Source organism: Lineus longissimus, chromosome 11 (genome assembly GCF_910592395.1).
Source record: "Lineus longissimus chromosome 11, tnLinLong1.2, whole genome shotgun sequence".
NCBI classification, from domain to species: Eukaryota; Metazoa; Nemertea; class Pilidiophora; order Heteronemertea; family Lineidae; genus Lineus; species Lineus longissimus.
Window position 1 is genome coordinate 11749019 of NC_088318.1, and position 141442 is coordinate 11890460.

The window sequence follows — 141442 nt, forward strand, 5'->3', positions numbered from 1 at the left end:
TGTCTTCTAGAACAGGTCCTGATATTGTCCCACAGCAGGTACGAGACAAGCAGGTTGTACCAGGTCCATAAAGGCTGCATGAGTTGTCTTCATAGCCAGGTTGGGCCTGTCTTCAAGAAAAGGTCCTCTTGATATTGTCCCACTGCAGGTACGAGACAAGCAGGTTGTACCAGGTCCATAAAGGCTGCATGAGTTGTCTTCATAGCCAGGTTGTGCCTGTCTTCAAGAACACGTCCTGATATTGTCCCACTGCAGGTACGAGACAGGTAGGTTGTACCAGGTCAACGTAGGCTGCCTAGCTATGAGGCAACTCATGCAGCCTATATGGACCTGGTACAATCCGCTTGTCTTCTTGTACCTGCAGTGGGACAATATCAGGACCTGTTCTTGAAGACAGGCCCAACCTGGCTATGAAGACAGGCACAACCTGGCTATGAAGACAACTCATGCAGCCTACCTGTGTTAGGGCACGAACATTGGAATGGCCGAGACGGGGTCAGTCGTTCTCCGCGAATTTGTAAAGTACGCCCTCTCGCGGAGAACGACTGACCCCATCTCGGCCATTCCAATGTTAGTGCCCTTACATACGTGGACCTGGTACAACCTGCCTGTGTCGTACCTGCTGTGGGACAATATCAGGACCTGTTCTTGAAGACAGGCACAACCTGGCTATGAAGACAACTCATGCAGCCTACGTGGACCTGGTACAACCTGCCTGTCTGGTACCTGCTGTGGGACAATATCAGGACCTGTTCTAGAAGACAGGCCCAACCTGGCTATGAAGACAATTCATGCAGCCTACGTGGACCTGGTAAAACCTGCCTGTCTGGTACCTGCTGTGGGACAATATCAGGACCTGTTCTAGAAGACAGGCCCAACCTGGCTATGAAGACAACTCATGCAGCCTACGTGGACCTGGTACAACCTGCCTGTCTGGTACCTGCTGTGGGACAATATCAGGACCTGTTCTAGAAGACAGGCCCAACCTGGCTATGAAGACAACTCATGCAGCCTACGTGGACCTGGTACAACCTGCCTGTCGGGTACCTGCTGTGGGACACTATCAGGAGGACCATTTCTTGAAGACAGGCCCAACCTGGCTATGAAGACAACTAATGCATCATTCGTGGATCTAGTACAACCTGCCTGTCTCATACCTGCAGTGGGACATTATCCTATATCTCACTGTATTCTTGAAGAAAGGCCTTATAACTGTATATGGCAACTCCAGTAGCCTGGCCAAAGAGGTAGCTCATGTGCCTCAGCTGAAGTATTTCATGTACATTAGGCCCATTCTGCCTTTAGCTAGACCTTCTTTCCCATGAACATTAACCTCTGGTTAACTGTCTCCTGGTTGTAGGCTGGTCTCTTAAAAATCAGGGGGTTGCTTGTGGAGCCGTCTCAGGCATTGTGGTGGTTGATTGTGACTCCAGTATAATATTTTTGGTCAGGATGTTTGTCAAGAGGGAAGAGATGAGCTGAGCAAGGGTGTACAGCAGCAGGTCCCTGGACAGACTGTGACGACAAAATGACATGAGACAGATATAGAAATATGAAGACAACCAACAGAGTGGCTTTTATTGATTAACATGGTTTCACATAAGTAACACATAAGTTCACTGCTGCTTTTGTTTTGCGTTCAGGAGTTTTAACAAAGTTGGTCATCAGTGCAAAATCAGGATTCACATTGGCAGGACAGAGTCTTTAAGTTTGGCAGGGTTTATCTGCCACATAGATCGTCTTTACAAGTGACTGTTTTGGGAATAGATATTTCTTCATGATATCATCGAGCTCCTCGAGGGCAAGTTGTGTCTGCAATCTCACAGTCTCATCCTTCTCCGACCTGTTGCACTGTTTGAGCAGTCTGTAAATGTCTTTCAGCGTGGTATCCAGAATCTGTAGAAAGAAAGAAGATCTCATTGATTTGTTTCGCAACATTGGTTCTCACACGTAGAAATATATTTTGCCATCACAATGCACCAACCACTCCGACTAACTGATGGTCTCATTATCTACAAATACACGCACACATGCCAACGAACTCAAAAGTAACCCATTCTAATTCCACCAGTCTTTTAACCCACTGCCTCAAACATGTACATTCTCACAAAGACCAGCACCAGGGGTGATTATCATGAGTATGCTTTTTTGTCATGACACCTCCTCGACGGATGTGACTGTCTCCAAACAAATACGTCTTCACAGACATTCGCATTCTTTAACTGTTGCATTGAGTGCAATACGTTGGAAAAACATTAAGAAACTGAATACAGCATGGCCATTACCTGTATTGCATCATGACTCGTTCCTCTCAAAATCATTGTTATCACCATGACAGCAGCCCGTCTCACTTCGACCTCAGAATCGCTCCTCAGCAGAGAAGATGTACACAGAAAAACCTGGAAGATGTTGCATAATTTGAGCTATGGTCAAGCAAAGTGATAATTGCATTACAGCTAGAGGACTATCCGCTGCCCTAAGAGAGGACATCGGCATGATAGTAATTACACTTCTGATTTCTACTGCAGTCTTAGGCCCAAAGTCCTAGACCAGTTAAATTTACCCTCTTTTTGGGATCAACAGCTTACATTGGACACCAATTTACAAGAAACATGAGAAGATGGCTATTTTGAAATAATCACCTCTTGTAATATGCTGCCCAGCGAGAACCTTAAAAGCTGGCAGACCTGACCAAGGTTCGACAGGCTACTCGCACGGATCAGATGATCAGGATCCTTACTTCCAGCAAGAAATGCATTCACAAGAACCTCACGGTATTTTGGGATGAGATCACCTGGAAAAGAAAGCAATTTCCTTCATCAAACTCAAAGTATCTTCTTCTTCTTCTTTCGTTCACCACGTTTTAGACAGTCATTCCGGATTTTATCATAAAGTCGGTGGTCCTGCGTAGCTGCTGGAGTCTCAAAGTATGATAAGCACGAGTATGCTTTATACTCTATATCAAAACCACTCTGTGTCTTTCAATGCTACTGCTGGAAACAAGACAACAACTCACCGAGTGATCTGGATACTTTCATGAGCACCTCAGCCAGCTTCATTCTCAGTTCAACAGCGCGAGGTTTCCTCGACACGTCTACAACTGCAATGAATTCCTCTGCTAACATTGGCACTGTCTGCTCATGGTTGAGTTCTGAAAGTCCTGCTAAGCCGTTGATGGCCGCTAAGTAGATGTAGGAATCATCATGCGCAATGTTCTCCTTAAAAATCCCTAGCAAAAGTTCCGTTTTCTCCAAGGTTGCAGTGTCTTTTTGTTTGACAAGTTTTGCTAGTGTGATCAAGGCATGTCCACGAACCGGTATCAAAGGGTCACAGAGTTCATTCAAGCACTGCCCAAGTAAACCGGTTACTCCTGATTTTCCATACTTATCATCCAGATTTGAATCTGCAGTCCCCGTATCGGAAGTGAGAGCACCATCAGAACCATAGGGTTCTGTCACAGAACCTATTCGGACACCCGATTTATCGGCACTACAATCAACCCATTCACCTCCTCCAGTGTCATCACTACCATTTACAACTGATTTCGCATCAAGCAATTTGGTATCAGTATCCCTCATCCCGTTCTCGGTGGACTTCACTTTCTCCTCACCAGACGTTATTTCTTCAATCAATTTCTGACCTTTGACGTTTTCTGTCGCTTGCTCATTTTCTTCCCTTTTTGAGAACTTCTTGGCAGCAGACGCCAAGCTATCCGTCCAAACTGCACCATAGGTTGCTATGGCGATCCTGATATCCGATGCCATGTCTTGCACCTCCTCATGTGGATGTTTTGTAGCGAGAAGGTCGAGAAGTGGAAGTAGTTCTTTCATTCTTTCTCGGTCGTCTGCTTTAATCTGAAAGCGGAGATTGAGAAACTGTTTATTCTCTGGTACGAGAGGAAATCATACATTCTGTGGACAGATTGGAAGAAGATGGCTTGCGGTCAAAAAGTAATTATTCCACTTACCTCCACTGCTCCACTCATTGTAGCAGTCAGAAGTCCAATTGCCAAGGTGATGGTTTCACTTTCGAAAACTCCCGTGTCAACATCTTCTGTGTGTTCTAATATGTAGATAGACCTCAACAGGGTACTCTGAAACAAAATGACAAAGTCATGGTTCGACTTTTTCCATGATGACAGTACAGGTGTTACAGTACTCATTGCACCAAACATGTGAGGCAGTAAAGTTAAAAAAGTTAAAGTTTAGGGTTTATAGTCTGATATCAACTACGATATAGGTTATCATCCGACTTTCAGTTTAACCCCGGTCTGTCCTGAAACCTTTCAGTAGACCACAGATGAGCTGCTCAACCAGCGCCATAATCTGTGCATTTCTGACCGGTACCCATTTATACACCTGGGTGCAGAGAGGCAAGTAAGACAGAGAGACCAGCCTACAGTCTCACGCCAACAGTGGGGATCGAACCCGGGACCTCTTGACCGCTGGTCGAGAGTCCAAGCCACTACACCACAGCGGCTCCCAGTAATGAAATTAAAGCTGCATGAAGTGCTCCAGTTTGGTACTGTTCGATATCTGTAAAACTCTTAAGTCAGTGTATCGGCAGTAGAGAGTTATCATTTGGAGCAGGAGCCTTTTTATACCGACCTTGGCAAACTTGATAACCTGTTGAGCGCTGTTGAGATAGGTGTGGTCCATTGTTTCACACATTTTAATCAGCAGCATCATGATCATAAGACGCCTCTCGTTGTTCCGCCGAATCTGTTCTTGACTGTGTTCGATATCGAGCAACTCCTCTCCGCGATTGCAGGAACTTAGGTGAGAATCAGTGTTGATGTCATCTTCTTGGGAAAGGACTGAGGTTAATTCCTAAACAATGGAAAGAAACGTGCTACGAAACTTTGAAATCTTTGAATAAATGATCTGCCATAATGACAAAAGTTTAATCAACATTCGTGAGGTGAACACAAGTAGATGATGTGTTTTATATCATCCCTCCAAGTTCTTCTCCATCACTCAAACCATGGAGGCAACATCACGAATGACCCAGCTCGCGTCAGGTAGAAGGAATCGGTTTGAATAGTCCCGAGTCAAATACCTAAACCTTCTCAGGTGTCAACTTGACCTCCCATAAGATTACCTTGGTGACCATGCGCGTCATAACCCCTCAATAATATCAGGCTAAAAGCTCCCAATAACGAAAATGCTTGAATAGAATGCTTATAACAAGATATATTACCTCCAAGAAGAACAGAAAGAATTCTCCTGCCAATCCACCTGTTTGTAGATCTTTGAGTATCTCTACTAGACAGTAGACCTGAACATCCGTCTTGTTTCCTTCATCCTCTAAAGTCTCCCTGTAACAAATAAAGGAGGCAATGATCACACGGTGAAGCAAGAGGAGTGTTGTGCTGTAGTGGCAAAGAAATCCCCTCACAGCCAAGTGTTTCAGGTTCAAATCTCAGCTGAGTAGCTGCTTTGTTCTCTACAGATGGACTTTTTGAGTATACATGTATAGGCTGCCATGTTGTTGTACACCGATATCGAGTGTAGGCTAGATCTGCTTGAGTTCAGTGATGAATGCACCACTTCTTGGTACCCTAGACATCTACATGAAGAAACCTGTTGAAGTGGAATACATTTGACATGTATTTGGACAGTTGGAAAGCCAGTGTTTGTATTTGAGCAGCAAGTATTTGTACTTGGACAGCTAGTATTTGTATGAAATTTCAGAAACAACCTACCTGGCACAAGTAATGACTGCAACGCCCCCATTCTCGGCAGGAGCAAACTTCAACGCCGGGTGCATCAGTCGACACCCGTGACTGTTGTGACCAGATTGTACTCTTGAATCAAAAGCAAGGGCTTTTAGGACTTGGAAGGCGACACCCTTGTCGATCGACTTGAGAAAGGTTGTTACCATTTCCTGGCAAGACGATCTGAAATTTACAAAAGAACTGAATGATTATTTCTCCTTCAACTCATCATCAAATATATTCTACTTTTGTTTGGTAATAATAGGCCTAACTGTGCTATCCATTGGAGCAGTACATTGGTTTGGTGACTCGATTTAGACAATTCTAGTGTTTTGGGTGGTTTCAGGTCACAGTACGTTGCACTCTGTGCGTATCATGTGAGTTTACCTTAATTGTGACACTCCACTTTTACAGAAACAGAAGAGTTTGAAGATCACTGATATGACAGGCATCAAACACATGAGGAGGTTAGTGTGCGGGTCTGGTCCACTGACAAACACCTGCGAAAGAAATAAAACATCTGATCTGACTTTGTATAAACTGTGGGGAGACTTGGGACCTTCGAATGATAGAAATAGGTTGTGGTTACTCATCAGTAAAAACCTACTTTATAAATGTCTTCGACACAAGAGGTCAAGCTTTCTTCAGGCAGCCAGTGCACTCCCGGCTCACTTAGTTTGATTTCATCTGCAACAGAAGAAAAAGAACAGGGTAATGACTTACAAATGTCTGTACTGGATCAGCTAGTGTTCAGGCTCAGGGTTCCAAGCAAAACCAGCTCGAAGAAGACAAGTTTTCGACTGTCTTAATTTCTAAATAGCAAGGTCAGTTTGGTTGGAGTTTTACTTTTCTGTTGCAAGGGACAGTAGCCAAGATGAGAAACCGCGATTTTGAAAGACTGTGCTTGCTGTGCATTATGATATCAAACCACCGAATCTACAAGTAGGCCACGGAGTACCTTCACCAACTCAACACCTCAAAGTAGTCCAACCAGACTTACCGTAATTATAACTTATCTCGAGAAAAACATATCTTACCGTTGATTTCAAGGCATTTGTTGAGTGGCTGTAACAACGGGCTTATGATGTAGGCCTTTGCCAGATCAGAGTATTTTTTCACCATGACTGTCACAATACTACTCGCGACTCTTACAAACTGTCGTGCCACTATGCGATCCTTAATATGAAACAGCTGCAGGACCTGAAAATGAATGTATGAGATGGTTTCAAGTTCATCGGGCACAAACCCATTTTTCAAAATAGTCTAAGATGCAATAAGAACCTTGCAAGTAATGCCAAGTTGGTCGGCCTACAGAAGATCATTCCAAGTGGATTAAACTGGTAAGCAATCACAAACTTCCTTACGTCAAGCAACTAATGCAACACGAACACTAGATGGTTGACATACGGTAGGAATGATCATGAACTCTTTTTCTACATCTAAATGACTGTCACCATAACAGTCTTACCTGTGGGCTAATCAATCTGTAGTATTCTTCAACAGAGCAGGCTTGCTTCGGACAGTTTGCTATAATTTGGGCAATGGCATTACATTTCTTCCAGTCATCACCTGTGCCGCTACCATCAGAGGTTGATGAACCACCACCTTCTGCTCCTTGGAGAAGTCCTCTCAGAACATGATGAACACCCATTGGTTTCATGACTTGCTCTGAAAGCAAGCGGCCACAGGCCCGGCGAAGCCACGAAGGGGCACGTGGAAAAGCTGGCACTTTGGCACCCTGAGAAAGAAGGTATAGATTAGTAACTGAATAACATTTTACTACAATTGTAACAATAATTTTTAACTAATCAGGACTTTTTACTAGATAGAACAAAGTTTCACAAAGCTTTTTGTACACAGAATCTCGCGATTGTGACATTGTTTCTGGGGAAGGACAAATTAACGATACTGAGATTGACATTTCATAACAACAAATCAATACATACAACCCTCATTTACAAAATTACCAGCAGTAAATAAACTTACCATGTTGGGTGGTTGTCTTGGTCCACCTTGAAGAACAACCAACTCCCTGACTAACAACGGTGGATAGACACGCTGTAGCAACTCGTTCAGACATTTCTTGTACTTCTCCTGACAAACAGAGGACATGTTTTCATTGGAAGTAGAGTCTGAAGGTGCAGCCGATGATTTAGTCATGCTTGTGCCTTTCTTCAGTCTTTCCGCAGTGTCCCTAGCACGTGTCTGCAAAGCACTAACAATGACTCCTGGTGACGCAGTGGTCAGGTCCATACTTTTCAGCCGAAAGTCGATATCAATCGATGGTTCTCCTGAAATGTTTTTTGCTGTGTCTTCAGCGAAATCAGTTTTATCCCAGCATTGTGCGTACCCACAGCAAAGTTGTAATAATGCAGCAAGCAAGTCATTCAGGTGAGATGCCAGGAACAAACTCCCAAATGAAGGCTGAAGTGCACAGTCTGAAAGCACATCCAAGCATGCTGAAAGTCGATTGATTTTGTCTGGAATCTGAACTGTTCGGCTAGATTTCAGATACTGTCCATAACTGGAGCGAAATTCTACAGGGACTCCAACACCTGGACTCAAATAAGGGCAAACACCCAGGCAGACAATAAACTGGAATACAGTTGATACTGTCTTCTGTTGACTCACATTCAAAACGTCTGGTGGAGCCTGGACTTGTTTTCTCTTAGTCTTAGGAACTTTTTTCTGATCAGACTCGGTTTCAGAATTATTGGGTACAATCTCACCATCTTCACTTGCAGAATTGTCATAAGTTTTGAGAGCCACTTTCATGCTCTGGTTGAGGAGCTTCAAGAGGTCTAAACAAACTGTCACAAACTGCCAATGAATGTCATCTTCCTCTGGTAGAGTAAATCTTTGTGCAACTGCTTCAAGACTTTTATCTTGGAACAGACATTTCTCGAGGTTCTTGATGCTCTCTTTCAGGATATCATCAAAGCTGATCACACGTCCCTGCTTTGACTTTTCCACAGACCCCTTCGCGATAGGCCTGGTCACTTCAGACAGGACACGGAGCACCATATCAGGTTGTACAGCCGTTCTAGCATCATTGAGACTTGCTACAGGTTCCATGATTTAATCTAAAACAGAAAGTTTGAAATTCAGTGAGGAATATCTAGCTTGGAAAGAAGGGTTAAACATGTCGCTTTTACATGAAAGTAACTCAGACCTGTCAGAGGTCGAGCATCAATCAATTAACAAAGACAGGGGATACTCTACACCACCCCTTCGGCTTCGCAATTCCCACAGCCCATGATTTTGCTGGATGCCCCCCTCCTCCTCACAGGATCTTAGGGTGCGACGCCAATCATATTATACATTCGGAATCATCTTTTTCGCGGACGACAATGAGAAGAAGCTACGAGGCAAGCAGACCTATCTACTTCACAGCCTGAGACATTGTCACAACCGTAACTTATAGCTTAGTCTGATTACTCTAAGCTTATAGCCATCATCAAGAAGAGGAAATGTGGCATTCACCCCCCTCCCCCCGAGTCGTAAACATGATGAAAGAACTACTTGAACAATTGGCTAAATGAGATGAGATGTTCTCTCCGAAATCGACCAAAGTTTGTGAGGGACCAAGTTTCGTCCGAAAATAGATAGGCCTAACTGTTTTACACACAAGTACATGTCAACGGCTCATTGTCCCATTGTCGGACGTAAGTTCGCCAAGAAAATCAAAGGAATTGATGGATTCATTGAACTCATCAACACATCATTAGTTATCAGTGAAGTTTAACTGTATTCCTAGATAAATCACTTTGGTATGCAGAGAGTAAGATCACGATTAACTCACGTTAAAGTTTGAGTTACGGTGAAGTAGACTCGTCAGAATTGGTTTAGTGGTGCGATGACCTAGCTTATAGCGAGCAAATAGTAAACTAAGATTTCTGTGTTGGCTATATTTACTCGATATTTCGTGTTATAATAAATACGTTGAAAACATAATGCTCAAAATTGATTCATGAAAAGGGCAGTAGGTTAATATTAAGCAAACTATAATGAAAAAAAGTGTAATTCCACGATCTTAATTTTATTTTTAGACACTATTACATGTATTAGCTAACTTGATCGTCTACCACGAGAACAATGCATGGGAAAATAACAACTCATATAAGTGAGTCACCCCCTTTTCCATCCTCGTTCCCTTCCTGTTGCTCGTATCGAGAGAAAACCGCTCGGTCCTTGTGACGTTAATCTGGCTTTTCAAATTATCCCCGAGTGCAGTTGGTGTATCCGAGTGCAGTTAGTGTACCCGATGCAGCGATGGGAAGCACTTCACCGGCATGTATCTTATGATTGCCAATAATAGGGAGCAGCTAGACAGTCAAGATAGTTACACAGTCGCCAATAGGGGTCTCTCACATCTCACAGTACGTCGAAATGATTCACGCTTGTACGAGGAAAATATTTAGTTCTGAATCTGACATGACCCAGGGCCCTAACTGTGTATATTAGTAACTTGAAGATGGCCAAATTGGCCCCTCTGCTCCTGCCTATAGTCCCCCTTTAAGAGGAAGAGACAAGTACGAACTGTCCCCTCCTTTGCCATTCTTGTCTCCTTCTTGTTGTTAGAGGAAATAAAACACAAGACAGTTCATAATTTTACTCATATTATATTAATTTACTTCCGTTTCATTCAAAAGAAATAATTCATAATTTTACACAATATACATCAACTAACTATATAGCACTATAACACCCTGGAATAGTTACAAAAAAACCCTCCTTCAAACAGACTTACAATCAGTTTCGTTCAAGTTTGGGGAAACGTGTAATCATTTTCTTTACCCAAGGAGTGACTTTGGGTAATTGTTAATGTTCGATGCCACCTGCCCCACTTCCTTCATTACCCAACAGAATACAACAAATTGATTCCTTACCACAGATACAGCAATATTGCACATTATTTGCATGATTACCATCTGGCTGTTGGCCAAATCCAAAAAGGCTGCCATTCATGACACATGTCCTGGCAAAGTAAAAATACTCTTATCATATGAATGAGTTAATGAAATCAAAATTAATCCACAAAAATAGTTGTACGTTGACCAGATACACCAACTTTCATCATAATGAGAATACCCAATCCTAAGAGCAGTAAGTTTAGTTCATCATTTCACTCCTAGGTGGCCGCATATGCTTCCCTCTGTGCTGCCACCTCCAAGGCAACGGATGAACTAAAATTATTTCTTCAGTTAAGAGCAGTTGCATTGGCTAGTTACTGATGTTAGTATATCTGGTTTAGCAGCTACTATTTTTGTGAAGAGATCTTGTTCTACATGTATGTGAAGCCAGTAAGCACATTACTTATCACGATAAGAGCACTTCAATTGCCCCCAAAATGTTTTCATGAATTCATAAACTAAGCCCCATTTTGTATTTTGCCCACAGCCTACAGCTCAATTCAAGATGTCTTGAGACTTTTTCACTACAATTTCCAAGCACAAGGAAGGTTGATTCCATTTTAAACAGTTTAGAAGGTGATGGAAAACCATCCACTGAATATTGGATGACCTACATCCAGTTTACAGCCACCATGGCTAATCTTGTGATGGAAATTAATCCCAGAAAAGGGAATTACACATACAAATTTTCTCTCTTTTTTACACATACAAATTTTGTCTTTTGCGTTACATTCAGAAATCTTACAGCAAAATGTACAAGCGTACACAAACAGGGTCTTTTAATTAGCCATTCTTGCTCCAAGAGTAAGCGTACAGACTGTAAGATCAACTCTTAGTGATACAGCTTTTTAGAAGCCTGTATCATATCTCTAGGAAAGGTTTCAATCTCTACAGGCCAGAACTAAATTCATCACAACTAGACATTAAGAATACAATGATATTTGGCAACATGCACATAATTATCCATTAGAAAATATCTGGCACAACCTCATGCCCAACAGCCAATAGTCCTGGCTGGTGGTGAGATTACATTTTAGCCCATCTCCCCCACTACATAGGACTAGGGGTAGACATGCTTCTTCTTAGATACTTAGATAATCCCCAAAACACTAAAGAGGTCCTTTTTCACTACCTCCTTTCCACAGACTCTTATATTGCATCCATACCCCCCAACTTTCTGTGCACAATGTTCGGTAAATGGCATCTCACCAGTTATACAGAACAAACACAGCCACTAGGAACAGTTTCAGTCTTGAAATCAAATCAACGCTTTAGAGACGTAGTTATTTCCCCAAACCCACACCAGAAACCGAATGCAGTAGGTAGAGTTGCATCAATGCTCCAAACTAAATGTCAGTGATACTTTGGAGTTGTGTTCACTTCATGGAAGAACTTTATACGCCGAAAATAGACTTCGTATTTCATACAATGACAGAAGTATCACTTACTTAAATTGATAAGCACAGTGGTATCGTTTGCAGAAAAGAGTGATAGTTTTCTCTCTTTACAATAGATCTACTGGCAAAAACAACAAGATCCCATCCAAGCTATACATGTCTACCAAACCTTTAACGGCTATAACTGTCTTGGACGAAAGGAAAATATCAGTCAAGACACCATTACTATTCCTTATTCTTCCTAAAGTAACAAGTAACATTATGATGATTCTAAACCTTAAAAAATATTTCTGGGAACGCAACTCCAATAATATTGACATTCAGATTGTGGACGCAACTCTGCTTTCTGGTTCGGTTCTGATAATGGAATACAAGACTGAAATGTTGCATTTTGCCAAATCTGATAATCCGCAGCCATTTTGCAAAATATGACAGCGAGTGAAGAAATTTTGTGCTAAATTCAGTAGTTTTTGACACAATTTAATTTCAGTCCTGTACTATCATTGTTTTCACGGTCGCGTCACCTCACATCTTGATATCCAAGTCTTTAGAAGGAGGCTGGCTGGTAGACGCAACAATGACAAGTGCGGGAGCAGGCGGTTTTTGCCTCACGAGCCTTCCATCGACCCCGGCTTGGACCTTAACTGTGCTTAGGTTATAGACACCAGGAAGACAGAAGCCAGCCAGGAGTTTCAGCTCAAGGGTTCCTGAGGCCTCGAGGGTGCTTCTACTGGAAGTCTGATTCAGCCACGTAAAGGCATCGCACGGAGTTGGGTAGGTGACTTCATGTCGGTAGCTCGTGTCTTGTGAAGGACTGAAAATGATGGTAGAAATTTCTTCAATAAACATGGAGTGTCTTCTTCCATTTCAATGCACATTGCCATGCAAGGCACTGCAGGTACAGCACTCAATATTATTTTGAAGGTTTCCATCCAATGCAGGCAACACATAATACCTTTGTGGGATCTTCAGACTACCTGTCCCTGGCCTTGCATCAGCTCTCAGACACATACAGAAAGGACATGGTGGATCATCAGTGATACATACTCAGTCAAGAGGATGTCCAAATTTCTTTTTTGCCAGCATACATTCGGCACGAACATGGTACTTACCTTTCAGTAGATTTCTTTGTGTCTATTTCTATTTTTACTGGCGTATCGGAACAATTATGAAGGACTAGCATCACAGGTAGAACACACACCCTGAAAGGTTACACGCGACAAAATTAAGCCCGAACTTCATGACAGAAAGAGAACTATAAGACACAACAAACATGTAATCCAAGTCCTTACTGGGGTATCCAGTCAATTAGACACCTAGCATTTTCGACATTTAACCTTTTGGGACCTCTCCTTCGGTGAACAGATTTATGTATTAATGATTTAAATAACTATGTATTGCGTTTTGGTCGTACTTGTCAGAAGGTCACCTACGAACTGCAGAGGATATCGGTCAGAATCCGTGGCAGACAATATTATTGATCAAAGCCAACTTTGCCCACAGAGTTGTTTAAAACCATTGACATGGCCCTCGCAGCACCAATCAGAGGTGATGCTGTATGTGAACAACAGTTAGGTAATTGGACCACTCTGACAAGGTTTGTCTCTGGCTCTAACTTTAATTCTTTTTTACTCACATCAAAATCACGCAAAGCGGCCAACCTGACTGAAGTATGTGAAAAGTTCAGGAATTGTGTAAAAGATACGCACCTAGATAAGGCAAAATCATGAGTGACTCGAATGCTACATTCGATGGTATACTTGATCAACTGAGTCATGGCAGCCGGGTCAGGTTGAGGCTCCACAGGGAGTGCTGGCTCTTTGATGATTATAACTGGTGGCTGCTCAAGGGGCAACTGAAAAGTAGATTTGCATGTGAATTACACGAGCATTGATGAGGTGAGCACTTTTGGTCATGCCGGGGACTCTAGACAGGAACTTGATTGAAGGTAAAATTGGTAGTTTTTGGTGACCAGTATGGACAGTTAGGAGCATGGTTTGTCCCTCTTCTTCAGTTTCTGCCAATGATTTATTGTAATTTGAAGTTTAGTGGTGACTTTTTCGAGAAACAGATTGTAGATTCGCAAGACATCTTCATTCCGAGATTCTTTGATTATGGGGGATGGTATCTGGCTCACACAACACCCACTAGTCCCAGGCAGTGTGGTCACTGTGGCCAGATAGTGGTTGACAATATTACCTTTGGCACAGGAGGAGAGGTGATTTCACAGTTGAGTGTATCTAACGCTATGTGGTGTTGACCACGCAGGACTAGAGTTTCACCAGTATCATTGATCACAAATGCCTGAAAAAGAAAATTAATAATCCATTTGAAAATATGACATATTTTGACATATTTTTTGGATCATTAACCCGAAACATCAATTCTTTTTGAACTTCAGATCTTTAGGGTATAATTATTCTGCCCTAATGACTCTCCCATTCCCAATCAAAACCACATACCTTCCATATGGCCACCAATGTCATCTTTGCATATAACGCTTCCTCTAGTTCCTCAAACGTGGGCAATGATGGGGCAGGCGTAGGCAACATGTGTTTGGGGATTTGATTCTCGATAGCTTCCAGGGGTGGGGTCGGTTGTGAGCGGAAGTAGAAGTCTGCACATGGGGTGGCAGCACTGTGCACTTGGTGTTGATCGAAGGTGACATTCGTGAACACCACTTCCTCGGCACCTGGAAGAATTCAGAAGGTCAAAGTAATCAGGGCCAACAAGGTTTACTCAAGTTCAAAATAATCCGGGACAATCTGTACTTTACAATATTTAGAGCCCCAATGTAAACCGCCTCCATCTAAAGGCAAATGACTGCTCCAGTGGGATATCAAAGTAGGGCTGCTCCCTCTAATGTCCCTATACTCAGTGAACTGTGCAAAATGTGCTAAACAGCAGATCTAAATGAGGCTGGTGATAAAATTGAAGGTAGGCCTACACTTACTAGCTTTGTGTGTACATCTCTTGGCTTTGAAAGACATGATCATTTTCTCCTTGGGGTTGATTTTGATATCCGTGTTTTTTCTCGTGCTCAGATGTTGCAATGCCCATTTTTGACTAGCACAGGATACCTGTAGAATGCTAAATTCTATGATCGTTGAGTCGTGAACCTGAAAACAAAGTACACAATAGCAAATTATTCTTAGCTTTCAAAGATGATTGTAACAGGATGAAGAGTGTGAAATGTTGATGTAGAATTCGCACAGTTAAAGTTAGAAATGGTCGAAAGTATAGATGGGTGACATCGTTTGGAAATCCACATTAGATGTCAACCTGAGTCCTTGACCCTGCCACTATCCCTGACAAAAATTGTTATGGGTGGATAGCCTCGTGGTCTTGAGCCCCCCTCCCCCATTCAGGCAATCGTGTCTTTGGATTGATTTCAAGACCGAGTTAGGGTTTGACCCAGGAGTTCATATGAAGTCCTCAAGTGTTCATCACATTCCCCTCACAACAATCGCTGATTAAAATTAAGTTCCACTTTTGCAACATGTGGGTTCACCACCTGGTCAACGGAAGTTTCAAAAGCCTCCACGATTCATATTTTGCGATTGCGTTACCTGATTCAGATTTTCTAATTCCAGGCCAACGACAAGTGTGTTGAGTTCCGGTTCCCCTGATTCATTATCACAGGATGTGCCCCTCTGGGCGCTGGCAGTCAGGCTGAGAGCTGGCGTCGTATCAATAACAGCAGAATGATGAAGCAAACGGTAACTAAAACAAATGGTTGGTATTAGATTATCGTTTGAACACGCAAGCAGTGTTCTCCACAACAAATTTTGGAGTGACTTGAATATCCTGAACAATTTACACTGGCAATGATAAAAGTAATGTTAGGTTACTGTATTAATGCGTAAATAACAATAAGGAAACCTCTCTTTGTCACAGGGCATCACACACCAACTCATCATCTTACAGGCTTTGACGTTCATTCCAATACAAGACCACCGCCTCACCAGTCAACCTATTATCCCACTATAAAGCAAATAAACACCTCACCTGAGTTTAGGATTCTTCTCCACCGACTGATAATAGAACAAGAAGTCTATCCGATGGATTGCACTCGTGGTAGGCCCACGTATCCACATTGGTAAAGAAACTGAAGCACCAGGATTTAAAACACCGTTTGGAATCGGAATGTCTACGACACGCTTAACGTCCATCTTGTCCAAGACATACTCCTCGTTTCCCTGTTTATCGGGGATAGTCTGATATATACACTTCTCTTGCACAGAGTCTTGCACGCCAAATGTGAAAAATTCAGGGTTTGTCGAGGCGACTTTGAGTCTGTTTAGTGGGACCTGTCCTTTGTTTTCAAACTGTACCATCCCTTGTCGGACTTCTCCGCAGAGCATTGCTTGTGGAAAGTTGTAAAACCGCACCTTTAGGACAGAAGATAAAGTGTATCAGTCATCTGGAAAAAGGGTCTTCGTAATCAAACTCTCTCAACGTTAATCTGAAGGAAAAGATTTCAATGAAACACTTGCGCAACTAAATCCTGTTGGTGGATTACGCTTAAAACCAGGCCCTCTTTGACAAAAAGCCCCAAGATGAACGCAAGATTAGAAACTGAATACATGTATAAAGTGTGACAAGAAGGACTTACATCGAGTAGAGGCATTTTTGGCGCCACGATCAAATCTAGCCGTCGATCTGGTCCGTAGGTTTTACTCGTCTTATCTTGTTTCGTGTTGTTCAATCTCGGACCCTGGACCTCCAGACTCTGTTTGCCATGGACTGCTATTGTGCTGATAAAACTGGGGCGCTTCTGAGAGACGGGGCTCCCAGACGCGCTTATTGTTTGTATCGGTGCAGCACTTGAGCCGAGACTGTAGGCGACACCTGTGATCTGAAGCTCGCCGGTGTTGTGTGGAGTGAGACAGAGACGAATCTAAAAGACGCACAAATACTGAGAATACTGGGGCGAAATGTTATCGTAAGGGAGGGTCATATTGGAGATTAAAGCAAGTCAATTCTAAAGAGGGGTAAAGTGAGACATTAAACTCTGAATATGTCCATACCAAGAGGGACCAAATCTGTACTTTCTGAAGCTACAAGAAATTCAAGCTCCTCGCATTCTAAAAACTTTGCTTGGTCAGCATTGTTTCATTACAAGGACAATGCATTATGGTGAGATTCTTTGCCAAAAACAAGAACTCTCCCAATCCCTGGCCCTGAACATTGACCAATGCCTGCCACGTGCCATTAATCTAACTTCTGAATACGCTAATTCAGGGCCAATGGCTTGAAAATGATAGCTCACATGCAAGATCTGAATCTGCATGTTCAGAGAACTGGATGATTAAGTCGATCGTGTGGAACAGGCATAATGCTGAAAAAGACCCAATGATGGAAACTTACCTGATCAAGCTAAATAAGTAAATCAATCGGAACGTGGGCAAATGCAAAAGATATCTGCTTTGGTTGAAAGTAAGCAAAATACTAATTCTGGTAGGGTTAGGGTCAAAAGAGTCGGGGACACTCGTAGGAATCTATGTTACCTTGTATTATATCATAAAGCGTAGGGGATGCTGGGTAAGGCCAGGGTTACGTAAGATTCACGTTGACACTTGTTAAGTTTTGAAAAATGATTTTATGACTTTGCTGAGTCATTTCAACTATGTCTAGAGGTGTTTCCTGGCCACTAAAGCCATTCAAGACAGCAAATAAGTTGCTCCTTCAAATGCCTAGCCACAAATAACCTATTTTCGGACGAGGTTTCCTCCACTTTTTACTTAAGAGAGTGATATATTCGGAAGTTTGTATCTCAGCCCATCATCAAGAGATCCTCATGTATCAGACGTCATTTTAAAGATAACTTCATGCAGGATAAGCAAGTACCAACAGCTCATTGTCACGAATTTTACCCAACACCCACATTTTGCCCGAGTGGGTCACAATTGCATTTTCGAAAATTCCCTGCCTGATTAAAGCAGATTTCAATGGATGACATGGACATACCTGAATACTGGGTTCATTCAATAGTCATGCATATCTCCACAGAACTCAAAGAATTGAGTGTTTGAAAAGAGACGTCACAGCAAAATAGACTTGCAAAGTCATTCAGTCATTCCCGATTAAAAACTGAGAATTTTAATTCATTTAAAAGAGGAATTTAAATGCGAATAAGGTAGAATATGCAAAAATAAAGGAAATTTTCCAATGGTATGGAAGAAATGAGGGTTTTTTTAAAAGAAGGAGAAATGAAAGCAACAGCCAGATTTTACCCACAAAACAATTATTTTAAATAACTGACCACAGATTCCAAATGTAGGTAAACTCCAGCTTTGAGAAGGAAATCGAAATCCACCCATGTTGGAGAGGCAAAGTGGACTTGTCAGTGCCTGTCACCTGAGAGGTCCTGAGTTCGATTTCCAGTCTGTCTCTTTATACTCATGTGAGAGGGAGAGTGGTAGGTTTCTTCCTACATTACAAATCTCCCCAATATTATCTAAATAGTGGGCCAAATTAGACCTCAAGTTCTTTTGACTCAATCAATGCAATATTCACATTTTTGGAAATCCAACCAAATTAACTCATGAGGACACTAGTGCTACGCCCAGACACTAATACTAGTGACTGACAACAGTTGACCTTTACAAAACGGCACAACAAAATCACACAGTCCCCTCCCCCCTTTTTAAAAGCTAATCCTTCCCGTATATCATTTCTAAACATCAATTTTATGAAATGGAGCATGATACTTGACTTTCAAAACGTGAAACAATGAGATAACACCCAATATTTCTTGAAATATGCAGGCAGAAATGAAAGATTTGATTCCAAGAATGATAGTTCACTGAGCAAACCATGACAGGTCATTCTGCATCCCGAGGCATTAAAAATACTGTGAAGAAAATGAGGAAATGTAGAAGATAGTCAAGTGGTGGTACACAGCATGTCAAAAACCGCTACAGTGACTCCTCTAGTGAGTCGCTATGGTAACACCCAAACACCTCATGAGTGCGGGAGCGCTAGCAAAATGTTGACTTACAGGTCTTTTCTCACATCCAGCTAGGATAATTTCGGGTATTACTTGAGTGTCAATGATTTCATCTGCTATGCAATTCTGCAAGAGTAAGAAGAAGGTCTATAAAATTTCCACTATGCTGGGCAATTCATCACATGTTCAAAGAAGCGTACTGTCAACCGAGAAACTTTTGGGCCGCTCTATTTTGTGATCTGCAAAAATTCGTATAATTTATAAAATTTTCGTGATTCATTTTAGCGCATAAACAAAATTTCTTTCTACGATTAGAAAAATCTTTTTGCGATTTTTTGTGAACCAATGTTTATTGTCAAATTTGTAAAAATGAAACGCCTGCAAACATTTGCCGGTTGAAAGTACTTGGGGTAGGGGTAATGTTTTTCTTAAATGAAATAGGTTCTTGGGAGTAGGCGACCAACCCTTCTCTAAAATAGAAGAGGATTATTTCATTGCACAAGAATATGACAATATATATTGAAGAGGGAGGGAGTATGATTTCACTCCCTTTTGTCTGCAATCTGTTTGAAGCACTGCAAAATGACTTTGCCGGAAGATTAAGATGTCAAGACAAAACCGTGGGGAATGAAGGAGGACATAAAGGACACAGCACAATTTGTGACATCTGCCATCCTCATATTATGATGCTGTCATCGGATGCCAAGAAGATTTCATTTGGGGTCTCTCCAAGGACATGGTACTACAATGGGAAATCAGGGGATGAATATTTCTTCCAAGGAGAATCAAAAGAAATATTGAAATGTTGAAATATGCAGTAGCAAACTTGAATCTGTATAGTCAGATTTGAGTTTGAACATGTTATTGGGGACACTACTTTAAAGGAATCCGAGTACTTAGAACAGAGGTTGTGTAGTTGACCATTAACTGGCTTGGTACATTTCTGATGTCGAATAAACTTGAGCTGCGAAAATAAAATATCTGGATGCCTGAAATAAGTTATTGTTTCAGAAATCGTCATTGACCACAAAGCTGACTGAAAAGAAATACAGAAATTGACAAGGCAAAGATTTATCATCATCACCATCACCCTTAGCCTAATGGCCTTGGGGGCAGGTGGCAGAGTTAAAAAACAATCTCCACTCAAGACTTTTTCTTAGCAGCCCCATTTAGTTTGTTCATACTTAGAGGAGTCCAATCCTTAATTGAACTTGGCCAGCATTATTCGGTCTTCCATGCTTCCATGAACTCTCAAACAAACCCTGGAGAATGTTCCCAAAAGAACTACCCATTGCATGGGTGACATGACGGAACCACCAAGCTTTCTTCTATTCAAAGACTAATCTTGCCTTATTAAGTGGTGCTCATATCCAAAATGCGGGTAGGCAAAAATCGGTGCCAATAACTATAAGCATCCTACCTTTTTGCTTTCTCTCTCATTGGTAATCATGTGCGGCGGTGTCTCCATGTTTTGCTCTTCCCCATAGTTGACGGGCAGGAACTTCCACAGGAGGTGAACGTCGGATAGGACTAGGGACACCTTGAGGGGATTCTGGACAAGCACCTCCACGAATACAGTTTCTAGAAGCAATGTGAGAAAATTCTTCAGTTTAATTTGGATGGATGAGGTATTTTTTGGTGTAGATATTATGGAAGATAAGATTGGATCAGGCACTGATCTGGGGGGAGGGGAGTTCATGACGTCAGATGTTCCGTTGTACTTGTCATGCCACTTGTCACGACCATTTCGTTCACCAACTCAAGACTTGAAAACATGACATGACACGACGGGGAGTGTGAAAAGTGACATGGTTGATGCCGATGTAGCCTGCTCTAGTTGCGGAAGAGACTTGTCTGTTCTTCATGTGAAAGGTGCCACATTACAAGTAGAAAAATCGCAACTCACCAGTTATCACTGTCACAGGGTTCGATGAGTTATTTGTTGAGTTCGTATAACACTGGACTGTTGGCCGAAAGAGTTTAGGCAATGCGCCCCCACTGGCCGAGGCGACCAAATGCTGCTCCAGCAGGTCCCACTGCCCCACTTGATCATTCTCGGTCGAAAACTGCACTGACGTGGCACATACGCAATTGTCTGGAAAAAACACAGGTAGATTATTCTCAATCCATTTACCGTCAACCAGGACCTGGTTGCTCAAATTAAGTTTGTTACAAACACTGATGTAAGAACTGAACTTGGTGTTATCCCCTTCAGTTAAGCCCTTAGACTAAACGCCAAGCTAAGCTGACACCAGCAATAGTGACAAAATTTGCTTTTAACAACTGGGCCCCGGTTGTTTTAACGACTGGTTATTTCACAGATCTTCCCCTTACCCTGGCGTAGACACTCGGGTACAAGGGACCGCGGCTCTCATCAGTCTCATCTGAAAAACCCTCATCAATTTATTTCAAATTAAGCCACAAACTTGTTCAATTTTGAGCCTCAAACTTCACTGGGAGACACCTTGCTTGATAGCATTGCGACACAGACCACCCCTGAAGAGCCAAGGCAAAAGAAGCAGACGTTCTCACCTTGAGTCCGATCAGGATCCAGTCCACTGATCAACACCTTGGTATTGTTTCCGTCAACAGATGGCAGTGGAAGCTGAGGATATGATCCATTGACCATCGTGTTCCCGTCCCCGGCCATCTGACTAATCAACTGCTTATACACGAACAAATATTCCCGTAGGAACGCGTTCTGCTGCACTGGCGTCTGCTTGCTCTCCTGGATCAGGAGGTGTCGAAAAGCAGACGCCGCATTGTCCAGTTGTTTTAGATTGAGTGATTGGCGGCCGATGGTGAAGTTGATATGGTCTTCTGCTAGTGTCCACGCTTTACCCTTGTACACCTGTAGCGCCTGAGAGTATGACCGCAAAGCATGCCGTCGCTGAGGAAAGGAATTAAAGAATGAATGGGTTGGCCAATCTCCTGAATAGCTACTTTGATTTATACTATTTATAGATCAGTTTACACAATTTATATCAAGAACGTGTTCAGGCGTTTTGAAATGTTTTAAAATCAAGAACAAAAATTTAATTTTCAAATGCAGTACACCTAAGGTGTTGACTGGTTTTAGCACAGGTCGCGTCTGAAGCTTACCTGCCCAGCCTTGCTGAATCGGTGGCCAGCTAGTATCATATGGAATGCATATTTCCTGACCATGGGGACCTTCATGTTGATGAAGCAGTGAGCTGCTTGCTCTAAGAGGAGGGCGCTCCTCAAGTCAGAATCCTGGAACGGGACGTGCATGCAATAAAGACACACTGTAAACCAAGAAACGTTGCTGTACCTTTTATCTTTGGAGATTTCTGCAATTTCTGAAACGGATAAAGACCTCACATGCCAAGCTTAACAAAGGCCACAGGATTCTGTGAGACTCCTTCATTTCTAACTTTACCTAAAGTTCCCCACTCAGCAGTTAGTCGGTACTTACCTCACTTGTCATTTTGATGAACTGCATGGCAGCCTCTGCAAACAAGTTTTTACTCTTCAGAGCTTCGGTGCACAGTAGTGTTGCTCTCGTCGCAAACTGGGGTGACCTGGAAAACAAGACGAACATACGTAAATTACAGAACACAATAAACACGTCCATGTTACAAACATATTACTGACCCAAAGTAAATCAACATAAAGAAAGACATTTTGGTGGTAGGTAAATCTACCGGTAATGCCTATTCATTAGGTCATCTTCTGCTCACACTTTTTTGAGAAATGTGGTTGAAAAAATGGCATTTTGGCCATGACAGTATCCTGTGAAAGGAGGATTAATTTAACTTACCGGCATGTGTTGAGGTAAGTAGATATAGCAGACTCCATGTAATGATGTGGATACTGCCGTTGGCTTGTCGTGCCTTGCATGAAAATGGCGATACTAGCCAACTCCTGAAATGTGCAGATATTGATAACGTTATTAGCCGATTTGGTATATTCACGTGCCTGTGATAACATGGTGTAATGGTGGAAATCTATAAGTTGTATTAGTATATTCATGTGCCTGTGATAACATGGTGTAGAGGTGGAAATCAGCGTTGACAGAGAGATAAATCTTTCAAACTGCTTGGAGATTGGACTTACTATAGCACCACCATAATGTAACCACGCATGGTCATTTTGGAAATCTCTCTTCACACTGTGATAGCTCTGGTAGGCCAACTCGTATTGTTGGAACATGAACGCAAGATCAGCGTAACGTCGCATCTGAAGCTCAGGTGCTTCCTGGGTGTACCTGAAATGATGAATGGAAAATTATGTCAACAAATTTTGGCGACAAACAGAATAAAAAAGATTTGAATGAGCATGACCCCTCAGCCAAGTGATGCTGAAGGTGTGATAACGATGAATAGAGATAAGTTGACTACTTGTAGAAAACTCTGTGTTAAAAAACAACACAAATACAGTGGAACCTCCCTTAGCGGACACCTCTCTATTAAGGACAACCTCTCAATTAAGGACACTAGGTTTGGTCCCAAATTGGTTGTTTCCATTCAATTTAATCTCTCTAATCAGGACACCTCTCTATTGAGGACAGAACTTGTCAGTCCCGGGTGTCCTTAATAGAGAGGTTCTACTGTATATGAGTTTTATATCCATGTCATCACACTAGGATGAACTCCAATAAACATGATAAATGAACTAGAATTGTCATTTGAGTCTTTGCAGACTCTGAGGTCTCCGCCTCATGCACACAGCCATGCATGTTGACAAAAACAAAACAAAAACATCGCACTTTCACTTCAGCGAAGCGATGGTTTATGTGCGAAATACAACTGATCAAGGCAGTGTCCAGAAGGGAAGAACACATTCTTGAAACTCAGCTGCTTTAATTCACTGCCGTTTTTTCTTATTTCATAGCCCATAAACTCCAAATATTAGGTTTTATAGAAAAATGCTTCGATGGTGTAGACTAGTCCCTGGTCTTTATCCGTTACGTTCCTCCATATGTGCAGCCAATATGTAATACACATAACGCGGGGCACCAGTCATCGTGCCGGTATGGCGAGGTTTATTGGTTAAAAATTTACATGTATTGCGCTATGCATGCCCATAGCACTTTCGCGGCTGTTACCCAGATTGACTTCTTAATTCATGGACACCCTCGTTTTATCGATGTTTTGCAATGCATTGCCGTGTTCATGTACATATAAAGCTTTCACCTGGGGACGAGAGTTTGCTGGAATAATTTCTTGAGGAGAATAATACCCTAATACAAAAATCTCAGCCGATGGCGGAGACTAATGAATAAAACATAGACTTACACCACAGTTGTATTCTGAGTTGGCCCAGGTGGAGTTGGTGCCTTGTTACTTCCAAACCATTTCTTGGTGGCACTGAAGAAGGACCGGTGGATACCTTTCCGAGACATCAGCTGAAATTATCATAACCCATTAATAACAACAACAGTCACCAAAGAAAAATGTCTGGGCAACCTGGAGCAAATTTCTTCAGCTTGATCATTCTTTAAGCTGGGGTATCAATTCATGCTGCCTAATAAGAAGTCATTTTTCAAGCTTGAGACGCCATACTCTAAAGCTCAGATCCAAACCGAAAATTTAGATATTCTGCATGAGAGAGTCCACCAACAGGCGTACAGTATAGTGGGACCTTCCTTAGGGGACACCTCTCTATCAAGGACACTGCATTTGGTCAAAAATTGGTAATTTACATTGAATTAGACCTCTGAAATCAGGACACCTCTCAATTATGGACAGCATTTGTCAGACACAGGGGTGTCCTTAATCGAGAGGTTCTACTTTATCGTCAACAATTACCTGCTCATTTAGCACTCTCATTGTTCTCTCCGCCCACGGTATCAGTCCCCGCACAATAAACTCATGGATAAATATCCTCAGTCTGTCGTGATCGCTGACAGTCAGACACATGCCGTGTTGGTGCGGATGGTTCAGGTCGAGGCTGCTGGGCTGCGGGTACGACACGGGCTGCATACTCCCTTCACATATCGACATTGACATCATCCTCGGGACTGTGTAGTGTTCTTCATCATTCTGGGCAAGTGGGTGGTCGATCATATCACTAGACTGTGTGACAGCTTCTAAAACACAACAATATGACGAGTAACCACCAAGCACTATTAAACATCTGGTTGTATTTCCATTTACACTAATGCATAAGTGAGTGTGGCATCCTTTAAAATACTTATTTTTGGTCCAATGTCCAATTCAAAGATCCACAGACAGTTGTGACAGAGATCTTTCCATTCCAGCTCTCAAATTTAGCATTAAGCCAGAGAAAAAGGTCTGAAATCTGCCTAAAAGTGGGAATCTGACATCCCTGCTAAATAAGTAGTGCCGGAACAAGAGCTGAAGTAGGCTGGGCTAACAAACTTCACACTTTCGTGAGCCCACAATTCATCAACGACAACATCGCAATGCACTCACCTTCAGTTGCTTCAGCAGCAGTCTCCACAGATTCAGTGGTCGGTGATTTACCATAGAGGCTGGACCCATCACTGCTCGACTGGTTGGGAAACATGTTGTCCTCTGGGCTATCCTGCAATGTCCAGAAAAATGAAGCCAATGTTAATAGGCTTTTACAATGACTGACTACAGTCAGCCCAAGCGTTTCTGTTTATATACATGTGTCACTAGGCACAGGAAAATCAATGCACTTGACCAATTTCAAATCTTTAAAGTTGCACACTTACAGTATAATCTACTTTTCTCGGTAAGAATTGACTCCAGGGGTCCGGGAGTCCCGTCTGTGTGACAGCCTCAGCGGTCTGAGCCGACCGGGAGTTGATTTGCAGCAGGTGACAATTGTTGGCGCCATATGTCGATTTCATGCCCTGATAGATGGCCTCGGCTCTGAAAGCAAATCACAAATACGTTTAGAATAGATCACTTAATAATAAATCACCAATCAACGATGAAACCTGCCCCTTCATGTCTACCCCAAGTGTTCAGCAACAGAAAGATCGGTGATCAGGTAATCAGCAAGCATCTTCAAAATCTTATTGTAATGACTTTAACTTATGGGGTTGTCAAAACTATAAATTGACAGCATGCAAAGTTGCAATCGACAGCACACAGAAGTTACAATTTCACAAAGCCACAAAATGAAATAGCCGCAAATATTTTCGGGTTTACAGTACGAATACTCACTTAGCTTCTTCTCCTTCGACGACGTCATGCATCAAGACGTAAAACTTGAGAATATTAGGACTAAACCACTTGGGTAGTTTATTGGGCGACTGATGCTGCTGTTGGTGTTGCTGCTGGGCCAGCTTCTGGAACTGGTCCATCGGGTCCACGTGAGATGAGGAGACTACGAAGACGCCTTGTATGGAGTCAAGGAAGACAATTGGTCACATCTAAGGTTAACCCCTTGTTGTAGACATGAGTGGCACAGTGGTAAGAGCACTGGGCTCACGATCAGGAGGTCGCAAGTCCAACACTCAGACGGACCGCCATTTTGTCTTTGTGTCCTTGAGCAAGGCACTTAACCCAACTTGTTCACCCATTTCCTAAAATTGGTTGTGAATGTGGCAGAAAAAAACCATTAAATCAAATTTCACAGGCCTACGTGTAATCAACAAACCTGTCAGAGAAGGATCTTTCTTACATGTTCTGAGGGGCGGACAATGCCTGTAGTATAATAATCAGTCTTGATAATGATAGAATGGTAAAAGGATACATGCTAGAAAATGATTTAGGAACTCATGTTCTGATGGATAGGCAACCTGGAGGAACATTTCTCTGTAAGATTCGAACCATGGGGTTGATGCTGAAAAAATAGGTTAAGAGACATAAGTATAACTGTCTGGTTTAAAGTATAGTGCACCAGCATGATTCAACGAAGGCCAAGGACAAGGTTGAGATTTCTTGAAAGCTCCCTCTCCTTGCACCACCAATTCAATGGTCACATGCAGTTGATTTCACTTGACCCCCCCCCCCCCCTCATTCAGCAACCAGCTAAACAAATATGTTTTCAATTCAGACTGGCTGATCATGGTGAGTAGGGGAAGGGCTTTTGCTCTGGAAGTAGACTGGCTGATTGTGGTGAGTATAGACAAGGGTTTTGCTCTGCTCTGATATTAGATTGGCTGACCGTGGCGAGCATGGGCAAGGGCTTTGCTCTGCAATTAGACTGTCTGATTATGGTAAGCAGGGGCAACTTACCACTCAACTGCAAGTCATAAGTCCCAACTGATATAACATTGCCCCTGGCATTATCAAGGGATGGCAGGTACGTGTTGGCCACAGCTTCACTCATCATCTTCCTGGCCAGGGTAGGCTGTGGTATCGAGCCGTTCATATCCTTCACAATGATACGCAGGTTGTGGAGAGTGTGGGGAATGTTGCCTGGATCACGGATATGAGCAGCTGAAATGGAAGAACGATGTCAAAGAGTAGAATACACCGAGAGGGTGTCAAACGGTAATTTTTGACAGCTAAGTTCTGTTCTGGTCTGCAGCCGTGCAGGCCATCCATAAAATTGAGTCTCTTATTGTCGAAAAAAAACCTACACAGAAACCCACCTGGGCTAACGAATTCATACAAATGACAGATATGATTCCTGTTAACACACTGACAGAGCCCCAACAGCTTACCTTCATGTGTAAGCCTACAGAAAGGCTGGATCATTTCGACGAACGACAAATTGTTTTTCTGGCACAGCTGCTCTGCATCATGACTGCAGAGAACCGAAACCATCGGGCTAAAAGCCTCCTTTATGAACTCAATAGCGGTTTGTTTGCACTGGGCCATGGTGGATATTGTTAATTAACAACTCTACTTTAATTGATGATCGTTTAAAATGTAGATTTTGCTTTAGATCCTGAAGAAAATATGCATATTTTATCCAAATTCGTGAGGGCAGTGCCCAGAAGAAGCCATTTTGGATGAAGGACACTTCGAATCGATCACAGACCGAAATCGTCAGAAGGCTCGCACTGACTCCGTATGGTAGATGGCAGCACAGTACCATGTAATGCATGTAAGGTAACGTGGTACAGTTATAGGCCAACTTTTGCACCTGTCGTGTTATAATGAGTTGGTAGTACGTGTACTACTGAGGCTATAAATGTACCGGGGTTATACTCGTACCGCTACCTTTATGGTGAGGCAGCTTGGATAAAACACTAACACATTAACTAACAAAAATTTATTTAGACTCTTCCACCGGTCTCAAATGAGCTATTGTCAGTATTGACGTTCATGGCCGCTTTCGAACCATATGCCCCGGGAGTTTAACATGTAGAGGCTGGGCTCACCTTCTTTTTGGAAAAATAGGCCTACAAAAGATTTGGTCGCCCGTTGACGGTTGGGACAATGGCACAACCTGACACAACCTAGCTAGACAGTTCAAAAACACATGCACGCCCCAATGCCTCATCCTGAGATCAGGCTTTATTTACTCCTTCGTCAAGAATGAAAAGATGTCCATGAAATACCAAAATAGATAGTTTATTAATTCGTTGGTTGTGCCTCGTGGTGTCCTCGATCTGTCTTCGTTCATAAGTTGCGCACAGCCCGGCCGCGCGTTTATTTGCGCACAGAATTTGATCAACTAAATTGTGGTTGGAACAGCCAAACCCTTTACTTCCTACCGAGTATAGTTACCTTTAACCACTCTCGAATTGACTCCTGTCCAAGGTTCCTGTAAAAGCTTTACCTGGAGATAAGACTAAGTGATCGCGGTAAACTTGGCTTACAAACTGATAAGTGATCAGAACTTCCCTTGAGTTTCCCGATTTAACATGCCTTCTCCGTTATCAGTGTGTATATTCGTGGCAATTTCAGGTTTTTGTTTTGTGAACGCCGTCAAACATCAATACAACGGGTAAGACTAGATTTTCTTGTCCTCTCTCCCCTTCTACACCCAACATGGTCCACAGACTGCCTGCCCCGGGAGTCTATAGCCTTACCATGTTCGTGCCCCGACTATACCTCCAGGGCCTGTCCAACCTCATGCCCTAATATCGTCCTCTTTGAAATGAATAATTTTGTAAGAAGACAGTTTTACCAATTCTTTCATGGAAAGTGGCCAAAATACATGTAAATCACAATCGCATTGTTACAACCAGAAATGTCCGAGGCTCGGTTATATTAGTATATTTTTGCTTCGACTTTTTGTTGGATTTGGTTTTTCCATCAGCTACTGTGTACATTTCTCTGAAATCAGTGCTGATACCTCATCCAAGTCAACCAGTATATATCTAAAGAGCTGCAGATTTTACTGGTTGTGCCGCTTCAACGTTAACCCAAACCATGCAGTGAAGGCAGAGGCGACTCTAGACTCCCGGGGCAGTAAATTCGCCATCCTGCAGATCGTCTCTTCTATGTATACCTGGCGACAGGATGGCCGGGGTCGGTCCACTGCGTACGGAGTGTTCATTGGATTTTACAGCAGTGCAGGTTCATCATACCAGAAGGGCACTGAGTCCTGTTACACCGAGGGACAATATGGGCTGCATCGGGAGCCTAAGATATTATATTACGTGTGAGAAGTTGAATTGATGTGGAGTCCACTGGGAGCGATGTGACACTTCGTGGAAGGGTCAAGTGGAAGAATTGAAATAGTTGCCGCGTCCGTCGTTACGTATAGCGAAACCTTACTATCAGATGAAACGTATCTTCTGCATCAAATTGGAAGTGAGATAGGGAATTAGCGTTCGATATCGATAATTTGCGTTGCTATGACCATAAAGACGAGCGTTGCCAAGATACAATGCCGTTTCAGTGGATTACGTGTGAAGGGATTTTTGTCCCCTGGGCCGTAAAATCAAGCGGGCATATATCATATACATTTTTTACCATCTTGCCCCGACTTGGACTTCTTCAAACCCTTGGTCCTCGTATAACCAGTGGTTTGCAATACTTTTGCACTCCGCTTCTCGATATTTTGTATACGACGTAGAGGAGAGAAACAGTGAATCTAAAGATGATCCTTGGCAGACCATCAACATCTAATTGACACGAGAAGCAAACATTAACATCGTGTTTTCTAAGGACGGCAGCTGACTGGATAGTGTGGTCTTATTTTAATTACCATATACATGTAACTTTCTTTTTTAAAATATTTTTGTATGTGTTGTATTTGTATATATGTACTGCCATACTGTCTTATCCTTTGATAGTTGTGCAATAAATTGAATTTGAATTTGAATTTGGTCACTGCGTGCCGTTAACTATTTGGGTAGGGGGGGGGGGGGGAGCAATAAGCACTCAGGAGGGGCCAAATTTGCCTGAAAACTGTGATGTCGAGGATATTCTTTATCTTTTCTTGGTGATAAGCTAAAAACACGTGATAAAGGTTACAACTTTGCCACTGATCGAGTAGGCCTAAACCTGGTTAGATAAGGAATTGCCAACTTTTGCCTGACGCACTTGAAAAATGCTATTTCTAGAGGAATAGAAAGTATATATACTTGACGATATCAACACTCGCCGGAGGTTGTGGTTTCTGAGAATAAACTGCGGTTGTTCTTGCACACTAATTGACATTTAGATGACGTAGGAAGAGCTTTTTGAACTACCGGAGGTATTCTCTCAGAACCTCTCATTATCCCCATACTGACGCGCGTTGTCTGAAAGAAAGGCAGAGAGGGTCAAGTTGAGGAGCTTTATAACCTCGTGGTTAAAGGGACACGTGGGGCATGAACTGTGTTGGTTTTTCATGCCAAAGTGGCTTCGTGTAGGCCCGTGACTTCTCAAAACAGGACCACTGAAAAAACATTTAACTGCAGTAAATACTTCACTAAAACGGAAGGTAGCCGTGATCGGCCTGCCTGAAATCCGCAAGACTCAGGAATGCCACCATTAGAGACGCCGGTCCTAAACTGTCCTTGGTTTGTCATAGCTTAAATCGATGCCTGTTTTAGTCGGTGTCGCTATATCTTGGAATATGGACTTGAAATGTCGGAGAGTGAAATAAACTGAAATGGTTGGTTAGCTGACAGACGTCATCCCTTCTACTGTCCTTGGTTTAAAGACGTCAGTCCCAACTGTCCTTGGTTTGTCTCAGCTTTTATCGATGCCTGTTTTGAGTCGGTGTCGCTATATTTTGGAATTGTCGGAGAGAAAATCTATAGAGTCACCAAAAACCTTCCCGCTTGTACAACTTCTTTACATGATTGTGCTCACCTCCCTTATTGAAATAGACGTCAAGGTATTACGTTTAAAACACATGACTTTGGTTTCAGGGACAAGGTTTTTCGCGTCTTCTTAGAAAGTGAGGATGCGTTTCAGTATGTAGAGAAAATAATCGGAGAAGGACCTTGGGAGGTAGGTGATCAGTCTGATGCTCCTAATGTGAATAACAGTAAAGGGGAAATGCATAAGTTCAAAAGCATACGAGGAGCTTTTTATGGTACTTCAGCATCATCCAGGACGGTCACAATCAGCAGATTTTAAGGAAGAGCCGGACGCGGACGAACACGCGACATGCAATACAAACTAGAGGCCTGGTGGCCAGAAAAGCTCCGCTGTATTGGGTGACATCGCGGTGTTGTAGTGGTCATCTTCCTTATAAAACTGTGTTTTTCTTTGCAGCTAGATGAATGGGCCCGCCATGTCTACTCTGCTACGAACGCCACCATCGACATCAGGGTCCCCAAACCCATCCTGAGGCGCTTTAGGCGCAAGTTGAGGGGAGATGGAATAAGATACAAGATTGTTATACACAACTTGCAAAGGTATAGAAATTTGAATTTTAGAAGGCTGTCACCCGGCAGAAGGCCATGAACTTTACTGCCACAGGCATACCACAGACATTCGGCCTTTGTTTACTTCGTTGTCAGGAGTTGCTCTTTGGGGTTGCTCTTATCACCTCTACTTCTCTTTCCTTAAGTTTGATAGATGATGAAATGGACCTTGAGAAACCCCGCCACAGACGAGACGCGACGGGCAAGACAGTGAATGCGGAAGACCAAGATGGGCCACGCTACCTCTGGGACAACATCGTCGGAAGATACGTCACCTTTGACGAGGTATGTGGATGGCACCCACTAAAAGAACTTTCCACTTACCTTACACTTACCACTTATACCTCAACTTTTCGTTCCAGGACGAAAATTACATATCGCTTCCCTTCTACCCGCGCCTTTTTAGACTCCTTTGCAGTCTATTTCGTCATCCTGATCATCTCTTTTTCATGTGACAGGACGAGGCCAGTCCACCCGGTAGTCCTCGTCTGCCACGTGCAAACTATACAGTCTGTGGCTCATTTTCTAAAGGGGTCTTAGTTTTTCAATTCATGACAACATTCATGTCCGCGTTCACTTGGGCTCTTTCAACATGTGACATGTAGTATTTTACTCATAATGTCTGCGACTCCAAACCTCTCTATTAAGTACATCCTGTGGACGAACAATTCTGTCCTTAGCAGAGGTGTCCTGATTAAAGAGTTGACCGCTAAGCATGCTAAGGGAGGTTCCACTGTACATGTTGTTGAATCCATCACCATGATCAAGTGTTGTTTGCTTTTCAGATAATGAACTGGATCCAGAACATTGCCGACACCAGTCCCCTGGCGTCCATCATCGATATCGGCAAATCATTTGAAGGGAGACCACTCAAAGTTCTCAAGGTGAGTATCTCCCTTCTGCTGCCCTAGTCCCCAGCGTCCTGATATAGAACTATCAAAGCAAGTTGTTTTCTGAGCAACACCACTTGCTGATATAGCCTATTGATCAGAAGAAACACCATTTACTCCACTCAGGACACAGTGATTCGACCTCGCAGATAAGTTTAGGATGAAAACCAGACTGCACCATCTTGCAGTTTGAGACAGGGACGTAGTCGTTGCATGTTTTGGTCTACGACTAAGGTATGCTAGTTTTGACCACTACTGTATATACATTTTCCCATCGTGGCTTCTCGTCTTTTCGTTTAGCTCAATGGAACGAGATCATCAGATCCCAGCGAGAAACCGCGGCCTGGTATCTGGTTAGATGGAGGGATTCACGCCAGAGAATGGATAAGTCCCGCTACAATGAATTACATCATATTCAACGTGAGTGTACCAGTACAGGTTCTTGCGATGATGCGCAACCAGGGACAACTGGGTTTGGTGGCATCTCTGCTCAAAGACAGCGGGTTGCCCTATATCTTTAATGGATCACCCCAGCATGATCTTGCCGAAATTCGTCTCCGTGTGTGCCCATGCAGCTTAAAACATGAACACTGTACCGATTTTCTTTTTTACCCTAGATGGTGCAAGGTTACGGCAAGATCCGAGAGATCACTGATCTATTGGACTACTTCGATTGGTACTTTATGCCGGTGTCCAACCCTGATGGATATGAATACTCCATGACAACGGTAGGTAATCCAAGTCCATTAATTGGTGTCTTAATCATATTTTCCATATTTCCAAGTTTGATCTTTTGAGGACAAAGTCACAACCAGAATGCCGGGACAAGTTCTCAATGATCGATTCGTATCTACAAGGAAATTGTGACTACGTCATGAAACCTTTCTCAATGACAAGATAACATTTGGGCTAAATACACTGGGGTGCAATGTCTTGTCTTTCCCAAAACACCACTTGATAATTTATCTTTGTAATGACCAACAACACACAAAGCAAGAGTGATGAGAAAGCCATCTGGTGGCAAGAAAGGTAACTCCGTCTTCCAGTTCCAATTTCGTCAAAAGTTAACCCTTTACGCTTATTATTTCTTTATGGTTTTACTTCAGGAACGTTTATGGAGGAAAAGTCGCAGCATCAGTGGACACTCATTTTGCCGGGGAGTGGACCTCAATAGGAACTTTGGACATCACTGGATGGGTGAGAATATTGCCACATTCTTCAGGGCATATAACATTTTGTGTGTGTGGAGGGGGGGACAGACCAGCACTTTTTCGTCCTTTGACATGGCATTAAGGACACCCTTCGGACTGACAAGTGCTGTCCTCAATAGAGAGGTTTCCTGGTTAGAGAGGTCAAATTGAATGGAAACACCCAATTTGGGACCAAAACTAGTGTCCTTAATAGAGAGGGTGCCCTTAATAGAGAGGTGTCCGCTAAGGGAGGTTCTACTGTACTTGCTAAAGGCTCACTCAGCTTGTGACCCTTGAAACAATGTAGACTAGTAGTCACACCCATCATCAGTTTTTGACCCATAAAACTATACCAGGGTTCTTTATTTCTGACAGCCAGCCCATGTTCTCCCTGTGTGGCAGCAGTGGCTTAACCCCTAAGCCAGACCAAGACCCACACCAATCATCAGTTCTCTACCATGAGACTACACCCCTGTAACCATAACAGGTGCTCTTCATTGCAGACTGCAAGCCCATGTTTTATCTGTGCGCAAGCAGCGACCCCTGCCGAGGAACCTTCGCTGGGGACGCACCCTTCTCCGAGAAAGAGAGCATAGCCATGTCACAGTTCCTCAAGGCTCAACAAGAGAATGACAAATTCGTCTTTTATTTCTCGCTCCATTCCTTCTCTCAAATATGGCTGCTGCCATGGGGTTATACGAAGAGCAAGCGGCCAGCTGATATCAATGACCTAGTGAGTATCTCTTCTGCGCCAACATGGCTTGTGGGCATCACAAACGATTGAAGCAGTTCTGGCTCATCTTGACATATGATTAGACCAAGGATTCATCTTGCTTGAGAGACTGCTGCTCTGGTGCCAAAGAGTAATTAGAGATGCAAGAGCATCTCATCTGCCAATGCATGCCAGTTGTTTCGTACAGTGTGACGTTGTTGAGACCTGGGTTGGGATATGGTCATGCAAGTGTGTCCTTAAAGAATTTTCCTAGGATACTGTCTTTTTTTCCCCAAAAGAGGCTTCACCTATTACTAACCAAGAGCAGTTAAACACATATCAATTTCGTGCCAAAGGATTGTTCACAGCAGCTCATGGGAGTCATCTCGGACCAAACCTTGAGGAGGACACTAGAATCATTCGATGGGGAAGGCCAGGGTGCCATCCAGTCATTATTTTCCCGGCAGTAAAACACACCAAGCCAAGTGTCTTGGGTACGAAACCATTTTGTCTTTTGGCTTTGCATACTTCTGCATTTTTACATTCCCTGAGGCAACATTCCAAAATGATATACACTGTACCTCGTCTCTTCCAGACCGAGGTAGCTCAGGTTGGTGTGGATGCTCTCAATAGGACACATGGCACAAGTTACACCATGGGATCCCCTGCAAGTATTTTATGTAAGTGAAAAGTGTGTGGGCAATGTCCCAACTATCTGTTAAAGGCAGAATCTAAAGGCGGGAGCCAGGTAGGTCAGATTAAGTTAAAAGGAACCTCCCCAAGTAGACACCTCTCTAATAAGGATACTCTCTCCCGTAAGGACACTAGTTTTGGTCCTGAACTTGCTGTTTCCATTCAATTTGACTTCTCTTATCAGCACACCTCTCCAGTAAGGACAATACTTGTCAGTCTCGAAGGTGTCCTGAATAGAGAGATTCCACTGTATATGAAATTGAGTCAGTAAAATGGTGTTTGTGTTGTTTTAATGTAGAAGCCTTCAGGGAACTATAAACTAGAAAAAGGATGTAGATCGACCTCTGTTGACGCTAAAAGCGTTAGGGAACTTGTTTTAAGTTCCAGTTCATGTACGTTGAACATTTTTGACCGATTATTTCATCCACACTTCAGATGCTGCGGGTGGCAATTCCCTGGATTGGGCAAAGGGTGTCGCAAAGATCAAATACTCCTATATCCTGGAACTCAGAGATACTGGCGAGTACGGTTTCCTCCTACCAGAATCCCACATTATGGAGACGGCTGAGGAAACGTTTAACGGAATCAAAGCAGCCGTCAGTTATTATGTCAGGAAATCCTCTTTGGAGAATGAACCGGTTGAGGAGAAACTTGCACTGTTCATCGAGACGGTCCTTGACATGGCTCTAGATGATGAACATTAGGATGGGGACCTGGTTCAATGAGTGATGGTCGTCAAGGCCAACCACGTTGAAAGTATGAGCGACAACAACAGGTCCTGTGTGAAAAGATGATAAGCTGCCACAGACGAACAGTATCTTGGTTGCACAAACCATTAATTTTGAATTGAGTTTTGATATCAAAGAGAAAACCATTTGGGACTGGAGAATTTTGATTGGTAGTGTGGTCATGTTAATGAGGTGGTCGCCAACCGGGGTTCCACTGTACTGGGAACTTTCGAGCTCACCGTTAGACATTGAGAAATATCCCAGGCCCCAACCATGTGGCTTGTTCTAGTGACAAAGTTTTTTTCGAAGACAAAAAGTTGAAATTCAAACATTTTGGAATGAGTCTTGGACCCCTCCGAACAAAACATTTTAATTTATTTGACGAGTCATGCTACTGTCTTATATCGACATAACACAAATTCTTATCTTTGAACTGAAACTTAAAAGCTTGAAGTATCTTAATTACCCACTTTATAGCATCAGCAGACAATACATAACCAAGGACAAGCCATTTGAAGCAGAACACCAGCACTGATGTCTTCTGGTGAAATGATTTCTTTACCATTTCGTTGCCTTCCCACTTGTTTGTGATATGATATCTGTATAGGTTTTTTCAAATATTATGGTTCAATAAAATGAGGTTATTCTCCAGAAAAGTCTTCTTTATTGCAGTTGTATGTGACCACAAAAAAGCCCCCTAAAATAAAAAAAAAAGATGCGTCTCTAAATTGCTGAGAACTACTCAAGATATCCAAGAGAGCTACAGCACAGGCAGATACATGAGAGTTGTTTCAATTCCATTTGTACCTGAGAGACCAGTCAACACTAAAATACACAATTAAGTACAAATATAGCAACTTTTATTAGAAAATGGCATCTTGCAACGAAACCTTTCTTCATAGACCTGCACAACGTTACACTTAGTTACACTTAGAAAACTGTCTTATCTAGCACAACAAACTTCTCCACAAAACTTGAGATTTTCATAAAATATCAAAAATCATTTGTATTTCATTGAGTTTGAAAGACAAATACCACAAACAAATACAGAATCATTTCAAAGGCGACAAGCTTTTCTTTTAACAATTCTGGTAATAAACCCTTTAGTCACTAATAACCAATGTGCTTTTATAGTACATCATTATCTCCTTGAAGCGACACTGACATTTCAGCCAGAAACATTCTGTAGATTATGTACGATTATGTTCTGTACGAACGGAATAAGATCCCAAACAGTCCTTCATCCCAAAACATGCCAAAACACTAACTTCGTCTATTCACGCACCAATCAGTTCCACATCATAAATACTGTTTCGCCATTGCCCTCAAGAACCTCTGTTTCCTGATCATACTGGCCTCATGTTGCACGCTCTCAATGTTATTGCTGTTCAACTCGAGCTGACCTAGGCAGCGTACCTAAAAAACACAGTAAGTAGAAGTTATAGAATGGAATAATGGTATTTTTGTCTAGGCTAACTGTTGTTGTTAGTGTTATAAATTTTAAACTATCAGATACTTACAGCTTTCTGCCTTTTGTCCACTTCTCCTTTCTTATTATGCAAATCTGATAAGATAGTCAAGAAATGTTAAAAGTTTTCTATGAAAAGCTAGATGTCTGTGCTAAATAGCACTGATAACCTGACATGCTGACGGAGCACCATAAACCATCTCGTATCTCAACCTCTGCCACAGGGGCGTTGCGGTTGCTATTTGTCTTTTCATTGGCAGAAACCTCTGTCAACAATCCTGCAGAAAGTCCAGGAACCCTGACATTTCGATACTGTGAGCTGTAACGTCATAGTCAATCAATGCATGCTTTGGATCAGCAGAGGTCTGTGGGGCCACCATCACAGTCTCAAATATTAACGAGCGACATCAGAACTCCAAGATAGAAACTGCTCATATCCCAAGGACAATTGGATTTCTCTTTTTCTCATCAGAACCTTCTCAAAATTCAAAAAAGGCATGAGGTTTTTTTTCATGGGTTGGTAAAGCACTGGAAAAGCACTCGAAATATTCATGCAAAATCTGGTCGACTTAATCTCAATCTTTCCAAAAAATTGAGAAAAGAAAGTTAAAACACGATTTTTCTGATAATTTAAAGGATACATATGAGGAATTCTAAGATCGTTCCATCCCAAATGCAGTCGTAGTAGGTATCCATTGCATCATAGCTGATTTTCTCCTGTAGGGCCTTGAAAGCGGTCGTGTAATCAACTTCATCAAGGAACTGGCTCAGAATGGCAACCTACAAGAGAAACAAATGAAGTTTGTCACAAAAAGTACACCTCTACCCTTTAAAATACCAACCCGTCAGCCTTGTGGTAAAGGCGTCCGCCTCGTGTATGGAAGGTCGAAGATTCAAGGCCTACTGGCATTCCTATGGCCTACTTGTTAAGTAGAAATAGCATCTAACCAATAACCGACTTGACTTATTTACTTCACTACACAGCCTCGTGACTATTTCCAGATTTTCCTCAAGAAGACTTACCTGAGTGAAACATTGTAGACTTGAGCAACATCGCATCATTTTCTTGTAGACTTGGTCATCATAGACAATCATAGGCACCACTGTTGTGAAGAAGTCTGAAGAGACTACTCCGGCCTCTAAGTAGAACTTTAGAGCTGGTCCATACTGTGCGTTAGCTGAAAACGATAAAAGATTATTTCACATTTAGCCAAAACAAATTCCGACAGCTTCTAGCTTATGACGGCACAATTTTATTGGCCTGTGCCAGGTTGAGAACTAAATCATTATATGCTGTTTCTCTGGCCCAAGTTTTGTGAAACCCCCTGTATTTTCCAAACGAGACTTTGGGCTGAATGTAGTTTCCAAGGGGAATGGACTTTTCCGGGACACTTTGATTTGGCCTTTGACCAGGAAGTTAGGACAGAGACCCCCCCCCCCATTCCCCAGCCTCGTCTTACCGAAGCAGATGTCAGCCTGTGTCCTCAACCACGCATGATTCTGCGGGAAAGTATACAAGGAATGTTTGAGCACGATCGCCAGAGCGTCACAGACTGCTTGAACATTGATATCTGTCGAGCTGGCAAGGAGGACGGTGGGCCAGAGACCAAGGTATTCGTTGGAGATCTCACTGGTGATGTTGTCCTTTAGGATTGTGTAGAGCTTGGCAAGGAGGGATATCAATGTTGATAACGCAAATGGTTCCTGAAAGGAAATTACAGCATTTGTTTTGAGAAAACTGATTCGTATGAAAATACAGAGGTGGGAGACTCATTCCATATCACAGAGGGGAGAAACCATGTCAAAATTAGATGCCCTGGTCAAATTTTCATGGCGATAAAACATGGCAGCTGTCGGCCTGGGAAACATGTATTTAATCAGAATTTTGCAGCAGTGCCTTTGACACAGTATTATCAACAAATCCAACCTGGGAACTGCTTTGTTGCATTTACCTTGATATTTTGGATGAACGTGACCAGATCGGCCCGCGAGAGGAGCCCCGCCCCACCATCACGCTGGAACACGTTACTGTTGCCACCGGCATTCCTCTTCTGTTGAGAACTCGCTGTGAAGATCTGGATCACTGAAAAAAATGAAATGGCCAGGGCCATTGTGCTCACCTCATGTGGAGGAAAGATGGATAAAGAGCATGGTATTATGTCATGTAGTGTTAGGTTTGATGTAGGTCCAAGCAATTACAATTTCCCCAAAATGGCCAATTTACAGTACATTCGACCTCTGTGACCTTGAAAAGTAGGTCAAATCAAAGAAGACCCGGGTGACACATTGAATGGTTGTTAGAATTAGATGTACCTATGATATAAAATTGGTGCCAATCGGGCAAGTCATTACTAGGAATAATGGCATTTTGAAGAATTTAGGATTTGGCCCCCTCCCTGGAGGCCAAACGGCAAATCAGATCGCACCAAACTTCGGTACCTGAGATCACCTGACCAAGGGGTACATGTGTACTTAATTTGTGATCAATAGTCATTGCAGTTAAGAAACGTGCCATAGTTACGGCCGGACGGCCAATTTACGCCATTTGACCTCTGTGACCTTGACAAGAAGGTCAAATTAAAAACCTGTGTGACATATACTGTATGGTGGTTAGATGTACCCATGATATCAAATTGGTGGCAATCGGGCAAGAAGTTAAGGAATAATCACATTTTTAAGGTTTTTGGATTTTGCCCCCTGGTGGTCAAGTGGTGAATCATATTGGACCAAACTTCGGTCCCTGAGATCACCTGACTAAGGGGTAAATGTGTACCAAATTTGGTATCAATAGTCATTGCAGTTTAGAAACGTGCCATCGTTACATCCTAACGGCCAATTTACACCATTTGACCTCTGTGACCTTGAAAAGGAGGTCAAATCAAAAACCCGGAGGATATATGATGCACCTTTGCTAGAAGTACCTACCATATTTTTTTCAAAATTTCCCGACTACTATTAAGGGAGATATTGCATATTTTCACTTTAAACGTTTGGCCCCCTGGTGGCCAAACAATGAAACGAATCGGACCGAAACTTGGTCTCCAAGGTGTCATTACATAAGGGTACATGTGTACCAAGTTTCAACTCAATAGCTCTAACAGTTACGAAACGTGCCCTGCTAACGGACGACGGACGACGACGGACGACGACGACGACGACGACGACGACGACGACGACGACGACGACGGACAACGGACGCCACGGTATGGGATAAGCTCACCTCTGCTAAGAGGTGAGCTAAACACAGGAACTTATTGTAATATCGATAAATAGAGGATGTTTGTGGCAGGGGAATAAAACGAAGGTCAACCATGTGTGACAGTGTCATCTGATGCTGTCGCAGTGACAAAAATCGCTTGTTTGCGATCATCAGAAGCAGACACAGATTACTAACCTGCTTCCCAGAGGGTCTTCCCAGGTTGACGTGCATTCTTTATGTTGGGCAATTCCTTGCACGTGTCGGCAAGAAGGCAACTGAACTCAAGGTAGCCATTTCTGGTGTTGGCAAGGTTCCGCAGATATTCCCAATCCTGTATCGTCAAAAGAAACGCTGCCGAATGGCCGATAACCTCGTTCCCAGGATGAATATCGGAGTCGAGGCGTAAACTTGTTATGCATGTTTTACACCGTTTTAACACGTCTGAATGTGATGATCCTTCGGCGTATGTTCGGAGATCAAGGAATTGTAAAAGATCGACGTGTAATATTTCGTATCGTATCAGTTTGGAAAGTTTGTAAGACAAGTCTTTGATTTGTACGTCTGCTGCTCCAAGAAGTAAACGAGCTCGATCATACAGCTGGAACAAAAGACAAGAGAAATTCATAAATTTGAGCAAGAAGAGTACACCGTGAAACTGCCCTTTAGCAGACAACTCAGTCAGCAGTACATGTGCATCGTCTCTATCAAGGACACTGAATTTGGCCCCAATTTGGTCATTTCCATCTCTGGGATCACAACACCACTACATTTTACGTCTGTAATCAGAACACCACACGTTTTACCTCAGTAATCAGGACACCTACCTATTATTCAAGCACAGCATTTGTCCGGCCCAATTGTGTCCTGGTGTCGATCAAACATGTTAGGTTTTAATTTGGGTTTTTAAAATTCAGCCAAATGAATGTAATGGGAACAAATCTTCAATCAGATTGGAATTTACCCTAAAGATCTACCATAATGCATGTGTTCCTGAAAGAGAGAATTACCTTGATATCGAGACAGTGCTTAGCCTTGGCCACCATGATGTAGACGATGGCTGGGTCCTCTTTTTTACTTGCTGGGGGAAGATTCATCAGACCCTGGTTAATTTCTCTCGAGACTCGCCACTGAAAGAGAACCGCTGGTAATCATTTCTTCATTTCTCAGTAAAACGTTCACTTATCTAAGTGCTTCATTTCTCAGTAAAATGTTCACTTATTTAAGTGCTTCGTTATTATCTAAGTGAAAGCCTAAAGCTGGTGTGAGGCGGAAGATTCAAGATTTTTCATTTGGTGAATCACAAAATTTCGTTCAGTTTTTCCAATAAAAAAATAATTTTGCACATTTTTTTCACAGTTTTTACTCTCACAAGTCAAAATCATATCCAAAGTGAACTAATATTAAACGCCCCTATAAAAATTAACCACAAACAATATGATTATTTACTCGGTGACCAATCCTTGTGGGAAACAGAACTAGTCAAAATCAAATGATGATTGCCATAGCCTTACCCTTGTACAAAGATTGGTGATTTGCTGTGGGCTGACGGATCTCGATATTTTGCAGACGAGGTCTCGTATAGCAGGAGGATCATAGACCAGGAGTAGCTGACGCTCCAATTCATTTTCAGGCATTTCGTCATTGCCTAGAAAAGATAACACGAATCATATAAGGGATTATTTTTCTTTTTGATAGATTGAAATAAGCAAGGGGCAATTACAATATTGATTCATAGTTGCACCACAACAAGCGTTGCCATCAAAAAAAGAAAGAAATCAGATCTGTTTTTGGTAAGGTAAAGTGGTACAATTATAGCCTCATACAATTATAGCCCCAACAGTGTACAAAAGAGCTGGTAGTACACTTTAATGCACACAGACGTTATAATTGTACACCTTACATTACTGAAAACAGCTCTCTGTCAAATCTTTTATTTCAACTGAATTAATCACTCTACAAATCAGTTGAGAGATAACTCAGTAGTCACGGTCTGGCCAAAATAAGATTTTGGGAAGTGGGGCAATTTTACCCCCAGGGCCACCTTCACCCCACTTTATGGTATTGTATTTGTACTCACACATTGAGAACTCTGAATCAAAAGTGACCTCCCTCATGGCAGTGTACTCGTCAAGAATATCATTGATATCATCTAACTCTTCAGCACTGAAGTATGACTGGAGTGGGCTTGCAATCATGGCATTGATAAACCCCTTCTCTGGAGGAAGTGCCTCACATAGGTACCTGAATCAGATAAGGTGGTATCAGGATTACCAATTGAAAATGAAAGAATAGAATTTTTATGATTTTTTTACGGTAACAGTATGATTTCCACATACTGTAATGTAAGCCTCTAATTTTTGGAATACAGTGCCTATAAAAGTTATTTCTTTTGGGTAAGGATATAATGGAAAATTGGTAAAAAAAGTAAAGTTTTTACCTGAGAAAACACTTGATGTTCAATCTTTGGCTGTAAGAGCATGACTTGATGGCCTCTTCTGCTACCTGAAAGCAAAAACAAACAAACACTTATCAACAGTTCCTGAATACTAAAGTATCTTATAATTTCAGTTGTTGGCCTGTCAAAATTACCTGACTGCTTGTGACTATTGGATAATCAAACTCACACAAGTGTCGTTGAAACTGTTGAACCAAAACCATACTTTACTTCATGGCAAAAATATCTAAAGTGTTAAGTAGCTTACACGAATAAGACAGGTTGGATGGCGAGGATGCAGTCAGGATCCCATAATAGGCAATAGTTACTGGTGTGACTTACAAAACTGCTCAATTTATCGACAACTCACAGTGCGGGATCCTTGCCCGACTGATTTGTGGTGATAATCAGAAAGAGTAGGAACATATTCTTCCACGGCAAACAATAAACCAGACGTTTAAGTTTATGCTGTCCCTGTCTGCCTACCTTGATGATAAACCGAACTTGCTCAGGTTGTCGGTCCAACATTTCAGAGGTGTACCTCGTCAGAATGGCTCTCCCTTCGAGGACACTACGAATCATGTTGGATGTATAAACTTGGAAATATAACTCATCAGATCTGGAGTAGAAAGATAAAGGACCATAAAGATCAGCCAGACTTTGTTGTCAAATTCAAACAAGGTTAACTGGACTTTCAGCTTTGAGAACATTTCACATTTTACAGCTTTTTCTCAAGGTTTCAATGATAACATTTTAAAATATTTTACCAGCTTTGAGAGGAGTACTAATTCATTGACAGAGATGTAAACTTATATTATATGAAAGACGTTTGTGTGATAAAAACGGCTGAATTAGAACAATCTGAATTTAAGGACTTAAGCACACCCACCTTGCTAGTTTTTGTACATCGTCTAACAAGCTGTTCCTATAAGAGATTGTCAGTTCTCGCTTTGAGTTATCATCGACTAAGATTTCCACCAAATTCTGGAAAAAAGTTATCCAACTCAGATATATATCACGGTAGAACCTATATACCTAAGGACACCCCGACAACTGTCCTTAATTCAAAGGTGTCCTGATAACAGAGGACAAATTCAATTGAAACAAACCAATTTGGGACAAAGTGCAGTGTCCTTGAGGGAGTCTGCTTAAAATGATAACTGATGATACTCATTTTCCGCATCAAAAGCTACGAACCTTAAAGTTATCATTTTTGGATGCCTCGGCCTTTTCCAGTAGTGATACCAGCTGTCTTTCCTCGGAGACGCCCTTGAGACTGCTGCAAGCATGCAGGTAACCCCTCAATCTCTTCTGGTCTATCATGACATAGGTAGAAGTAAGCACCTGCAAAATCAGCAACAAAATCAGATTCATGATAAATAGTAGAACCTCTCTATTAAGGACACCATTGGGACTGACCAATGCTGTCCTCATTAGGGAGGTGTCCTGATTACAGAGGACAAACTGTATAGAAACAATCCATTTGGAACCAAAATCACTGTCCCTAACAGAGAGGGTGTCCTGCTAAGAGAGGTGTCTGCTTGGGGAGGTTCCACTGTATATGTAACACTAAGTGGGTTTCAAAGTACATCTACAAAATCAAAATCAAAACCTTACATTATATCTGTAACTTTCTTCACTTATGAATGAAAGAAACTTGAGAATTTTGTAAATCAAAAAGTCCCACCACATATTTCAAGAGAGTACCATGATTCACTTACCTCTGTGGACAACTGATTCGACATGTTGAACAGCTCACTTGCTCTCTCATAATTTTCTCGGTAGAAATACCAGCAGGCCAATTCGTATGATAGCTGTAAATAGAAGAGACGTTCACAACCTATCTTAAAGGGACAAATAGGGCGTGGAGATCAGATTACCATATGGTGTAACCGTAGACCAGTAATTTCAATGCAATCAATGCTCATGTTTAGACACCCAGGTGAAACTCACAAAAATATTACACTTGCAAAAATAAAGGGTTTACAGTATCAACAGACCTGTGCTAAGTATTCTTTGCTGGCGATCCTCACTCCCTGGTCCCAATGATTCTCCAATACCTCCGATTCCTCGGTCAGACTGCCGATGCTAGCCATAGAGGGCATCATCACATCGCGCTTCACCAGCAGACACTTCTCAAGCACTTCGGCGGAGTCTTCTGCTTGGTCGCGAGCCTGGAAGAAAATGTTAAATTGTATATTGTCAAACTTTGTCTCCATTGATGCACCGTATGACCATGTGTCCAGTTTATCGGTGTCCCAATCACACCCCAAAATTTCGGCTAAAGGATCTCAGGTTTTGGTCTGCATTTTAGTTCCACCCGCTAGGTCTTGATTTTAAAACAGAGACATGCCAATCCTTAACCCCAGGCTTTGGAGAGACCAAATGATACTTACAATCTTTACTGTGGCATCATTAGCTGCTTGTGGTACTATTATATCCGTCAGACCGGGACTGGAAGAGTAGTTGAGATATGTGAACAACATGAACTTAAAATTTGGGACAACACTTTATTGCTCTACCGCCAAAAAACACATCACTCCGTGAATACCACTAGTTGGCACAATAAACTTATTCAAGGACAAATACTGAAGAAGTGATTTGGTGAAAATACTCACACAGTGATATTAATGCGAGAAGGCTTGGTAGGATAGCTGTCTTTAATCACTGCCCTGATGCACCACCGGTGGTAGAGTTGTATGGCAAATAAGATGTGATCAGGAAGGGCGGAGATGTCGTCAACTGAGTATCCACGGAAGGCGTTGGGTTCTATGACCGTGTCGCCACTCTGGGTGAGACGGACCATCTCAACGAGGATGTTGAATACTATCACAGCAGGAAGACTGAAAATATGAAGCAAAATTGATCAGACACAAGTCACCAAGGGATGGGACAGTGCTCAGAGCAAAACATTTATCAATAAATCCCCCTTATAGAACGTCTCATCCCAGATCCCTTGATTACATTCAGAAGATGAATTCAAGCTCTGAGGACAGTGGCCCTGTGAACACCACAAATCCAGCTTCGGTGACTGGGTTCGTTCCTTGACAATATGTCAAAATAGTTGGGTTACAGCCCAGCTGACACTGCATGCACATACTTTTTGTCAAGACTGTTCAAATTCCAGTTCAAGAATGCCGCGGACTTGAGAGCAAGTAATTTCAGGGCCTGGACCTTCTTGTTCTCAACCCTGACAGGCAGTAGTGGTTCTGAAAACAAAAACAAATGGATAAATAATCTAATCTATTACACATTGGTCTTATCCTGGATTTTAGTTGCGACTTTGTCTTCAAGAAGACTGATCAGGGATGAACATTTTCAAACATGACCGAATCTCCCTGTTTGCAACAAAGTGCGAGTGATCATAAGGATGATTTTGAGCTGTCATCAGTTTTCATCACAACCATGACAACAGGCTTATTCAGTTTTTGAGCAGGCCTATAGTAAAACTGATAGATGGCAACATCCTTTGGTTACCTACTGCCACGAGGAGAGCTGTGGGATTCGAACCAGGGGCCTCTTGTCTGCCTGAGCTGAGAGACTGAGCCACTAGACCACAGCAGTTCCAATACATACCTTGTCCATCCTCTTGCATGGGTTCCGGAGCGACAGGGGGACGACTGGCTTGAGTGGCTGAGAACTCGGCATGGTGGAGGAACTGGCAGATGAGGGTTGTCGCCGACGGGTCTGAAATAAACAGGAGGAATAAGTTGATTGAGACGTCATTTATATCAGCAGTTGCCATTGTCTTGTCATTAGATATTCATACGGGCAGGAAACAGTACAAATATCACTGCGCCATCTGCAGGGATCCCTGATACCCAATCGAGATTGGTTACCCGGGCCATCTGCCTAGGGGCAGGGCTAGGGTATCGTGTCATCAGACATACACGGCACGGCAGGATGTCCGGATCAGGACGATCGGTCATCAGTGACTGACAGTACTGTAAGCTGCAAGTCATATATTATCATATCTACCAGGCCATGGTCAGCATGCATTGGCCCCCCTATCAAAAAACATCACACCAATTGGAAAAAGCAATTTCTCCACGGGACAAAAACTTTCATCAACACTAACAACCTTCTTCACTACAGTACAAATGTACACATAATATGTGTGTAAACATTGTATCCAACTACCTGCATTATCCTGCGATAGATGCTTCTGTAGGAGCTCTGGATCCAGTAGGAATTCGAACCATGACACCTTAGTCGGGGTACTAGGCCTACCCCGTGCTACTTTGAAATCAAATTCCGACATAATCTCTAAAATATAGATGAAATGAAAAACTCATCTCTCGAGTTCAAGTAAACTTTTATAGATGGCGCCACTGGAGGGTAGTAGAAATAATTAAAGCTGAACTGCACAGAATATGTGCTGATACTCTCATCTCACATGTTGGGGGAGGGGAGGGTCATGGCACCTAATTTTCAAGTCACTTCACTAAGTAAGGTTGGGTTAAAAGTCATTTAGGGTTTTCAATAGCTGGCTGAAAGTTCAGGGACCTAGCTACCAGAGACAGCCTCGTCTTTGTCGCAGTCCTCTCCTCAATCTTGCCCTCACTGAATCAACTACAGCAACCTCTCTTGGCAGATTCTTCTCTTAACAGGATGCCCTTTATACTAGGAACAGTGATTTTGGTATTTTATAATGGGTTTCTATGCAACTGAACCTCTGTATTCAAGACAACTCCCAGCACTTCTCAGTTGAAGTCCTTACATTGGTTCTACTGAACATGACTTGCCAAACACATGAAATAAACACAAGTTATTGCTATGAAAACTCTTTATTCACAACATGGATAATGAACCACAAATACTTGAAACTAAGATTAAGCATTCATGTTACATTTCAAGAAATCTTCAAGCTTGCCTTGAACTGGTCTAACTCGAATGTATATATCTTATACTTTATACTTATCTTTGTTGTTTACGTTGAAAGTAGGTTCTCATAAACATAGCAAATATGGACGGAATTGATCAAAATCTCCCTCTGCACTGTCAACTATAACAATGACACTTCTTTAAATCCATCCTTGAACACCATAAATGTCTAGTTCTATACAGCGAGAAACGGTACATTCCACAGGCTTCATGGTCAGTTATAATTGCCAAGCCCATAACTTACGTCGAAATTAATCCAACGCCTGTGTAGACCACGCAGTTTCCAGTGTTCGCCGATGAATTCAGCTGAAATGATGCCATTTTACTCCACAATTTTCCATTCTGAACTAAATCCAGATATTTGCACAAAAAACAAAGAAACCAGAGCTGTGCATTAAGAACGTCCAAAGGCAGTCCAAGTTCCTACTTAAAAACACACAATATTCAGTTTAAAAGTTCTAACAGAACAAGCACCAGTTCCTGCCGTTCATCATCTTTTCTTGCTCGCACTGATGCTTCGAAACAGCGCCCTTGTTTGACTTCTCCTGTCATTCTGACAACCTGGAAAATTAAAAATGCTGTACAACTTCCATTCATGTTGTACCTCCAAGAACCATTTTAAATTTGTAACTTCTGAGAGGCTGGTTCATAGAGGTAGATCACAGCAGCCAAATCATTGTTGCACCTTAAAGCCCTATCAGAAAGTTACGTAGGACTTATATCAAATCCACAGTGTCCTCAATGGACCAGGTCCTGTAAGTTTTTAAGACTGTCACTATTTTTAGATAAAAATCTTTACCTAGATATGAATTGGTTGGATAGGGCTGAGGTCCGAGACACTCCGATGTCAGGTCAGTGGCCATGATGGGTCCATCCTCCCAGATCAGGTCAAATCCACCGACGCGCTTCTCTTTGCCAGATAACCTACAAGATTGATATCAAAATTAAGAATCGTCCATCAGCAAAACCTGATGATATCCACGGGGTGCTGAGAAGAATTTGATCGGCGGGTTTATGGTCCGATTGAGCAACAACTCGCCGAAATGGTGCAGGAATCCTTGCTTGGCTGGTAACGATGAAGTCCACTACAAAAAATACCAAGTAACTTTGAACAAATGAACCAAGGCATTGAGGCAGTCCAAGGGACCTCAAGGGAGTTGTGAGCAATGAAAGAACTTTTATTAGAACCCCACCTGGACAAGGATTTTCTCATTTTGTACCATCATTTTTCACTGACGTACATCCCACTTGTAGGATGCATGCAAGAAGGAATAAGACATAGCAGGCCCCTCTGGAATTAACTCACCTTCCCTCCATGTCAATAATATTCAGCACGTCTTCCATTAAGCCGAATTTCAGGTCATAGTCATCCTTATTGCTGGCAGTAAGGGATGGAGAGGCATTGATTTCAACCAACCAACTGGAAAGATGATGGATGACAACAAGGAGTCGAGTCATATTTGATCTTCCCAAGTGTCTTTGTTGCTCAAAGCGAAGACCACCACCAAAAGGTTCAGTGTTCCGAATTGCGTGTATGAAATGGTGTCCGACTACCTGCCATGCTTGATTGACCTCTAGAGGCACTTGGTTTATATGGTGGATGACAACAAATTGGCACACCCAATCTGTAGTTTGCTTTAAGGAATATACCCCGTTATAATTGTTATGTGTAGACCCAACTTACGGCTTCAAATCTGAATCGAATAATATATCGTAGCCGTACATCTCGAAACAGTGCTTGTCATTGATCATCACTTTCTGGACGCTCTGCAGGCTTTTGATCAGGATGTTGTCAATGTCACGAAAGCTTCGCTCAACCTAAAGAAAAGAGTAAATTTGGATTACCTGTTGCGCCCGGTGGCTCGAGGAAAGGAGCTGGTAGACTGGATGTACACCAGCTTTGTATTACAGAGACCTCAAACTACTCGTGTTTCTCACTTGGATAGCGTCCTGAAAATTCTCGAATGGGCCAAAAACAAATATACCAGCCCAACATACTTACACTTTCTAAACCATGTTTGGCAATAAGATATTGTCGGAGCTGTGGCAATGACCACTTGCAGCCTTTCTCTGGGTCATAATCAGGAGCGGTCTTCTGAATGGCTACGTTTGTAAGATGGACATCTACACAGCTGAGTTAAGGAAGTGAATTCAAATTGATTCATTGAGTATTCAGATGGACAGTGTTGGACGTGAAGTGATCAGCGACAGGGTGAGGCAGATGCAGCATCTGAGGTTCCGTCATAGCGTAAAGCATGTTTATTATAATGTTATCCCTAATAAAAGGCCAGACAGATTTGACTTCTGAGACACTCTTTACTTCAAAACCTTTGTCTCTTATGCCTGGAAAAAAAGTGAACCAACTGGCTACATCGGAAAGAGCTACCAACGAAACTCAAACCTTGAGACAGACAACTCATCCACTAGGCTTTTGGAATTATATATGATGAGGAACAGGACAAATCAGCTTCCAAAACACCAAGGAAAGATCAAAACAGTGTTCCACATCCCACACAATGAAAAAGTAAATTAGTTTGTTGGGTTTTTTTTAAAGGATACAGTTATCATCAATGGATTCCAAAGAGTATCGGGTGTTTGAAAATCGTGCAAATCCACCACGATAGAGCCAGGCTTTCAGGGGAATATACTGAAAAGACAGAAACAGTATCAATTACAACTATAAACCGTCCAATATTGCTCTGGCAGAAGGAATGAAAATCATCAGAATTGAAAACTTACTGAAGTGACCAGAAGATAAATTCTCATGTCAAACTTGCGTCCCCCGATGAGATAAGGATTCATGATGTACCGTTGCACAACATACGTCTCTGGTGCATCTCGGTTGGGATCGGATGGAATCTGATATTCACCCTGGGAAAGAAAAACAATCGGACATAAATTTTCAAGGACTGGGGCGTTTTTGAGAAGAAAGTTTGTAAGTTACCCAGAGCAGAGTCTTTTGACAAAGAGTCGGGCAACTAGGGAATGTATGATTCCAACATCAATCCACTGCCCATTTCGAAAGATGCCCATTGGGACAGAGCTCTCTCAGGTCACGCCTACTTGCCACCGAAGCCAATTTCGCACAACTAGAACTTTATACAAACGCAGGTGCTACCTTTTTCCAATCTGTTATATCCTTTAACTTCTTGAAGAGGAAGATTCCCTTGCCTTGAGACTTTGCCACTGGTTTCATAATCCACACTGTGCCCGGGTTCTTCTTGAATTCCTCAACAAATATATGATATTCAGACGGCAATTCGAAAGTTGTGGGGAAAAAGTCATATTTTTGTGCCTCAAGTTTTCCCTGTTCTTTTTCTGTGGCTCTTTTCGTTCGTTTTAGGTTCTTGACCATCAGGTTTTTCCTTGTCAACTGAAACATAAATTGTTCTATAAACACGAAGATTTGGGGTAAATTTACTTGAATCTAGGCATACTTGACTTAATACAATTTCCACCAGTCTATTCTCTCCACTAAATGAGAAACATAAGTAGCTTGCATGGACTCTGTCGGCCATGTCTTTCTTCAATGATTCATTCAGTATTCTACTCTCCTCTTTGCTCCAATTCCTATCCTAATGCGTTTTGCAAAACACTGAATTCACCTCATAATGATTTCTGAAGTGAGATATTCTCATATGCTCATGAAGATGGGCATTATCGAAGATGTCTTTAATCGCGCCCACGTCGCACCAGTTAAGATCGTAGTCAGCATCGCTACAGGGTTAGAAAAGACAGGAGGGAAGAGGTTAGAGCGTGCAGTTAGATATTACAGGGATGCACATCATTTACGACTACCACCTAGACTTCAACATAGAGAGTGAATTACAGTCGTTAAATGACAATGTCAATTCAACTGAACTGAAGAACATTCTCACATTGATAAACTATGTGTATCTGCACAACAATGTTTTTAATTCCTGGTTGAACCTGGGCTTGGAATACTTGCACGGTGAGATAAGAACACTTCAAGTCAAGTTATGGCACAATAATTAGAAGCAATGAGTTATAGGCAGCTTGTGCATACAATAGAGACAACCACTACATTCTCTACTTTTTAGGTTTTACTAAAGGCCCTTAAAGGTCTACTCGGTTCATTAAAAAAATTAAAATTGAACTCGAATTTGAAAATTTGAAGATTGTGTAAATACTCACTGAATAAAAAATTTGTAGAGAGATATACATGATATAGGTATACGAATTGCGTACCCTTATTAAATTGTGAAAAATGTCACCCAATATAATTGATATTAGTGTGGCACATTCACACAACCAACACCACCAAAGACGTGAATAAAAAGCCGAAAAGAGACCTCATAGTGATTCCGGAAGTGACAAATTTTCATGTGTTCTTGAAAATATGATCGGTCATAGTTTTCTCTCAGCCATTCTCGATCGCACCAGAAGAAGTCCCACGTTTGGTCACCACCTTCTTCTCTGTTAGTAATAAAATGAACAAATAAAAACATTTCATTACTTTTGTAAGGAAAACTGGTTATTTACCATCCTGTCAGAACTCCAAAATATACCAAATCATCCAGACAAAAATTTACTAAATATTACAATAATTGCAACACTAGCAAGCAAAATATGGATGCATAATAAAAAGCAAATTCAAATATCTAAGCTAGTGTAGGGAGGAATAGCAGCAAGTTGCAGGCAAGCAAAGCAAATCATATGACTTTCTATAGGGCCACCTTCAAATTAATGGCCACCCTACCTTGTGTTGCACACTGGCAAAACTTCTTGAATATCAAGGGTGCCACCCTACCTTGGATAAGCCCTGTGGAGAACTCTTACTCTGGGTAAGCCACAGGTGACAAAAAAACTCTAAATTATGAAAAGAAGTTCAAAATTGATAAAATCCATGGCATACCCAGAGACTTCTTGCCATCCTCTGTGCCTCAGAACATCAAGAATTGTATTCTGCAGTGAACACTTAAACCAGATAGCACGATCTCTGCAAAGAAAAAAGATTACATTCTGATTTAACAAGACAGTAACAGTAACACTCATTTCAGGGAAGATCAGTGGCATGGCTAGAGCACTGGGCTCATGATCAGGAGACTGTTGGTTCGACCCTTTGAGAGATCACTGCTTTTTCGTCTTGGTGTCCTTGAGCTAGACACTTACTGCACCGTAAATTGCCTTGTTCTTCGAATGAGACTGAGGTTCCTTGCGCCAGGTGCCTATGCCAGGGCAAGCAAACAACCACAACAAGTGAGAAACATGAGTCCAACCATAAAACTAATTTGATAGATCATTTTTTATACTTGCATTTGAGGCTAGATCACAAGAAGCAAGATTTAGTACCAAAAAGTGATTTATACTGATTGAGTTGATCTTCTCTTAGTCTTAGCTTACCCAATGCCCTTCTGACGCTGTGTTGTCCGCAGCATGTAGCCCGGAACCTGAAAGTAAAATGGAAAGATGTCAGTGTCAAATCGACTCCCACGCTCTGTCAGTGTCAGACAAGCTGTCTCAGTGTCAGAATCCAGAAACTCACGCTGTCAATGTGAATGTCAGACACAAACGCTCTCAGTGTCACTGTCAGATACAGTACACACGCCGACAGTGTCACTGTCAGACACACATGACATGACAGACATCTGACATAGTGCCAAGTCAATTGCAATCAGTCAATTCTCAATGTCATATTTTTTTCATATTTTTATATTTTAGTATTTTACACAAAAAACATGATTTTGATACCTTTGTATTCTTGGCCATGGTATGTCATTGATTTTTCTATGTTCTGTGTGTTTTACTATTTTGGTTTATTGACGGGTGAATCAAAATTAGCTTCTCTTGAGGTCGGAAATAGGCATTTTCTTATGTTAAATGATGACAAGTATGTTTTGGGACACACTGTACAGGTTGCCATACAGCCGGCCAGTGTTTCCCCAATATTGGCCTCTGTCTCAACTGCGCGGTAATAGCGGATTAATTTTTAGCTCTTTCACTATTTTTACTTATATAGTTCTTATAAATATAGCATAATGTTATTACAATGAAGTTTTTAGCTATAAAATTAACCATAAAAGTGAAATATATATTAATATTACTTCGTAGTTATTATATTTTGATAGAAGCTTGAGCAAAACTGTATTTTAATAATATTTGTAGATGCCATTGGTAAACAGAGGCCAAATGCAATTGGCAGTGATTTGGAGAATGCTGAGAGTATAAACAACATGGCGGTCACTGGAGGCAAAATAGCTCGTCGGCGAGACGAATATATCGGAGAAACTAAGAATCTACTTCGTGATGGTTAGCTATGCATGCTAAAATTATTCATTGTTACTCAAACTTTAATTTGATCCTAAGTATAGCATCACCATGTTGGCCGTTGAAGAAAGATTGAGCTGTTTTGTTGAGAAATTCTATGACAATTTTCGATAGCTGGTGTAACGGGAATTGGTGTCCCACTGAAAGTTGTGTCATAATAGCTCCTACTCTGTTATTTGGTGGTAAATTTATTTGAAGTGCACAGACACTGCGCATGAGATGTTAAAATGTTTTGAATTCATGTTGTGTAATTTCTCAAGCGGCAGGCAAATAAAATAAATATGCGCCCCAAAGGCTAAAGCCCACCTGTGACATGGTGCCAGTGGTGGTGGTATTATTAGTTACGACTTACATGCTCAGCCCACACTCATAATTTTTTTTGTGCATCACGTGGCTGAAGAGTCTGGACCCAGGGGCAGAAACTATTGGGTCATACTCAGTAGCAAGGGTTAAGGACTCGTATTCCTCAAACTTGTGTTGAATCTTAATCTAGATAGTGTACTGCTGTTACGGCCTACCGGTAGGCGGTAGTAAACCTTTGAAATGCGCTCCAAATGTTCTTACAAATCTATGCTCTTCATAATCATCCTTTTTGTCTTTTTAGGATATGGGGTTTACAATTATGCAAACAAGTTCTTCCGATATGAAGGAGAATGGATGGATGGAAAAAAACATGGTAAGAGTAAGAATAAGATTGCTAAGATTGTTCTTAAACTGTTTTATTGTTGTACTGGTCCTGGACAGGTTGGTGATATTTCCTGGCTCTTGAGTAAAAGTTTCCGCATGGTCAGTAGATTGAAAGACAAGGTCAAACTACAAACAGATTCTCTGAATTGAAATATACCTCAGGTCCCTTCCCTCTGCCATGGATCATTAAAAAATATGTTTTTCTTGATGGTTTTTGCATAAAGGTGTATTTTGCCACTTCTTCCAAACTTTAACCCTACATCTACCCTCTTTTGCAGGTCATGGCAAACTTGTCATGAATGATGGCAGCTACTATGAAGGTGAATTCCAAAACGGAGAGATTGAGGGACATGGCTATAAATACTTTGCTGCCTCTGGGAGAAGTTATACTGGACAGTTCCATGAAGGAGAGCTGCAAGGAAATGGAGTCATGAAATACAAGGATGGCTCTTCATATGAAGGAGAATGGTTTAAAGGAATGAGAAATGGTAGGCACCTGATTACTTCGTTAGTTTGAAAAGTCAAGCAACTTCCAGAAATCTAAAACAAATCAAATTGAATAAATGCAAGTTCTTACATTGTATAGAGTGCCTTATTCAGTATCAATATTGGTATTATTACTAGCGTTGTAACCCTATTGGATGTTTGCCGGAGGCATCTTTTACTTGCCCTGGCCAACACTCCGGTACAAGGGACCGCAGCTTTTAGTCTCAGCAGACAGACCCTCTTTAGTTTATCTTGAATTGTGCCTGAAACTTGCTGTGAAGATTACAGAAGTTTAATTCCTTGAAAGCAAGGCCGGTTTATCCAGAAATAAAATCCTTGGTTCTCAAGTTCGGTCCCATATAGTTCATATTAGCTGAATCTCTCGGTCGAAGTACTTTCTCTTGAAGAGTAAAGTTGCAAGGGGCTTCGCAATCAAAAAAGGGATTTTCTGTCTAAATTTCAGGATCTGGAAAATTCAGAATGGCTGACAATAACATTTATCAGGGAAATTTTTATCAACATAAACGACATGGAGAAGGCACACAGGTTTACAAGTGAGTATAATTTCTGGGCCTTAATTATGAGAATATATTCACATGAATTTCAACTGTGTTCCACAGTTGAACAACATTAGAAATCGTGTATCCCTGAATTGATCGGCATTGGTTTTGAGATTGTCCGTGATAGAAGTATTCCTACAGTTTACTGAATGTTTGTTACATTTCAGTAATGGTGACCGTTATGATGGTGATTGGGTCCATGACCAACGCCAAGGCCATGGCGAGCTCCGATGTAGAAATGGTACTATTTATGATGTAAGTAAAGAAGTCTAAAATGGCCTGAATTTCGTGGAAAATCACCCACGCAGAGAACGTTCTGTCTTAACCCCATACATTTGTATACATACTGTGTAAACACTATTAAGCCAGTTAAAGGGTGCCTGTACAAAAGGCCTATAAGACGTGCAGTAGGCCTATGTAAAACAGACGCACGAAACTGGCTAAATAGCTGAAAGCCATAAGTAGATCTAGGTCCCTGGCGGTCAAAAGTTGACTTTTCAATACATAGCTTAACAGCCATAGGGTTCTTAGAGTTTATGAAGAACAACATTTTAAATGTATTTCAGGGTCAATGGAGAAACGATATGTACAATGGTGAGGGGTCAATGATCCACTGCTCCGGCTTCATTTATGAAGGAATTTGGTTGAATGGCAAACCATATAAGATGGCAACTAAACTTGTTGTAATCGGGGAGTCAGAAATCGAACTGACACAGGGGCAGACGTTTACAATTGAGGTGGAATGTCGAGGAGAAGATGATGAAAAATTAGAAGGTAGGGCTGCTGTTTTTTACTGGAACTCCACTTGCCTGATTCAGTTTTCTGGAACAGGCTATATCATAATCCCACCGCCTTCTCTTGGAGTAGGTGTTTGCATATGGCATGTGTTTGTCTGTAGTATGTCCAAGGATGTTAAAAAATACGTTGCTCCATCCACATGTTCATGTATCTACACTAGAAGAGTTAGATTTTGATGTGAGAACAATGTGATTTTTTTTCTCTGGTTGATGTCAGCAAGTAAAGTTGATCGTTGTAATAATATTGTTTCTTGGCATACCAGGAGCTGTTCTGTTTTATTTTGTTCTACAGTTATCTTCATTTCTTTGTAGATAATGGGCGTGAGATAAGCATAGTAGCAGGATATAAACATTTAATGCCAAAAGAAGGCACAGCACTCTTTGATATCATTGAAGATGTGGAAGAACACCCTATTGCTACGCCTTTGTAAGTACATGTACTGCCTCTAGGCTTGTCATCATGAACAATAATACCGTCAGTCCAACCAGAAAGTTACCTGCTTATTTGTTCCTCTCAATTTCAGTGGCTACGATATTGTTCCGTTTCCCTTGACCGACCAGATGCCAGAGGAACCTAAATCGGACTCGGAAGGACCAGCACTATCGACGTCGGGAATGAAATCAACAACGAGTCTCTCTGAGCCAGCAATACAGGAAGAAACAAAAGATGGTGGGTTTTACTGTATCATAATGTAATTTAACCTGTAAACTTTTAACTAGGCAGAATCAAGTCAATCTTAGCCACTCTGATGAAGGCTAGTGGGACAGAAACGTGCACCGGTGGAGCGACACAACAGCCAGACAATACAGACCAGTGGACATTGTTGTAAACTACAGTTGTGGTACCCAGTTCTACTTCTATAAAACATCTCTCAGATTATAGCTGATAATATTCCTTCCAAATCACAGGTGCCTCTTCTGATGAAAAACCAGCTGAGACGACTGAACCGAAAAAAGATGAGGCTTCAGAAGTAGCGGCTGAGGCAGATGGTACCAGCCACCCAGAATCTCCTTCTGCAAAAACATCATCAGGTATGTGAAAACACCTTGGTTCCAATAATGGTTCATTTTTTAGTGGATTATGTAATAACCTCGTAGTCAAATCTGACAAAAACAAATCTTCTTCTTCTTCGTCAGCGTCCGTACTCCAATCTTCGTTCCTTTCAGATGAACCAGCGACAACTGTTTTATCAGAGCAAGAAAACCGCGAAAGTACTCCTCTCCCACCACCAGTCTTCAATGCAAGGACAGAAATGGGAATGGCCGGCTGGGCAGATCTCCTCCTACCAGCTGCTCCACCGATGTACAGACCATTTTCAATACTTGACGATGAAACAGGCTCGTCGACATCTTTAAAGAAGTCGAAAACGTCCACGTTGAAGAGTAAGGACCCAAAGAAGAAGGCCGAAGATGGTATGCAGTATTTAGTCTTATTGGAAGAAAAAGTGATGTGTTGCATTCATTACAAGCACAGAATTCTTCTGTTTGTCACCACATTTTAACAGCACCATCGTTTAAAGCACTGTGTTGTAAAATGTGTGAGAAAGCCTTCGTTTGTGCTTTGTTTTGAATCATTTCACAGTTGCACTTGCAGAATGCTCTTGTCTTGTTATTCCTCAGACCCAAGGATGTACAATATGTACCCACACGAGTCTTGCCATGTGGTCTTGGACAGTAATGTTTCATTGACAATGATGTTACTGGACTTCGGTTACAAATAACAAAAGATAATACCGGAATTTTGTTTTGTTTAGCTTTAAATTCATGAATATTCAGTTCATAATCAACATGTTTATTTATTGTCCTCCTACTGTTTTTCCTGTGGGCTGTCGTCTGCTTTTATCAACATTCAAAAATTGTCGTGAAAGATAATCCTGCTGTACAATTGAATCATAATTAAATTCCCCGAATGAGATCTTGTTTTGTAAGAAGAACATCTACGAGATTGTCTATGCTCTAAGCAGTCACAGGTCTAGAATGCTTGTTGTTCTTCTTCCTTATACTGTTGGGACTAAACAAATTGATACTGGCTATGGAAAATCATCTTTTCTTCTGAATGACTCCATACTGCGTAGCGTAAGTAGGAGAGGAGCCTCCTAGACAAGTCTGTGCACATAGTTACATATTCCACAAGTTTCCGCATAGTTGCAAGTCCTTGCATGTAGTTGCATGTCCATGCACATAGCTGCATTCAAACCATGCACCATGCCCAAATTATGAATCACAGTCACCACATGAACTTAGATTTGAGTTGCACTACCTCGGCATCACTGTACACGTTTAGAAAACAACCTGAAATTCTCCATGCAGACGAATTTGAGACTTTCCTGGACTTGTATTTCCTTCTTTTGGTGTGCTTCGGTTGGTTTTTTTTGCCCATTTCAATGACCATGCAAGGCCTATTTCACAACCCTTTATAATCACTGCTACTATTTGAGTGTATCAAGCAAGCTTTATTGTTGTCTGTGATACCCAGTCTATCAACGCATTGAACACTGTTAGTGCACAACATATAATTTTAATGTTTTCAGCTTTTAGGAGTGTTTATACTTCAATAAAAGGTATGTCTGGTCCGAAGTCAATCTGTCTGTCAATTGCGGAGAATAATTTTTTGGGAATTCTGTAAAATAACTAGAACGAGCCATGATCCTCCAGAATCACTCAAAACAATCAAGCTCAGAATGCCACTAACTTACGTGTGGCCAAAAACTGTTGCATTACTTTATAGTATTCCTCCAAGTAGGAAGTGAAACCAAAATATATATAATCTCTTCACTCTCTTACTTGAATGTCATTTGGCGGGCAGATCACTTTGATGTAATATTTTCATTATGCTTTAGGTCCTAAATCCTTCCCCTGTATAGATGGAGTTACTAAATCATGATATTATTTCAGTCATTAAATCAGTTTCTACTGCTAAAGCAGTGAAAGGTATGTTTTGTGACTATACTACACTAGCAGTGTCTGAGTTTAGATGGTCAGCGTTCTTAGCTCTAGTCCGTGAACTTTATTGGTGATCATCTTTCGTGATTAGTTGATAATTCTGTCACATCTGTGTGTTTGGGAAAAATATCATTAGATACTCACACTTATCACAGCATGTTAGTATAAAGATGACAACAGGGAGCATGTTTTAAACTGAACTGTCTGTATAAAGGTTACAAAGGTAGTATTAAAACTGAATGATACATTTTAAAAGTAGCTATATAGTTAGTTTTAAAAAACTTAATCGTAGATGTCAATCAATAGAATAAGAATGAAAAACTTGACGTGATAGTTTTCTTACCTTAGCTCATTACCAGCAATTCTGATGTTTATCTGCTCTTTTGTCAGTTGGGCAACACCCCGCCCCTAAGTAATTGCACTGTGATGCATGGTTATGCATTGCCAACGGAATTGCTGGTAATGTTCAAACTTTCTCCCCTAGCTGCTGTAAACGAATTGCCTGCTGAGGGTATGCATCACATTCTGTTTGTCTGTTCTCAACGTTTTGAATTCAGTTTAAAAACTCATTGCAATTTTGTTTGGCGTGGCCTTTTTTGCTTCCGTTCCTTGAGTTTTACCTGTCTGCTGCAGTGAAGAGCGGTTTTTTTAGTGAGTGTGGACTTCATCCCCAGGCCAGTTGTTGCCTGGCGCATCCAGTTCAGTTTTCATTGCTGCTCTAATCCTGTTATGATTTTGATGAATGTACTGTAATGAGGTCAAATTTTATCATCAAAGTTGTCCACACTGAAGTTCTCTGACCTAGTACAGCCTCGACAATCAAACATGTCCCCAAACTGTGACTTAAGCGGCTTTTATTTATTGCTTTGTCAAATGTATGGAGAATTCCGTGTGTTCGTTTTCTTTAATAGGCTTCCTAGACCTAGGTTGCACATTCCTATCTGAGTTGCAGTATCCAGGGCTCGAAATTCACGGCAGCAATGGAGGAAAATGCCCTTGAGACCTCTCTCTTTGGTTTGATGCCCTTTAAAATTCTTCCCTCACGAAGGGAACTTTTTCATTCATTTCCATTTGAAGTGTGCCCTTTTTCTCAAAACTGTCAAAAGTGCTCTTTATGAATTTCGAGCCCTACTAATTTTTTTCAGCCATCCCATTTAACTCATTTCATATATTGAACTTAATTGGTCAGGTCAAGTTACCAACTTTCCCTGGCCAACGAAAAAAAACAGGTGATAGCCATTGATAAAGGGCTACAGTTACTACTGTGAACCGTGTTGAAAATTTTGGAAGCGTTTTGGTGATATCAACAGATATATTGTGAACAAACCCTTTCTTGTGTTTAAATGGGATTGGCATTCTTAGCGTTATTGACCGTGCTATGCTATTTTATTTCGTCTCTCAATCTATATTTTCATTTCAACTGATATGCAAGTACAATGTACCACGCCATAGGCTAGCATCAAATAGTAATGTAATTGATGGCGATGCCTTGATAAATATATTGCCATAAGTTGGTCTCCAGAAAACTGTAGATTACATTGAGGTTTTCTGATATTGATATTTGTTTTATGCCGACCTTGATTGCTGTTTCAAAAATTTGAAATGGTCAGGTATATCATGAGAAATTTTCTATCTTGAGGTTGTATGTTTCTAAATTCGAATATGAATTTAGGAAGAGTAGTGCTTTCAAAAGAAGGTGACTAAAATTCTCTCAACCTCATTTCAGATGAAAAGGCAGCATCACGGTATAAAAGACTCGGAGATGAACGTTTTGCGAGACCAGGTACGTAGGACTACTTAGAAGAAAACAGGTTTAGAAGTTCTTGGGGACTGAACTCGCACTTTTTCTGAGAGGTGTGCCAGTACTCTGGTCAGATAGCTAGACACTGAATGATTCCCTTTCGGTCACTATCATGTTTTGCCTGCTTGGGGAGCATTCGTTTTACATACACACCAAGGGGGCCTGATACCAAAGCATACGTGGCAGCCAGCTCTAAGATATGAATATGATATTTAATTGCCTTTTCAGGGGAATATGTGATAATGGTACAGGATGTGACCAACCCGCCTTTTATGGATTTCGTCCTTGAACCTGCGTTTCTTCTTGTCAAACTTGCTGTACCGAAGAAAGAGAAAAAAAAGAAGGAAAAACTCCAAAGCAAAAAGTAAGTCATGAGAAATCTTTCTCAATAAGAAGTAAAGTACATATACAGTTTGTGCAGTATTTATTGTAGGGAATTATCACTTTATTTGAAACTAGGATTAGGTCATTTTGATAGTTATTATTTGAAAATCGCATATCCCCCATCATGCCCCTGCATATAATGTATTCATTGTCTCTGTTCTCATTTGCATCCTCATTCAAAGAAGAAGATGGTTATATCCAAATGATCATGGAATTTTCATCCAGATATGCATTTAACAAAACCATCCGGATATGCATTTAACAAAAGAATCTTTTTAAGATAAATACTTTCAAGTTCCTGTCCACGTTGTCTACCATAAGTAACACAAACCAATCATGCAATAACTCACCCCGTATTTCATGCAATATTTAACTTTTTCTCTACTAGCGTGCTATCGTGATTTCCCCCAGGTAACAATTTGTGGTACATGTTAGCTTATCTGTTATCCAAATCACATGATGTTTTGCATGAGCTTTCAAATGTCACTCTACGACATGATTTTTAAAAAAATCACCTCATCACATTTTGAGATTTATTTGAAACTTATTACTTTTAGCAAGTATAGATTAATTCTTACTTGCTTTTAGTCATATCATATCGTGTGCACCAGTTAGTCTGTGGTTCACTGAGATACTGTGTTGTTGACTGTGCATGCCACATTTTCTTTGTGTCATCTGTCTTTAGTCACATCACTTCAGCTAAATCCTTTTTCTTTTGACACTCAGAGAGCTACTTGGCTAGCTTATACCAAGAATTGATAAAGACTAGGCTTTACTAGTTCTTAGTTATACTGATCAGTACTGATGGCATGACTTTTCAATTGATAGGGAAGAGCACAATCTGTGACTGATATTCACCAGGCAAGTCGAAAAGTAGAATGAAGGACAAAAAGGCTTCCATAGTGACCAACAAATCCCTAAGGGGCGCAGTCACTTGTGTTCCTTTTCAAGGCTCATTACCTGAAAAACAACAAGTGGGGTGAAATGGTGACGACAAGCCCAGTCATGGATCTATACCATCACTGTAAAATTTACTGTCTCCGTAATAAAGCCTGTCATGTAAAAAACGTCATTTGACATCAACAGCAGAGAACACAATGACATCAGCTGTTGGCATTGATGTTACACTGTTCACAATGGCCTTGAAAAGGTACCCGACTTGCTGCGCCATCTTCCAGGATTCCTGCAGGAGTCTTCTTCCTCATTCCTCCTAATCTAGTCCAATATACTGTGACCCAGAAATCTCTGCATCGATCGTGTTATGTTCGCTGTTTCCAACCTTTTTCCACTAAACTTGACATAATGAAGTAAATACATTCTGCACTTGTTAATTTTGCGGGTCAGGTCGGACCGCAAAAATAAATCACTCGCGAAAGAATTCTGGGTTACACTTACAGTGATTAACTGGACTTATTCTGTAGTGGCATGACATAATGCTCATTGGCATTGCTGACAAATTGTCTCTACAGACAATATATGCTTCTCCCATCCCACCAAACACAATTCCAAGGGATAAAAAACACCCTTCCTGTGGCCATAGGCCCTACAAAACCTCTAACTTCTCTGCTGCTGGTTTTACCGTGTAATTTGCGTTAATGGTGGTGTTTAGAATGCTAAAAATCATACCCTTCTGTTCCAGTGGTAGCAATGCAAGTTGTACTGACTACGAATACTTCTCTGATTGATACAAAGGTGATAAATTCTTTAGACATTATGAAGTTCCGTTCGGCTTCAATTTTCTATTGGGAATTCCTCTCAATGCTGCCTGTTGAATTTGGCTATTTTTGGTTTATAAAAATATTAATTGTTCACTTTTAATGATTTATTTCACTATTCTGTGTATTTTGATCCCATAAATGTGTTTCATGAGCATTCATTTGGACTGTCATCTCAGTTGCATTTTCATTATCATTTGCAAGAGTGGTATTCCTCTCATAGAATACTTCCATAAATATTTTGGAAGTATTTCATTTCATTAAACCATTTGCATTCAATGATATAATACTTAAAAAGTTTTTCAGCTTTTCCTCCATATCATTTGATATACATGTGTATGCTGGTCCATGTCATATTTTCATTGTGTACTGTGAACTGCCAAATTTTGGACCTTTATTTCTGCAAGTTGCAAACATTTCTGAAAAAATTAAATTTCACCATTATTACTCATGCAGGTAAAGAAATATCTTCAGATTTTCCAATTGAAAAAATATCTTTTCACAATTTATTTTCGTGAATTTAGGTTATTCACCAACTTTCTAAAATAAACGTCTCCTAAGATTTTGCAGTTTACAGTATCATACAGACTCTTGACAACTAATGACAATCATTTGTTCATCTTTGTTTCATGTCTTTTTTGCTTTTTTCTTATTGTCATTGTGTCAGTTTGGTTCCAAAAAGTGATAAATTAATTCTATAATCATATAAGATTTAAAAGACTTTTAAGTACAAAATGGGTAGATCTACATGTCACTCGGAAATCTAAGAAAGGGTATACACTTTTCATCCCATTTTGGGACCATTGTTGTCTTATGTGTAACATTCTTGTTCTTGCTCTGAGTTCAGACACCTGAGATACTCTAGGAAAGTGATTAAATGTATGGTAGATTGGTACCTATCGTAAAAGGTTTTTTCTTTCTTCCACTCTAGTGAAGAAATTGAACCAAAAGCCAAAGGCCGTGTCAAAACCGTCAGATTCATTGTCCCAAAGAAGTTCATTTGGGAAAAATAGTTCATATTCTTATACTTGATAATAGGTACTGAGGTAATCTTTTACCGCTTGTGTGATAACAGGTTTTGGCATAACCTGATAAAATTTGGGTCAACTTGACATACCTCATAAGCGACCCCGCAAACGAGCGATTTAAATCACCGCGACCTGCAGTCAATCGAGTCATGATCAAATGCAACAAAACTCACTCATCTGCAAGTGGTCCTCGCAGTTACCTGCAACAAAAATTAGTGATTGAAGTGACATGCCATCACTATCAGACCTAGTAACTACTGGTTTTACCTTCAGATGAGTGATATTTTTGCCACGCATTGCAGCGATAATAATTTCAGGTTGCAGCAATAAAAAATGGTCGTTTGCACAGCGCTTAAGTGTGTTGTTTAACATGCATGCAGCCACAAACAACAAGGCAACCCCTTTCCCCCACATGTCGTCATTGGTCGCAAGTCTCATAATAACCAGGCCAATCACAAAGCCCTCCTTTAAGAGAAACAGGGGTTATCCCGAAAGACTGTACAGCACCTGACTCGGTAAACAACTTTATCATATGTCCCGCCTTTTCTGGCATTCTGATGTGACAAAAAACCTGATCCCCGGTTGGTTTATAGATGCCTGTGCCAAGAATTGAAGTTTGCAACGACCTGAAGCCCAGCAAATTCTGACAGACGATTTGTCACATATCTGAGCAATCATAATCACAGGGCGTAGCGGAAAATACTCACTTGTGGGACTCTAGTAAATGCATGGTTAATCTGAGAGAATTACCTCAATGATTTTATGGTTTCCATTTGATCTTTCAGTGAGCCCACATGGATAGTAGTTGTAACGCATCAAGCATCGCTCTGAGCGCTGGCCATCTGATTGTGAGTGAAAAATTGAGAAATAGCGACGAATTACAACAAATTTGTGAATGAAATCTTGAAGCAAGCATCAGCATGGGAATTATATTGACTACTATAAAGACTAAATGAAATCTTGGTACTCTCAAGTATGGAGTCAAGTGTGAAAAAATCTATACTTGGTACTACTAAAGCTCAAATAAAACTGGATCTTCCAGTCGCCTTGGAGGTAGATTGGACCCAACCCTTCTCAAAAAAGACTAACAGAACTGTCTTCTGAACTGTTTATTTGAAATGTCAATTTATCAAACAAAAACTTGCTTTTAAAAGGAATTACATGATGTTGTTTTGGAAGGAGAAAACAGTTAATCAAAAATGATAAAATGTGAGACATGTACTGGTAAATAGTCAGGTTTGTGAACTTCTGTAAGATTTTATTAAAAGAATCTGATGCCAAAAATAGAAGAGACAAACATGATGATGCCATTTGTGTCATCCCCCCATCTCTCCAGGCAAACAGTGTTTTGCTCCCTAATCAGGGAAGAGTCTATTCACTTATGTTGTTGAAGTTGGTCTTGTTTTTCTCAATTTTTCGTTGAGTAAAAGTTTCCCTTTTCCACCAAAAATATCTGTCTTCATTACATTCAGTTGTTGCTGGATCATAACATTGACTTATCTGGTGATTGGCGTCCTGAAACGTCACACAACAGAACCTCTCTGACCTTAACAGGAACATTTACAGGAGCTTGAAGGGAGTCTGTAAATCACCCATATTGATCACAATGACCAAACTACCAACTTTATCATGTATAGTGCATTCGTAAATGTGTTTGTCCCCATCATTTAAGGCTCTGGAGCTAGAGCTTCCATCGACCTTCATTAAAGTTTGGTTTTAACTGATCTTGAACTCGAAACCAATCAGAAAATTTAGTTACCATGGCAACGCAATCAAAATTATATGACTCCAAAAATAACCAATGGGCTTCGCTGAAGAAAATTCAGTTCTGCAGTGACAATCCTGTACCCTAAAACTCCTGTCTGCGTTATAAAGCTCAGATTGATAAAAAACAAACTTCAAAGAAATCCGACCAGTAGTTGGCACTCCAGATCCCTAAACGATGTGGACAAAAATCATTACGAATGGACTATATATAGCATTCGGAATGTTCTGAGAACCAGATATATCCAAGTCGTGGTTGCATGCACTGTGTGATTTCTTTATCTCAGCTCCACAGTTCCTCAAGATTTAACAAAGTTAGCGATGACGTTGTCCCTGACCGTTTGAATTGAAGGACCCCTTTTCTGCGTCTTTTTGAACCCTAGCTGTCCTCATCTTGCGAATTTCATTAATTGTCTCGAGTCTGTACTATATGCATGCGTTCTTTTTTTAACGATTATAGTTGCAGTCTTATTAATAAACGTGTAATCAAAATTTTCCAAAGCTATCAAATATTTTGCAGGGTCGACTTTCGCAGTCTAAAAACTGTTAATTATTCATTACTGCTTTTCGGAAGTTAAAACTGTTTGTTGGACCACCATGCACATACCTATTTGATATCGGTAGCCCAGTGCATTAGATTAATATGATATCTTTGATGATCTTTTCAAGAGTTGGTCCAAAACACATACCTATTTGATATCGGTAGCCAAATGCATTAGATTAATATGATATCTTTGATGATCTTTTCAAGAGTAAATGGTCCAAAACACTTACCTATTTGATATCGGTAGCCAAATGCATTAGATTAATGTGATATCTTTGATGATCTTTTCAAGAGTTGGTCCAAAACACATACCTATTTGATATCGGTAGCCAAATGCATTAAATTAATATGATATCTTTGATGATCTTTTCAAGAGTTGGTCCAAAACATGATTAACGCCATCTGAATAAGCTACTCATTTGTGTTGTTCTTCTGAAGAACTCATAATAAGCCAGTCAGATTTAAGGCTTATTGCCCAAATATTCTGTTTCCAAACTAAGATTGCATTATTCTGCAAATGTTAAAATATAGCAAGTTCCTTTTGGGATATTTTTGTACTAATATAGAGATGATATTTATTTTCTAGGTCCCCCACTCCTCATGGTCACTAACGGGTTATATAGCGGAGAGTCACTTCGAGGACAACCAACATTCTGACGTTCTTTTGTTTTCAAGGACAGACAATTTAGCGGGAGTCGAAACAAGAACTGTTGCTAATGAGACGAGTTCCCTAAAAACCCAAGCAAATGAGCGATCTTTGCCTGGGCCACGAAATGTTCTCGTTTGCTGTGGTCATGCGATAAGCTTTGATGTTTGCTGCAACCTACAATCATTGTCAAACTGTCTAGTTTCTAGTTTTACGTGCAGCTGCAGCTAAAATTGTTGCAAGTTGCAGCGATAAAGTTGTTTGTGTCCAACTACTGCAGTGATTCAATTCTGCAGTGAAACTAGAGTATTTTGGGCCAGCAGTTTAACTTGCGACTTCTTTCCATTCCTAGGTGGGATACAAGCAAACACATTATGGGAGGCATGGCTGACAGCATGAAACTCCATGCCGATGCTGATCTGCAAAACTCCGATGGCAAGAAACAAATGAAAGATGGACAAACTAGAAGTCACACCTTCATAAATTGCTGTAACATTTTCCCCTCAAATTCAGTAATGCAAGAGGTCTCATTGATTGAGATTTGTGAATTGAACCTCTTTCATTGTCATCGTGAAAGATGTTAAAAGTCCTAGAATTTTGTTATAAAAAAGTATGCAACAAATTATGAAGTTTTCGTAGTTTCACACACAAGTTTGTCCACTTCTTTCAATTTTTTATTCCACAGACTAAAACGGTAGAAAAGTAGTGCACATATAATAAGGGTTTGGATTCCTCTGACCAAAATATGGGAAGGTTTTTGGTACACGGTTTACATGTTGGGTCACAGTGAAAGCAGACTTTGCTTGACCTGATGGCAATTTTTAAAAGGAAGATAGTTTGGGTTAGGCGTCCAAGTGGTACATGTTATCAGCAGTGTATGTCACCGGTCATACACTGCTGATTGTTACTATTGAACTAAACAAATATAATGTATTCACTCCCCCTCTATTCAATTCTTTATCTTAAACGTAACTGGTAAGGTTCCCCTCTCCTAACAATGACAAGATTGTACATAGCACACACCAATTTTGGTTAAATGCATTGGGGGCCATCTCTAACCGTCACCCATTGGGCAATTCATGCTGCAGCATCTTGATAGTATAGTAGATTGTCCAGAAATGAATTGGATTCATTTGGTTGGATTGGCAGCAAGCAAGCTTTTAGTAAATTTACCTGTACCTCTCTTTCATTTTGCAGCTTGACCATTTACGTTTAGATCCTACCAGCAAAGCTTTATTAGACTGTCTCGTCCTGCTTCTGTTTATTAAATGCTTTCATGTATAGATTGTGATATTTTCCTCCCTGGGTAGTCATCCATAAAGTTTGTTTTTGCTGATGAGTTGGTGGGTCAAAGTCATATTAGAACTCCTGGAAAAATATGGCAAAAACTTACTTAATTGGTTGGCAGTTCCTCCCATAAACAGTCAGGATCAAATTCACATGAATTTTTTGTGATTTCGTAAACTTGATGGATGTCCTCCGATCCCATAGTTCGATCCTCGCCGCTAGTGTTCCTTATTTCGTACCGTTTGTAACTTTGCTTATCTAAAACCCTGCCTCACAAATCCAGTTCAGTAAACTGCTACTACTATTCTAATGTCTGAAAAATGGATAGCTGCAGACTTAGTGGTCTCAGCTCATTTAATTTGTCAACTTTTACAGTACTTTCTGGGTTCATCACTGGACAAGACATATGGCAAATTGAAATGATCTTCGGAAAATGTCACCAAAGACTGAAGTGGTTTCTGTCCTCCCATATCCTCCATTGCTTGCATAATGAACTGCCCAACTGTCCGATCAATCTTCCCACCCCAGTCCTTGCAGCCTTCTAATGTTAGTTTTGCTTGCTTTGCCTTGTAGATGGGACACCTCCAAACACATAGCCGAGTCAATGGCCAGGGCCATGGAGGATGCGATTATCAGGGAAAATACAGAATTTCTAGAGGAGCAGAAACGTCTAGATGTGGAGGAACAAAACGATGCATCAGTCCCAAAACCAGAATGAGAAGGAAGAGTAAATGAAACCTATATTGGACAAAGTGTCCCTCATTGACAACACATGAATGGTACCTGCTACTGACCCACCCACCCCCTCCCAGCAAGACTGCTTCTAATGTTAGTTGCCCAGATTCTTACCCCTGATCATGCCTTTCTTCATCATGGTAGCTATCCTTGCAGTTTTATGTTAGGCCGACTATACAGCTGGGGCTTGCGAAGCAAGTCCTGGCAATGTAGCTTAAAGGGAGACTTTAGGCAGGAGCACGTTGGGACGAATTAAGTCTTACCAAGTGGCCAATATGTGTATCCACTTTCTAACAGTATATCAGTACAACTCGTGCTTGTCGGAGGAATATCATTATAACTAAAGTCAAACCAAACCCAGTTCCCTAAGTATGCACACCATTCGAGATTACCAATTTGTCCCCACAGCTCCTGCTTAAACGACATGGGCATTTACTTCTTAAATTGTCCTAGATAGACCCCCTCCCTGTCCCTTCTGTATGTGATATAGTGCTTAGTCTAGTAAAACTCATTGGTAGAATCAAGTGTAGTCCATACTTGGTAGAATATATTAGTATTGTTGTAGTTTTCCCTGGCATCTTTCAGGCTTAGATAGATGCAAGTTGATGCTGCTGCAATATTGGCCCTAGCTCTATAAGAAAGTGAAAATTTGATGTATAAAGGAGCATAAGAGAGTCAAATTCAGGTACTAAAATCTGGTTGATGAAGGAAGCAAAATCAACTGTTTAAAAAACAAGCATTTATTGATTTATGTAACATTGTAACATGATAAATCAATTATGTAAAGTTCAACAAATCATTCATATTAATCACGTTTGTGTGATTTGTATAGTAACGCCATGCATCACAGGCTCTAGTTGTGATGTCACAGGCTAAGGAACACTCTGTATAAGCGCAGCACAAGTCATCAAATGTGCTAAAAGTTAAAATAAACTGAGTTACAGAGAAAGTTAACTGATAACCAGTCAGTCTTGTTATAAGGCCAACTTTAGAAGCCTTTCAGCATTCCGTCCGAATAATTGTCCACTGACTATAAAAGATTCCGTCCACTAAGCATACATGTACGTAAATTGTAATATCGGTGTGTTCAAAGTCAGGAACATGCAGAAGAAATGTATAGTAATTTTTCAAACAAGAATTGTAATTTTTCAACTTTGCAAATAGTTATTGATTTTTGAAAGAGAATTTGTATTTCCATAATGTGATAAAACGTATGCACATTGTACAATATTTTTCAAATGTGGTTCTATGTGATAGAAATATGTTGTTTTTGATAAGCTTGGTTCCTGTCGTGCTGTTCCTGTGGTGAGTATCAGAAGTTTTGAAAGAGACTGACCACATTAGAGACCATTATCAAGAAGCAACACTTGCTCCTCATTGGAAGAACCAGTCAGAGCAGAAAAATAAAAGCCAGTTTGGCTGTAACATGTAGAAAGATTGATTGAGAATCCAGGTGTTGAAACTCAGAACTTTTTTCTCACCATGGTGACGGCCTGGGAGGAATCAAACTGGTTTATCTGTACAGTTTTTAAGATTGATTAAAACTTATTTGAAACATATGATTGTCAATTCTCTTCATCTCATATCCCTGCACTGTTCCAACGGTGGAAATTTGAGGACCCTGATGTCCGACATCATTTCGATTGTGGCTTGGCTGATCTCTTTGTTTCGATCCGCTGCAAGTTGCTGTACCAATTGGTCAGAAAGCTGAAGAGATGAAATTTTCGAGTAGTGAACATGAACAATGGTTATTTGGACGCATCTATCTCCTTTTTGCCAAAATTTATTGCGAACGTAGGGCCTCATCGGTCTGCCATCTTCTCCCTGGAAATGGCGTCCTGGCGTAATTGGCAATCTATGACACACACTACAGACTGATTAGGCTGTGTGTCAAGTGGATACCAAGGAAGTCCCATGTGACGAAAGTCAGATTTTCTCCTAAAATTTGGACAGACCTATCCCAATACCCACAAGAAAAAGGATACTAAATGCATTGTCGTTCTATTTTAAGCAGTCCAGGAGCAGATTCTCAAGTGTTTGAATATCAAGTAGTCTTACCACTTCGTTCACCTCATGGAGGATCTTTGGGTTGCCCTGCTCACAAATGAGAGAATGGATCAACCTGATCAACTGGAGGACAATGTCGGAAGCTTTCTCTCCTGGAAGCAGAGAAAAAAGAATTGAAAGTGACATTGTGGTTCATGCCATGCTGCAGACAGTACATGGGGAAAGAGGGTACCTGTCCTGCTGTCCTGTTATGAAAACATCTTGATTTCAGATGAGAAATTTTGGCCAAGTCCCAATAATACTCATCCTGAATCCATGTATCTGTAATCATCTTAAAGTGATACTATGATGTGATTTACAACTTTGCAGAAATACGTCCTTTTTTAATTGTTGATCACAAATGTAAGGCTCAAATTTTCCATTTTTGATTAGATTTATTATAAAATCGCTGAATGTAAACCACCGTGACCGCGAAAATGTTCATGGTTGTGACATCATCAACGAAAACGGCATCGAAGCAAGCCGTCCGGGCGGGATTAAACCATCAATTTCTAGAAAATGTGCATTTCGATTCGCAAATCTTACCGATTTATGAGAAAGTGACGTAGTCATTTGTCAAAAACAGCTAAACATTATATGGTGAAATTTGACACGAGTTACCCTTTAAAATACATGTCAGGGCCAAACTTTCCTCAGAAAGTTCTTACCTTGTAGTAGCCATACGAGTAACCCTATTATGCCAGGGTGATTGATGATGTGTCGACCGCCTTTCTGATTGATGCTCACATTGTACATGCACATCAGGATCAACCTACAAAAGAAAACATGTTATCTGGTGGATGCCAGGCTGAAATCTGTGAGATTAAAAAATTTTTACTTTTGAAAGCTTGATAGGATACAAGGATTTATCAGGCACACACATTCCTACAACGACATGTATTGCTCTCAAAAGAGATTCTGTGAATTCATCTGCCTTGCAACTCCGAACCGTTGCTCCTGAAAGTTTTTGAATATCCTGTTTCTCACTATATCTGGAACTTAAAGAGTGCAGTTCAAGTCTACTTGGTCTTAATCTCGTGGAATATCCTAAACTGTGTTACAAATGGTACATTGTGTTGATGAAAAATTATAAGGAATCGCTTACTGTTTCATTTTAGTGCACTGTCCCAACTTGAGTTCTGACAAGGCATGCAGAAACGTGTCCATCACCAAGTGGCCATTCTGATTTGTCATGAGGAACTCCCTCCCAAAGGCAGATGCAGCAATGTCTGAAACAAGAATACACAATGATAGTGTGTGCAAGGTTTTTGCTTAACTTTACAGAGCTGTTCATTTAGTATAATCACAATTTCCCCAATATTTTCAGTCCTCCTCCTGGGTGACTCTTGTACGCATGCATACGCTTAGAGCCCAGACTCCAACCTGCACACGTACACAAAGATAACGTCTGTTGATACTGGTGTTAGTAGCTATTGATAGTTTTGATGTTGTCCAGTGCTGCATATAATGAAACGAAATGAAAGTTGCCATCAACTTAAGGAATCAAACACAGAAGAAGAAGATTCTTCTGACTTGTGATTGTTCCACACAACGCAAGGATGAACTGAGTTTCTTCGGAATCTGTATCTTCCTCTGGGTTGTCATAAGTCTGCAGGAAGCTGTTCAGCGTGGTTGAGACCAAAGACAAAAAGTCGTCCACTTTTGTCTGAAAGAACAAGATAAAACTTGTCTATCCAAACCTTAGGTAAAGTGGCGGCTGGTCACTGACAATGACCGATACACTAAACCTTAGTCAGTGCATTCTGTCCATGACAAACTGCAACTGCAACTGTACGAACTCTGGAACCACTATCAAGAACAACCTTGGTCCAGACAAATGTTACTTGGTCAGATTCAATAATTATGCAATGAATTTGTGTGTCCATTAAGAGGTGTCCTTAAGTTTGTCCATATACCGAGAGGCATTCTGGAGATATCTTTGCTAAGTAAAGTAACCAAGTTTGTGAATTACTCTTACAAAATCAGTGGTTTCGTGTCAACGCATTTGACAGACACCACTGAAAAACCACTGAAATAAAGAATACAATGATGTGGTTCGAAGTGGGGACGTATCATGGACCCGAACTTACACCTCCAATGATGGCCTCAATGCTCTCCTCACACCGAGACACCCTCCACAGAAGAGTACACGACGATGCGCCCAGGTGGACCAAGTAGTCCGACTGGAGCTGAAGTTGTTGGCTAACCTCCTGGATTTCACATTTCAGATGGATGTTTTCCTGAAAATATTTATTGATAGTCAGAAATTTTTTGGTGGACTGTCGTTATCAAACCTGAGTCCTCCATCAGCAAGATAAACTTTATTGAATTCATCAATACCAGTATTTTTTTATAGATTTTTTTGTCTTGGCCTTTACTAGGAACTCTCGGCAGGTGACCACTTGAGCTGACAAAAAGGAGGAAATGAGAACAATGAACCATCGTCATTGTGTGATCAAGGAACATCACACATCACGCACAGACAGCCAGGAGTTGCTAGAGGGTAAAAATGCCACTTTCCCTCCATCTTTCATTCTGGCTCACCATCGGATTTACATCTCCATAAATACAACATGACACGGTACCCCAGTTCGACCCATCCTCGAAAAACCAGAGTGAGTCGTATTCTCCTCCCCTCACACATGTTACATCACTTGGTCGTTAAGTGCTGAGTGTTGGCCTCAAGTTTAGGATGAGTTAGACTGGGCGCCATCTCTAAGAAAGATCTAAACTTCTGCCAAAAACGTTTTTCCACATCAAATTTACCTCTTTCTCCTTCATGTATTCACTTGACAGATTATCAACTTTGGTTTGCCAGTGGGAAATCTCTCCTTGGATGTCTTCAATGTGTTTCTTGGACTGCTCCAGTGCTGAAAGAAACAAACTTTTATGATGATTTTGCCTCGTTATTGACTGCATTGTGGCCTTACATCCCATGAAAGATGATGAGCCATATGGATGTACGGTGGAACCTCCCTTTGAGGACACTTCAGTAAGTTGGACAGACACTCTATAAAGGAATCTGCTTCTTGTCCAGACAGGCAGAAGAGATAATTTCTATGCAATTTTACATATGTACATGTACATGTATTCAAGACTCCTCACTATAAAAAACAGCAACTCTCAGTCCCAAGGGTGTCCTTAATAAAGAGGGTCAAGTCGGGCTACCTACCCTGTGTAAGTTCAGTGATCTTTGCTGAAGCTACCGCCCGACACTCCAATGTCACTTTGCACAAAGTTCTACAGTGTTGCTTTAATTGCTCACTCTCTCGAAGCAGTTTTCCAAATTCCTCTCTTGAAACAATTACATAATCTTGGGTCTCCTAACCAAATGAAGAATAAGAATTGAGGGTTGACCAAGCACCACCATTTTGCCTAGAACTTGAAATTCTAAAGCAACTTGAATTTTCAAAATGAAGTGAATGGCCAATTTCAAGGGTGGAAGTCAGTTCTTTTCTTTTCCAGAGAACAGACTTGCACCTTTGAAATAGGAGGAGTTTTTATAGGAGTTCTAATTGCTTTAGGATTTCTAGATCCAGCATAAACCGTGGTGTCTATGGTCAACCCTCAAATATTTAAGAGGGAATTCAGAAATTTAGATCATTCCTGAGGACAATTTCTCACTAAAGGGGACTTCTTGATCATCTCATCTTGACCCCGAAGACTCTGACGTCACTAGGCCATCGCTCGTGCGGAATTATGGGCTGGTCTAAAACTCTCGGAGTTGGAATGAGGCATTATATCCTGGATCAGCTTCAAGGAAAGGCTTACCTGTAATGTTTCTAATGTACATGCATTTTTGACATCTGTCCAGTCTTTGATGATGTCTTTAAAATTCGTCTTCACTTCCCCAACCAAAGAACTCTGGAAAATCAAAAGAGTAGACCTAGTTATGTATATACAATGTTTGTCATTAACAGGGCCTGCATGGCAAGGGTTGGATCCCGGGGAGAACACAGGATTGAATTTCTTGATGAACTGGGGTAGCTTTGAAGGATGGTTCTTCACAAGTTTGAGGCTTCAATATTACAGTGAATAAGTTTGAGCCTCAATAGGAGTAAAATTAATGAGGAGGGTTCTGTCAGATGAGACTAGCCATGGCCCCTGCCCCTGGTACCGGAGTGTCTATGGATGGCATGCCAGGGCAAGTAAAAGGTCCCAATTTACATATCCCGGTGGAGTAACGTTTTTTCCTCCTGACAATTAGGGGGACACTTTTTGCTCAAGAGGCAAATTTAGCCGGCAAAGGCAAAGTCGAAGACAAGTTTAGTTCTTTACTACCGGCCTGCTAACTGGCATTATTTCAGTCATTACAACAATGACAACCACAGTGGACAATAATTGTTTTTAAGTGATTATTTAGGCATATAAGTATGCTGAACAACGTCATTCACCAATTGTTCAAAATAATCGCCAGAATCGTGTGGCATTTTGATTTTATTCAGTTTGAATTTCGTGCCAAAAAACTTTTTGCCATGCAGTGCTGCCACCACGAAAAGTCTAGCCAAGCAAAACCAACAAGTACCGTAACAAAATAGGTCATTGACCTTACCAAAATGGTGGCGCTGTTTTCGTTCTGTTCGTATCGGAGATTTGGAAGCTAAATTACAATCGTTTTAACCTCAATTCAGGGACTTAATTCGGTAAGATCAGCTTGAATATATTCTGTTCATTGAATGATAGTCATTTTACCGAAGTCGTTTAATATAGAACGCTTGAGTCGTCGTAAACAAACTGGCAAATGGCGGAAATGCAAATTCATGAATTGAAATTTAAACTCCAGTGCATTGTGCCAGTGCATTGTGTAGTGTATTTTTCAGTTTGTACAGAGAAGGTAACTAGGGTGGCCCTGAACTATTTTCATACACAATACACAATAGAATTCTATTGTCCAAAGGAAAAATAATTCTGGGCCATCCTTTAGATGTAATGTATTGTAATACTGTCACCATAATGCTCTGTCCTGACTGTCTTATTTAAGTTGACCTGTGGCAGTGGGCGGGGGGGGGGGGGCATGAGTCATGAAATGGTGATGATGACTGATGTCGATGTCAGGCAGCTTGCACTGTACATCATGCGCTGTCTAGGCCATTTTCTTACGATCAGGTGGTTGGATGACGATGGCGTCGGTAACCAGGAGAAGAACAGGTCAACAGTAACACCCAGTCTCGCTGTTGGTGGAAAAAAGCAGACTACGTTAATTTGGAAACATTTGTCAAATATCATGATATGGAGCCGGCAAAACTTCCCAAGATAGTGATGGAGTGGAAATCGGAGAATGTTGGAGGTAAACGGCGAAAGGGAGGATGCCTGATTCGATGGATGGATGGATGGTTGCCGCAATGCAGATTGCACTGGAGGGTTGACAGCAAATAAAGATGGCCCAGGACCATAAATGCCTGGAGGGAGTGGTGGCACAGTTGACATAAAAATGTCAAGTTGCAGGAGTGAGTGAGTTCAGCTCGGCATCTGTTTCCACAGTGGTGGAGATGAGTTACATTTTGAAGCATATCGTGCCCTTGGACAACCTTGTGTCTGTCGTTTCCTTGTGCTGGGATTAATTATTGGTGATTCACCGTGTTAAATTATTGAATTGCCCCCAAACTGTCTGATTAGAGAGTGTTTGGGCTTTGGTCTTCACGGTTGAATCTTCTGTTTGAGTAGGTTTACTTTGCTTTTCAATTCATTCCACCAACACGACTTTTCTCAATCTCAACTCTAGTCTAATATTCAACTCCCACTTCAGTATTTGTCCTTTTATCCTGCCTGACCTAAAATCCTCTGTAGACTTATTTTATTGTGTTCTGGCATACCGCTTTGAAAAGGCCTTCAGTAGGGTTAGTAGAGCATGCATGAGGTTAGCCCACCGAGTTGTGTATCTAGGCCTGCTGTAGGCATGATAGTGAAGTCTTATTGAGGCATTTATTGGTGAATCGTGCCTACAAATATTCACATTAATCATAACTCTGTGGTCCTTGCTTTATCCTGGTTGAAGCGGACATAGGCTAGCTTAGGAAATATTGTAAAACTTGAATATTGTCGGATTAGGAGTAGGTCTACACGACTGGAGACTAATGCACAATTCGTGTGTTGTATTGTACCAGAAAGGAATAAGGTGAGGTAATGATTTTTCTTGGAACCTTGATACATGTGCATTGATTATTCATAAGTTGTTTTTGGACTTTTCTTTTTGACAGATTTTTCTAAGCACATGTAATGATGTAGCCTTCTAACCAAGCATGGGCACTCTGTCTGATCCATGCTTGTCATGGATTCTGAGATCCATACTTTTTGTTGATACTTGAGGTGGATTCCCTTGTTGTGGATTCTCCAATCCATACTATTAGTGTGAATTCTCTCATCCGTTGTTGTTGATTCTCTAATCCATACTGGATAAGACCAGTGGTAAATGTATTTGTACAATGATAAACCATGATTTACTGACGTATTGACAATTCTGCAGGCTAGGCAGATAGAATACACAAAGCCATCATGATCGCGAGCAAATCAATACTGCAATAGACAAAGCCTTGAGCAATAAGTCGGCACCGCAACAAAGGCCGATCATGATCATGATTTGAATACTCTACATGTTTTAGTTGTTTACATTCTAGTTCAATTATACATTCATCAATTTTATCTTATTTTAGGCCTCCAACCTGTCAAGTGTCATGTCTACTCATTTTTGTGTGTTTTTTTTTAATTTGTGTGTGACTAATTGCTGATAAGAGATTGCATTTAAGACCTTAGTTCATGTAAGTTGTAGGCTCTCGATCCTTTCGTTTTAAGTTCTGTTCAAAGACTTGCAAGGCCTTCCATTTGAAATTGGTTCCTAGAGCCCTTACGATTAGCTAGAACTCTTTTTGTCGTCCCCCTCTGATGAGGTCTGTCATTGCAGACTTGATATTGGCAGAGGACTTATGTTGAATAGTAAAAACAGAGCATTTCGACATGGTAGACATTCCATATGATTATGAATGTGCATTGTTTATGCAATTCTGATAGCAGCTGTTCGTGAAATGCCTTGGCCTGACATGGAATCAGGAATATTTTACAGTGATTAACATCTACTTTGAGATTCTAACCAGAAGCATTACAGCTGCATGTAGTAAGACCCAGTGCTACCCAGTGGAGATGAACGCATCGACTTGCCACACCTCGGGTAGAGGTTCATAAAGTACATCATGCGATGCATTACCCTACTATGGACTAGACAGCTTCCTTGATGAATCATCCCGAACTGACCAGTTCCGATTCCTCCTTTTTGAAACTGGTAAAACAATGTATGGTAGTAACTTGTGTATAGCAAGGTTGGGCAGTCCATCCTAATTAGCAGTGTTTTGTTACCATTTTAATGGTTAAAAAGTGGTGTATAAATATTGCTTGGTATGAAAACATATTTGCCTGCCATTTTGTTTCACCAGACAGAAAGATTGTGGAGGCATACCATTTTTACCAATCCCGTGAGTCATTTGGGTGTCCGTCAACAGAGTGAAATATTGACGGATGGCATGTGTGGAGTCTGCATTGCTGACGATATTGGTTGATTGTCTCCAGCCACTTATTCATGACTTCAGTTAATCATATTTCTGATATCCTGCAGAGGATTCCAGGAAATGGAAGTACAATCTATATTGCTGTTCAGTCTACTCATAATGAACCATTGCAACAGGTGGTCCAGTGTGAGTCACTTGAATGCTGTGGAGCGCTGACCATCAATATCCAAAATGAATGGGAAGATAAGCTGAATGTTGAAATCAATGGGGTATGAACTATATCTAGAGTACACGCTCTAGAGTATAGGCAGTACTTATGAATAGGATTAAGATGAGCTGAGTGCTGAGTCTTGACACTTCCATCGCTGAGAGACGAACAACAAAAATAGAGATCAAGTGTATCGGGAATCACTTTCAGAGGTTGTGAACAATATCAGTGACGAAAAACTGCATACCATACTGTGGTGCATATAGATGAATATCTTTGTTTACAAAACAACGATGTGCTAAAAAGTTTCCGCCGTTAGCATCTGGGACCCTACCGATACTCAACAGAGGATGCTAGACATTACAACAATTTCAACATCGCGCAATAGCATTCCGCGAAGATGACGTCACTGCAGCTGCTGCCCTCTATTTCTGCCCTCTATTTCCCCATCGCTGAATTACAGGCAATGTCGGACAAACATGCGGTTTCGTAATGGATTCAGGCTTTCTTAACTAGGGCAGTTAGATTCAATCTGGCACATGTCTGAGTGTTGGAAATACTACATAATTGTTCTGAATATTTCTCTCTCTGACTCTATGGTATCATTCATGCTAAAAACAATGCAGGGTCAAAGATATTTGACTTTGAAATAAGCTCAAATGCGTAGACATAAGTGTCGATGTCCGACTGTCACGTGACTAAAACGTCATCAATATCTTATTCAAATGACCTTGTGAGCTATAAATAGTAACTTCGCGGAATGCTATTGATGCCAGATTCACATGGATGGAAACGAGGAGTTTTTCTTGCCTACCTCATGAATTGTGGGATATTTTAGAAATCTTAAACTTCTGCATTGTTTTGATTATGGCCATTGGAATGATAGTATTGCCTCTAGTATATTCATGGTTCTATCTTTGCAGATGTTGTAGAACTCTGTGCTGCCGTCTTCACAAACATTCCATGAGATAACCAAGATCTCACCATGACCAGGATCAGACATGAGGCGGCCATTTGTTTATGTTTTCTTGCATTGGCCTTTGCCATAGCAACCGTCCGAGGAATTGAAGAAGGTAAAATGAAATTCTATTGCTGTGCAAAATGTAGTGCCTACAGGCAATTTCTACTTATATTGTTTGTTACTTTGATACATGACTTGTGATAAAATCTTTAAAATTGTACTTTCACTTCAGTGTGTGTGAAAGAAGGTACTCAGTACCATGGAACCAGAAACTTCACGAGCACTGGCCTGTCCTGTATACCATGGAAAGATATCCAGCCAACATTATCTGGAGCCTTGTTTCCAGAATCAAATGTAGATGATGCCAAGAACTATTGTCGGAACCCAGAGAAGAAAATCGACGATTACACCCCCTATTGTTACATTGATGCAAGGACGACTGCATCTTGTAACATTGATAAGTGTAAGTTTCTTATTAGGATCCTGTGCGATAGCAAAATGGCCCAGCAAATCTGGAAGGGGAGTAGTCCCTTGTTTATCTATTCATAAGTTTTTAAGAAGATCGGATTTATACCAGAAAAACACTAAATAATTTGAAACGATGTCAGCTTAGCTAATATGTGATCCGTCACAGCAAAGCCAGGCGCTTGTCGCACAGAAGATGAGCCGAAATGACACCAGGAGATAGTGGAAGATCTTGATGTGCTCATATTTAACAAAAGAATCAAACAGTCCGTCTCAACCTGCCAAGCTCAGAGCAACATGCGCCTGCTTTTGCTGTGATGGGTCATATACAGTCTCATGAGATCCATACCATCGTTGTGACGTCGTTTACTGGCTCTGTTCGCTGATGGCGTCAAACGTTGTGTGACATCTTTTGAAATTAACAACGGACAACAACACGTCATCTAAGTCTTAACGTGAACATTTTGATGGGATACACTGAACGAGATGACGTCCTTTGAGGTTACTAGTCTACTTCTGATGAATCAGAATCTTTCTTCTTCATTTCAGGTTATGACAAGAAAGGATTTGAATTGACATCCCAGACATGTGCGATAACAATAGATCAGACGGGGTTCACGAACGGGGATTACAAATCTGTCTTCTCAAAAAATCATCCCCTTATGACTAAAGACATAGGATTTCCGGGATGTACGGTGAAATTTGATGCGTGTGTTAACTGTAGATACTACGTTACGGTTGAGGCCAAGTTGCCTGTCTGCAAAGGTGTCAGTGCTGGATCTCATCCACTGAAATGTCCTGGCAAGTAAGTGCTGCTTTATGATCTTTTCATTTTAAGGATAGTGATTTTTATTTAGTGGTTTTTCACTGACCAAGATCTGCCTCAAGTATGTAAATCAAAACTTTTTTCTGGGGTTCGTTTGATTTTTGAGTACCAGGATTTGTTCAAGAAAATGGGTGGCTATTTTTTCATGTTCTCTGTTCGTTTACAATGAAATGCTGTATAAGTATTTTCAAAAACACATGATGTATATTTGGTATAATACTTTAGTCTTGTAAGACACTCTTTCCTTCCAAACTATGATGTCTAATGCTAGGTGCCTGGCAAGACAGCAGTTCATACCCTTAGCAGGTGGCTGTTTAGCTGGTGGCCCCATCAGAAAGAGTTGCCAACGGAGCTCATTTATTCAGCCTTCGGTAGAACTCGTTCAGAATATAGAGAGGTCATAAGGCAGATGCCATAACCCCTGGGTCATTCAACTCATTGTAATTGGTTTATTGTTTCCTGAAATGCCAATATCTTGATGGTCCTTTCTCTGAAAGCTAGATAAGCCTACACGTACAGTAGAACCTCTCTATAAGGTCACCCTCAGTGCTGTCCTTAATAGAGAGGTGTCCTGATTAGAGAGGTCAAATTGAAAGCAAAGTACCAATTTGGGACAACAACTAGTGTCCTTTATAGAGAGATATCCGCTAAGGTATGTTCCGCTGTATATCCAAATGAAATTTTGTCTTTTTTTTTCAGTTGTCAGAGTATCGCCGTATTTGATGGATCGTACAACACAACGCAAGGAAAGGTGTTCGTGCGGGCCCCAGGGACACCTGAAGACGTTGTTGGCGAATATTGGACAACATCTAATAGCCTTCAACTTAAATACTGCCAGATGAATTCAAATGCAGCAGCGCAAGCGGTGGCCTTTATGATCACGGTCTACACGACCAGTGAGTACAAATATCAAGCTATCACTAACTTACCAATCACTGCCTGTATTTGGGTTTTTGCGGAGATTTGAAAGTAAACTAAGTTACACGTCTTGGAATTAAGGATTTGATACCGAATTGGAGGTATTGGTTGTCTCACCGAAACTTGGCCCACCCAAGCGGACAAGACAAGTAAATGCTTTTATCTAAATCTCCATGTGCATTTACACTGGGCCTTTCTGTACAAAACTGAAGTAAAAGAATTTGCTAGTCTTTATTCATATCACCCATGGTATAATATGCAAATATAACAAGTAAAATGTCACATAAAGAGCACGCAACTCATACTGAAAGGCTTAGCATCGATATTCAGTATGATTATCTCATCTTTGATCATGTGAATTTGAAATTGGTTATTTCCTCCAAAACTCCAATTTTCTTTTCACAGCTAAAGAGGAGCATCTCTCAAGCAGCAGCGGGGTGATCAAGTCGCCTAACTTCCCATATGGGTACTTCTCTCGCAGTGAGATCTATATGTATTCCGTCCAAGCACCAGTCATCGATTCCAACATGACTCTTCTCTTTTATGACTGGGATCTCAATGCCAGCGCCGGCAGCAAAGTCACTGTGAGTATTTTTTTCCTTGGAAAATATCCTACTCATTTTGGATTCCCAGCGTTCATTTTCAACTATGTTGATGCTATTTAGCCGGTTGGTTTCACATATTGTTTATGAATTGGTGTTTTTGCTGTCGTGCTTTCTCATTGATATTCGTTTCTAATTCAGATCAAATGGGGCCGTGGTAACCTGGCAGATTCTGTGCAATATATCGCCAGCAGCGTGAGACTCCTACGGCCAGCTCTCTTCATCCCCTCGACGGAGTTCACGATCACGTTTGAGACTGGTTCAGTTACCAACTGGCAGCAGGATCAGGAGGTTGGATTTCTGGCGAGATTTAACACTTACGATGGACCTTTTTGGGTAGAAGAACCAGATACGCGTAAGTTTAAATTCCTGTGACTCTTGCTCAACCTTTCCACGCATAACTCTGTTCTTAATCCATTTAAAGAATTATCATATGTAAGTTTTGAGTTTCTGACACGTGTGTATAAACGGTTTTAAAATTACCGGTCTAATGGTATAATCTTTGGAAAACCCATCTATAAGTGATATTTAGTTAAGGGTCGTGAAATCGGAAGAAGACAATTTCGCTCAGATTCGAAGCCAAGTAAATAAAGCAGTTTACAGTATCACATGATCATGTGATGTGCCTTGGCCAATCACATTCAAGAAAACACTTGAGGTGCAAGATATTTGTTTGTGTGTTAGTATCACATGACTGTGTCTTGCCAAATCCAAACCTACCATTGACTAATAGGCAAGACATTTTTCAGGCTGTGGTGACTACCTGTCGGTTTCTGCGAGCCGTGGCGGCAACCTGACCTACAGTGAGACGCGTGCAGACACAAAAACAACTTATTACATCGACTGTATCTGGGTGGTAGAGATCCCAAAACTTTACACCAAATTACAATATCAGCTCCTCGAGTACAAAAATGATCCAGAAGGTTTGTGGTTCCTTTTTTCCTTCGGTCGCCTAATGTTTTTGATCAAAATGAAAGATCTTAAAAGGATGCCAGCCAAAATACCCCAGCCAGCATTTTAGCGGAACAGAGTTGTTGATACCATACGACCGACCACCCTCTCAACTAATTTCATAAACATGGTAACACCTGTCTTAAAATTCGAAATTCTATCAAAAGCAGTACTATTTTAGTAAACTGAATTCGCCTCATTTGCTTCCTGTTCAAATTCCAGCCAAGTTGTCTCTGACCATTCGTAACGGATTAACGAGCGAAGCTCCAACTGACATCGGATTGGATGCTTCAAAGCGAGTTGCCAGTAAACCTGGCATTTTCCTGCATCTAAGTGGATCTTACATGAAATTTGTGTCTCTGAATGTGGCATTTGTGACATATGCTGAACCCTCTCCTGGTAAGTATCTCGACCAGCAGGGGGCAGAATTTCCCAATATATTTGCCTCATTCCTTATCAGCAACCCTTGAGTTGTGTCATGATCTCCCATGTGTACTAACTACATCATCACGCACTTCACTACATAGCAAGTGAAGTCTTAAGGTATAAGGGAAGGTAAAAATTAAAATTTGTTCCTTGTCCCACCCACCCCGATTTTGGCCTTTGCCTCGAAAAGATTTTTATTCCGCATTTCGCCACCACTTCATTACGTTTTACATCAGATGACACATGTAAAGCACTTTGATTGTATGAGGAAGTTTTCTGATTTTATAAATCATAATTTAGGGTGTTTCCCTTTAAAGGGAACTGGAACCGCCGAGCGTTTTTTCAACTTTTCGACTTTCACCACCCGAGAAAGTAAAACTTCCAACTTCCTATTCGAGTTCAGATTTGTAGCTCCGCCCCCAGTGCCCGAGCATGCCCAGTTCAATTTGTTATTATTGAGAATCATGTGAGAATCACGTGAGTCATGCGATCTTTCATTCATGAGATTTCGTAGTAAATTCCATAGTAGTGACGTCACTCAATGATTGACAGCTAGGCGCCATGTTTCATTCATGCCTCGTTCTGATCACCCGATACGCGGGAAATGAAAACGAGGTCATACGAACTGGCTTGGCGGTTTCAGTTCCCTTTAATATTCTAGTGTGTGTGTGTGTGTGTGTTGCAAGAGAACATGTCCTTCGGTCAGATGTCTTGAATTTCCCAATGTGTCGACTGAGATGACTGCCATCTTAGCTTACTTCTATTTTCTTGCAGTTTCAACATGTTCTCACATCCCGGGAGCCTTCTTCTGCCCAGAGTATAATTTCTGCCTCAGTAACCAGCTGTTTCAGGAATGGGGTGTGTCGAAGTGTCAAGTAGACAAAGTAGACCCCACAGGTAGGTACAGTATAGCTGATACGAAGGACACCCTTCAAACTAACAAGTGCTGTCCATTTTAGAGGTGTCTTGATTACACTGTTACAGAGGTTAAATTCAATGGAAATTACCAATTTGGGACCAGATGCAGTGTCGAGAGAGGCATTTGACTGAGCTGCTGGGTGCCCAGTCACCTGTCCACTTTGTTCCCACCATCAAATTCAACATGATATGGAATATTGCAAGATCTGAATTGCACTCGAGCGGCGGGGAAGGCATTTCCTATGAGAGGCTGTGTGCATGCTGAAATTGACCATCTTACTATCTAAGACTAAAAGTTGAAATGAAATATGAAAATTGTCGGAACACTTTCAGAAAAAGATATGCGAATATCAAATTAATTGATTGAACCTTTTTTCTTTAACACTCTCTCTTTCCCCATTCTAGTTTCTCCGGTCGTCTGTAATGCTTATGGCAAGCATGCTTGTAAGGATAAAAGTTTGTGTTACACGACGATTGAGCAGTGTAATGGTGAAAAAGACTGCAAAGATGGAAGTGACGAAGAGGACTGTCAGCGTAAGTTTTCAAAACAGACAACCATTTTATATTCCGTCTTAAACTTGTAATTTTGTCCATCGCGTCTGGACTGTGAATACCCTAGACTGCCTATCGTAGCAAAACCCTTATGCAGTAATCCTTTTGAGAACTTTGAATCAGCACTATTGTCGGTAGAAGTTTGTACAACATTTCCAGATCTTTCAAACGGTTATGCAGGCGCATGAATAATTTGGTATGCCTTGATTACTTACGGCTTGGTAACCTTGTTTACTCATCAATGCGTATGCATGACCGAACACAAAAATTTGAAAAAATATTCTGCCTTCTGCCGACCATTGTCTTCACCGCTTGTTGTTGTTGGTTTTTTTTAATCATTTCTATTTTGTGTTTATACCCCCTGGACGACCTGTCAAAGAAGATAGTAATGTTGGTGCTATTGTACCACCAAGAGTGATTGTCTTCATTGTCGTTGCAGTCGTTGTTTTGTTCTTATCATTTCTATTTTGTGTTGACAGCCCTTGGACGACCTGTCAGAGAAGATAGTAGTGTGGCTGCTATTGTGGCACCCATAGTGATAGTATTCATCGTTGTCCCAATCCTCATTGTGGCAGTCTACCTTTGCAAGAAGAAATTGGATGAGAGGAAAGATGAAGAATTGATGACAAATCGGCAAGGGTTAATCGAAAGTAGTATGTGACTTCTTTTTGCCTACTTTATTTTTAAAAACTTACCTCGATTATTTCTCCGACCTCACAACAACAAGAAATGCCCCGTACATAATAAATCTGGTTTTTTTCGACTTGCTTATTCATACGATGGTACTAAGAATAAATATATACCGGTACTGGTATTTATTTAGGCTTGACAATACTTTATAATTCAGGAAGTTCAACTTGGCATTTTAGTTTGCGAACTTTGTAAGATAAAAACGCCCAAAAATGAGAGTAAATCTAGAGGTAAACCACTTATTGGTTATTAGAAAATCCACTAATTCATGGAAATAAGATGTATAGAAATTTGCAGATATGGCAAAAATAGTTTCATTTCATATTTTTGGCCCAGTGTAGAAGCTATTCCTGACAGAATAAAACAAGTTTGATGGTTTTATCTGTTCATCTGTTATATCTGTTTTTTTCGGAATTCTTTGAAAAACAGTGAAAACTATTTGTTTCTTTGCAAGAATCAGCGAAAACAAAAACCACGTTATCACTCAAAGAGTTAAAATATGTTATTTGTGTTTGTTTCCAGATGGTGGGCAAACCGTTCAAGGTTTTGACAACCTTGGAATGGAGATGGATGAAGTACCCATCAGTATGATAGCCAGAGAGGAAAAGGCGTTGAGTCGGGCCAACTCACAGGTGAGAACTCTCAACTTGATATTAACACACGTAGGGAAAGATGGTACAATTATATGCCCAAGTATAATTACAGCTTCTGTAGGAGTGAAGACAACAAAATCGGGTTAAGTTCCTCAGGTGCTCATGCTTATGGTGTCTGTAACAGAGGAGAAACACGTAGGTCCTGCCAGGGTTGAAGCTGGGACCTCTTGCTTATAATGTCATCAACCTACTGACTTAGCTAAAGGGAAATTCCCTCCAGCCTGGGCTGCCATCAGTACATGGCAAAAAAGTTAAGGCCTCTGTGTGCATTGATGTGTACTTCCGGCCGTTTTCTACACTGTATTGGCTAATATTCAGTTGTACCAGTTCTATGATTGTACCATCTTACTTGTGATCTGCATTGAAATAATTCTGTAGTTCAAACCAAGGTCCATTAAACTCTCCAAGAACTGTCGAAACTTCTTTGCATTAAGCTAGAAGTGAGTTGATTGTTCAGCTCTCAGTTTTTCTATTTCGCTTCGCTTATTGTTATGCTGCAGCTGATTTTGTCAGTGTTTCGGGTGAATATATTTCGGCATAGTCGATGAATACATATCATGATATCTGTATATTACAAAGAGGTTACAAGCCCATTTTTTTCTTCATTCCAGCAATTGTTGGGTCCTGATAGGGATTCTGTGGTGGTTCATGGCGCGTCCAGACCTGGCCCACCAAGGGAGACTCAATCATACAGGGTGCAATCACCCTTTGATAAGACAGTACCTCCTGCCCGAGGCGCTCACTCTTACAGATTTCCAAATGACTATGATGCCACCTCTGACCTACCAGAGGCAGAGTCACTTACTAACCCCAGGAGGTCTGATCCACCTTATGAAAGGCCACCTCCAGTCCCTACTGGGGCCCCTCCAGATGACCGACAGCACCAGTATCGGAAACGCAATGAGAAACCGATGACGTTGGCAGACTATCGTCCTGGTGGCAATCCGAAGAAGCGTCAACCCTCGTATACTGAAGATCGTACCCCAGAAGGGAGATCGTTCAGCGGAGATCAGCCACAGAGATATCCTCCACCACATCGAGTCAATGACGGACCGAGATCACCTGGCGATGGTGCTAGTGGCAACCATCTACCAGTGCGTGAACGTGGAGAGAAGTCCCAGCCAAGACGCCGTGGAGACCAGTTGCCTGGAAGAGAAACACAGTCTTATCGACATCCACCAACTGATAACGATTATGATCCCAAGCCAGCACAGAGGCCAAGTCGCTCGTACCGATTTGAACCAGATAACCCAGAGGTTGTGTTAAAACCTGATTACCGACGAGGTCAAGATGTGCGGCCAAAATCTCGCCCAAAGGAGATAGGCGGTGCCCACAAAAAGACTCTAGGCCAGTACAAGCCAAATGGCAGAGACCCACGAGATCCTAAACCGCCAAGAGATCTACAACTGAAGGACGATCCTGGGCAATATAAACCACGAAGGTATGACCAGTTGCCCGACAGGCAGACGCAGTCGTATCGTGTTCCTTTACAGTCGTATGATGATGCAGCAGATCCTGCTGATGAGCTGCGATCAAAATCGTACAGGTTTGCAGATTCACAGTCAGAATTATCACGGACTCCTAATGCTGGTGCAGCTCCAAAGTCACCAACTCATGTAAATATTGAAATTTCAGGGACAACCTCAATATAAGCGTCAACCATGCACTATTAAAAAATATGACATTCTGTGACAGCCTGTACACTTTTATCAAATGTTTGCTTGGCCAATTATTGTGTACGGATTATTGGTTGTATTACAAAACATTTTGATAGTATTTGGTCAAAATGCACAAAAATGACGTGTTCAGTTACTGGTATTGAAATATGCAAAAATTGTCTTGTAAATCATCGAAGAGAAATATTTCTTCAATGCTTACTTAGGACAGGCAGTCTGCTGTTGATCATATGTGATAAAATCATGACTGTAGAATGTTTGAGGTTATGAGGGATTAGTATGAAATTTATGTCCTTAGTTTCAAAAGATTTGAGCTGAACATGCTGAACTACACTTGTTTGTATTACTTGTGGAAGTCACTCCTGTTGAGATATTCTCAAATATTGAATAAGAGTTCATTTTTGAAATGGTTTTTTCAGATAGGGGATTTTTATTGGGACTTGTGAAATTTAAATAAGTTTTAGATTGATCTTATTGACTGTGTTTATCTGTATATATTCAGTGGAAAAATGTGTAAATACCTTTCTCTATTGAGGTTTGAGCCGTATGTGTATATTTTGTATTGATGTTTTCATGTTGCCTGTGTATTGCCTGTTTTTAGATGTTGACAGTTTGCGGTAGAGCTACGTATGTACAAGGCCTTGACATGTTTGATGGGCATTGTCTGAAATTTGACCAATGTCAAAAGATATTTTGTTTTAGGTCTGGTAAAAAAGCCTGGGATATTTTTTGTGGCATATTTGAGCGTAGGAGCAGGGTGTGTGAAATTTATTGTATGACATATCGCCAGGGATTAAACATGAAACATTCCAATATTTCAAAGACAAAAAATTACATTCCATCCAAGAGTTATTTTGTTTTAGGTCTGGTAAAAAGCCTGGGATATTCTTCGTGGCATATTTGAGCGTAGGAGCAGGGTGTGTGAGATTTATTGTATGACATATCGCCAGGGATTAAACATGAAACATTCCAGTATTTCAAAGACAAAAAATTACATTCCATCCAAGAGTTATGTTACAAATTTAGTTATATCAATCATCATTCCATTCATTTATCAAGATTATTCTTGAATCCATCCAGATTGTTTACCTAGGAAAGTAGTTTTGACAAAGTAAACTGGTAGTGGTATACAGGCCCCGAATATCAGAATTATCAGGGCACTTAATTTATTTAGAATCATTTTCACCTTTGGTGATTGAAAATGTGAGGGAAGATTGATTGTTGGACCACCAACAACCAAGGCTGATGATAACACAGTTCTGGCCTTAGTGGCCTTAGTTAAATTCAAGCCCTCTGTATAATAAACTATCAGTATCAGTTGGGAAGTAAAAATTTTACTATTTGAAGTAAATAGCTGACTTGCCCTCTACCCAGTAGATTGCACTGATGTGTTTTATCCAAGGATTATCATCTGTTGTGTTTTAAAGTACTGATCCTCCCTAAAGTTGGGCTTCATAGTTCGATGGGATCAGCTACGTATAGGTTGTCAACGGACTTCAGACTTGAACCTTGATCTATCTTGAGACCTTTCAGTAGAACTTGGATGAGCTGCTCAGTCACTGCTACAGCTTGAGCATTTCTAACCAGTAGTCATTCATACACCTGCGTAAGGCAAGTTGAACAAAGAGACCTGCCCAATGCATGGGGTTTGAACCAGGGTCCTTTTGACCGCTGGCCGAGCATCTGAGCCACCAGTCCACAGTGGCCTCCTGCAATGGACACTCTTGACCCGAAAATGCTGTCCTGAATCCAGAGGTGATACTGATTGGTTGTGACAATCTTTGGACTCAAATTAGTGTCCTTGGTAGATTGGGTATCCTGTTAGTTTAAGCATCGGCGAAGCCTGAGGGACATTCCATTGTTATGTAGATCCATCCGACATATCAAATATTGTAATTCCATCCAGTATGTATCATTTCATTATTAAAAGAATTCTGTTAACCCCTTTATTATTGCGGCCCCAAACTTGTGTATATGACTAGTATATACACAAATTTCACTACGAGAATAAATGGAATTTCAGTTACCGAACCGTTCGATGACAGCATGATTATTTTTGAATTGTTTTCATGCTCTTTAATGTTCATGTTTTAATCCTCTCATGCAGCAATTAGGCTCGCAAAAATAAGGGATTACATTATGTCTTTACCATGTTCGTCCACTATCTGCACTGATTCCAGCCAGAAGGTTTGTTATCAACTTCCGTTCATCCATCCAGAATAATCCTGCCATAATTATCCAGTTCATTTACTGTGGCCAATCGGCATTCTAGCGATCTATAAGCTTTCTGTACATATGATAATGTTTTAATCATTCAAGTAATTTTTACATGTGTGTTAACTATATTCCATATTATTTGCTTAACCTATGTACTGCATTTAGATGTCATCGTGAAAGCTTATATTATCATCTTGTTCTGCAAGACCTAATTTTTTAAGGGCGTTTTATTTTGCAAACAACTTTTATCATCAAAAATTATAAAAATTGAAAAAAACATTGAATTGGAAATTAGTATCCGTGAGGGATTGATATGTGCTTCACCAAAGGATCACACCAAAATATATGTGTACAGTAAACCACAAAAATGTTGCATCTTTTTATTGTTGTGGTTTGTGGAAACAGTTTCACAATCTATATTTTCGTAAATCAAGATTATGAGCGAAATCTGTAAAAATAAACTGCTTCTGGAAATGTTGCAGTTAACTGTCCCAATAACTGTACCCTCTGGTATCCCTGAGCAGTGGAACTAAGTAGAAATTGTAAATTCAATGTGAATTTCACATACATGTATTTGTAGCTTGTTTGAATACTCCTGCCGTGTTTCCCCGAACACTCATTAAGATTTCAAGGCGACTTAAGTTTACAAATGTCGCGCCAGACCCGAGTTTACCACATTAACTGTAGCGACAGGTTGCGATTTTGGAGATTGGATTTAAGCAATTTGTTAAATATCAATGTATGAAATAAAACCAGACGTCCTTCTGTGATATTGTACTCGCATCAACTACAATTGTATCTGGCATACTTCTATTTCCCATCATAGTTCTGCGAAATAGCAAACTCTCTTGCCCCATGTGGAATTGATTTTCTCACTTGCAAATTGCATCGTCTGCCATCTTGTGGCAAAAACATGTAACTTTCCCGAAATAACCTGCTCTGCAAGTGCAAGGTGCACTTCAGGCCATGGTGTTGAGGTCACTGGGTGGGGAAGGCTGTGGCACTAACATGTAAAGGTACAGCAATCAGACACTCTATAAAATTTGAGAAGACCTTTCACCAATCCATCCATATTTGATGTTTGTATATTCTAATGTATCAAGCCTTGAGAATTATGATTTTTAATATAATGAATATATATTTATCATGCAAATAATTTTATGTTTTCTTAAAAGTTATTTCATCAAAGAACTATTCAACAACAGTGAACTGGCAAGTTGCTGAAAGAGATGTATTTGAGCTAAAGATAGCTTATAAATTATGTCATTGCGGCCAAAATGATGGCAATATTTATGACACATCTCTGTCGTACAATGCACAAGTTTGTCTGAAATCTGGATAACCCATGATTATTATGCCCGCAGTGCAGAACAGTTGTAGCAGTGGACCGATGAGATGCCAATAACCCTCTCCAGTCTGATTCTTCAGCCCTTATGAAAGTGTAAAATTGTATTTCTAGAGAAACATTGCCATCCAAAGACAAAGGCACAATCTGAGTGGGCGTGGCACTTTTGTGTATTTCGGGTGGGCGTGGCACTTTTGTTTACTTCCGGGTTTTTGGTCCACGTGTACTTCAGGATTTCGTCATCCGATTGCGGCATTGACGCCACGAATACCACCCCGTGGCTGTCCCAAAGTCGTTTGATACGTATTCAAAGGCTCATCTTGCATCAAGAAGTTTCGTTTTCTGCACTGTCCTGTGTTTTATACATCTCTGGTACCACGGAAATTCATTTTTACCGCCAGGTGACTTCTCGCAGATTCAGAAACCAAGATGGCTGCGCCCAGGAAAAGACGGGCTGAAAATTTCAGCAATCAAGAGCCCAAAAAATCCATCCCAGGGCCAACAAATATTAAGCAATTCGTGATAATGATTGTGCTATATATCTGTAGAAAGTCCCTGTTCCTTGATACGAAGTATAGGATCGGTATTTACCTGATAGGGACTAGTGCAGGCTCCATGATTTTCGATGTCTTCGCTGCACCCGGTTCAGGTTTCTCGAGAAAAGACAGTTTTCTAAACGTGTATTTCGCCAAATTCTCGTGGGGCTGGACTTTCCTGCTCGTTGGGACATTCGTGTTTCTGACAAGCCGGATATACTGTTGTGGGGAGATAAAGCTAGTCATCAAACACCTGTCTCGCCTTTTGGTGGGGACAGCCTTCTGGTTTTTCTGGACGACAGGTTTTCAACATGTCGAAAACGCTACAGGAATGTGCACATCCACAAAGTTCTCCGACAAGAAGTCATGTTCTCATGGCGGTCATAAATGGTTTGGTTTCGATACATCTGGACATGCTTTTCTACTCATTCACTGCTTGCTAATAATCTCTGAGGAAGCGAAATCTTTTCAAAATTGGGACAAAATTCCAGTGGCGATAGAGGAGGAGACGGATCGGCCACGCCTGACGGAGATGCAATTATCATCGGCGCAGATATCATATGACGACTTATCGATTTACGTGAAGTGGTCAGTCGTTTCCCTTACTATTCTTACTGCATTGTGGGACATCATGCTACTCGGAACTATCATGTATTATCATTCTATGCCTCAAAAACTACTCGGAGCGTGCTTTGCGATATTGACTTGGTTTGTGACGTACCAGTTCTGGTACACAATACCAGGATGGTCACCAGGACTTCCAGGCCAAGGACTCCTGAGATATCACTACATCAAGTGAATAGCAACACTGCTAAGTTAGGTGGGTATTTAATGGCGAGGACCAATAAGATTGACCTGTTGACAGGTCTGTCCTCATGATTGTCGAAGATAGAAAACCTAGGAGACAATGCTCAATTTGTATTGGTGAGAATGTCTGCGGAGAGGCCCAGTCCAATTAAACCACCTAATACTTTTCGAACATAGGCTGCCGAAATCGGTAAAACATGGGAAGTCGAGATTGAATCTAAAGTATGAGATATATGTTCATGTGGTCGGATGCTGAAGAGAGATGGTGAGCTTTTGTAAGAACTTGAGCACTCACAAGAGAGAACTTGTTTCTGTATTCCTAATCCTATGATAATTTCGTATGAGCCCTGAATCCTTGCTTATTTCAGTAGCATGAATTTTTTTATCTTATTCTTGTATTTTCTCTGTCATTTCAGTTGCTGCAAGTTCATGCTGACTGCGAGCTGATGATGCTGATGATAAAGTCTTGTTGGAGCCATTGCTGCAAGATTTCCTAGGATTTTTAAAAAATTTCATCCTTGGAGGTTGTAAATCTACTTTGTAATGATGAGACAAGTAATTTAATGTCTGTACCATAGGGTTTTGAAATGAATGTAATGTCCAATCAACAGGTAACAAAGGGTTGTGAAATAAATATCCTTTGAGATTCTGACAATAAATTCTGACAGGTGTGAATACGGCGGGTTAGTGATTTAAAGTACTTAGAGCCAGAATACACTCATTGAAATTACCGGAAAGCATTGTCCCCTATAGACAACTTTGTGTAACTCAATCTGCCTCATGCCTATATAAGCCCTTTGATGATGTGTATCTAACTTACTATTGATGTTTGAATTAAGTGTGATACTGTTTTTCTAATCATTGATGTTGTCATGCATGGATTTTCTGCATGATTTTCTGCTTAAATTGTTGTACTCAATTATTGAACAAATTTTAGGACCCAATCTCGGTGAATTATAAAGGGTAGATATTTAACGGTGCCAGTTCCCTGTTGTCAGTAGACTCCTGAGCATCCTGATCGCCCTTCCTCGACATGCTGAGGCCGGGTGACAGGATGAGGCCGGTCCACTGTGTCTGGAGTGTTTGGCTGTGGGACCCAGAGTAGGGAAATACTGACTCTTGGTGGGTGAAGGTGTACACTCCTTGCATTTAGTCAATTTTAGTCATTTAATCTAATCATGCGAGCAATTTTTAGTCAAAACTTTGGCTTACAGAGAGTTTCGTCCTTGAAGAAAATATTTCAGTGGGATATTCCATTGTACTGCTCTTTCAGAACCTGTTATACTCATTTGGTTGTGTTTTTGTGATGAAAGGCTTTTAATTTCATTTGTTGTACTTACCTGGTTGTTGCCTATCGAAATTGTAGTAATTATAGTGTAGTTCATGGGATTGTTGTTATCTGTAACATTTGGAAATAAATATTTTATTGACTACCATACTTTCTGAGAAAAAATCTGCTTTTTTCTCCCTTTGTTTTGTTACAGTGCATCTCAGACACTCTGCATCTCAGACAAAGTCATAGTGACAAATACCTATGAATATTTCAAGGTGGAACTGATGTTTCAGAAATTCTCAAAACCATCAGTTTAATCCCCCTCTTCAGATCATTTTCAAGTAGTTACATCCATGACACATCCTCAACCTATTCCACAGCCAAGGACAACCTTGGACTAACCTCCTAGCATATAGGCACTTGGGACCATTGTCTAAAGTCACAACAGGACTGGACTCAACCTGGTCACTAAGACCACAAGAATGCACCAACCACGTGTTGGGGACAAATATTCCAACCATGGACAGATGAAGACAAAACATTGCAAATAATGGTAGCACTGTCTCAAGACTGAGCTATCCTCAACCTTCTCACTAAAACAGTAAGTGGTCACCATGGATGTGCTGGGGACAAGTATTCTCAAGTCACAACCACGAACAATAAAAGACAGAACTTCCCAAATATCAAGACGCCAGAACCACTGTAACTTATGAAGTCACAGCAGCGGGCTGGCTAGTACTATTGTATTCAGTTACAACCATGGACTAGTCAAAACAACTTCGAACTGTGAGATAGTTGGTACTATTGTATCAGATCACAACGACAGTTGGGAGTAGTTGTTGGCGTGTCCATTGAATCGACACACCAAAAACTACTCCCAACTGTTAGATAGCTGCTATCATTGTAACAAATCACAACCATGGAGTAGCCAAAACCACGACTGACTGAGATAGCTGGTGCTACTGTCACAGGTCACACACAACCATGGAGTAGCCAAAACTAGTCCCAAGGCAAGATAGCTGGTACCATGAACAAGCCAAAAACTACTCCTAACAGCTGGCACTGTTGTATGAAGTCCCAACAATGGAAGGTCCAAAACTACCATACTATACTGAGTCACAACCATGGACAAGCCAAAACTACTTCCAGCTGTAAGAGACCTGATACAGCTGTATCAAGTCACAACCATGGACAAGCAAAAAAACCTGTTTCAACTGAAGAAAGCTAGACTGTTGTATTAAGTTACAACCATCGAATATGACACAGCTGGTACTATTGTATCAAGTCACAACCATTGTCTAGCCGAAACTTCTTCAAACTGCAGTCAGCTGCCAGTCAGCTGGTACTATTGTATCTAGTCACATCCATGGACTAACCAAAACCACTTGCAACTGTAAGATAGCTATACTACTGTTGTATCGAGTCACATCCATGGATTACTACTTCCAACTATAAGATTGTAAGAACGAAGACCTGATGTCTTTGCCACATTCTTGGGGTCAGATGGTTCAACCATGTAAGGACCACTGACATTAGTCGAAGAACTAACCAACCGGCAGCATCCCTCTTCTTAAAAGTGAGATGTCTCCACTTGTACTGTAAGACAGCTGGCAAAATTGTATTGAGTCTCATCCATGGCCTTGCCAAAACTACTTTCAACTGCAGACAGTTAGTACTATTGTATCTAGTCACATCCATGGACTAGCCAAAACTACATGCAACTGTAAGATAGCTATACTACTGTTGTATCGAGTCACATCCATGGATTACTATTTCCAACTCTAAGATTGTAAGAACGAAGAGCTGATGTCTTTGCCACATTCTTGGGGTCAGATGGTTCAACCATGTAAGGACCACTGACATTAGTCGAAGAACTAACCAACCGGCAGCATCCCTCTTCTTAAAAGTGAGATGTCTCCACTTGTACTGTAAGACAGCTGGTAAAATTGTATTGAGTCTCATCCATGGCCTTGTCAAAACTACTTTCAACTGCAGACAGTTAGTACTATTGTATCGAGTCACATCCATGGACGAGCCGAAACTACTTGCAACTGTAAGATAGCTATACTACTGTTGTATCGAGTCACATCCATGGATTACTACTTCCAACTATAAGATTGTAAGAACGAAGACCTGACGTCTTTGCCACATTCTTGGGGTCAGATGGTTCAACCATTTAAGGACCACTGACATTAGTCGAAGAACTAACCAACCGGCAGCATCCCTCTTCTTAAAAGTGAGATGTCTCCACTTGTATGGACATGTTCTCCCTATGGAAGGAGACTGACTCCCCAAGAAACTGCTAAACTGGCACCCGGAACAAGTTGATGGCAAGAAAAGGGGTAGGATGCATGTCAGATGTCTTGACACAGTGAAGCGAGATTGTGCGGCAGCTGGTCTTGGTGAAGACTTGTTGGAAGCTGCCAATGACAGAAGTCAAATGGCAAAGGTCCTCGTAGTTGTGATGGCTGAAACCATCATGTGGTACAAAAGAAAGAAGGCTGTAAGACAGCTGGTACTATTATATAGAGTCACAACCTTGGCTGAGCCAAAAGTTCTTCCAACTGCACACAGCTGGTACTATTGTACTGAGTCACATCCATGGACAAGCCAAACGTACTCCAAATTAAGGTTCAGCTGCCACTTCATCCCAAACCTCGGCTGCCGCCTTGGTTCTGGCCTACATTTCAGCTACAGCCTTGCAGTGTTTGGCAAGACAACTAATACGGCCAGTGTGGTGACAATTCCTTAAGCTCCTAGCAATTTCAAGGACTGTCTACAAATCACAAAAATCCTTTAAAATTAATGTTTCTTTATTACCTTAAAAGTATGATAGATAAGCGTAGAAACATAGTACATCAATCAACAATAATATACAAGTACAGCACATGTCTGTACATATATATATACAGAATGACAGCCAGGACAAGAGATTTACATTGTTTTCAATGGATGATGGAGGTGGTTTTAAATTACCTATTTTTTACCATCTTAACTGTCCCATTGACTACCTCATTCACAACTTCTGATGTGTAATCAAAAAGAACTGTGCTGAAACTTCATACTTTAAGGTTAAAACTTCTGCTAGCGCAAGTCTATCCTGAGCAGAATTTCTGAGGGCTAACATCCATTCGTCTGACCTCCTACAGGTGAATCTGGGACTGAAAGGTCACTTTAACTCTCAAAATCCCTAAGCAGACACATGGGAGACATATACATGTAGCATTTTCTCCAGGCAATATGTAAGTTACATACAGTCATTTGAGTTAACTTGATGAAACTCCATGGATGATGCAGAATCCTGCAGTATGTAACAAATTATGTACAAAGTCTATTCATTCCTCCTGCAAGAATCAAGTAACATATGTACAAAGTCTCTTCCTCTTGCTAGAATCAACATCATAAGATCAGTTCCGTAATGCAGCCAATCTGAAAGATATCATGAAGAAATGTACAGGTGGCCATCATGTCGAATACCTGGTAGAAAATGCGACAATGTGCACATTGCTTGTGTACATTTGTGTTTACATCTGAGCATCAAGTTACGAGGACTCAAACTTGGGCCAAGTGACGAGGTAGCCAGCATTTTTAATCACTGGGCTATGCGACTCCTCAGTACCGTACATGTATTTCAAACTTAACTTAGTCTCCCATTTGGCTGCTTCAAAATTACTCAGAACTTGTCTCATACCAGTGTTGGTTGGTGCCAATTATGGACAGTGACTCGACACTTGTCAGAATATTCCGAACAACTCACCTTCTTGATAACTGGTCTTCTTGTTTATCTGATACGGACGCTGTAGGTTCGGCTGATCGTATCGAAGCGCCAGGGTTCAAATCTTTCAACTGATCCATAACCTCAAGGCCGTTCTCTTCTGCTACTTGCTGGATGAGGGCTTCAACCTGGTCCTGAGGTGTCGACAATGTCGTGGCACTGCTCAGTGTGTCATCCATAGTCTGGAATTCACAGTAATGTATTGATATCATATTTGCCCACGGCGACATAAACTAGCGGCCAAGGTGTGGGATAATTCCAATATCTCATATCATCAAATCAATATCAGGCACAGCCATATTGTTTGTGACCTTTGGCTCGTTGTTTGTGAGATTATAAGCCCAGTGCCCTAACCACTAATGGCACTATGCAACTGGTCTCCCCACTCATAAGATCAAATGTTGAAGGTGTGCTGGTAGTTCGCGAGTTGAAAGACCAATGGAACTGAATCAACAATCAACTTACCGCTGTCCTGACATCAAGGTCTTCAAACTGGGACTCAAACTTAGACATTATTTTGGACACTTTTTCTAAATCCATCGATGCCATAACTTTGTCTAAATCTTTGGTTAATCTGCCAATGTCTTTGGTGAGCTGAAAATAGGAATACCACAAAGTTACCAAGTGTGAATGACTGTCCCAAAACAAAACCAAAATAGAGAAAATAGATGAGAATATATACATGTAGTTATTCCAATCCCAGCGTGGTTCTTCTTCTTGAGTAAACAGAAGGCTGTAGATGCATGCTTAAAGGGTTATGCCCTTCATAATTACTGTTGGTCCAGGAACCATTGAACAGAAGCCGAAATATCTTGCAAAAAGCCCCTCAGGCTCTTTTGTCAAAATCTGGTACCTCGTCCCAGTTAAGATGCTGTAGTATTGCTTCCAAATTCTTAGTCTTTATTGTGTCACTTACCCCCTTCATAGTAAGAGCTGTCTGAACCCTAGACTGAACAGCGTCTACTCGTGCACTTAGCCGGAGGTAGTTCAAGCTCTCATTTTTTTTACGGATGGCATTTTCTGCATATATTCTGGCTCCTTCAATGTTCTTTTGCTGGATAGCCTGAAAAGAAATACACATATTGGATCAATATCAAAGAAATGAATATATATTGCAATATTTAGCATTTCATTTGGCATGAAGTTCTAATAACTCAACTGGAAGCAATCTGAAATTCGACAGCAACTTCAAAAGAAAAACTTTACAGCAACTATATAGAAATCTTTAAATCAAAACACGGTTTCTGAACAAATAAAATGAAAAAAAATGAAAATGACAGCATGACTCTTGTCTTCCTTTTGTCTGTTTTTTGAAAAATGATCAAAGATGACGGAGAAATTCTTTACCATACCTTTCTGACCTTTGCTTGCTGTTTTTTTTCCTCTTTCTCAGCTTTACTGGACAAACGGTCCAACTGTTTGGCAGTGAACTGAAATGGACAGAGAAAAGTGAGCTCAATAAAGACATAATGACATCAATTCGAAATACATCACAGTCTCAAAAGTGAGCTCAATAATCTTAGCCGCTAAATGCAATTTCAGGCCCACTATCTAGTGCTTAGCTTTACCAGTATATGGAATCAAGTAAAAGTTTATTCGTCAAACTTTACTTACCCTCAATTGAAAAAGTGTGTCTGTAACAAAAAAGATTGATAGTGTGAAACCTTTTTTGGGCCCTGATCAGGGATTGTAAATTCGCTCAGACAGAATTGCGGTCGTTTCGCTACACGACCATTTCGCTACATGCCAGTTCGCTACATGTTCGGTCGTTTCGCTACATAGGCCTATGGTTATTTCATGGTATGAATAAAATCTTTTTTTACCTTTTTATTGGGTCATTGCAGTATCAAAAGTCTTTGATACACTTTGTAACAGAGCCCATAACAGAGGCAGCTCCCAGTATGCTCACTACAGCTCAGTTGGATTGGTTTTGGGTCAGTCCATGGACAATGGCAATTAGGAGTCAGAGGTGCGATGACACTAAGTGGTGATGATATCGTCAGTTTAATTGTAGTGTTCTATTTATTTCCTAATTGCATCACCACACTGTCGCCATTTCTATCACCACTATCACCATACTCTTGTCATGGTCCCTATACTGATCCAAATTCCGACGACGCTCTCTGCTTTGCACTACCAATATTATTTCACATGTCATGATATTAGACATAGGCTACGAAAGAATTTGGTCCTAAAATGGATGACCAATAAAAAGGTAAAAAAAGATTTTATTCATACCATGAAATAACCATAGGCCTATGTAGCGAAACGACCGAACATGTAGCGAAACGACCGAACTATGTAGCGAACTGGCATGTAGCCAAATGGTCGTGTAGCGAAACGACCGGATACCGTTCAGACAAGACAACTATTCCTTAGTGAGTAGAATGGTGAGTAGGCTTTTTAAATGGAGCGACTTGACAATTCACTGCCATTTGCCTAAAAAAAGTCTTTAGCCTCGGTGGTTGAGTCAAGGAATAAAAGGCAATTCTAATGAGAGTAAGAACTGGCAGTGAATTCTTCAGTCATGAAACTCGATCAACTGATTGATGAATCACTCGATCATCACAAGACCCCTCCATACTCATACTGTCTGTAGTGTAGTAAGCAGGTAGGTAGTACTCGTAGTAGATCAAGAAAAAAAATCATTTAGCATTTTCTTCATCTTAAAGATCGAAACATATCAATAATCGTAAGTAATATTGTTCTATACGCCATGATAGTTATTTAGAAACTGTAAAATAAACTAACCATCCATCCTATAGTGCCTAAGATATCAATTTTATTCGAGAAAATCAGATAATAAAAACAGATATGAAATGGGAAATACCCGGAAGTGACGTCATTTGTTATATTTGGAAGGAATTTCCAATCCGTCTGTCTTCACCCCTGTTGTTTTTCACTGCTCCTGTTGGTGTTAGTTATCTGTTAGTGTCAGGGCAGATTAATGCTAATAATGGTATTAAAGATACATTATGTTTGATGGTGTAAACTTGAAAATAATTCAGATTGATTTATTGGCATAAAGTTTAATGTCATAGGGTGACATTAAGTGGAGTGTCACAACCTGTCGCACACAAGGACACATCCAGTGGAGGGCTACTATACGTATCCTGTATATCAGAGACAATATCACAACCAACAAAGACAGCTTGGAGACAATTATGTACCTGTAAGCCAGTTTGTTGCCGGATAAAATTTCTACTGGCAACAAACTAACAGTCTAGCATTCTGCAAGCTGTCTTTCTTTTGAATACATTGCAGCAAAAAGGCACCTGGGCAATGGCGTCCTTTGTGTTTCTGCCGACTTGTATCCGATGATGGTAAGCCAGCATGCAAAAATGTAAAAGATAAGAATTTTTGATAATACTCACAACTTTTTAATACAATTAAGATAGTGAAAGTCGTAAATTCATATGTGGTTAACTTTCCATTTTAGCATTACATTTAGCCTTAGAAAAATGGATAGGTTACCACTATATAAAAGTAATATATAATATATATATAAATATTTTTGTACAAGTTATTACAATATGATATTATTTATGACAATACCAATTCCCTAAAATAATACCAACTTAATAAACTACATACTTCAGAACCTCTCTAAGCGAACACCCCTAGCAGGACATCCTCTCTGAAAATGATGCTAGGTTCTAATTAGAAATTGGTCATTTCCATTCAATTTGATCTGTTGTGTCTTAATCTGGAAACCTCACTATTAAGATCAGTATTTGTCAGTCCCAAGGGTATCCTTATTAGAGCTAGAGGTTTTACTGATGCATATATTGGCACTTTTCACCGTCTCTAGATTGTTACACAACATTTTAAACCTCAGATACTTTATACCCAATACCAAAACAGGTGTCACTAGAAAGTTAAGAAATTTAAAGTCGACTGGGCTATTCCCAGAGCTGCAAACGTCTCTTACGACCAGGGCTTATCGCAGTTTCCATTGCAATTCCGCCTTGGGAGTCTTTACTCCCACTGAATAGGATACTTCTCAGGCAAGCCTGGTACCCATTTACTCCTGGGTGGTGAGAAGCAGCACCCAAGGACACAAAGATGAAACAGTGCTGATCTGTCTAAGTGTCGAAACCAATGTCCTCCTGGTATAAAACAGCCCGGCGCTCTAACCACTCTGCTACTGATTGGGAAAACACCATGACTATTTGTATTTGGGAGAGTTGATAAGATGCGACAAGACCGATCCACACACTCTTTCACAATTTTGATTAAGATTGAAAGCAATATTTTTACGATAACTTTGTATGCCAGTCCAAGGGACTGTACCATAAACATCAATTTGTTTCACAAATCCTATATGTAGTACATATGAAGGGGGTAAAGAACTTGTTAGGATTGTGTTTGCCTAATATTCACAGTTTTGGAGAAAACAACTTGAGGACTTGTCTGATATAATGTTTGTCCCATTTCTGAGGGTCCTGAGGTTTCAGCGTCTCTTTCATCTGAAACTTGAAGTCAGTCTCCTTCTGGTAGATGGCCACAGCAGTCTTAACAAGCAAACGTGCAGTCATGCCCCATGTTATGAAATATCGTTCATCAACTTCGTCCGTAAAGATGTGAATATGAAATTTATTTCCAGTGTCCTTATTTATGTTATGCATGAGTATGAAGCCATCCTTTCGTAGGAAGCGGGACAGTGGCAAGTAAAATACATCCTCAACTTCATCAGGGTTTGGAGACGGTTTGAAGCTGTTGGAATTCAGAATAGCAACGACTGGCGTAACCAAGAAATGATGAATCATATTGATAATAGGCAACATTTCACCAATGACAGTCACTTCATTTGGATGAAGGCCAATCTCTTCATGAGCTTCCCGGAGTGCCGTGTCGACAATTGTGTGATCAGAGTCTTCCATAAAACCGCCAGGAAGGCACGTCTCTCCTTTATGAAGACCAACATACTGGGATCTTTTAGTCAATAAAACGTAGACATCGTCCTCTCTAAGGATGAGGAGAATGAGGACAGCCGCTTGAGATTTGCCTTTCCGACGACCTGGCATTTTTGACAGAACAGACCTTATTGACTCAAGTGTCTTATTGTAACGCTCAGATTCCTCCTGCAGTGGCAGAATTCTATCTTTTATAGTGGCTAACGGAAATGCCATTTTTAACGAGCAGTCGCTGGTGGGTGTCCTAAAAATAAACTGCTTTGTAGTCCAAATTCCACCGAAAGTTGACCTGTCACAAATAACACACGTGGGTTTGTTTACAGTTTTGGTTCAAGTAACAGTCAATAGGAGGTGATAATTTCCCGAACTTTTTTTAGCCATTAGAGATTTAACGATAGTGTTCGATTGTGGCAGCATAAAGCGAACCGATCAAGTGTCGTATTGGTGTTCCATTGACTCAAATCTAATTTGTCTTACAAATCAGAAGCTATTCTTTCGAAGAAATCAACGAAATCGTGAAGAAATTATACACCTGGCAACTGGCCATACTGCCACCGGGAATCCCGAGATCGATGACATCATCGTGGAGGCGTTGCCATTGGTCGAGCATCTGCTCTAATTATCTTAACCAATCAGCTTCCTTGAAATTCAGACATGCCTTCCTTAGCATAATTTATTCACTTTGATTTCCGTCTGCCAACGTCAGTGCACGGTCTGAGGTTTACGTTTATTATCAATGAAATGACTGCATTTCTTGCATTCGATGTATAATTTTTGTGACCAGCATTAGGCACTATGCCTTCAGAACATTCGTTCAACACGGAAACTGATTTGAAAGACGAAATAAGGCTTGAAAGCTTTTATTCTGAAGGTACGTAAAAATGGCGGAGGCATTTTTTCTCAAAGGATGTGTGCGTGGTGAGAATTTTTGCGCGCCTCTGATTGGATGTTATTTCTCGATATTTTGATCAGATTTCAATTTTTGTGCGTTCACAATTATGCTAATGTTTATCGAATAATATAAGAGAAATAAAGTTGTAAATTGGCTGCAACTTTACTAAGGAATGTTACTCCATATCAACGAGCATTTTTAATTTTTTGCACTCCCAGTCCCACACCGCGTCCCACAGCACTGACTGGCATGACTGGGCCTTGCTTGGACGGCCGAACAGAATCCACGAAAAGACGGCCCGGCACGGTAGAGCAGAACATCGGACAATATTGTATCACCTGTTCACCATGTTGTCGGAAGATTGTGCGTAATATTGCCCCTTTTCATACGGGAAATAAACGACTTGTGGCGTAAGCGACAACTCATCGTGGTGGTGCCAGGTGGCACCGTCATTGGACAAGCACCTCCTCGCACAGTCATATAGAATTTGCCATGCCTCTGTACTTTTGATGCCATAAAGCTGAGATAATTGACGGGAAACGTTAAGGTTGCCTTGTAATAATTGGGCGGACAAAAATTACTGTTTCTGCATCCACAAGACGGATGATGTTTGGAAGACTTAATGTGGTTTAAACCCAGTAAACTGAGTTGCTGTATATAATGAAAGGCTAAACTTTAAAATCCCCGATCGGAAATGACGTAGTTTGATCGCATTCAACTATAAATCCATTGAACAGTGGTGCTTGGTTAGTCAACCGATGACCTTTTTTTGGGGTGTGATCGGGGATTGTAAACTCGTTCCAAATGAAATACTATGGACATTGCATCACAAGTAGTCTCCCCAATGTGTTAAATTGCAGAAGGCTAAAGGATAAACTGACAACGCTCATGGTAGATTTGCCAGCTTCAAATCAATATATCTAAAAACTGATACAAACCATGCACCGAGAGAGACGGATATTAAATGACTACGACAAGTACAATGATGTTGTGTCGTTGGTGTCAGGGCGTATATCATAACAAATGGACACTGTTAGTGTAATAGTATCTACAGTATCTACCTGATAAAACATCATAGGCAGCAGCCTCGCTGAAAGGAAAGTGCTGTTTCTGAAAAATTCTGCATTTTTCAATTTTGTCAGTTTTAACAAATTGAACAGCCTTCACTGCTAAAGAATTTGAAAGGGTTAAAATATTATAATTGCTAATACATTTCAGTATTTCCAACCCTTGATACTATTAATGTCTTCCTGCACACCAGGTCACCTTGTTCCAACAATCATTGGCAAATCACCAAGAGCTTTTTTAGCAATATGCATTTTGTAAACTGGTATCGAATTGATCAGTGTGTCTGCAAGCTGTTATCTGAATTGAATGTTAGAATGTAACCCAACACTGAGCAATAACTTCCTTTTTGCTTGAACAATGTTTCACTAAACTGTGAATTTTGATTATTTTGGCTTGATCCGTTACAGCAGTTTGAAATTCAGGGTGTGGTCTGACTCTGAGGTATACATTGCGTTTCATGTGGTCAGGAAAGAATTGTGTCAAGTTACATGACTTGAGGACATTTGTTCTGTTTGTCCACTTCTAGTTCTAATGATATATTTTTGTGAGAATTTGCAATAGATTAAATTAATTATTTTGCCTACTACGTTGCAGACTCCAAGATGGAATCCCAGAATAATTTGAATATTCATCAGCTACTTTTGAATGGAGACCTTGACTGCTCTTCGCCGCTTCTCTCACCAAGGGCCTTGGAATCTTCCGACATATCAGACGTAAACGGTAGGTTTTAGAATGTCTCAATAGGTGACATCTTGAGGCTATCTTGGTCATGATTGTTCCAGCCTGTCAGTAAATCTTTATAAACTGAAGGAAAGATTTGGCTGCATGAGTTTTGTTTCTGGTGTTTGTCTGAGATGAAGACACTTGTGGCTGTGAGATTTAGATAATCCACCCAGTCTGTGTTATTATGATCGTGCCCAATCTTTTAAACCAGTGCTGTAGCAGCATAGCTTTAAAAAAACAACAACTTGGAAATGACTGCAGCGGAGCCAGTTTAGTACGGTCGTAGTTCTGACCATCTCTAAAACAATGTTTTGCAACAGTGAAGTTCGTTTTCTTGATTCTTGCCTAAAACCAGTTTCCTTTCAGGCATTCAGATTTGATATTGTACTAATGTAAGAGCACCTTGCTACATTTATGGCGAAATAAACTTCGTTTCGTTCTCGTCGACATTTCATTCGATATTCTGATATTAGCTTTGTTTTTATGAATACCTATCATTCAGATCCGTTTACGAAACCCACAAGTGCTCAATTGGATTTTAGTGGCAACCTCACCCCGTCTCATTCTGGCTCAAATCTTGCATCGCAACTGGACACTTTAGAAACTATTGCTGATCGGGTAAGTATCCATGGCAACCACAGCAAGGAGCAGTATCACCTGGAGTCACGACTGATGGTACAGATCCAGGACGAGGTGGCATCAATATCAAGTTACAGTTCTGTGTCAAGTCCAGAGATTATCTCCCCATCACATTCGGGTATAACGTCCCCAAGTACATTTCTCAATCAGGACGGTAGTACGCAATTATCACTGATACAAAAGGCTGAAGATCTGAATCTAGATTCTGAAACAACAAATCTGGACTCTGGTAATGTTTGGACGCTATTCCAAGATCCAGAACTGACACGGAAGGTCTTAAAAAAGGAGGAACAATCGGACACTTCGTCAGTGAGCCATGCGGAGGACAATGTCATTTGTACGAATTCGTTTGATGTGGGGAGTGCTATATCCTCGTCACAGTTCGTTTTCAAACAGTTCGGCCAATTGGTCCCGGGAGTGCTGACTTTAACTAACCCAGCAGCTACATCAACCAGCCTCAGTGGAAGTAATGGTGCCGCCATAACCTCAGCGGCCATCTCCACAAGGTAATTATATGCCTTAACTTGCTGCGACAGTGCAGCATCTTTTCTAACATACTCATGTGTGGTCTCTGGTCCCATCCTCGTGAATGTCTCGCTGTCTCATTGGGCCACCTCACATGTGGCCTAGGGAAACTTCTGCTTGGTGCTCAAGGTGATTTTCTTCCGTTTCTAGCCCTGTACCGGTTATACGCCAGCCTGCCAAGCGGCTGAAGACACCATCGTTGGGTCTGCCATTCCCCTCAAAACAGGGTGGTTATGAGTTGAAGATTCTTGCCCAGCCAGAGGAACAACATCGTGCTCGATACATGACTGAGGGAAGTCGTGGGTCCGTTAAAGACACCTCCGGTCAGTCGCATCCAACAGTCCAGGTGAGCATCGAAGTTGTGAGGGTGTCAACACGACAGTTTAGCACAGTCTAGAACTTGCTTCTGATACAAATGTAGAATGGGTTTTGATTTGTTTTTGCAAAGCTAACTTGACATACCCCCGGCAGTCGTTATTCCACACACAGCATTTCTATACCAGGAGCAAAGGACTAAATATCATTTTAATATTGAAGATCTCCCGAAGTCATTTTTGATGACGTTTTGTTCCAACACCCATTGAACTGGTTCATCTTTCAGCTCCTTGGATATAAACAAAAGGCGACTGTGCAAGTATTTGTGGGGTCCGAAACCCCGCGTGTGAAGCCCCATGGATTTTATCAGGCCTGCAAAGTGTGTGGTAAAAACTCTGCTCCTTGCTCCGAGAGAGACATTGATGGAACGACTGTGATTGAGATGGATTTTGATCCAGACGAAGATATGAAATTAAGGTAAGCATAACTTTTTGATTGTATTGTAAGTCGGCACGGCACATTTCTTGTTTTGTTCTGAACAAAATGCTTGCTGCCCTGGAGAACTAAGTCATGACTGCGTAACCTCTGGTTCAATAAATCTTGGTAGAGAAATGGTTGGTGGGTTTGTTTTTTGCAAGGCTAATGGAAAATTTCGTAGGATTTTATAAAAAGTTGTTGACACAATTAATGAAAAAGTTGAAAATGGATTAAAGGAATGATTTCATGCTGTTGGCCTAATGCTTGTGACCTAAACCTAATACAAGGGTATACCGTATTACATCTAACATGTCTAAATATCTAATTGAAAATTTGGTTACAAACATTGTGTGTTTTGCTCTGGTTACTCATTTCATAAAATATGCTACATGTTACTCGTTAGCCTGCATAGCTTTTGCTTTGACTGTGAATCAAACATTTATTGGAAGGTAATAAATAATTCTTGTTCATACACGGTACATGTAGGTTGAGCATTTGAGACCAAAGACGTCTTTGTCATGGCAAGCTTCCAGGTTGTGAGCTTAGCCTTTAGTGGCGGCAGAAAGAGGGATGATTTGCGTATTGATGTTGGCTAGTAAACTGACTGTCTCATGTTTGCTGAAAGGTTCATGTATTCAAAATACATTGTGTCCAATTCAATCAATATGGCAAATTCTCCCATATTCTTTTGCTGCGTTCGATCATGATCATTATATACATGTACTCTCAATACTGCAGAAAGTCGCAAAGTCGGCGGTCCAAATGAGTCTTCCAGCACTCCCCACGGCTTGGTCTTCAGTTCTGCTCCTTCCGGCCACTCCTTACTTCAAGCAATCAGGGTTAATGAAATTCACACATTTCTGTTATGCTGATGGGTGATGCACGATGAGCAGATTCAATTCTGATGGTAACCTCGATAGGTCAAGTGTAGGAGACAGAAGTCAGTCTAAATCATTTGTGCAGGGTATCTCAATATTACAATTGAATTGAACTAGAACTCTGCTCTGTCTAATAACTGGAACATTCCAATCCAAGTGGGCAAGTGTTAACAGGTGCACACTTCTTTTACATCTTTTATTATTTTTGGAGGAAGAACTCTTGTTTACCTATTTCCTCTTGTACTTACCTTTAAAGGGGGGTGGATAAGTTCGAAAAACCCTGCATCGACCATAATAGACTAACACTAACAGTACCGGTACATATCTGTGGCACTAGAACAAGCCTAATGTACTTCATGGAGTTTACTAACGAGCAATGTTATAGTCTGCTAATTAAGCAGGGAATGTCAGGCCTAGAGGTATAGATTCGTACCTCTGCATGGAACCATTATAAAAGTGCAATGTGTCCGAGATTGTGTGCCAAAGATTTATGTGCATAATGAAATAAAGAATGTGCAAAGGAAATACCTGAAGGCTATAAAGATATCCTTTGGTGGTTTGCCAAATAATTGGTTGATTTCTTTCATTCCTGTAGACTAAGCTTGAGCTTCCTTGTTCGACGTTGAGAATCCTTGATAGAAGGGTACAGTACTCGGCCACCTTGAGTTGGAATGTGCTTTTAGTCTATATCAACAGGTACAAGGTTGCTTACCTTTGCCTTCTCTGTGTTACCTGTGTTACTTACTGTTCTGGCGGGCTAGTTTAATAGTAGATGCAAAGTTATTTTATTTTTTGGAGAACACAATTGCTGCACAACAACCCTCTCCCCCAAAAAGTTCATCCCTACCATTTTCACTAGACTTTTTAGCCTCTGCTGCTTATTTTTTTAATACAAACTAGTTATTTTAAAAAATTCATTCCCGCAATATTCAATGGCGGGCGTGCAAGTGAGTCCATGTTCTTTGAAAAATAATCTGCTGTTGCACTCCTGCCACGCACACAGCATGGCTTGTGCTACCATTATGATGGACTGCCAGCTGAATTTTCATAAATCCGTAATCCAATGAATAAAGTAAGCTTGGCCTTAATTTGCAATGTTCTCATAAATCATGCAATGGCGCCGTGGTGCTGTGCTGCTGAGCTTTTGTATCTATTCACACTCACAGTCAGTGTATATGTGTAGCACAATTGATAAATTATGGAGATTTTTTTAAAGTCTGGAGAGATGATAACCAAACCGATGAATCTTTTCAATAATTGTTGAAACTGAAAGCCGTTTCCTTTTTCAGTGCATGTGTACTATGGCACGGGAGCTGTATTTTCTGATCACAGAAGGGGCGCAGGAAACCTTTTGTGCATGCGTATGGAAATGTGCGTATGTGCATGCAATTCCTGTATCTCTAGCCACTTGGCACGGATTTGTACATTGAACAAATACAGAACTTGTAACTTATATTCATGAGTATTCATAAAAATGACTGCAAGCATGCAAGAATTCAAGCAAATGCTAATAATAAAAGCATAAATAATCAGCAGTGTTTCAGCTGAAGGGCTTTAGCAGGGCACAGACACCGACTGTGTGCTAATTTATTCCTTTCCTGCTGATCAGATTGGCATGATTTTATATCATTTGCATTTTTAGGGACCACACATTTTACATCATCGAGGTACAATGTATTTGATTTGACAAATCTTTCAAGGCCACACATTAGCTGTTTGACTTTTGTGATTATACCGGCACATCTCTTTTCCAACGCTCAAGCGGTGTGCACAATGGCTGCTGCCTGTTTCAGGCTGTACCCTTTTCAGATTTCTATCAGAAAACTAAAATAATGACATCAAAATGATGTTGCCAATTTAATCTTATATCAATAATTGATATTTTGTGCTCAGGCTGATTGGTGACACCAGGTGATAATGGTACTGCATTGTGCTGTAGAAAAAACAACTGATGTTTTGAGTTGCCTATCGTGTGGTTGGTATCATTTGGATAGGTATCATTTGGATAGTATCCAACACTAACAATTGATAAGTACACAGCAGGTGGCGGTATCAATTTCATGTGTGTGGTTACATTACCTCTCTCTGGATATTGATTGAATAAAATATCTAGGCCTTAAATAACTAGTCTGGTGACCAATGGCATCAGCAGCTTGTCTGAATTGCTGTATTTTTGTATTCAGGTCATATCATGATTTATTTAATTTTCAAAGTTGACCGATGAATTACTCTGCAACGTAAAAGTACATTGAGGTATAATCTCACTAGTTTAAAGTGCAGTGTAACATTTTCTCAAGTCCCCCATTGGCACAAAAAGATTTTGATAATAGGCCAATACCATTGTTCGAACGTCCAAATAGACCCTTCTTGACTTTGTGTAGTCAGCCAGATTTCTTTATTGGCGGTGTGATCCCTTGATCCAATTCAAAAAAACCTTAAAAGTTTGGCAGTCCAGATGACGCACTGTTAAAAAAATTTTTTTTCAGTGCTAAAAAAACTTGTGGAGTCCATAAATCATTTCTGTCGGTGCATCTATCAGGTCATTGCCTTCAGCACAGCAACACCATGTGTGGGTCAATATTGCAGCATTCAAAATGTAGTGCCCTAGTACTAAAAGAACTGATACTGTGAAAAGTCATGAAAATGAAAGTTTTTTGCTTCGAAGGGTAGTTTTCTGTACGCTGTCGTGAATGTCATGAAACACTGCGTTCTAATCAGCCTCAAGTTCAGGTGCCCATAGTATCAGTGTTACTGTTTAAAAAAACCTGTGACCAGCTTTCTGTAAACCACTAAATTTTTGAAGCGATCTTCCTGTTTTATTTGCGGTGCCAGTGATTTCACTGCCCACTGTTGTCGGTCAAGCTCTCCTCTCAAGTTTTCACACTGATGGGACCTCCAGGAATGACTCGGGGGCCCTGGAGGCGCCCAGACGACTTCAGAATGAGCTATTCTTATATAAAAAGATTTATTGTCAAACCCTGGGTAAATATTGTTGTGGAACGCCAGGCATGATCCAACTGGGTGAGGAGCCCAATCAATCATTCAAGATCTGCATAAATTACAGATGACTGTGGTGAATTACAATGCACTCTGGAACTCGCTCCCCTCCTACTTCATGCATATATTATACTGCTCAGCAACAAATCATATAAATACAATTTTTTTTAGTTGCTTCTTTTCAGTTTGACCTCTTACAGAGCCAATTCTGTAGTTTAGTATAAGTTAAGTACAAGCAGAATGATTCGAAGAGAATGCAAAAAATATGAGTTACATGAAGCATTATGCATTTCTCATGTTGAAATAAATGTGCTAACTAATCATCTGCTCTCTACATTATATCTTTCAGTATTGACTGCGTTGGTATTCTTAAGCTGAGGAATGCAGATGTCGAACAAAGAATAGGGTTGGCCAAGTCAAAAAAGAGGAGCACGAAAGCGCGACTTGTATTCCGAGTGTGCCTCCCAAAGGCTGATGGCTCCACCCTCACGCTCCAAGTTGCATCAACTCCAATTCTTTGCAGTAGGTTGTTAATACTATCGGTACATCTGGTCAAAGTAGCACCCATGAAAATCGTTTCCTCTCAATCAGTCAAGAGGAAGTCTGACTGATTTAGATTATAAATTTACATTTTTTCAATAAACTCTTCACTTTGACAATCCGATATCAAATTCAAAGTTTAAGCCGCGTTGATCTGTATTTTGAAAAGAATATGTAAAATTTAGGTCAAGTGTCCTCTGAATACTTCTTTCAAGAAATTGCATAGAAAAAGACGATGTCAATGCTGTATGATCACGAAAATCAATCAAGACGGGGAGAATGTGACATGTCTATAAAATCGAATTATTTAGACCATTCATCATAAATCAACATTCTAATGATCTTTATCAATAATGGAATTCTCTCCATAGACGCGTAGTGCCTTTGTATCAGTCCAAAAATAACCTCTATCAAATTCTTTGAAGGCACGCGATAGGAGGATGTGGACAAATGGAAAAAGCACGGGTGTTTTTATCAATATTGTCGTCTTTAAATACCTTGTCCCCAATCTCATTCAATTACCAAGGCGAGACCTACTTTCCATTGAATGATTCTGTCAGGATATGTATAAAAATGGCTTCATCCATGCCTGGTGAATGTGCTTTTCATTATAATGATATTTATCATATTCTTAGAGATGATACGTTATGTTCCATTCAAAAGAGAGGTTATTATGTATATCTTATGCAAATTCTCACAAGGCCTACATTTTATCATATTATACTTGAAAAACATTTAGAAAAGCCCATCCTAGTTCAGTATGAATAAAAAACTATTACAATATTACCAACTGTCGTCTGCCCTGGAAACGTGCCTAGACCAAAGTTACACTTACAGACGAAATCCTGGGCTTAACTGCATTTTATATTGGGATATTTTTTGGAAATACAAATAAATTTGTGAGAGTTTCGGCCAGGATGATGGGGGGGGGGGGGGGGGGGTCTACCCCCATGCCCAAATAATGGGTGGGATATGTCCACCCCCTCTGACCACAATACCCTGAATGTATAGAGTGGGAATGCAATAAAGATCTATGGCCTGCCAGCTAAACAGAAATATGTCTAATTTAATATGGGGTCATAGTAAATGTATTTAAAAACAATTTCCTGTCCCATAAACATGGTTAAAACCAAGTTAGTATTGATTTATTCAGGTTGTGCAATAAAATTCCCCAATAAACATACCTTTTTTTCTAGTCTGTAGTATAGTGTTTCAGGAAAACAGAAAGTGAAAGAGAGGAATGTGATCCGTTGCCATCATCATCTTAATTTCTTTATGCATCCAGCTGAGTTAAAACTTTCCAAAAATTCAGTCTAAAAAATCTGAAATAATTTTGCTAACTCTTATTGTAAACCTGGAAATATTTGCATGTCTTTTTTTTTGTTGCATTTTTCGCGTTGACAGATAGTGGTGTGGAAAAAAAGGCTGCACAATTTCACAAAATTGCACCTTTGTTGCAGTATGTTTTTGTACTCTCTATGCGCTACTTATCAATGTTTTAAAAAGAGCTTGTCTATTATCGTCACTCTTTGAATCTATTTTACAGCACAGCCTATCGGACAACCAGAAATTTGTAAAAAGTCATTAAAAGAAGCGCCAGTCACCGGCGGAGATGAACTCTTCATCATCGGCAAGAACTTCATGAAGGGAACAAAGGTCCTGTTCCAAGAAATGGCAAGCGACAATAGCAAGGAGGTCGTCTGGGAAAAAGCCGCTGAAATTGATAATGAGTTTTTTCATCAGGTGAGAAAATAAGGATTGACGGTTGATATAGGGAGGTGACATGTGCAAGTAATGTAACCCGGTTATCATGAGACTTATATAGCGCTAAATCCAACTGGTTTCAGTTGCTTTTAAGTGCTTCTCATGATCACCCATAGCTATTGGTGAACGGCCTGGCGCCTCTCTACATCAACAAACTTATTTGTCCGCACACTACCGCCCGATCACTCCGTTCTGAGGCACAGCATCTTCTTATCGAGCGTCCATTCCGGCTGGTAACATTCGGGGCAAGGGCATTCTCAGTGCATGCCCCTCGAAAGTGGAACTCACTAGGCCATGACCTGAGGAAAGAAACTGACTCCATCACCTTCCAAAAAAACTTGAAAACTTTCCTCTTCCGCGAGCATTTTGGAGTGTAAGCGCTTTTGAACATTGCTTTCAGTGGGAAAGGCGCTATACAAAAGATAATTTCATTCATTCATTCACATTGGTGTGTTGATTTATAATTCGAACCCCTCTCTGATTAAGTGCCAAGTTTGTGGGGGAAGCCCCATGTTATTGTTGTTGTCCTGTGTGACGCCATTTCTAAATTTAGCTGCATCTGTGTTATTGCAAATAGAAGTGACATAGGTTTGTTGGATTTAAACGAAAAAAAAGTCTGAATGAATTGCGACATAGTATATAAAACAGGTTATGGACTATTTTGCTCAGGACACATGTTTTGGAGGGATGGGCAATTCATAACTAATAAATCATTGTGGCTTGTATCATACTATAGCTGTAAACTTTATAAAACCAAGTCGCAATTTTAAAGGGAGAAAGTATATACATACTAGTGGACAGTGTTATGACGAGAACTTTTCATGTCACTAAAGCTGAATTTAGTTTAATCCCCTTTGCACATACTGTAAGATTATTCAATATGCCAAGTACCTGCATGTAATATCATGTCAATGTTTAATTTTTTTGCGAGAAGATTTTCGAAATTCTGTTTTAAGGGGCATAGAGTTCAATTTGGTTCTGGCTGTGGCAATAAGACTTGATACTGGAATTAGGCTAGTTTCAGTAGAGATATTTGACAGATATTTGTAGATCAGGCCTGGTTGTTCAAAATAAAGATTTGTCACTCTTTTATGGACTCGACTGAAGGAGATATTGTCAAGTTGTCTAATAAAGTACACCAGCGTTGGTTACAAAACTTGTTTTGAATGACCAGGCCTTTTATCGTCCTTTATTCAACTTGGCAGCAGGAAGTTAAGTCAATCTCACTAAAAAAAATATACGGGGTCATTTGAATTCAGTCCAAAATATCCCTGGATATCTGCCAGCAAGTACTTAAAAAGGGTAACAAAATTATTATACCAGATTGTGGAAAAATAAGTCTGTGCCTAATAGATCGGAACCAATAATACATTCGCCGAATCGTTTGCCAATGGAATATTACCGGCTGAAGATGGGCCAAGAAATCAAATGGTATCTTACTTCAAAGAAAAAAATGAATGAATGAGTTGTAATTGTGCGTTCAATTTTTGTTAGTCCTTGAAGCCACCAGCACAAATTGAATTCATTCTTTGATAGAGATGTATATCTGGGTGGCTTTCTTCTTGTTTTTTTTTCTGCACAAAAACATTATAAATATTACTTTTCTAATTCTATTCATGGTTCTGACTGAAGCAGAAATCTGTTCATGAATGATTTTAAAAGGAAAGAGCATTAACAAACAAGATATTGAAAAATGAATGAAAAGCTTTGTACTTAGGGGATCGACTTTTTAATATGTTATTAATCAATTTCTTGAATTTCTTGCCTGTTTGTTTCAGACTCATTTAATCTGTCAAGTGCCCGAGTACGACAAATGTCAGACGTTCGTGCCGATCTCAGTTTCAATCGTGGTCGAGTGTAGCGGTAGGGCTAGTGAACCACAATTGTTTACCTATACACCTGGTAAGTGTATTTCTCTGCTAGTTTGGTGCAATGGCGCTCGACCCACTAACCAACCCAGTTCTTCATTTTTACTATGAGGCCAATGTAAAGCTATCTTCTGTTTCTTAGTATGACAATGTAGTGCAACTGTACATTAAATTAAGTTGAGTAACTGTTGGAGTTTGCTTTAGAAATTAAATAGTACTGCATAATGTCGATAAAGAAGTTATTGATTATTGATTACAATTGATTTAATATTTATGACGTCTAAGAAAGCAGCATGGCATACATAGTTTCGTTCTAAGAATGGTAATATCAATGTGTTCTAAATCAACACTAAGTCTGGTCTTGAGTTAATGATATTACCTTAACTTACAATCTCCTAGTTGTAGCTGCGCATCTTGACTATTGAAAAGACCAGGAAGTGGCACCTCTAGCCATGCATGTCCAAAGGACACGGCATTGTCATAGCGTTTCAACTTAGGACCTGGTCGGACTCGGTGACTGGGGTCGAATCTGAGTCGATCGATAATAATATAAAAATGCTTCACATCCTAATTATAGTTCCCATTCAGTATTCTATAAAGTACTCGTTAAAATGGTGTGTGTCTGTAGGTCCTATCGAACCATTGGCTAATGTCTGACTTGCATACATGTGTGGCTATGGGTACCATGAACATCGAGAAGTTTTTCCTAGATGAAACTCATGGTAAAAATGTTGCAATGATGCCAACCTGGTCTGTCCGAACAAGTGGCCTGCAAACATGCATATTGCCTTGTGTTCCTCCACTGGCTAATAGGTCAACGACTTTAATTTTTTGTTTGGTGTGGAGTTTTGAAATAACTATGCATGTATTTGCAATGTTGTGGGCTATGCACCCCTGTTTCCAGAGGGTTTGGTGTGTCCATTTCAAAATTCTTGTTCAAAGTTAGAGACTTAGTTTATGTTTGGAGCACAAAGCATTTTTTAATGGTCACCTTGGATCTTGATACTGTTTTCTGACTGACGTATTTGGCGGGAACTTTTTAAAAGATATAAAAAAAAGAAAATATTATTTTGGCTTTGCATTCACACTGTTTATTTTCGGATTTGCCTGTGTGTTGCTAAAATTTTGGAAGAAATTGTCTGATGCTTTTAAAGCAGTTGGCCAGACAAACTTTTTAACTGGACAAAATATAATCGGGAAAAAAATGGGTGCAAATTTGACCAGTTCTGAATGTCATAAGACCAGGTTGGCAGGGTTGGTCCTGTGTATATACTTGTATACACTTTAATGATATCTTTTTCTGTCCACTAAAACTCTAGGTTGCAAGTTCGCTCTGCTCTGCCTCTGGTTGGTTCACCTGGTAGTGACTTCTTTGCCCACCCTGTATGAGTCATGACGTTTATCGGCCCGTTGTGTCTAGTTTACAGGGGCTATAAAGGGAGGCGTTGGGTTCGGGCATGTGGTCTCATTCACTTCATTACATGAGTCGTTTGAAAAAATCACTGGGGGAAACATCTTACACAAGAATACGAAGATACATATTTCTTAACGTCGCTGAAAACGTACTGTGGCAGAGGCAAAAAATACAGTGGCCTGGTTTCTTATCAAATAAGAAATAAAGAGGAGTCATGACAAAAAGAAAATTGGTTGCACTTTTTCGTTTGGGGATTAATGTGCCGTGCCGTTATGAGGTGGAGAAGAAAATATACTACTTCATTGGAATAGATAGAGCACTCACTTCTCAGTTAGGTGCCACGCAATCAAGCAGTTAAAACCTCGCTGCGACCTGCGATTAAAATTGCTGCTAAAATATCTCTTGTCTGCAGGTGAAACTGGTAAACGCTGAGTTTGATATTGATTGCTGGTCGCTTTGATCACAGACTCTTGTAGTAACAGGGACCTGTGATAATCACCACACACAAGAGATTATCGTTGCATGCAATTTGAAATGCAGGAAGCAGCAATTAAAATTGCTTTACTTCTCGAACATCCCGAAGCTGTCTATTCTGAGCTCGCTGAACAGACATGGAAAAACTTCAACCGTTAGCTGCACAGCTATGCTTATTTTGTCCGATCAAACACCTAGATCCAAATAGAAATTATAACAGCTTTGCACTCCTCATGCTGTATGATATATTTTTGGAGTAGCGCATTGGAAAAACAGTTGTTTGAATTGAGATTCCTTCAAAAGAGAATTTTCTCATTTACATTTTCTATCTTTAGGGAATGTTTAAAATTGTAACCAAATTTTCATTAAAGTTTCATGAATTTTTTGTCTACATTAGTAAAACCACCTGAGTGGGCAGGACACATGAGTGATTGGTCTTTGTCAAGGAAACCCATGAGACCGCAGGTCGAGGGGTACATGTATTGGTGCAAAATAAGGATCCTTCGTGTCCTAATTCAGTTATCTTGTGCATTTTTCCTTGGATTAGACAATGGTTTCATGTTAGCATCTTTCATAACCTTCTGCTATCTATTCCACTAAAAACTCAAAATGTCCTTTCAGTTGATCAGTATTTTAAATAAATGACTTAATTATCAATAATGCGCACATGTACATTAAAAATTTCTATCGAACACTTCGAGAAAGCGCATACTGTATTCAGTCCCTAAACTCTAAAATCTCCAATTCTTGGTCTAAGAAAGGGAGACCGTTCTTACTGATGATACCATTTTCTATGTGTATTGACTGTGATTTCACCATGCATCTGCTGTTAACCCGGAAATATTCATGTGTCTTTTTTTTGCGTTTTTACCTTTACAAATAATCACGAAAAAAATGGCAGCGAAAAGAAAATTGAATTTGAATTCCTTTCGTGCGGTTGTCAAAACACTGAATTAAAAGTACGCAAAAGATCGTGTTATAAAATGGCCTCGGATATTTCTGGGTTTTCGAGTAATCACAAAAGTTCTCTTGCAGACCATGTACAGCTTCCGCAGGGATCAGGGGGGCATCACCAAGATGCTTTGGGGAGGGTACTACAGCTGGATTCAGGGGCACCTAAAAATAAACCATAAATTCTGAAACGTGGATTTTGTAAGGGGAGACAAAATTTGGTTGCCACAAAAAGGTGAAAGAATTCCTTTTCGGTGATGATACATGATACTTGAGTAAACCATGTAAATATGTATTTAGCTGTCACGGTCTAGACGGTGTCGGCGTTGGTATGCATCTAGATTATTTCCTCCGTGGAAATAAGAGCTGGGGTTGGGGTGGTTGTGTCGTTAAAAAATTTAACTGAAGCGTGTTCTCCTAAGGTTTCAGGTTGAAATCTTGGAAAGAATTCTGAATCAATTGAAGTAGTTATTACACGGTTTATCTGTCTTAAATTCAGCTTCTTATCAAATGATACCCCTGATATCTTGATTGGATACAAAGAGTTGACTTTCAAATAGTTTGTTCTGCTATGCAGTGTGCAGAAAATGTGTATTTAGGGCACATTTGTAAAAGCAGTGCAACTTTCCCCGAAGGAATGTATTTACATCCAGGTGTTTTATAAGATATCTGTTCCAGAACTTTGAAAGAGCACAGATTAATATTTCCTACTGCGTGGAAGGAGGTGAGGGGGCGATCTGATTGTCCCCAATGCCTTCAGAGATACCCTCCCTCTGAAACTTGACTTTTGTGGGTTGAGAGATTTGAAGCAGATCGTGCATTTAGTTTTTTCATGCCTTCTTCATTCATGATTTTGACAAAAGCCATGAGATTGGTAGAGAATATTTTGAAATGACGACAGTGGGATCTAGCCGTTCTTTCAGTTTAACATTATTTTGACTTCTGTGGAGTGTTTTCACAAAAAATCTTAAAACGCTTCCCTGGATTCTAAAACTTTACTTGTATACAATGATCATATTTCATTTAGGGAGACATGCATTGTGATTTCTTTTGTAGTTGTGATGTCATTTACTTCACTTGTCTTTCAGACTTTGTTATTGGGACCATTCTTTGGCCAGACCACCTTGAAGAAGAAATAAATATGTGATATATTAGCATCAAAACTCCAATCAAACTTTAAAATGAGCTTTGCTGGTTTATTTTGTCACAAGCCAGTTTCACCTTTTAGCTTGACTAATAAATTTGAGAAGTGCCATTTTGATTGATCCGACAACTATGCTTGGCACTACTGATGCTCTACACAACTGTAGACCATGCTAAAATTGTCAAAACGTCAAGACCAGGGACTTTAAATGTAAAAGAAAGGATGAAAAAAAAGACTGGGTTTGAAACGCTGCTTGCACTGAATTGGCCAAAGGGAGATTCTGTGCATTTTCACCACTTGATGAACGTTAAAACCAATCTGGAGAAGACAATTTATGTCGTGTCTAGAGCCAAAACTTTGCGAAAGAGTTGGTGGACCAGGTCTGCCCTGGCTTTTACCTGAGGCAACCTGTGCCTTCTTTGGCAAACACTTCTTTCACCTCAAATCATTCCGCAGCCACAAGAATGGTCCCAATTTTTAGTATTAATCCGAATTTCTTCCCCTGTGTTAAATGTACATTTGGTGTGGTTTAGCATGGGGTCCGCCCACCTCTGTTTCTATTGTCAGCAGTCCATTCATTTTCTTCTCTCATTTCTTTTCTGTCTCCCATTTCAAAGCAGCATGTCGAACTGCCGCTGCTTCACCCTAACCCTTTCTCTTCTCTCTAACTCCTCCTTTGATGGGGCTTTGTAAAGACCACCTGTTGTTTTTGACAAGGCCCCATGATTCCTTCATTCCCCTTCTCATTTGACAGGCTCTATCAGGCTACAGATCTGGAGGAAATCTGCTTGTCGTATAATTTGAAACAGAAATTTGTCCAAGTACCTATTTACACTTTCAAGCAGACTTCTTCTGATCTTTCAAAACTTATTCTTTCCTCTACCAAGATGGCAGGCATTTACAACCTAGCCCCAGCTATAAGTGGAGAGATTTCCGCTCCAGTCGATTATTGTCCTGCCAATTTGGTTAGCATGTCTAACCAAGAGGATCATTTTTCTAGCTGAATGGCTTTTGCTGAAGCTAAAGCTTTTTTCATCTTTGTCTGTTTGTCTTTTCTTGATGGACTTGAAAAGCTAACGAGAAAATTAAGTGTTTAATCGTGTTCTTATATTATGCGGGAGTCATATTTCACCCGTGTACTATTAATTCCTTGTGTAAAACAGCTTTATTTACTGTGCAGTATGAGCAAGTTACTACCTTTGTTATTATCAAAAATAGTCCTGTTGGTCGTCCCTGATTAATACTGAAAATCTGTACCTCTGTGTTTCATTTTCACTGAGAGGAGGTACAAATATCTTTGAAGAAACTTATTTTGGTTGGGGATGGGAGGAGCACGCCCTATTTGTATGCTTTAAACTTTTAAGTTTTTTTGGTCTATTAAACTTGGCATTTGGGAGGGTACACCTTGACACCTTGTAGCTTTTTTGCCTTTTAGAGACATGTGTTTTTTCAGTATTCAGCCTACCAGTAATTAGGGGACATTTTTTTTTACAGCAAGCTGTTGGGTGTTGTTGGGAAATCCACTTTCAGTGACTTATCGTCTCTGATATTGCAAGATGTATCAATCTCCACTATAAGATATTATAAGGGGTGAAAGGCTTTCCAGTTAAACGACGGCCGCTGGTTCACGTGGTACTGACTGTCACTGTGGTATCCGCTTACCCTAGTGAAAGTCAGCGCTGTTTACTCCGACTGAGATACCAATACCCTAAAGTATAATTGTTGGCTGCTTTTGGTTCTGACTATTTGTCTTAAACTATGAGAGTTCTCAAATGCCTCCGCCTCATTTGGGATCAACTTTCACCAAAATTTTGCAATGCTGTTTCGATATCAGAATTTGTGAAAGATGACTGCTTGTTGTTAAAGAACTATTCTAAATAATAGCCATGATTGGGAGCAAGTCATTGGACAGCATGGGTTGTAAGCTTTAAAAAAAATTGGCACAATCTTGGAAACTTTTTTGTTTGATTGTGACAAACCCGACAAACAGACTAGAAAGATGAACGAAGCTGAGAAGTTGAATCAAATTCTGTCATTTTCAAATTGCCCCTTGATTCGTGTTTCATATGTTGCTGTGGGAATATGGGCGGGACTTGTTAATGTTATTCTTCTTCCCCTTTAGATGCACGGCAATACGGCTGAACACGTTTACTCAACTACAGGATGATATCACCTTGTCTCACTCGCTTGAGGCGTGGGCCACTCAAAGTCGGCCAAACCCAGTCTGGACAACAAACGTTACCTCATCAGGTTTAAATCATTTCCTTTTTGCGGTGACAAATTTTACACTTCTTTACTAAGACCACAGAGCTTATGCCTGACTTTGAATATGAGAGATTCGACTCTTCAAAACGAGAAAGCTTTAGAAAACGGGTGATTTACCCGAGAAGTCACTCTGTATTTGAATCAGATAGGCGTGATCTCCAAAATTTTTAACCCGAAAACCAAACCAGAAATATTTACCGATACCAGTATGTAAAAGTTTGACAGCAGTCATTTTCCCGCGGAGATAAGTTAGTCTGATTCGTTTGCAGAGCCACTAAATTCTACCATTGGGAAGTTCTTCCCAGATTTTGGCCTCCTTTTCTTCGCCGGACGGTGAGTGCAAGAGTCCCTCACAAATCAGGCATTCTGCAAAGTTCTGTGGTAGTAATTAAGAGAGCTCGTGAATTTTAAAGTGCCCTTGTGGCAAGGTAGTTTTGGTGTTCCACAATGAAATATTCAAATTCACAGTCGCTAGTCGAGTATAATAATTTACCGGTCGTTGCAATTTTGTCACAAATCGAGCTCTCAATTTGATTGTCTGATTATTTGAACGTAAGTCACTGTAAACTATCGTTAAGTGTTATTGCTGGGACTCAAACCCATGTCTTAAAACAAAAAAAATGCATATACCGGTATCAAATGAATTTGTCTCGGCTCTTGTTTTGAGTAGTGAAAAAAAGCGACTGAAGAAATTTCCATTGAACAAGTGCAAGAAAAAATATCATCATTGGTGTATTTCGTCAGATTCAATTTTGAATTGGAAGGTGGGAGTTTAACCCACATGGTTGAGGAACTTGGTAATTTTTAAACGTAAAATTACAGTTTAAACATTAAGATAATGAGGTTGGGGATTTAACCCACATTATTTTGGAAACTGGGATTTTAACCTATGTGTTCTGATGGCTGGGGTCTGAACCCATTCGCCAGTTGGATATCAATTTAAGGCCTGAATTTGCCATTGTTGTTTTCCCGTCATTGACCTCGCATTGCCATGCTGTGTATTGTTGTTCGGATTTGCAGCTGCTGTGGACGAAGAAAGAAGACACCGTTCGCTGAGGATTCATTTTCAGGGCCCGTAATACCACATATGGTCACTAGGTGGAGATGCTGCTGCCCCTTGTCCCCTCTTCTGGCTGATCTCATTGAGCATGAAACTGATTTCTGAAAGTAACTTAATTTTGGTCAACTTCGATGGTGGCTCAGTTGACGCATAAATGTCAACTGCATAGTTAGGAAGTTCACCGGTTCAGCTTCAAAGCTGCAATAATGAGTGTGTGGTCAACTTGAAATGCTTGTTTCAACTTCGTAAAGAAAGCCTATGAAGCCCTCGCTGTTACTGAATGTCAGCTTCAGAGAAATAACTTATATTGCAGCCAGATAAGCTCAGCAGAATGGACTAATTCCTAAGCTCAAATAGATCAGCTGGAGTGTCATAGTTACAGACCTCAATAACTGTGAAAATGGAAAGTTTTCAAGGCTGGTTCCTCCAGTCCAACACTTCTGTCTTTACGTCTCGATCATACTTGACCTCCCTGTTGTTTTGCATGTGTAACAGTTTCGGGGGCATACTCACATGCTGTCGGGCTGATGTCTGCTAGGAGTCAGCAAAAAGCTTCGTGCCTTTGGGCGTCAAAATTGGGTGAAAAGTATGAAAAAATGTGGAAAATTACTTCTTGCTGGCTTCTAACTTAAAGACATGTTGCTTTGGAAACTTTCCATATTTCTTCGTTTCATGTGCTTTTTAACTTGCCCTTCCTCTTCATGGTGGTTGGCGGTTATCAATAATCTATTCCCAACTCATGGTTACTCCCTGGATTCTGGCTTGAACCGTTTATCCAGTTTGGAATACATGGACACAAGTTTATGAGTGAAAAAAACCGAATTGTAATCAGATGGAGAATTTTCCCCAACAACACTGTATTGGGCAGATGTTTTTCTTTGGTCGGAACTTGGCTATCATTCTGTCAAAAGTTCCAACAACTGCCAGATCTTTGATTTTGTCTCTGCTTAAATCTTACCAGGATTCATTGGTCTGTCTCTAAAATCACTATAATTTCCATGATTATGTTGTGATGATCCTCTGAAAACCCTTAAATTGAAATGGCATCGAATTCTGTTGAATATATTTTTCAGTCGATCATCTTGACTGTTAATCTTCAGCTTGAGTCGGTGGCATTAATGAAAAATTACTGCAACGGCTCTATGGAAGTTGCCTTTCTCATCTGTTCTTAAGCTTGGGTATAATTTTGATAAGTTTGCATTTCAATCAAAGACAGACACACCTAGTCTTTAAATTTGAGATTACTCTAAAAGTCTGTTGGTCCCCCTGCGTAGTGAATGTGGTCCATTGTGCTTGGTGGGCATAGCTCTCATTATAAACCCATTCGCATCATAAACTGGTAATATTTAATTGATTACATTTTAACGATGGACACGGTACTCATGACCTCATGAATCATTAGCAATTATTTACATTTTGTGGTTTGGTGAATTGAGGTCTGTAAAAGTCTCCCTGCCCCTGCCTGTAAACCTTGCCCATATTTCAGTACTGATCAAGTTCGATATGTCTTCCACACGACTAACCTTCTTTTCCTTTGCCGATGTAGTGCCTAGTACCAGTGGTACACATACGCCCTGCCCGAGTGGATCGCACACACCCGTGGAAGCCAAAATGGAGATCAAGCGCGAAATTATTCACATCCCGATGGAGACCGAAACTGAACAGCCCGCCAGTAAAAGTTTAAGCTTTGTTTCACCAGGTAGAGGCTCATTTATAAAACTTTCAAATTAATCTTTCTTGTTATTTTAAGCATGTCTACAGTATTGATGTTGCTGCCTGGCTTGCCATGCGATGGCATCTGTATAACATCTTCCCTTTCCATTTTTCCCCAATTTTGAACCATTCAAAAAGGTGATATGCAGAGATTGCTGTCTTTCAACTCCATCCCAGATCCGTCCCAAGCACAACAAGCTTAAAGTGAAAGAACTTGGTATGCAAGAGTGGTTATTGGAAACATCGTTCCTGTCTCATCTGAGATCCCGATGTTCGACTCCCAATGGGTAGCAGTATACTTAGGTGATAGAAGGCGGCTCTTTGACAGCAAAGGTTTCCTCCTTCAGTACAAATCGCCAAATATTGCCTGAAGAGCCAATAGTGAACTAAGTTAGCTCTCGACTCGATAAAAAAAACACACGCGGTGAGGAGCATTCCTTGAACAGCTTGATTCCATTAAGCAGTCTTTGCATACAACTTTCTTGAATTGATTTCATCTTGCTCTCTTGCACTATTTGGAATAGATATGGGTTTGAGAGTGCACCACAAATATATATAATAATATACAAGAAGACTTTCATGTCCAGTTCTTTGCCAAATAATTCAGTTTTTTCGCTGAAGGTGATAAACCCATGACCAAGGGGCCATCACATTCTCCAGTTTTACAAATAAAAAGGAAAATATGGCTTGAACACTGACACACTGTGGAACATCCCTGAGTGAACACCTCTCTCCACCGGATGCCCTCTCCCATTAGGACGATGATTTCGGTCCTAAAGAGGTAGTTTCTAATCAATTAACTCTATAATCAGGACACCTCTATATTAGGGACAGCATTTGTCAGTCCCAAGGTGTGCTTACTGTAATCATCTTGAAAATTGATAAAATGCTGCATACAGGATCTTTTTTATTAACTTAAATAACCATTTGCTTAAATAGTCTGTATCAAAATCATATTTTGCTCTTCTCAACGTGCATTTCAATTGAAGCGTGTGACCACTGATGTGTAATAATTCAAATGTATCTATGCTTGTTCTCAACTTTTCAGATTAATAAATGTTTTCCAATATTTGTTATCATGCTATGGTGAATGAATGTTTCTTTTCAGAATAATATGTCTTCTTTGCTTGAATCCTGACATTGAGATTTACTTAAAAGACTTTTGAATTTTCTCTACCATATGATTCAATATCATGCTTGCCTTCATGTACAACAATTGAGCATTGGGCTATCCTAATCTGTAAAAGGCCTGTGATGTATAGCTTAAAGTATGTACTGGCCTAGAAGGCTTGCTTTAGTATCAAATGCTAATAAAAAGAACTTGTTGTTAAATAATGTCGGAGGTCGAAAAATTTCTTGATTATCTACAAAAATGAACTATATTTTGAATACTTTTAAACCTCACCACCACTGTTTGCTTTACAGTTGTCTTCTTTTTCCTATTGCAGTTGCGTTAGAACTGAATAAGTTGATCCAGGGTCAACAGGATGGAATCTTCAGGATTCCTGCCGGCATTGGTCTCCCAACCTCTTCGGCGAAAGAGGATTCCTCAGCCATTGACGCACCAATCATAAGTACGAGCACCAGTTCAGCAGAGATGAGAGCTGGTAAGAATAGTAGCAATAATATGAGGTGCTGCCTCTTCTTCCACACTAGGCTTGATTTGGAACAAACGCCAAAAATGCCAAAATGGAGCTATGTCCATGGAATGCTCTTTGCAAAAAATCTTTTATCTTTATTTATTCTACTCATTCATTAATCTACTACATTTTGTTTGACTTCTGCTGTCATTAATTTATTTTATATATGGCTTATATGAGATGTTATTCCTTTCCAGAATTACGCACCATATCCTCCATGGATATCAGTTCAGCCCCAGAAGTTTCATCACCGAAGAGTAGTATCAGCGCAAATGCGCCCATGTTGGCATCTCTGTTAGTCAAAGATCTGGACGCTGTTCAGTCACCAACACTGGAGCAGCAGTCACCAACACATGGGCAGCAATCGCCGTTGGATCTGCAGACACCACCAGATGTATCACAGTTTCACCAGCAGGACACTCTGATGTCAGCGGAAACACAACTGTCACAACTTTTACAGCCATCTCAGCAGACGTTATCAATTGTCCCGCAGACTCCAACTGAAATCTCGCAGTTTCTCCAAGACTCGCCATTAGGTCAACTGGACTCGCTGGCCCCAACAGAAGAACAGCAGTTTCTCGAGCGGAGTGCCAGTCCTCAGCCACCGGCTGACACATCACAGTTTTTGCAGGAGTCCTCTCAGAGCCAGCATATGATAAATTCACTGCCAACCTCAGTGGCCCCACAAACATCTACAGATGTCTCACAGTTTCTGCAACAGTCGACATTTAGCCAGGCAACTTCAGAGGCCCCTCAAACATCTACAGATGTCTCACAGTTTCTGCAACAGTCGACATTTAGCCAGGCAACTTCAGAGGCCCCTCAAACATCTCCAGATGTCTCACAGTTTCTGCAACAGTCAACATTTAGCCAGCCGACCTCAGTGGCCCCTCAAACATCTACTGATGTCTCACAGTTTCTGCAACAGTCATCATTTAGCCAGCCGACTTCAGTGGCCCCTGAAACATCTACAGATGTCTCGCAGTTTCTCCAACAGTCAACATTCAGCCAGCCAACCTCAATGGCCCTTCAAACATCTACAGATGTCTCACAGTTTCTGCGACAGACTTCCTTGAGCAGTCAGCAGTCGACAGTGGATGTGTCACAGCTTCTGCAGGCGTCAGCAGGGACTTTTCAGACATCACCTGACATGTCACTGTTTCTTCAACAGACAAGTCAGACCCAGACATCAGACAAGGTGCAGACACAACCGCAGTTTGTGCAGGTGTCTGTATTGGGCCAGCCAACTCCAACAATGAGCTCCCAGTCATCAGGAGATGTATCTCAATATTTGCAACAGGTGTTGCTTCGTCAACCGAACTTGAGCATGAGTCAGCCGACTGCAGGAGTCTCTGGTATCTCTCAGTTGCAGTCTTCGTCAGCAATGAACACCCTGACATTCACAGTGTTGTCATCGTCTTCACCAATCATGGTGCAGCAGACGACACCTGTTATGGTTCAGCAGACGACACCAACAATGGTGCAGCAGACACCAACAATGGTGCAGCAGACGACACCTACAATAATGCAGCAGACGACACCGACAATGGTGCAACAGACGACACCAACAATGGTGCTCCAGACGCCACCAACAACGGTGCAATCTTCGACGATGCAACAGCAAGGGTCACCAATGATGCAACAACAAGCTTCACCAATGTTGCAACAACATGATTCTCCAGTGATGCAACAGCAGGTCCCGTCACCTGTGTTGCAACAAGTGAAATCACCAATGGCTCAGCAGAGCACTGACACTGTACAACAGGGGGCCACAACGCAGTCTTTTGAACATGCGTCACAAGCAATAGACCAGCTGGTTTCAGAATGCCAGAAAGAAGATTCATTGCAACAGAATGATGATTTCATGACGCAGGACACGAATTCCCTGCCTTCGATATCATTAGATGATGGTAAGTGAATTAAAGAGTCGTCAATAAGCTGAACAGGAGCTGGTGCGCTCTCGACTCAGTATTTTAGATAAAGAGAAATACAGATTTGGAAGCTAACACCGAGGTGCGGTTTAGGTCCTGAATAGCTGGGGAGTGTTTATTAAGTTGTACAGCTGTTCCTGTCTTGTATGTGAGGGTTATTGTGCTAAACACTTCGATTAATAGTGTAGAAATCCATTTGAGCATGTATTTGCTTTGTTTCGTTTCAGTCAATGATGTTCTGAAAAATGACTTGAGCTAGCGATTGTCACGATGCAGTAGCAAAGTGGCTGCTGCATCCAGAGACCTTACAAGTAATACAGAGAAGATGCTCCAATGAACATAAGGAATAGTTTAACTATTTGTACATATTTTGGTTCGATTCCCTTTAAAGCAGGTCTGGCCGATATTCTACATGTATATCACGAGTACACATATGTTTGGCATTGCATTCATACTTGATGAACCAGGTATACATGTTCATGGTTTATTGATTACAGCATTGTATACCATCTGATTATCATACTCGATTATTTGAGTAGGCCTACCGATTGTGTATCGCGTAACACAAATTTATCTCATATGTAACAGTGTTCCTTGATATTTGCAATATGGAATCACGATAGTTTCATGTTAATGTTCTGTGCTCATGCAATTCTGCAGCTGCCTCCAGAACTTAAAAAAAGTATCTTAAAATAGACTTGAACGCGATTATGGTACAAACAAGTACCGATTATCGGCTGCCATTTGGTTTCCTCCGAATCTTGGGTATCGGGCAGACCTGTTGAGGTGAGACAGTTGTCTCGGGTCATTATTTTGAGGTACGATGTGGCATTTGATTTGTGAAACGCTTGTTTATAATTATAATAAACGAGTGTCACATACTCCAGTAAGTTCTTGCCGAGTGAAGTCTGTACTATTCTATTTCACCAAAAAGAATTGAGTCTGATGACTTCAAGTTTGTTTGGAGTTGCTGTACAAGTACTTTTGGCGGGTTGGTTTTGGCTCAGAATTGGTCTATTTCTTACTGAATAGATAAGTTTGCAAGTTTCATGTGGTTGGTGCCTCGTTACCGGAGATAACTGCTTGACCTCGTTCGTTTTATATCTGTGGACCAGTGTTATGTCCGTCCTCAATTCCTAATGTGTGAATTCTGCACGCTGTACATGTAGAATCGATGTCAAATTCTTAAGGGGGGAGGCTAGACGAGTACGTGTAGGTCAATTACTTGCCAGTAATTCTGAGCTCGATCAACAGTGGCAGCAGTGTCCAGTGGTTGCTAGTCCATTTCAGAATGATGAGATGAACAGCAGTGGCAGTGGGTGTTGACCCCTCTAGTCAAGGTGAAGCTCAAGACAGCACCAGATTGATTTCATTTGGAGAGAAATCGTGCCCATTACCTGAAAGATGTGCCTAAAGTTTCATTTTACTTAAAAAGCGGCCAAGTTGTTGCTGAGTACGACCGAATTCTACTTCATCCGCATGTGTAGTGACTTTAGATACATGTGAACTTACATACCCTGTGTGAGAACTTGAGGCCTGCCTTGGCCTGTTATTTGAAATCTGGTCAATATTTAATGGAACTAAGGTGCAGAATTCACAGCGGTTCTTTGTAAAATAACAAGAAATAGAACAGTTTTGTACTTGCTTCAGCGTGGCCTTAAAATGGATTCATCCTGTATTTACATAACACTGTTGTATTTCTTAGTATTTTTGTAGAAATCCTGTTTGACAAGGCCAGGTTGAATGCCTCGGACGGCTTCTGATGTCTTTTCCCCAAAAGATTTATCATTCCTCTTTGCCAACAGCAGCCGACCAGAATGTGACTGCACCCTTTGGAGTCACCGATGTATTCTATTCATCAAAGTCTGTTCCAGTGGTTACAGAGATCATGTCGACCTGTTGTAAAGATTTGAGCAAAGAAATTCCCACCGACTTTTCAAAGGCCTAACCTATGAAAAATCTGCTGCGGTCTCACATATGATTTGACCATGGACTTTGAGTGCATGGATAAGAATGTCAATTGATAGTCGTCTGTTCGTTTCACCCTGGCTTTGTAGCTCCAGCTCAAAATACCTACTGTACCTGTATATACCACAGAAATGTAAGATCTGTTTTTGATTGACATCAACCATAATGTATATAGGTCGAATTGTTGTTTTGTGATTAGGTCTTGCCATTTGTCTTGTATCGTTTGTGCTACCGTGGTTTCCTTGGAGAGTTCTCGAGAAAAGAAATGAAGAATGTAAGACTATTTTAACATCGTCTTTGATATGAATCAAATGCACCACTATATTCGTACAGCTACTGTTTGTATAGTCACATTTTATGTATTTCTCCTTCTGTTCCCAAATTCAGAACTTCGAAATGATTATATCCCCTGATGATTAGTATTAACTAAGTTTTCATTTCATGAAGGTTTTATCAGTTGCCCTCTATCTGTAAGAACCGGCCAGTTGCTGACCCCACTTGACCAGCATTACTGGACCAGTTAGTATTTCATTTCCACTAAAATTGGTTGTACACCTCAGAAGTTGGAATTTTGATCTGGGACTTGGAAGTTGTGTCCAATATATATGCAATATCGAAGCCTTCGGGGGTCAAGATGACGTGGTGAAGTTAAGGTGAACTTTATAAGTTAAGATGACATTAGACAAGTCTTATATTTCTTTTTTGAACAAAAGCTACTCGGCATTTAAATTGGTGCTTTCTGTGTATGAAATGTGATCACTATGAACTGATTCTATAGAGTTAATAATCTGCTGTTTTTTCGAGTTGACATGACTTGATTGGATACATTTTGGTGTTGTTGCGTTTTTATTTTCGTGTTGTGTTCAACTTGTAATTAATTAGAAGAATGGCGTACAGTTGGTTCAGCTGAAGTAGTCCGTTAACTAAGTGCACATGGTGGCCAATGCAATATTGCCTGCCGTCTGTGGATGAGGTTACTGACCAGGTTGGTTGGTCCGCACAGGACTGATATTTTGTCAGAACAGCTGTTGTACAACTGCGTTTACCATTAAACCAGATCACAATGGCGTAGTGATGTATTGAACAGATCCATAATATCATGATGTCTCTTTCGATAGAAGTTATGGCACCTCAACCACATTAATTCATGTAACAACAGTTTAATTCACAATGTAAATTACACAGTGCCACTGAGCAGAGATCATGTAAAATTGCCAAGTTGCAGGCAGCCTTGTCGGTGACCAGTATTCAGGCCAGCTAAACATATGTGCAGTTGTCCTGAGTCGAGAGCTTCAGCTGGACTGAACCTTTTGTATCACCTTAAAAACAATTCGACGTCCGTAAATGTTATTGACAACAATGTTTCTTCTCCAACACCATTATAGATTCCTCAGTCAAGTCCTATTGGTATCGGTCCTTGAGGTTTTCCTAAAGGAGGTTGGGATTTACTGCTAGGCTGGCACGCAAAAACGCTGATAACAAAAATGTACAAAAACTTTGTAGAATGTTTGTGTACAATTTCTATTATATCCAAGAACTGTTAGGTACAGAGGTTCTGTATCATGAGGGGTGATCTTTTTAATACATACAGGACCTATACACCTACATATTAGAAGTGTAGATATGGCAATAACTCTCTCTCTACTCCTACTTTGAATAGACAGGGTGTGAGGCTGTTACCCTCTTGGCCATATCCTCTCGATACCGGTGGGACTTGGCAAATCCTATGTTTTAAAGGCCCAGTCTTCTCATGAGTGTTTTGTTTACATACTGACTTTGACGTAATCCATGGCACTGGAACTTTATTTGTATGTCATAGATCATATCGTTACCTAATTAAAAGAATTGGTCATATTTTTCAAGTATTGAAAAAAGCTGAAAATAACTCAACCCAATATAGTGTAAATCGTTGGGTAGGAACAGCGTGATGAGAAAACTTTGTCTTTAATATCTCATTTTGAACACGTCCTTGGGAATCCACTTCATTGGCAATAGTAGTTGTATCTAGTATTTATGAATGCACACATATTTTATATGTCAACTTTGTATTGTACTTTTGCATACATGTTTATATAACACTTGTAAAGCATATATTTGTAGTGCTTCGAGAAACTTCTAGTAAATTATACTATGGAAATGTTTAGATCTGTAAAGCCTTTCTCTGGTGGGACTGGAATCCATTCCTGTACGACTCCACTTACGGGTACTTCGTCTATGTTTTACCTTTACATAACCCCCCCAAAAGAAAAGAAGAAAAATCTCTCTTGCATTGTATACTTCACACTTAGCCCCAGAAATGTGAAATTTAGTTGATAATCAGCTGGAAAGTTGAAAAATTTATTGAAAACGTCCTTTCTAGTTTTGAACAAACATTCAAATTCCAATTCTTCTTGCTTCACTGGTTACAGGCCCACCAGAGAGAAGGACACTCTCACATATAGTTGCAACGTATATATTGCAGTTCTGTTATAGGTGCAACGTAAAGTGCAGTTCCACTATAGTTGCAACGTATAGTGCAGTTCCACTATAGTTGCAACGTATAGTGCAGTTCCACTATAGTTGCAACGTATAGTGCAGTTCTACTATAATTGCAACGTATAGTGCAGTTCCACTATAGTTGTAACGTTTAGTGCAGTTCCACATTTTTAGTCCGGTTAAACATTTTATTGCAAAATGTTTTATTTTGTGTTCTTTGTAAATGAAGAAAGTTGTTTTTTTTGCATTTGTTCCGCACGTTTGCCTTAGTGCATTTCGTACAAAGCCAGATGCACTTCTCGCTGCTTGTTGCAGACCTTTGTGATAAATTTAATATCAAATTTATTTCAGCATTTTTATTAGGCTGTGTATACACGGTTATCAAAAATGATCATTTTGCTTGAAAGAAATGACAAAGGATTGATAACATATTGATTCTGCATATTGACATTTTTAACCCCTATTGATTGATAAATCCCATTATTTCATCATCTGCAAATTACTTTGTGCAAAATTCTAAATTTATGAATCAAACCTAAGGAACTCATTTTTGCCATCCTCAGCATAAACCCTAAGAAACTCTTTTTTGCCAAACCCGCCATTTAAGGTGTCAATCCTGTGTCATTTTCCTATCGAGTTATTTCATTGTAATTGTCGACATTCTTTAATTTAAAAATGATAATGTAAACGTAAACCTTGTGGACACTGACTGAATGAATGACTGGTCAAAGGCTGATCCAAAATCTAACCAGATTGGGTGGCTTTGTAAACAGTCCTTAGAATGAGACTTTAAACTGTGGCTCCTTGTACCTGGTGTTTAGTCCGGCTTCAAAACGTTATTCTTTTGGCGGAAATTTGCTTCCGTTTTGAGCTGCATACTTGTAGTAAGCCTTCAAGAAAGATCACCCAAACAGTGCCGGGGCAAAGTTTCAACTTAGTTTGTACAAATACCGATATACTTCATGCATGGAGACTACCTGGTGTCTTTGCCTGGGCAAGCAAAAGACCACACTAAGTTAGAAACATGAGTAGCTTGTGATGGACTCCGCCTCCCTGGCTGGATGGCCGACATAATGGCCAGTATAATGGGTCCATATTTTCAGCTGCAGTTAGTTTTCAAGCAGTCTTATGGCCAATGATACTATAGACCTTCCCGATCAAGGTTCCCCAAAACCTTTTTCAGGGAAATCTGTTTTTCTGACTTCACATTCATTCACTCGTGTCCCTGTAGGTTCATGCTGTTAATATTGTAAATAGGCAATAATATTGGTGTAGATTTTTTATGGAGATATTTTTTTCCAATAATCTGTCCAAGTGGTTTTTCTATAAATGCAGTCTTTAAAAACCTCCTCGTCTATTTGGGAAAGTAAGTTTCAATTATGAGCTGTGATGCTCCCAACCTCGGAGACTTCCACTTTCATTCCCTCCCTCCATACAGGTAATGTGGTGCCCAAAGACAATTTACTCATCAAAATGGTCCTGAGTGTCACAGCCTTAAGTTCAACTGTAGTAAAGGCAAGTCCTCTGCTATGTCAAATCATCTCCATTTTCTGATGATCAACCATTCTTTGTACTGGAAGTTTTCTACCAATGGAATATAACTTCTTTTTGTGGGACAATGTTGATAAAAAAAGATTTTGGGGATTATTTGATTGGGCAGTTCTGAGAAAAAATATATCCAAAAGGGGAAAAAATATTCATTTTAGGTTTGGGAAATTCCAATCCTCGGGCTGCAGTGATCAAATTTTGGCGATCATCCCTGTTCGCCGTTCTGTAATGATGACGTCATTACCGCCACATCGGAATGCTAACAGGTAGCATCAATGGTGATGTAAATTTCACATGCACGTCAGCGTAGTTGCACTGATGTAGCGTAGTAATGTTCTACCATCCATGGTCACTTGCTAGCCTTGCAATATGGTGGCATGGGACTTTATCTATACTGATCAGTTGGGTACAGGCTAATTGTTCATTCCCATCACTTAAAAGCCTAACTCCATGCTAGAGAATTGGCCCCACATTCTCAAGAGTATTCCTCGGTTCGAGGTAGGATTTTCTGGAAATTTCATTTCTTTCCCCGCGGTTGTCCCACTAACCCACGGAAAATGCTAAAATTTTGTTTCGAAATCTCGGTTCAATGGCTCAGGAGTGCTTACATTCATTCAAGTGTTTGCAGATTGAAGCAACTGTTATAAGTCAGTCATAGTGATAACGTTGCGGACTTCATGTCTGTGTCTATCACTATCCTCGTAATAATCCTGAGTGACTCCTGCACACAAAACCATAAAAGAAGACACTTTTTGTTCTCGCTATTACTCGTGTTTGAATGACTACACAGTTCTCCAAACACTTTCATTTATGGCGGTTTTAATAGCAGCACTAAATAGAAGTATTTCAAAGGCATCTAATTGGGATTTTGATACAAATTTTACCATTTTCTGTGGGTTAGCGTGATGACTTTTGGATTTCCAACCTCTAAGTAGGGAATGTGGTGTCAATTCCCCAGGGTGAATTGTTGTGTGTTTTTGTAAAGCGTATTTTTTTTAAAGGCAGCAGTTTCCTTTGCACTTGTTTACTAGTATGCATGTTGTATCACTGTAGATATCCGATTCATTAGCTCACCTCTTAGCAGAGGTGAGCTTATCCCATACCGTGGCGTCCGTCGTCCGTCGTCGTCGTCGTCGTCGTCGTCGTCGTCGTCGTCGTCCGTCGTCCGTTAGCAGGGCACGTTTCGTAACTGTTAGAGCTATTGAGTTGAAACTTGGTACACATGTACCCTTATGTAATGACACCTTGGAGACCAAGTTTCGGTCCGATTCGTTTCATGGTTTGGCCACCAGGGGGCCAAACGTTAAAAGTGAAAATATGCAATATCTCCCTTAATAGTAGTCGGGAAATTTTGAAAAAAATATGGTAGGTACTTCTAGCAAAGGTGCATCATATATCCTCCGGGTTTTTGATTTGACCTCCTTTTCAAGGTCACAGAGGTCAAATGGTGTAAATTGGCCGTTAGGATGTAACGATGGCACGTTTCTAAATTGCAATGACTATTGATACCAAATTTGGTACACATTTACCCCTTAGTCAGGTGATCTCAGGGATCGAAGTTTGGTCCAATATGATTCACCACTTGACCACCAGGGGGCAAAATCCAAAAACCTTAAAAATGTGATTATTCCTTAACTTCTTGCCCGATTGCCACCAATTTGATATCATGGGTACATCTTACCACCATACAGTATATGTCACACAGGTTTTTAATTTGACCTTCTTGTCAAGGTCACAGAGGTCAAATGGCGTAAATTCGCCGTCAGGCCGTAACTATGGCACGTTTCTTAACTGCAATGACTATTGATCACAAATTAAGTACACATGTACCCCTTGGTCAGGTGATCTTAGGTACCGAAGTTTGGTGCGATCTGATTTGCCGTTTGGCCTCTAGGGAGGGGGCCAAATCCTAAATTCTTCAAAATGCCATTATTCCTAGTAATGACTTGCCCGATTGGCACCAATTTTATATCATAGGTACATCTAATTCTAACAACCATTCAATGTGTCACCCGGGTCTTCTTTGATTTGACCTACTTTTCAAGGTCACAGAGGTCGAATGTACTGTAAATTGGCCATTTTGGGGAAATTGTAATTGCTTGGACCTACATCAAACCTAACACTACATGACACAATACCATGCTCTTTATCCATCTTTCCTCCACATGAGGTGAGCACAATGGCCCTGGCCATTTTTTTCAGTTTGAAAGACTATTTGATATTTGTTTATGAAAAGGGGTCCTGATTAATGGGAGAATATTGGCAAGTTCAGCCATTTTGTGTGCACAAATACACTGAATGTCATATCAGTAGTGGTACAAAAATGGAGAAACTTTGTTTGTGTCATGATATATCATGTGACAGAAATCATGCCTTTATTGAAAGTTGGAAATGATTTTCAACAGTTATCTGTAAACCAGTCCAGTCAGGTGGTTGGTCTGAAATAATTTTTACCAGATATCTGTAAAACTTGGTTTTGTCCTATCAGGCGGTTGGTGTGAAACCATTTTTACGAGATATCTGGAAAACTTTCTCCAGTCTGTCAGTTGTGGTATGTGATTACTCCACATTTTTGGCCAACATATCGTCATCGACCCTCACAGCTGAAACCCTCATTTAAAGGCTGTTGTCTGTATGCCAAGATTATTTTGGGTGAATATCAATTTCCAGGATATTTTGACCCTTCCCGCCCACGTTGCCAGTGCGAGTGCCAAACAAGATATGTATGAGTATCAAGTATCAAACTCCCAACCCAAATACATGTATCATCAATTTGAGTGATAAACAAGTAATTAATGATGAAATATCTGAGAGGGGGGTCAATTTGGTTGGGAAGGACAGGGTGAAGTTGAGTCAGTAATTAGATGTTAGTGTGTTGCAGGCTTGAACAACACTTCCAATAAAATCTGGCAGTGAGGTGTAGACTCGTCCATCTTGTACATTACAATCTCATTTGTACTGTATTCAAAATTGTTCCACTTGTCATTAAGTGCGGCTGCTTATCATGCCGTGTTTGCTTTCTGCTTATTGCTTGTCCTATTGGGACAAGAAATGCATTAATAGTTACAATAAATGCAGTCCATGTGATTGTACTGTTTTGTTACTGGTTTAAGTAACCTTAATTAGTAACGTCAAAAATGTGTAAGGCGAGCTTGCTTGTATATTTTTGGTAACATGCATAGTCGTCCGACTGTTGCTTGTGTTCTTTAAACTTATGTGGTCCATTTCATTAACTCAAGAGCCTACATATCCTACCTGGGGTGTGTGAGTTGGGGGGAGAGGGCGTATAAATTATGTTGAACCAACCCATTTCATCTTGAAGATTCACACAATTCTGATGAATCCATGGATGTTAACCCTTCATTGGTCAAAATGACCCATTATTGATACTAAGTGACTAAAATTTCGTGATAAAATGTAAAATTGATTTCCGAGTGTTTTTAGTTGATGAGTTGATCTGCTGTATGTCTTCAATGCAATTTGTGGTCAGGGAGGTGCAATGTTAGGACCTCCCTGGTGTGGTAGAGCAGTGCTTCTCCTTACATGTCATGAACAATAAATATTTGTTTCTGGAAAATTTGTCTTTTTCATTGTATTCACAACTCGTTGTGACATTGTCTCTTTCTTTACCTTCACAGTCAAGAGCTTCGTTGTGCATCTTCTTGGTCTTTTCAGATCTAGATGATTTGTAGGAAGTTCTGGCAATTAGGAACCTGCAAAACTTCGCCACCTCTGTCAATCTGAGCGGCGCTGATTGTCACTTGGGTTTGGAATTGTATGGTTGTGACGGAGATAAGATGTTAATATTGACTCTATTTTCTCCAGTTGGCTCCTTTTGAAAATTGGTGCCATCTATTGGGATGCCAATACCCTGTTGCGAGGGATGAGGCATTGCTTCATCAACTTCTGGTTGAGACTTTGTCTTCAGCGATGGGGGTGGTCTTTGTTATCTACTGACTGCTTAGATAATGCAAGGATGGTGCTGGGTTCAGAGTGCCAAGGTTGATGCTGTTTAGAGCAACAACAAACCAGACTGTTAAGTTGCATGACTCTTTGAACAACCACCTTCGGAGGCAACTGATTGTCCTTCCTTATCCCTTGCATTTTGCTGTCTTTTTGAACCACCCTGTAATAACTGGCTTAGCTATGCGCGAGCGCCCTCTATTTACAATTTCTGGTGTGGTACTTCTGTCCTCTTACTCTCACGAATTAAATACAACTTTGATTTGATTTTGTTACGATTTCGTTTGATAGATCGATGTAAAAATCATAGAAAAACTCTGATTTGTTTAACGCATAAAGCATATCTTGGTGCCAGTTATCCCAATTTCATTTATGATTCTTTGTTGACCTAAGGCAAAGGTCCAATCTTTGACCAAGATGCCTTCTTTTGTTGATGATGACAAATGGTCAAATCCATTCCATAACAATCCATGCATGTTCATGTTGTACCACACACGACACGCTTATACCATGCACACGCTCGACACTGGTACTCGCAGCACTGCCTAGCCCTAACCTAGACCACAGACTAAGGGCCAATGCCCTGGCCTGCACGAGCATTGCTAAACCAACCTTCTGCTGCATTTTTAAACCGTTTAAGATTGGCAACCGGGACAAGATAGGCCCTTTGCGAGATACGCCAGTGTACCTAGGGTCGGACCAACAAACTATCTTTACAATAGATCTTCAAAAAGATGCCAGACAATGGGTCGAGAGGCATTGTCTGGCATCATTGACCTACAGATCTATTGTAAAGATGGTTTGTTGGACCCACCCTAGGATAGGACAGGTGGTACCGGCATATCTGGAAAAGGGCCTATTGGTTATCCCGGAATTTGAAACTAAAACTGCAAACAGTGGTAACATAACTAAAGAAAATTTTTGTATTCCTTTCAGATCCACCTTCAAAATGACACTGCCAAAGTGTCTCGGGAGCGTGTTTCGACTGCAACAGTTCAAGTGCAGACTCCACAACAAGTCTTTCAGTGCAAGATGTCTATCGTATTCCGACCAATCCCATGTATGCCATCAGGCAAACAGACAAAGGAGAGTACATGTGTCAAATTCAGTTGGTGATTTCAGACTCTGGGATTTCACCTGCATTGACAACTTGGCGAAGCAGTTTCCCCGTTGCCTCCAGACTGATGCCAAGATGGCCAAGACTGATGCCAAGATGGCCGAGACTGATGCCAAGATGGCAGAGACAGATGGCATTCTGGCAGACATTCATGAAATCAAAAATGCTGATGAACTTCTAAAGGTTTTTGAAACGACTGGAGTGGATCAGTTAGGGCCTGTTCATGTTGCTGCTGCTCTTGAAAAGTTGACTACAACATTCTATGCCAAGATGGACCAATATCCATGGTTCCAATGCCAAAATCATACGATTGGCTATATTCAGCTTGTGATGAACAAGCAGTTGGAACTGGTGACAACTGAGTTACGGCGGCACGATGTGTATAAGCTTTTGTTGAAACTTGTGGATAAGCATTTCAATGACCTCAACGGGCTACAGCACTCTGTTATATATCTCAGCCTCACTCGACTGGGTTTAGCTCCTGAAGATGACCTGTCGGTGAGGTTGCTGGTCCGAGCTCCCGATCTCTCTCATGACGCATCGTTCCAAACTCTAGTTCACTTCTGCACAATGCAACTCTCTCAAAATCGCCGGAATCCAATTCTGACACATCGCATTTTAGAAAAGCTGAGGCAAGACTTGGATAGTTATAACTTGGAGCGGGATGAGAGTAACTTGGAAAACATGGCTCAGTTATTACTGTCAGTCAGTTACTTGATGTCCGAATCACTTTGTGAAAGGATTCTCGACAAAATCAAGTTAATCATCGACAGGAATCCGCAAGTTCTACACGACCCTGATATTCTTGGTACGATGTTAAGATTAGGCCGTAGAATTATTGTACGTTTTTCACCAGACAAGGCCACTCACCAACAGTGGATTTTCAACCACTGTGAGAACACACTGCGTAACTGGGAGGACTTCAGTCTTTTCAATGATAACCATATCGCAGAAATCTGTAGTAATCTGCAATTTGGTATGCGCTATCGAAAAGAGTTCTCAGCAAAATTCCGTCGCCGTAGCCTAGAACTTATTGGTAAGAAGAAAATATGTGTTATTTCCAACCTGTGTTATGCGTTCGACTCGTCGATACCACCGCAGGAAAGGCGCGTCATTGAAACGGCCCTCATCCAAACAATAGAGGATGCAGATTTGTTGAATTTGTCCAATTTAGCTGAGTCATTGCGTCTGATGAATTGCACAAATGTGGACCTTTTGGACAAATTCCAGGAGAAAGTGATAGAAAATTTGGAAAGTGTGTTCGAATATGTGACTAGATTTGAAAAGATTGTTCGATGTCTGCTGTGGAAGAACTTTATTAATCCAGAAAA

General features: G+C 40.7%; 13 protein-coding genes across 29 annotated transcripts in view; 6 read left to right on the plus strand and 7 right to left on the minus strand.

Moving 5' to 3' along the window:
* Positions 1-1545: 1545 nt before the first annotated feature.
* Positions 1546-9573, minus strand: LOC135495617 (transport and Golgi organization protein 6 homolog). 2 transcript variants are annotated; one of them, XM_064784422.1, is made up of 14 exons: positions 9519-9573; positions 7703-8799; positions 7185-7454; positions 6754-6916; positions 6324-6403; positions 6104-6216; positions 5705-5899; positions 5200-5317; positions 4608-4829; positions 3968-4093; positions 3017-3854; positions 2643-2794; positions 2286-2399; positions 1546-1896 (listed from the first exon to the last, which is right to left on the minus strand). In XM_064784422.1, exons 2-14 carry the CDS (start codon positions 8789-8791, stop codon positions 1705-1707), a joined length of 3672 nt encoding a protein of 1223 aa, XP_064640492.1. In that variant the 5' UTR covers positions 8792-8799; positions 9519-9573; the 3' UTR covers positions 1546-1704. The 2 variants fall into 2 exon arrangements, with proteins under 2 accessions (XP_064640492.1, XP_064640493.1); XM_064784423.1 differs by lacking the exon at positions 9519-9573 and adding an exon at positions 9239-9298.
* Positions 9574-10322: 749 nt separating this feature from the next.
* Positions 10323-27830, minus strand: LOC135495453 (trafficking protein particle complex subunit 8-like). 2 transcript variants are annotated; one of them, XM_064784125.1, is made up of 25 exons: positions 27548-27830; positions 27117-27320; positions 26632-26721; positions 26100-26274; positions 25643-25802; positions 25377-25488; positions 24750-25030; positions 24237-24346; positions 23056-23206; positions 22760-22863; positions 22415-22520; positions 22081-22212; positions 21511-21868; positions 20885-21073; positions 20399-20559; positions 19030-19104; positions 16642-16926; positions 16035-16417; positions 15596-15749; positions 14980-15145; positions 14489-14718; positions 14226-14330; positions 13736-13881; positions 13139-13228; positions 10323-12840 (listed from the first exon to the last, which is right to left on the minus strand). In XM_064784125.1, the coding sequence occupies exons 1-25, from the start codon at positions 27702-27704 to the stop codon at positions 12552-12554; spliced, it is 4413 nt and encodes a 1470-aa protein (XP_064640195.1). In that variant the 5' UTR covers positions 27705-27830; the 3' UTR covers positions 10323-12551. The 2 variants fall into 2 exon arrangements, with proteins under 2 accessions (XP_064640195.1, XP_064640194.1); XM_064784124.1 differs by having other exon boundaries at positions 19030-19125.
* Positions 27831-28672: 842 nt separating this feature from the next.
* Positions 28673-36490, plus strand: LOC135495784 (carboxypeptidase B-like). The gene is made up of 11 exons (XM_064784704.1): positions 28673-28779; positions 31142-31223; positions 31491-31633; positions 31789-31927; positions 32428-32526; positions 32833-32952; positions 33150-33260; positions 33639-33729; positions 34226-34455; positions 35030-35114; positions 35563-36490. Exons 1-11 carry the CDS (start codon positions 28697-28699, stop codon positions 35829-35831), a joined length of 1452 nt encoding a protein of 483 aa, XP_064640774.1. The 5' UTR covers positions 28673-28696; the 3' UTR covers positions 35832-36490.
* Positions 36491-36693: 203 nt separating this feature from the next.
* On the minus strand, positions 36694-47267 carry LOC135496251 (integrator complex subunit 8-like). Its single transcript, XM_064785478.1, has 21 exons — positions 47097-47267; positions 46533-46643; positions 46057-46165; positions 45575-45799; positions 45353-45410; positions 44957-45130; positions 44678-44770; positions 44154-44300; positions 43846-43940; positions 43443-43575; positions 42960-43024; positions 42600-42763; positions 42034-42167; positions 41530-41649; positions 40718-41120; positions 39276-39406; positions 38784-39027; positions 38347-38501; positions 37965-38103; positions 37376-37419; positions 36694-37271 (listed from the first exon to the last, which is right to left on the minus strand). Exons 1-21 carry the CDS (start codon positions 47215-47217, stop codon positions 37155-37157), a joined length of 2982 nt encoding a protein of 993 aa, XP_064641548.1. The 5' UTR covers positions 47218-47267; the 3' UTR covers positions 36694-37154.
* Positions 47268-47733: 466 nt separating this feature from the next.
* Positions 47734-53705, minus strand: LOC135495731 (probable tubulin polyglutamylase TTLL9). 3 transcript variants are annotated; one of them, XM_064784609.1, is made up of 12 exons: positions 53553-53705; positions 53205-53251; positions 52717-52800; positions 51446-51557; positions 50959-51213; positions 50580-50711; positions 50400-50487; positions 49843-49964; positions 49525-49658; positions 49147-49260; positions 48640-48764; positions 47734-48401 (listed from the first exon to the last, which is right to left on the minus strand). In XM_064784609.1, exons 1-12 carry the CDS (start codon positions 53568-53570, stop codon positions 48331-48333), a joined length of 1302 nt encoding a protein of 433 aa, XP_064640679.1. In that variant the 5' UTR covers positions 53571-53705; the 3' UTR covers positions 47734-48330. The 3 variants fall into 3 exon arrangements, with proteins under 3 accessions (XP_064640679.1, XP_064640678.1, XP_064640680.1); XM_064784608.1 differs by lacking the exon at positions 51446-51557 and adding an exon at positions 52154-52277; XM_064784610.1 differs by lacking the exon at positions 51446-51557.
* Positions 53706-54029: 324 nt separating this feature from the next.
* On the plus strand, positions 54030-71064 carry LOC135495538 (MORN repeat-containing protein 1-like). 10 transcript variants are annotated; one of them, XM_064784301.1, is made up of 16 exons: positions 54030-54110; positions 54733-54804; positions 55094-55303; positions 55765-55855; positions 56029-56116; positions 56428-56635; positions 56971-57085; positions 57183-57328; positions 57568-57690; positions 57826-58071; positions 59190-59219; positions 59554-59589; positions 61328-61384; positions 61631-61766; positions 67836-67918; positions 69344-71064. In XM_064784301.1, the coding sequence occupies exons 1-16, from the start codon at positions 54035-54037 to the stop codon at positions 69364-69366; spliced, it is 1740 nt and encodes a 579-aa protein (XP_064640371.1). In that variant the 5' UTR covers positions 54030-54034; the 3' UTR covers positions 69367-71064. The 10 variants fall into 10 exon arrangements, with proteins under 10 accessions (XP_064640371.1, XP_064640375.1, XP_064640373.1 ...); XM_064784305.1 differs by lacking the exon at positions 67836-67918 and adding an exon at positions 62175-62197 and having other exon boundaries at positions 69344-69399; XM_064784303.1 differs by lacking the exon at positions 69344-71064 and adding an exon at positions 62615-62647 and having other exon boundaries at positions 67836-67959.
* Positions 71065-71080: 16 nt separating this feature from the next.
* LOC135495280 (heat shock factor 2-binding protein-like) lies at positions 71081-74921 on the minus strand. The gene is made up of 8 exons (XM_064783744.1): positions 74909-74921; positions 74318-74421; positions 73642-73791; positions 73085-73217; positions 72657-72780; positions 72220-72323; positions 71564-71664; positions 71081-71212 (listed from the first exon to the last, which is right to left on the minus strand). Exons 1-8 carry the CDS (start codon positions 74919-74921, stop codon positions 71081-71083), a joined length of 861 nt encoding a protein of 286 aa, XP_064639814.1.
* Positions 74922-76108: 1187 nt separating this feature from the next.
* LOC135495441 (uncharacterized) lies at positions 76109-92266 on the plus strand. 2 transcript variants are annotated; one of them, XM_064784087.1, is made up of 14 exons: positions 76109-76194; positions 80179-80328; positions 80449-80679; positions 81231-81486; positions 82207-82403; positions 82831-83009; positions 83169-83382; positions 83777-83950; positions 84201-84377; positions 85179-85301; positions 85728-85856; positions 86354-86527; positions 87087-87196; positions 87829-92266. In XM_064784087.1, exons 2-14 carry the CDS (start codon positions 80241-80243, stop codon positions 88867-88869), a joined length of 3093 nt encoding a protein of 1030 aa, XP_064640157.1. In that variant the 5' UTR covers positions 76109-76194; positions 80179-80240; the 3' UTR covers positions 88870-92266. The 2 variants fall into 2 exon arrangements, with proteins under 2 accessions (XP_064640157.1, XP_064640158.1); XM_064784088.1 differs by lacking the exon at positions 76109-76194 and adding an exon at positions 77524-77666.
* Positions 92267-92794: 528 nt separating this feature from the next.
* Positions 92795-95240, plus strand: LOC135495804 (acyl-coenzyme A diphosphatase FITM2-like). Its single transcript, XM_064784741.1, has 2 exons — positions 92795-93811; positions 94215-95240. The coding sequence occupies exon 1, from the start codon at positions 92885-92887 to the stop codon at positions 93788-93790; it is 906 nt and encodes a 301-aa protein (XP_064640811.1). The 5' UTR covers positions 92795-92884; the 3' UTR covers positions 93791-93811; positions 94215-95240.
* Positions 95241-97866: 2626 nt separating this feature from the next.
* On the minus strand, positions 97867-101681 carry LOC135495740 (charged multivesicular body protein 1a-like). Its single transcript, XM_064784621.1, has 7 exons — positions 101598-101681; positions 100461-100480; positions 100199-100276; positions 99763-99909; positions 99312-99440; positions 98829-99028; positions 97867-98500 (listed from the first exon to the last, which is right to left on the minus strand). The coding sequence occupies exons 1-7, from the start codon at positions 101602-101604 to the stop codon at positions 98479-98481; spliced, it is 603 nt and encodes a 200-aa protein (XP_064640691.1). The 5' UTR covers positions 101605-101681; the 3' UTR covers positions 97867-98478.
* Positions 101682-102257: 576 nt separating this feature from the next.
* LOC135495420 (uncharacterized) lies at positions 102258-104083 on the minus strand. The gene has a single exon (XM_064784032.1). The coding sequence runs from the start codon at positions 103976-103978 to the stop codon at positions 103226-103228; it is 753 nt and encodes a 250-aa protein (XP_064640102.1). The 5' UTR covers positions 103979-104083; the 3' UTR covers positions 102258-103225.
* A 413-nt stretch (positions 104084-104496) lies between these two features.
* Positions 104497-138608, plus strand: LOC135495419 (nuclear factor of activated T-cells 5-like). 2 transcript variants are annotated; one of them, XM_064784030.1, is made up of 12 exons: positions 104497-104633; positions 106317-106442; positions 106948-107590; positions 107760-107955; positions 108211-108401; positions 112626-112798; positions 114363-114559; positions 116359-116482; positions 125303-125455; positions 126918-127076; positions 127307-129019; positions 129268-138608. In XM_064784030.1, exons 1-12 carry the CDS (start codon positions 104558-104560, stop codon positions 129297-129299), a joined length of 3783 nt encoding a protein of 1260 aa, XP_064640100.1. In that variant the 5' UTR covers positions 104497-104557; the 3' UTR covers positions 129300-138608. The 2 variants fall into 2 exon arrangements, with proteins under 2 accessions (XP_064640100.1, XP_064640101.1); XM_064784031.1 differs by lacking the exon at positions 104497-104633 and adding an exon at positions 106050-106163.
* Positions 138609-139234: 626 nt separating this feature from the next.
* LOC135495641 (FAST kinase domain-containing protein 1, mitochondrial-like) overlaps positions 139235-141442 on the plus strand; it is a 5783-nt gene continuing 3575 nt past the window's right edge. The window contains exons 1-2 of one of the 2 annotated variants that reach the window (XM_064784462.1): positions 139235-139291; positions 139931-141442. The exon at positions 139931-141442 is cut by the window's right edge and continues 779 nt beyond it. In XM_064784462.1, coding sequence (XP_064640532.1) covers positions 139944-141442 — 1499 coding nt within the window. In that variant the 5' untranslated portion in view covers positions 139235-139291; positions 139931-139943. Of the gene's footprint in view, positions 139343-139930 lie in introns of both variants that reach the window. The other variant, XM_064784463.1, reaches the window with a different exon arrangement.

Bases quoted from the DNA above. Each gene is read 5' to 3' on its own strand.
- LOC135495740 (XM_064784621.1), bottom strand. The intron at 100,277-100,460 runs GTAAGTAAAGTT...TGTCCATTTCAG, and splicing joins ACACACTTTTTCAATTGAGG to TTCACTGCCAAACAGTTGGA. The intron at 98,501-98,828 runs GTGAGTTGTTCG...GATATCTTTCAG, and splicing joins GAAGACCAGTTATCAAGAAG to ATTGGCTGCATTACGGAACT.
- LOC135495804 (XM_064784741.1), top strand. From the start codon at position 92,885: ATGGCTGCGCCCAGGAAAAGACGGGCTGAAAATTTCAGCAATCAAGAG.
- LOC135496251 (XM_064785478.1), bottom strand. From the start codon at position 47,217: ATGTCGGAATTTGATTTCAAAGTAGCACGGGGTAGGCCTAGTACCCCG. The intron at 45,131-45,352 runs GTAAGTATCATT...ATTTTCTTCCAG, and splicing joins ATGATGCCACAGTAAAGATT to GCTCGCGACCAAGCAGAAGA. The intron at 43,025-43,442 runs GTAGGCAGACAG...TTTTGCTTTCAG, and splicing joins AAGTTCGGTTTATCATCAAG to GTAGCAGAAGAGGCCATCAA.
- LOC135495441 (XM_064784087.1), top strand. From the start codon at position 80,241: ATGACCAGGATCAGACATGAGGCGGCCATTTGTTTATGTTTTCTTGCA. The intron at 80,680-81,230 runs GTAAGTTTCTTA...TCTTCATTTCAG, and splicing joins ATCTTGTAACATTGATAAGT to GTTATGACAAGAAAGGATTT. The intron at 83,010-83,168 runs GTGAGTATTTTT...TTTCTAATTCAG, and splicing joins GCGCCGGCAGCAAAGTCACT to ATCAAATGGGGCCGTGGTAA.
- LOC135495419 (XM_064784030.1), top strand. From the start codon at position 104,558: ATGCCTTCAGAACATTCGTTCAACACGGAAACTGATTTGAAAGACGAA. The intron at 107,591-107,759 runs GTAATTATATGC...TTCCGTTTCTAG, and splicing joins TCAGCGGCCATCTCCACAAG to CCCTGTACCGGTTATACGCC. The intron at 127,077-127,306 runs GTAAGAATAGTA...ATTCCTTTCCAG, and splicing joins TTCAGCAGAGATGAGAGCTG to AATTACGCACCATATCCTCC.
- LOC135495280 (XM_064783744.1), bottom strand. The intron at 72,324-72,656 runs GTAAGCGATTCC...TTTCTTTTGTAG, and splicing joins CAGTGCACTAAAATGAAACA to GTTGATCCTGATGTGCATGT. The intron at 71,665-72,219 runs GTAAGAACTTTC...CTCTGCTTCCAG, and splicing joins ACTCGTATGGCTACTACAAG to GAGAGAAAGCTTCCGACATT.
- LOC135495617 (XM_064784422.1), bottom strand. From the start codon at position 8,791: ATGGAACCTGTAGCAAGTCTCAATGATGCTAGAACGGCTGTACAACCT. The intron at 2,795-3,016 runs GTGAGTTGTTGT...TTTCTTTTCCAG, and splicing joins GAAAGTATCCAGATCACTCG to GTGATCTCATCCCAAAATAC. The intron at 1,897-2,285 runs GTAATGGCCATG...TTCTTTCTACAG, and splicing joins CGAGTCATGATGCAATACAG to ATTCTGGATACCACGCTGAA.
- LOC135495453 (XM_064784124.1), bottom strand. From the start codon at position 27,704: ATGGCCCAGTGCAAACAAACCGCTATTGAGTTCATAAAGGAGGCTTTT. The intron at 21,074-21,510 runs GTGAGAACGTCT...TGTTTTTTCCAG, and splicing joins GGATCCTGATCGGACTCAAG to ACAATTGCGTATGTGCCACG. The intron at 15,750-16,034 runs GTGAGGTGTTTA...CATTTGTTTTAG, and splicing joins GAGAAGAATCCTAAACTCAG to TTACCGTTTGCTTCATCATT.
- LOC135495784 (XM_064784704.1), top strand. From the start codon at position 28,697: ATGCCTTCTCCGTTATCAGTGTGTATATTCGTGGCAATTTCAGGTTTT. The intron at 28,780-31,141 runs GTAAGACTAGAT...CTTTGGTTTCAG, and splicing joins GTCAAACATCAATACAACGG to GGACAAGGTTTTTCGCGTCT. The intron at 31,928-32,427 runs GTATGTGGATGG...TTTGCTTTTCAG, and splicing joins GATACGTCACCTTTGACGAG to ATAATGAACTGGATCCAGAA.
- LOC135495538 (XM_064784295.1), top strand. From the start codon at position 54,035: ATGGCGGTCACTGGAGGCAAAATAGCTCGTCGGCGAGACGAATATATC. The intron at 55,304-55,764 runs GTAGGCACCTGA...TCTAAATTTCAG, and splicing joins GTTTAAAGGAATGAGAAATG to GATCTGGAAAATTCAGAATG. The intron at 55,856-56,028 runs GTGAGTATAATT...GTTACATTTCAG, and splicing joins GAAGGCACACAGGTTTACAA to TAATGGTGACCGTTATGATG.
- LOC135495420 (XM_064784032.1), bottom strand. From the start codon at position 103,978: ATGGCATTTCCGTTAGCCACTATAAAAGATAGAATTCTGCCACTGCAG.
- LOC135495731 (XM_064784608.1), bottom strand. The intron at 52,801-53,204 runs GTAAGCTAAGAC...TTTTCTTTGCAG, and splicing joins CAGCGTCAGAAGGGCATTGG to AGATCGTGCTATCTGGTTTA. The intron at 50,488-50,579 runs GTAAGTTTTCAA...CTGTCTTTTCAG, and splicing joins TTTATCTTCTGGTCACTTCA to TATATTCCCCTGAAAGCCTG.